This window comes from Heloderma suspectum, chromosome 6 (assembly GCF_057233095.1).
Source record: "Heloderma suspectum isolate Gila_16-S chromosome 6, 16-S_ref, whole genome shotgun sequence".
NCBI classification, from domain to species: Eukaryota; Metazoa; Chordata; class Lepidosauria; order Squamata; family Helodermatidae; genus Heloderma; species Heloderma suspectum.
Genome location: NC_139463.1, coordinates 48,242,412 through 48,364,307, shown reverse-complemented (window position 1 = coordinate 48,364,307; position 121,896 = coordinate 48,242,412). Strand labels below are relative to the sequence as shown.

The 121,896-nt window shown below is 48.3% G+C and overlaps 3 protein-coding genes across 4 annotated transcripts in view; all 3 read left to right on the top strand.

The window, feature by feature from the left end:
- The first annotated feature begins 706 nt into the window (after window positions 1-706).
- Window positions 707-88,429, top strand: ADD2 (adducin 2). Its single transcript, XM_084807100.1, has 15 exons — window positions 707-897; window positions 55,519-55,730; window positions 59,110-59,245; window positions 61,524-61,675; window positions 62,715-62,795; window positions 63,905-64,054; window positions 65,260-65,403; window positions 65,652-65,750; window positions 70,324-70,500; window positions 71,063-71,320; window positions 77,215-77,334; window positions 78,726-78,815; window positions 79,104-79,260; window positions 80,738-80,866; window positions 86,251-88,429. The coding sequence occupies exons 2-15, from the start codon at window positions 55,548-55,550 to the stop codon at window positions 86,559-86,561; spliced, it is 2,187 nt and encodes a 728-aa protein (XP_084663226.1). The 5' UTR covers window positions 707-897; window positions 55,519-55,547; the 3' UTR covers window positions 86,562-88,429.
- A 13,542-nt stretch (window positions 88,430-101,971) lies between these two features.
- SNRNP27 (small nuclear ribonucleoprotein U4/U6.U5 subunit 27) lies at window positions 101,972-116,016 on the top strand. Its single transcript, XM_084804243.1, has 6 exons — window positions 101,972-102,039; window positions 104,074-104,188; window positions 105,458-105,570; window positions 111,861-111,940; window positions 114,435-114,499; window positions 115,678-116,016. Exons 1-6 carry the CDS (start codon window positions 102,003-102,005, stop codon window positions 115,730-115,732), a joined length of 465 nt encoding a protein of 154 aa, XP_084660369.1. The 5' UTR covers window positions 101,972-102,002; the 3' UTR covers window positions 115,733-116,016.
- A 2,526-nt stretch (window positions 116,017-118,542) lies between these two features.
- Window positions 118,543-121,896, top strand: part of MXD1 (MAX dimerization protein 1) — a 17,835-nt gene continuing 14,481 nt past the window's right edge. Inside the window, exon 1 of one of the 2 annotated variants that reach the window (XM_084804242.1) lies at window positions 118,543-118,630. Coding sequence is in view for 1 of the 2 variants with exons in the window: in XM_084804241.1 (XP_084660367.1) it covers window positions 120,754-120,832 (79 nt within the window). In the remaining variant the exon portion in view is untranslated. Of the gene's footprint in view, window positions 118,631-120,632; window positions 120,833-121,896 lie in introns of those variants that run through there. The other variant, XM_084804241.1, reaches the window with a different exon arrangement.

The window sequence follows — 121,896 nt, the reverse complement described above, 5'->3', positions numbered from 1 at the left end:
TGCCCCTCGCTTTGGCCCCCAGAGGCTCACAGCGAGGCCCGGCGCTCACAGTCCGGCGACTCGGCGCGAGAGGTAAAGGGGCTGGGCGGGAAGCCGCACGCGGGCACCGAGCCGGGCTCTCGCGGGGCTCTGGCCGGGAAGGGTGAGGCGGGCTCCGCGCAGCAGCGGCTCTGCCCCGGCCGATGCACGGGGCCGCGCGGGCCTCCCCTCGCCCTTCCCGGGGCCGAGGGCAGCCCCCAGCCGCCCCTGGCTCCCCTGCCGACGGGCGGGGGCGCGGGCGCGGCGCGCGCCTTCTGGCCGGGCGGCGGCTCCCTCGGGGCGTCCCCCGCAGCGCCCCGGCCGGGCTCTGGGCCGAGAGCCCGAGAGGAGGCCCGCGAGCCGCGCCGGGGAGGCGGGCCGGGCAGCGCGGGCCGCGGCGAGCGGGCCACTGCGTCATTCTCCCCACTGCGGCAGCCGGCGAGCGGCGCAGGGCGCGCGCGGGAAGCAGGGACGCCGCCGCCGCCGCGCCGCGCCGCCCCTCCCTTGCTGTTGGGCAGCCCGCCGGAGGGGGGCGCTCGGGGCGCGGAGGGAGGCGCCCTTTTGTCCCCGCCGGAACGGGCTCCGGGGCGGGCCGCCTCCCCCGCCCGCCGGGCCGGCCAGCCCCCTCGCGGCGCGGGCGCTCCCCGCCCGCGCGGCGCTCCCCGGGGCGGGCTCTTTCTCTGCGCGCAGAGCAGCCGAGGCGCCGGCGAGCGGCAGAGGCGCGGCGCGGGAGCCGCGGGAGCAGCCCGTCGCGAGCCGGGCAGCGCGGGATGCGGAGGACGGGCTGCTCCGGGCGGCGGCTGTGAGCGGCAGCGAGAACGAGCGGGCGGGCGGTCTTGCGGCAGGTGCAGGCGAGCCGCGCCTGGAAGATGCTCTAGGGTAAGAGGGACGTGGGAGCGACCGCCCCTCGAGCGCGGCGGGTCTCCGCCACATTCACGAGTCGCGGTCATTGCCTCCGCCATCATCGCCACCAGAATTCGGCCCGGGCTGCGGGTCGAACATTGGCGCCCATGAACGCGTAGGGGAGATGCGCCCCCCCAGCCGCCGCCACATTTTGCGGCAGAATGTATTCAAAACGGGCTGTAGCGTGTGTATTTAGCGGGGTTGCTGCTCTCTGCCTCATCAGGTAAGTGGATTTATAAGAGCACATAGGATGCATTGGCGGTGGGATTCTGTTGTTTTTCAAGTCTGGAAGAAGAATCTTTAATTTTGTACTCATATGCATAGTTTCCATCTGTGCAAATGAGTTTCCATCAAACCTGTGTTTTGCAACAGTTGAAGAACAACCTCTGCCAGCCAAAAAACCGGGTGCTGCAACATGGCAGAAAAATACGACAGAGTTAACTTTGGCCGCTCCTGAGATGTATACACATACGTGCGTACCTATGTATCCATCCATAAACAAAAGTATTCTGATCTGGTTTGGATGCTGTAGAAATTCTGTGGTGTTTGATCTCTGGGAATTCCTCTCGTTTCCTAGGCAGCAGTTCATGCAGAGATACTTGGCAACAGAGCGAGGTCTTTTCTGTGTGCTTTGAAGTGTAAGGTGTGTTCTGTGCCATCCAAAAGCCCTATAATCTCTTTGTGTCCGTTAACAGAGTTGGTGACCTCCTCTGTCTCCATCCTGTGTGCACGAGAAGGAGGACGAGGACGGGGTCTCTTGGCTGCTCCGGGGTCTCTTGGCTGCTCCGCTCCTGTCCTCTTAAGGGGGCCTGGCCTCATCTCTCCTGAATATGCCTCCCTTTCTTTTGTCTTCTTCCTCTCTAAGCAAGGCATCCTCTGTGACCAGAAGGACTGCATGCATTGGCTCACCCACTCATCCCTGCTTCTCCCCTCCTAGGAGGTGTTATGAGTCACAGCCCCTCCCCGCTAGTTAATCTGAAGGTGCTCAGTACATCGCACGGTCTTTCATCTCACTCCTGAGCTTCACTCTCAAAACAAGCCAGTTTTCCTTCCCTGGGGGAGTTGCACCTGACTCCACTACCATGGTTGTTGTTTTTATCGTCATAATCGTCATCGCTGCTCAAATTACAGGGGCCCCAAGCCCCAGACCTTCTGTGATGGCCCCCTTAGCTACTGCTTTCGGAATGTTCATGGGGGCATAGTGCCCCTCCACCTCTCTTCAGTGCCCCCTCCAGGGACCGCTCCAGTATCTCTCTCTCTGGCTGAGTGCCTGACTGAGCAGGACAGTCTGGTCCCCACCTCTGCATGGCTTTGTTTACTCTGGCTGTGAGATGCACTCATTCCACTGAGGGGGTCCCAAGGGTGGCCGGGGCGGGGGAGAAGGCAGCCTGGCTGGCCCCCTTAGCTACTGTTTTCAGAAGGCTATGAGAACAGCATGATTTGGCTAAAAATGGAAATGAATCCAGGGGCGGGGCTTGTTGATTTTAAATGAAGCTTTCCCCACCCAATAATTCAAGCACCAGTTCTCCTCCTCTGTATAGCACCATGGCACTTTCCAGAGTGACAGAGGCCGAAAAGGGGAGCCTGGCCCCAAGGGACTTAGAGTCAAAGGGCCAAACTAGAGAGGATGCCAAGTGCATCACTTCAGGTGGCATGTATGAATGGCTGTTGCAGGTGGCCCCCAATTTTCTTTGGATTATGGCACAGGCAGAGAGGATTTAACCCTTTCCTTCCCCACCATGGTCCTAATGGGGCCGCCACCACCACCACCACCACCAAGCTGCTTCATTGTGGGAGGGAAGGCTCAATTGGCACCAGTGGGAGCTTCTTTTTCCCCCCACCGCCCCCCCTCCCCAGACTAACAGCAGCTTCAGGAAGGCAATTTTCATTGGGACTGCTGCAGGAAGAAAGGGTTACTGCACTGCAGTCCCAGTTAAAATCAGAGGCCACCCACAGTAAAAAGAGAAACAGCACTTGAAGTGACACATTTTGCATCATGTCTAGTTTGGCCATGAAGGAGAGGGAGAGGCGAGGGTAGCACACGAGGGAATGTGAGCCAATGTGGTGACATGGACATTTGCTTTCTTTCAGTTGTGCATGAAAAACTAAGGGATTCATGAGAGTGGAGTAGGGCCTTTCTCTTGGGACTCTGACCTGGACCTGAAGTTCCAGGGTTCTAGCTTCCATCTTGGGGTCTAGGAATAGTGATTAAATGCCAGAGAAAGAAGCCAGAAGAAAGGACATCTTCTGACAATCAAACCAGTCCCTTCCTCCAAAATGTCCTTCTAGTTTTGTACAATTATTTCTCCTTCTGTGGAAGAGAGTGACTGAGAAGTCGCACAATACATACTATTATTTCATTATTTATTGTTTTAAATAATAAAAAAATAAATGTTTAAAATGCATGTGAAAGGGAGCAATAATACCACACGAGAAAACAGGTAGAAGGAGAGCATTTATATTTTGAAGACGATGATAAATGATATCACGGCGCACTGCCAGGTTGTGCTTCCCGGTGCTGCTCCTACACCCATCTGGTGAGCCTGTGGGGGCCTAGCAGCCCTAAGGAAGTGGGGTTTGAGGAGGAGAAACAGGGTGGGGAGAAGTGTTTTCAGAGGGAATTCTAGGCCCCAGGGGTGGGCAGACCAAAGGTCTGCCTAGCCAGTGGGGTCTGGTGGCTCTGATGTCAGTGGGGCTATGAATCCATTCCAGGTTTCAGTCAGGATCAGCCAGAACTCCAAAGGAGCTGTCCGAGGTACTGAACCTATTTTGGGGATATGGTTCAGCACCTTGGATGGCTCCTTTAGTGTTCTGGCTGGTCCTGACTGAAACCCGGAATGGATTCACAGCCCCACCGACATCGGGCCCACCAGCCTCCACTGCATCCTGTTCCCTCAGTGGCCAGCCAGGTGCCGCTGGGAAACCCACAGTTGGGGCAAGAAGGCAAAGCCCTCTCCTGCAGTTGCTCCACAGCAGCTGGCGCTCCGGCATTCACGGCCTCTGAATACGGGGGTCCATACTGGTTCTTGCAGAGGCCCATCCTGCCCCACGAGGAAGCTGCCCCTCCCTTTTGAAGCCACCAACCACATCATGTGCCAGCAGATTCCAGAAATGTAGTTATTTGTTGTGTGAAGAAATATTTTGTTTTGCCTGTCATGAATCTCCTGCCAACCAGCTTTGTTAGATGACCCCAAATTCTGCTACGATGAGAGATGTTTTTCTCCCTCTTTCTCCATCCACACAACCCATCATTGTTGAAACCTCTGTCGCAGGAGTTCTGAGACGTTCTACCCGCAGGGCCCCCTTGAGAGAGCGGAAGATGACTGCAGCCCACCAGGCCTCCCAAAATGGTAGCACAGGGGCAGAGCCTGTCACAAAATGGCCGCTGATGGAGGTGGAGTTTGCCATTGTCAGCTGCCACCTACTGGTACAATTTTCTCTCCTGGGAAATCGTGAAGTTCTTTGCCACAGTGATTTGTCTGGGGCAGGGTGTGCCACCATACAGCTTCCTTCAGCTTAAGTACAGGCGATAACCCCGGAGGTATCATGACTCAGCCTCTCCGTTTCAGGTCGTATTTGCTGATCCAGTGGCCCTAAGTTGAGGACATTTTATTGTACATTGTTTTCTTCCTCCCACTACATGTCTCTCAAAGAATTCTTATTCATCTCCTGTCATTTCTTCTCCCCTTCTCCTCTCATGCTGGTAACCTTTCCCCCCACACGCTGCCGGTTTCTTTCATCCCTCCCTCCTGATGGAGGTATCAGGTGGGCTGCAGCACTGAGGCCCACATGCAAGTGGTCCGAGACCTGCTGATGGTTTCCAGCCCACAGGTTGAGAAATGCTCCTCTATCGTGTTCCCCCATTCTTTACTTACCAGCCCAAGCGTAACTTTTCCTTACACTCATTATCCGCACCTTGTGCAGCTCAATATTGGTTTTGAGATGGGTCAACCAGAACTGTGCATGATATTCCAAATGTGGCCTAAACATAGATTTTGCAAGGGCATTGTGACACTGGCATTTTATTTTCAAGGACTTTCCTAATAGTCCCTAGCATGGATTTTGCCTTCTTCGTTGGGTTGAGCTATCCACAACCCACCACTGAATTCCCCACCACGACCACATCCATACCCCCAAGACCATCCTTCTTTTGGGTGGCCGAAGGTAACACATTTGAGGGAGCCATTGCTTTGCTTCCATTTTGTCTCCACACTCGGTGGCCACTGGATAGCGTTACTTCATGTGCAGTGGTTATTTCACATGATTAGCCAGGGCACCGCATTTGAAAATGGTTATGCCCATTCACCCAGTATGGGCATCATCTGTACTGACCTTTCAAACTGGCTGTCTGTGATGCTTAAAGCTACCACTGGATGTTCATAGGGTTGCCATCTTTCTTTCTTTCTTTCTTTCTTTCTTTCTTTCTTTCTTTCTTTCTAACTGACCCTGCTTCTGTGCCTTAAAAAAAAAAAAATTAACAGCCCAACACAGAGATTCAGTGGGTGATGCTTTTGCTGGCATGGATTTAAGTAAGGGGATGGGGGAGGTGGGAGAGATCTTTTCCCTTCAGGAATCTTTGCTTTTAAAGAAACATATTCTGTTAAAGGAACACAACACCTACTGGTGCAATTAGGTTTTAGACTCTAGACTTAATCTGATTTCAGAATGTAGTAAGCCAGCCCCACTGTGTGTTGGGGGCCCTCTTGGTCACTCTGCAGTGGGGCTCTGAGTGTCTGCCCTGACAACACTCCTTTTCCCCTCTCAATTGGAGAGCGTTTAGTGTGTTCCATGGTACAGTCTGACTTTTCTCCTTCATGCTTGTAGATCTCCTGCAAGAACTGCCTTGATAAGGTCAGGTCTTTGAGAAGCCAGGAATGGAGTGGATTGGATGTCTGCAGATGCACAGGACAGGATCATGCACTCCAGCTGTCCTTTTATTCTGCTACCTGTTGCTGGCCAAACACTGTCCCTCTTTGGCCTTTGGGGCAGAAGTGAACCCACCAGGGTCAGTGGGGCTTGCTCCATCGTGAATGTGTTGAAGAGCACAGGCATGATGACTTACCCATGACGGAAGAGAGGCAAGATGGCACCTTGTGCTTTTGTAAACGCTGCAGTCCATGCCGGCTCCAGGTTTTTGGGGGCCCTTGGGCAAAAATCATAGAATCATATAATAGTAGGGTTGGAAGGGGCCTACAAGGTCATCGAGTCCAACCCCCTGCTCAATGCAGGAATCCCAGTCAGAGCATCCCTGACAGATGGCCGTCCAGCCTCCTCTTGAATACCTCCAGTGTGGGAGAGCCCACCGCCTCCCTGGGTAATTGGTTCCATTGCCGTATTGCTCTAACAGTCAGGAAGTTTCTCCTGATGTTCAGCCGGAATCTGGCTTCCTGTCACTTGAGCCCATTATTCCATGTCCTGCACTCTGGGAAGATCGAGAAGTGATCCTGGCCTTCCTCTCTCTGACAACCTTGCAAGGAGTTGAAGAGCGCTATCCTATCTCCCCTCAGTCTTCTCTTCTCAAGGCTAAACATGCCCAGTTCTTTCAGTCTCTCTTCATACGGCTTTGTTTCCAGTACCCTGATCATCTTCGTTGCCCACCTCTGAACCTTCTCCAGCTTGTCTGCATCCTTCTTAAAGTGTGGTGCCCAGAACTAGACACAGTACTCCAGATGAGGCCTAACCCATGCTGAGTAGAGGGGGACCAGTACTTCCCAGGATTTGGAAGCTATGCTTCTATTAATGCAGCCCAAATTAGCATTTGCGTTTTTTGCAGCCACATCACATTGTTGGCTCATCTTCAGCTTGTGATCGACAACCATTCCAAGATCTTTCTCGCTTGTAGTGTTTCTGAGCCATGTATCCCCCATCTTGTAACTGTGCATCTGGTTTCTTTTTCCTAGGTGCAGAACTTGGCATTTATCCCTATTAAATGTCATTCTGTTGTTTTCTGCCCAGAGCTCCAGTTATCCAGATCACTTTGAATTTTGTTTCTGTCTTCCAAAGTATTAGCTATCCTGCCCAATTTTGTGTCATCTGCAAATTTGATCAGCATTCCCTGCACCTCCTCCTCCAAGTCCTTAATACAAATGTTGAAGAGCACTGGGCCCAGGACTGAGCCCTGCGGTACCCCACTCGTTACCTCTCCCCAGTTGGAGAAGGTCCCATTGATAAGCACTCTTTAAGTCCGATTCTGTAGCCAACTGTGGATCCACCAGATTGTTGTTTCATCTAGCCCACTTTGAGCTAGTTTGCTCATCAGGATATCATGGGGCACTTTGTTGAAAGCTTTGGTGAAGTCGAGGTATATGATGTCTACAGCATTCCCACAGTCCACAAGGGAGGTGACTTGATCAAAAAATGAGATCAGATTCATCTGGCAGGATTTGTTCTTGACAAATCCATGTTGGCTTCGAGTAATCACGGCATTGTTGTCAAGGTGCTTCCAGATGGATTGCTTTATCATTTGCTCCAGAATTTTCCCAGGGATTGATGTCAGACTGACTGCTCTGTAGTTCCCAGGTTCCTCCTTTTTACTGCTTTGAAGATAGGGACAACATTAGCCCTCCTCCAGTCATCTGGCACTTCACCCGTCCTCCATGATTTCTCAAAGAGAATAGACAGCGGTTCTGAGAGTTCTTCTGCCAGTTCCTAGGTTGCGGTTCATCTGGCCCTGGAGATTTGAACTCATTCAAAGTAATGAGGTGTTCCTTGACCATACGCCTGGCGATCTCAAGCTGCAATTCTGCCCCTTCAGCCTGTATTTCACCTTTGCCAGGGGGGTCATAGACCCTCTTTTGGGAGAAGACTGAGCCAAAGAAGGAATTGAGCACCTCTGCCTTTTCTTTGTCATCTGGTATCATTTTGCCATCCTTATTTAATAGCTGAACAACCATTTCTTTCCTCTGCCTTTTACTATGCACGTAGCTGAAGAAAGCCTTTTTGTTGTTTTTAGCATCCCTCGTTAACCTCAGCTCATTCTCAGCTTTAGCCTTCCTGACGCCATCCCTGCCATTCTGTGTTACCTGCCTGTACTCTTCCTTTGTTGCTTGGCCTTCCTTCCACTTCCTATATGTGTCCTTTTTTGTTTTCAGGTCATCTCTAAGCTTTTTGTGAAGCCACATTGGCTTCTTCTGTTGTTTTCCACCTTTTCATCTTGTTGGAATTCTTTGTAATTGTGCCTTGAGAATTTCCTTTTTGAAAAGCTCCCACCCATCTTGGACTCCTTTTCTCGTTAGTGTCGCTTGCCATGGGACCTTACTGATCATTGTTCTGAGTTTATTAAAATCAGCTTTCCTAAAATCCAGGGTACATGTTTGACTACACTCGGCTTTTGCTTCCCTTAGAACCAAGAACTCAAGTGCAACATGGTCGCTTTCCCCCAGATCTCCCGTAACTGCTACTTGATCCACTAAGTCATCTCTGTTGGTTAGGATCAAGTCAAGGATAGCCGATCCTCTAGTTCCTTCCTCTACTTTCAGTAGGTGGAAGTTATCCGCCACACAAGTCAGGAATTTCCTGTAGGGCCTTGTTTTGCAGAATTTGTCTGCAAATTCTGCAAAGACACCCTCAGTAGTGAGTGTGCCTCCTCACCACCACTGTCAGCTGCTGCTCTCGCTCCTTCTCTCTTTCTCCTCACGGCATCAGTGGCTCGCTTGACAGGTAGAGAGCCAGGGAGCAGGCAGGCAGGGCCCTCTGCTGCTGCTGCTCCTCCTCGCCGCCCCCGAGAACATGAGGCGGGTTACTGTGGTGAAGAGGAGGAGCAATTCCTGGGGGCTCTTGTCAGTGGGCCCCTGTTGGGGTTTGGGGCATCAGCAAGTGCCCGGCCATGTCATAACACCAACTGCACTCAGTCACTTTTGTATAAATGTGCATTGGATCAGGCTGTAAGCATTAATTCTATTCAATATCAGTTGTCTCCCACAACATATAATCAGTTTATTACCACCCTCTGCTTCAAAATCCAGTGTAGGACAGGATAAATAAATCCATCTTATAGCAGGTGAGAAGAACCTTCAGCAATGTGTAGTGGGCAGGGGTCACCCAGCCAGAACCATCATCCTTGATGAGAAAGGAGGGGTGGTGTTAGAAAGAGTGGCCCAATTTCCATCTGTGAAATGGTGGAAGGCATGCAGTGTTAGAATGACCATTCGGTCTTCAGCTTCTTGGAGTTGGCCATGGGATTGCACAGGGGAACAGGACTGGTGTTGTGTCGCAGCACCAACATCTGTATCCACCTAGACCTCTTCTAGCTGATTTAATTGCTCTCTCGAAATTGCCGAGAGCACCTTTCTAGCTTCCCTTACCTGGACAGGTCATTTCCATTTTACATCTTGTATGCATAGATGGCTGCTTAGACAGTTCCACCTTTTATCTTTACTTGTCACTTCTCTCTGAATAAATCATTTCTTTATCTCACGAAGCTCTTCGTAATTGCCAAACATCTCCTTGCTATTATAGGCTTTATGTTTCGATGCCCTACGTGGCTTAGAAAAGCTACATCTCTGTTTCCATGGTTATGTTCGGTTTTAAATTCTAGTTGATCCAAGAATGTAATAAACAAGTTTCCAGAATAGTCAGTCAGTCAGGTGTTTCTTCTTGCTGCTGCTTTAAGGTGTGGCTTCTTTATCATATGCAGTTCCATGATCTTTATTATCAAATAACAGATGAGAATAACAATTGAGATCAGTGAATCCTCTGAGACTCTCTTTGGGTTGGCGCAGAGAAAAGGAGAGAGAGTCCCAGGATGTTTAAAAACAAAACAAAAACATTTTATTCCTCCTTGGGTTGGCTCCAGACCTTTCCAGGTTTTCCAGAAAAAAAACTGGAAACCCAGAAAAATTTTCCAAGTCACTCTGAAGGGTGTGATAATGCCACAGTCTTCCCTTCCCCTGTTGCTGGTGGTGCAGGATCAGCAGTGATAGCTGTGAGTGTAGGCAAGGTGGAGGATTGATTGATCAGCTGACAAGCCAGTCTGGGTTTGGGAATCCAGCCTGTTCTGGGTGGGATTGCACTCCCTCTGAAGGACCAGATTTGCAGCTTAGGGGTGCCCTGGAACCCAGCATTGCTCCTAGAGGGCCAGGTCAGGTGGCTGTGGCTGTTGTGGCTAGGAGTGCCTTTGTTCAGCTTCAGCTGGTGGACCAGCTGCGCTTCTTCCTGGGGAAGGTCCTGCCACAGTGGTCCATTCCATGCCTTAATCACCTCTCGGTTAGACTACTGTAATGTACTTTATGTGGACTGCCCTGGAAAAGCGTTCAGAAACTACAACTAATGCAAAATGCAGCAACCAGACTGTACTCTGGTGTGTGCTTTAGAGACCATATATCACTGATCTTGAACCAACTGTACCAGTTTCCAGTTTGTTTCTGAGCCCAATTTAATGTGCTGCTATTGACCTATAAGGCCCTCAATGACTTGGGGCTAAGATATCAAAGAGATTGCTGTGTCTTCCCATACAAGCCTGCCCATAATATGTGATTTTCATCAGAGACCCTGTTGTATGTCCCACCACCAAAACAGGCTAGGTTGGTAGGCACATGAGACAGGGCCTTTTCTGTAGCAGCACCCTAATTCTGGAACTGTTTACTAAATTTTCGACAGCCAATAAAAACTGTACTGTTTTGTGGACATTTGATGGACTTTAATATTGTTCTGGTTTTAAGAGTGTTCTGGTTTGGCATTCTGTTGAGATTTTATTATATTGCTGTTTTAAATTGAACATCACTTTGAAGGTCCTGGTGGGCAGAAAACTGATTTATAGAACACTTTTAATAAATAACATCTGTTTCCATTCCAAGATCCATTTGATTTTTTTGTCTTGCTGCATTAAAAATCTAAAGCTGTAGAATAGTGCTTCTAAATTCCCCAGTGTGGGGAAAAAGTTGAACTTTGATTAAAACACATAAAGTGTAAAAAAGAAAAAGTGGGGACAGGGGCCTGGAAAGTGGATGGGAACAGACTGGTTTTCTATCAGAGGATTAATATGGCTCCTTACTCAACAATCCCACAAAAGCAGATACTGTGGATTTAGGCTGTAGTGCATCCATGCCCTAAGGCTAGGTCAAGAAAGCACCATTAATGGCAGGGTAAACACAAGGAGAATGTGTACTGCCATTGCTACACTGGGCAGGTATCCATCTTCATTTCAGTAAACCTAGTAGCTGTCATGGATGTCAAAACTCGATACAGGAATTTGCTCCAAGCCAAAGCCAATGCAGGAGGCATTTGAGTGCCTTTATCTCAGCTTCATCAGTTTGCTTCATTGCAGATGCACTCCTATCACCATTTCCCAGAATGCCTCCTTGCTCCTGGCAGAAGTGCCCATTATTCCTCCAGCCCTGGTTTCCGCTTCACAAAATCAGCAGCACAGTCTCAAGAGCTTCCACTCAGAGTGGTAAGATACGCACAGGTTGTTTGACCTGCTTTAATAAACATATTGGATCTGAACACTACCAGGCTATCACTACCCTGTTCAAGAACGGGTATCAAGGCTGTTAGGACCAGCTGCTCCATATGAAAACTGAAGTATCGTCAGGGCTGAAAACTGGGAGTGCAGGGGTGGGAGGAAGGTCTACGGGTCCCATTTCAGACTCATGATTTCACTTCTGCTTCTGTATTATACATGAACGTGTACATCAATGTGGAGTGGAAACCTAGGCTAAGGGAATAATTGACATTTCTGCTTGGAGCAAAAAAAAAAAAAAATGACATTATGCACTAGAGATCTTTTAGAACTGGATTCTTCTATGTTGTGTTTATGATGAAGTTATTCTTGTGCAGTTGAGATGCTACCAAACTGCCAGGGTGACAAAACTCCTCATTTGGGGTTGGGGGGGGGGCGTAACAGCCCTCTTTACATAGGGATTTGGAGAATCTGACTAAAGTCACTTTTAGGATATGCCAGAGGTAGTTTGCTGCCACCAGACCCCAGGAAAATTTTGCACCTCATAGAGCAGGCTGCAGGACCTTTCCAGGGGTGGGGCTTAGAGGCCAAGCCCCGCCCCCTAGAAGAGTCCTAGGAGGCCCCAAGGGCCGAATGCGGAAACTGGCCTTTGGTGGAGATTCCGCACCCTTGTGTTCTGTCCAGCCTTTGCGCTGGCAAGGGTAATGTTGTTGGGTGCTGGTGAGATCGGGGTTACAGGGTTCCACTATGGATCAGGGGTTGAGCCAGGTTTTTGGCAAGTCAGATTTCTCAGAGAGGCAGGGACAGGGCAGTGCTACCCGGGGCTGGAAGCCAGATAAGCTGCTCTGCCTGTTTTTCTCCATCAAGCAGCAGACCAAAAGACTGAGCTTAAGCAGAGACTTTGCTCCCTTTAGGCTGCTTGGCCCCACCTCCTCACTGAGCATGGCCTTTGCTCTTAAAGGGGCCTGGTCTGTTTTAGCAGCCTGAAGCAGCAAGGATCGATGGAGGGAGGCATGCGGGGGGGGGGGGGGCAGTGCTGTGGCATGCTAGTGCCTTCATAGCTGGAGTCCTTAGAGTCCAAGGGTGGTAAGGGACCCCCCCCTGGAGCAGGGGGCAGGTCCCTGGGATCTCCCTGAGGAACAAGTTCCTGGGGAGGAGGAAGCTTTGGGATGCCTTTCTGGGGCCCAGTCCTCTCCATGAACTCAAGTGCCACCACTCCCTTGGTGGGACTGCGAAGGAGGTCATTCTCTGGGTACAAGATCAATTAGTAACAGGGACAGCCACGGTCCACTGTGCTGGAATGGCTGGGACCCACTTCCATTTGTCTTCCCCTTTCCTGGAACCGATCTGATTAGCAGCCACTCCACCCGGAGAGAGGGGCAGCAGGGCCCTCCCCCTGCAGTGGCTGGGCGGGGAGACCAGCTGCTGTCTGGCTGCTCTCCTCTTGGACTGTCTCTGTTCTCGGTGGTCACTAGCAGAACAATGACATGACTTTAAGAATTCATCGCAGTTAATATGTTGTGAACTGCTTGGGCACAATCTTTTGGGAAAGCGGCATACAAATTAACAGATGATGGTGCTATCTGGGTTTGCTTGCTTTCCTCTTCTCTCCCTGTCCCTTTTTTCCTTTGGCGTCATGTTTATTAGGCTGTAAACTTGTGGGCTGGGGCTGTCTTGTTTTTTAATCTGTGTACAGTTCTTGGAAGAGTTTAGGCATTTTATAAATAATAATAGTAGCCCCACTTTCTATGTGTATCGACCTTCCAACTTCCCACTCATGACTTGAACACGTAAGCAGATGGGGTTATACGTGAGCTCATAGAATTACACCAGTCTAGAGCCTTTAACCCCTGCATGTGCAAAGTACTGTGTTGATAAAAACCACATAGGTGGGCGGGGGGGGTGTGTCACAGCAATTACAGGCACTCTGGGACATAAAACATAAATAGAATAGACTTCTAAGGCTCTGCTTCGATGGTGGTTTGCTGAGCTGACTCTAAAGACTTTAGACAGTTATCAGGCTAAGATCAGCACCCATGTACCTCAACTGGATCATACCATGGTGGCCAGCTTTCTAAGCTCTGCTGTCTCTCTATTTAAAAATGACCCATATAGATGGTTCCTTTGGGCTTCTTGGCCAGTCAGGTCAACTGATTTCTTATAGTGTAACTTGCAGATTGAGGACCAGCAAATGGAGAAGTGTGCTTTGAATCTGACCCAAATGGTGAGTTAATTGCTAAAGGAGGAACAGGAGGACAGGAAGAACTCTTGGTCCAAAAGACAAAAATGGTCCTGGCTATCACCACTATTAACTAGTGGACATATCTGATCACTCAGAATGTCACCTAAGTGATGTTAGATTTAAATGGGACAACGTGATATGGTTACTCCATATAAGATCCATGAGTGGACACTCCTCTAGGAACGCTAATTTAATCACTTGTGACCAAAACAGGCTCTACTTTATATGGATAAAAGCAAGGATCATGTGATTTAACAACAAGACAGGTGTATGCAAAATCATTCATACTATTAACATGATGACTAGTTTGACCCTTACGGGGGCATCTGTCGAGTGGGCAGGACAGATACTGTGTTTGAGAAGCAAATGGGCGTAAGACAGCCGCCCACCACCGCTACCAAGAGCACAATGGATGCCTGACTCATCGGCCCACTCCCGGGGCCAGTTCTAATTTATAGATAGCTGGGGTATCAATATGTATCCCAAGTGGGGTTTCTCCGTCAGAGCCACCTCTGCCATTCTTGAAATGTCACATCTGTCTTCACCCTATGTGGCAAATCCACTCCTGGGAAAGATGCATCTTTTCCTTTCTGGCAGGAAATGAATACTCTGCAGACATCACCCTCCATATTTCCCATTCATCTTTAGAAATGGGAGGTCCCGTTCTCCCCCGGCAAAGCAACATTAACAGCTAAGTGGATTACACCAGATCTTTTGACTGGTTTATGCAGCGTCAGGATCAGAAACAGTGATGGTGATGCTTTCTGGCCATGTGGAGGGACGTGAAAAATTAACAGCAATGATGTTCATGTGGCTGCTACACCCCTTCCATTTCCCTTTTGTCTCCACAACTGCCGTATTGATCTCCCTCTGCCCCATTGAACACAATCTCCCACTCCTGCTAATCTGTTTTTATTAGGTCACAATATGTGTATCGATTTTTCTTTCTCTCTTATGTAACTGACATTTCAAAGATGAATTGCGGCTTCACTAGGAAGCTGTTGCATCCAAGTGGGGAAAGAGACTGGATTCAAGGCAGGTCCAAGATGTCTGAGTGCCTGAAGTGGAAACTCCAGAAGCTGCCCTCCCATCAGCATGCAAAGTGCTCTTGCCCATCTCCCATTCACTTCAGTGGGGCTGGTGCAGAGCCTCCTGAGGGAAGGGCTGTAGCTCCATGGTAGAGGCAAGCCCCTGCTTGGCATGCAGAACGTCCCAGGTTCCATTCCCAACATTTCCAGACAAGGCTGGAAAAACTCCTGCCTGAAGCCCTGGAGAGCCATTGCTTCCAGTGTCGACCATAATGGGCTAGATGGACCAAAGGGCGGACCCAGTGGGCCAGCTCACACAATCGCAGCTGGGGAAGTAAGTCACAGTGGATTCTTCCCCCACCACGCATGCTAGTTGCATAATTAATGGGGGGATTAGCATCATTACCCTTGGCAGTACGGCTTGTTACATCATACAAACTTGGCCAGGGTGGCTTGTTGCTGTGGGTAACAAGCCACCCAGAATCCTGTAACAGCCCATGGTTTTTCAGTAGCTTGTTACCCACGGCAACAAGCCACCCTGGCTGGGTGTGCATGACATGACAAGCCACGCTGTTGAGGGTAATTGTGCTAATCCCCCCAGCACGCAATCACCACGCGCGGCAGGGGAAATAAGCCACCATGGCTTATTAGCTGCCCTGCCATTGTGCGAACCAGGTCAGTAGAAGGTGGCTTCCTACGTTCCCAATTGTTTTTGCCACACACCCAAGTCAAGTCTATCCAGTTCTGGTGCACAGCACCTGCAGCCTCAAGTGCTGGCCTCACCTGGCCTCATAGATGGGCGATCCATTCCAGGCTCCTGGGGCTGCCTACTGTGTGTCCCCCCCCCCCAACAGTGAGAGGGCTGGCCCAGAAGGAAGAGAGCCAGCGGCACTGATCGGGTGAGTGGGGGAGGTTGCAGTGCACCAGGCCCTGTCTCCCAGAGAATCGGGGTGGAGGGGGCGTGTTTACTGCCTTGAACTGCATCCAGAAAGTTTTCCTTGGGTCATATGGGGGCGCAGTGATATCGTTCGAAGGAAAAGTCAGCCCTGCTTGTGGCTTGGCTTTTCTCACAGCCTTTCTCCCCTCTGCTGATCATCAAAGTCGCTTCTTTCACATAAATGGAATAATTGATTGCATGCAATCCAGCTGGGCGTGCTTACGTTTGACAGAAATCTGCAAGATTTCCAGCCCCGTCCACTTGCTCAGAAATAAGTCTCCCCGAACTCAGTGGGATTTACTCCTTTGTAAATGCGATTAGGATTACAGCTGGGGTGGGGAGCCATTGACCCTCCAGATGTTGTTGGACTGCAACTCCCGTTAGCCCCGGCCAGCATGGCCAGTGTCAGGGATGATGGGAGTTGTCCTCCAACAACAACTGAAGGGCCGCATGTTACCCATCCCAGGATTGCAGCCTTGCAGCAGCTTGGTCCTAAGCAAGTTTTCTTAGAAGTAAACCTCACTGTGTATAGCAGGACTTACTGCCTAGTAAGAAAACACAGGATACGTCTTTAGGTGTTTAAATAGTGTACACGTTCCAGTGAGTTGAAAAGAACATAGGAGTGGCTACCCCCTTTTGGGAGGGGCAGTGGGCATTCTGGCCAGCTGCAGAGGGAGTACACAGGGCTCCTGTACCTTTCATAGCTGTGTAAAAGAGGGAGTTTCAGCTGGTCCAGCTTGTCATTCTGGGGTCAAAAGGCTGCTTCTCCCGATGCTCCCTGGACTCTCTCTGCTTTTGATGGGCTCCTTGAAACGGCTGCTGGAGGGGTTTTCTTTTGTTTGGATGTGCACACCGGTGGCCTAGTCCTGTGTCTCCAAGACCAGCCGGATGTTGCTGCCTCCAGATGTACTACTGGCTGAAGGATTATTATAACACATCTGGAGGGGGCGAGGTTGAGGAAGGCTGTACAAGAGCGGGGGGGGGGCAATCCTTGCTGTAAGAGACTTCAAAGTAGAGTCTTGTGGCGCCTAAAAGACTAACATATTAGAAGCCGCTCCTCTAGCTGTCAGTCTAACAGCAGTCTGAGCCACAGCAGTTAGCAGCTGATCAGGCTCAGCTCCAGGCCGTGGACCGCTCCCCCTGCTGATTTCATCCCATGCTGAAGCCCCTGCAAAGGGGCAGGCGGCCAGGCTGGGGACTTGGGGACGAGCTGGCAACCCTGCTCTACAGTCAATCCCAGGCCAGCCCACGAAGCGCTTGCAGAAACCCAGCTACCAGGGTGAAGCATAGCATCGGGGCCTGGAAGCCCCCAGTTCCAACATCTCCTTCTCACCCATCCACTCTCTGGGCGGCTTGGCTTTATGGAAGCTGCTGTCTCTCAGCTTCGAAGCCCCATCCGCCACATGGGAAAAATGAGGCTGATTGACCATACAGGAGTGTTGTAAGGATTGCTGAAAGAATGCACATGGAGTGATGCAAGTGCTCTAAATGCCAAGTGAGGTGTAGCGGTTATCCTGCTGGACCAGGACCGGGGGGTTCACATCTCCATTCTGCCATGAAGCTCACTGGGTCACCATGGGCCAGGCACATGCCCTTTGAGCTGACCCTCATAGGGTTGCTGAGAGAATAACACTGCGGGAGGGGCAGAATAGAGCCCCATCTGCCAGCCTGGGCACCTTTGAGGAAGGGGGGGAGATAAAGTGCTGTTGTGATGAAGCTGCAGCAGCGTGTTTCTTCCTCCGTGCCAGTCTGGCCTGGCAAAGTGGGGATAAAGCACGAGGCCGGCATGACTCAGCTAAGATGCCTTTGATGCAAATGCCACATTGGCAGAGAGGCAGCAGAGCCCCTGGTTTAACCTTCTCCCCAAATGTGTTTGTGCTTTTAAACAAAGCATTGGCATTTCAGTGCCTTGACATTTCCCAAAGGGGCTTGGCCAGTCCATCAGTCACAGCCAACAAGTTGTTACGCTTGGGACACAGACATTTCACCCAGGAGGAGCATTGCAAAACTCTCCTTTAAGCTGCCATAGGACTGGATCTAGATACGGTTACACTTCAAGTAGACCCACTGAAATCAATGGGGCAAGTTAGTCACAACTAACTTGACTCCCATTGATTTAAACCCAAACCACTGTAAATAACTCCATTCAAATAGCCATCCGTACATGTAAACCTGTCACAGGGCAGAGCTGGTGCCTGTGAAGAAGTTGTAGAAATGTTTTCCTACTTATATTAATGGTGGCTTTTCTCCCTGCAGAATTCTGTGCATCCGAAAGGAGCATCAGGATTGGACGTTTGCATGCCTGAGGAGACATCTGGTGGCTTGAAAGTCCCACCTGTGTTGGCTCATGATGCACTGACCAAATGCAACAGCAGATGGGACTCCTGGGCTTTGAGTAGCTGTGCAGAAGAGGAGGTTCCCCCTTTTCCCCACAACCATTAAAGATGAATGCAGGAGGCTTGTTCTCCTTTGCATCTGGCCTCTCTACTCAAGTGAGACGTCTCTTGGTCCTACGGAGTATGGCCATACGTGTGGGAAGCAGTCTTCAGGGGCTTTGGCACAGACCTTTGCAGAAACCCAGTGCTCTGCTGGCCATGTCTATGCTTAGGGTGTGGTCCTATCAGATCCGCCGTTGAGACTCCTATGCTGCTGAACTTGGAAGCTTGTGAGTATCCAGTGCAGAGAGGGAGGAACGGTGGAGGCGATCCTCGCCTCTACCATGCCTCTCACCTTGCAGTCTAGCGAGACAGGCCTTTTCGCCCATCTAGCTGAGGCATTGGCGAAGGGGAGGGAAGGCGGCTGGGGAAGCCTGGGGATGTGGCGTAAGCTGTCCCATCCCTCCCCACCCACCGGCATGCCCCCTTTGCCTTCCCTCCGAGGTCACCTTTGCAACAGCTGGTGCAGTTCTCCTAGGCTTGACCTTCTAGGTCCGAGATGGGAGCTCAAATCCAGGAATCCAGACAATCCTGTGGCCCTCCAGACTCTGTCTAGGGGGCCCAGGATTGCTCTCCCCATGAAGGTTCCAGCCTGAAGTTCCTCCTTTGCTTGTGTCTCAAGAGAGCATAGCCAGATCAGGCCCTTTCATTATTACAGGATGAAGTAGAATTGCTTTCCTGTAGCCACAGCTGAGATAAGTTCCTTGGAAAGCAAAGTTAATTGTGCTTTGTTAGAAATATTGATGCCGCTGTGTTTGCAATATGCTGTGCTGATAATGCTGGGTAAGAAGAGAAGATGGAAGCTCCCATGTGACCTTTAACCAGTTGAGAGATCACATGAATAAGATGTCACAAAATTCCTCCGCGTGGGGCATCTGTGATCAGGCAGCGTGTGCCTGAGGGCCTCCATGCTGTCTTGGGGTGGGGGTGGGGGGGTGGGGAGTGAAGTGATTTTGGCTCCTTCTGCTTTGACCAGTTCTGAACTCATTGGAAAGTGTGTGGCCTAGAGGATTATCCTGTACTTGTGCAGCTCCTCTTTGTTTCAGCGTGGCTTGTGCAGGAGACTTTCCCAGTGGATTGTGCAGAGCCCATGAGCCACACCTGCCTCCCTCACCTCTGCTGCCCATAATGGTGTTGTTCAAAATCTGCTGCCTGAGCCACCTCCATTTGCTTTCTGGTAGGACTGTCTCTGCCTGGGTAACAGCACTCAGACTGTGCAGTGCAGATCTTGGGCCAACCTGTCCAGGCAGGTGGCAGTGCAGGTGCTTTTCTTGAGCAATGGATCCATTCTCCCAATGCCACCCCCAGTCCCAATAATGTGGTGTCTTTGCCTGGGCTCTTTTGTACAGCTTGCACAAATGTGTAGGGCAGGAGAATCTAACCAAAATAATTAAGGGATGTGATGGGGCTGAAATGAAATCATCCGAGTCCCATCAGTGTGATAGGTCAGGTCCACATGCGCTTAGCTTCAGGAGTGCTACAGCATCAGGCCAGACCATTCGTCGGGAGCTCTGCCTGCTTCCTCTGCTGGTACACATGTGTTTTCCCCCTGCTGCTTCCATCTCGACAGAAAAGCTGTGCAAGGCCTTCTGAGTGATAGTGCTAGGAGCCCTGAGCTGATGATAGTGGGCCAGGTGAGGTTCCCCTGTCAGCAGCTAGAAAACCTTCCACTCCTAGGCTCCCTTCACTCCTAGGCTCGTGCTCTTCACCTTTCTTCCTGACCACTTCCTTCTTACCAGCAGGGGAACCTCTTCTTTCTCCCTCTGGCATGCTGTGCACGTCTGTTCCCATCCTACTTCTTCCTCTTCCCTTCTTCAACTCTCTCTCCACTATCCATGATGGCTTTCCAGGCTGTTTCCTGCTTTGTCCCATTCCTTCTCATCAGCCTGTCTTTTGGCCAGCCTTCCCCTCAAGCTCCTGGAAGTAGGAGTGAGCACTAAGGTGGCCAAGTTCGCCAATGGCACCAAATTATTTCGGGTGGTGAAAACAAAAAGAGATTGTGAGGAGCTCCAAAAGGATCTCGCCAAAATGGGAGAATGGGCACCCAAATGGCAAATGCAGTTCAGTGTTAGCAAGGGGAAAGTGATGCATGTTGGGGCAAAAAAAATCCCAACTTCACGTATAATCTGATGAGATCTGAGCTAGCGGTGACTGACCAAGAAAGAGATCTTGGGGTTGTGGTGGAAAGTTCGATGAAAATGTCAACTCATTGTGAAAATGTCAACCTGCTGTGAAAAAGGTAAATTCCATGTTGGTCACAGGAATGTTGGAAGGGAATTGAAAATAATACTGCCAAGATTATACTTCCCTTATACAAATCTATTGTGAAACCACACTTAGAATACCATGTACAGTTCTGGTGACTGCACCTAAATAAAGGATATTGTAAAGTTGGAAGAAGTTCAGAAAAGGACAACCAAAATGATCAAGGGGCTAGAGCATCTCTCCTATGAGGAAAGGTTACAATGTCTGGGACTGTTTGGCTTAGAGGAAAGGTGAGTGAGGAAAGACATGATAGAAGTGTATAAAATTATGCATGATGTGGAGAAAATGGATAGGGAGTGGACAGGGAGACATTTTTCTCCCTCTCTCATAATACTGGAACCCCAGGGTCATCCCACGAAGCTGATTGGCTGGAGATTCAGGACAAACAAGAGGAAGTACTTCTTCACACAGTACAGAGTTAAACTATGGACTTTGCTACAGCAAGATACGGTGATGGCCACTCACTTGGATGGCTTTAAAAGGGAATTGGACAAATTCATGGAGGATAAGGCTATCAATGGCTACTAGTCATGATGGCTGTATATTACCACTGGTATTGGCGGTGGTATGCCTATGTATATCAGTCTCTGAGGAACATGAGTGGGAGAGTGCTGTTGTGCTCATGTCCTACTGGTGGGCTTCCCATTGAGGCATCTGGTTGGCCACCGTGGGAACAGAATGCTGGACTAGATAAGCCTTCGATTTGATTCAACAATACTCTTAAGTTCTTAAGTTCATTCCCTACCAATCTTTCCTTCTGCTTATTTGCACACGGGCTCCCTGACCTTACCTTTCCAGGACCTCTTTCCTGGCGTCTGCCTGCCCTTGTATGAAGTTCGAATCCTGGCTAAACAGAATAACTCCCTTCCAGCACAGAAGCTGTTATGTTCCATGAGCAACCAAATGTTCTGCAGACCAATTCAGCCAAATAGTGAGACTTCTTCACCACAAGGGCAATGCAATACAGATTAGAGGACTTTTTTTCACTACTAAAACCTGAATCCCACAAACGTTTGTCTCAGCCATAGCTCTATAAAGTAGGGATGTCAGAGAATTTCTCCACGAATCTCGGGGAGGCCGAATGCCAGCGCATTCGGCCCCCCAAAATTGGTGGAGACATGGTCTGCCCCCCCCCCCAGGACAGGACTTACCTTGCTCGAATGTCCCTGGCGGTGGCGGCTCCGGCGGCGGGGGGGCGGCAGCGGGGCAGCGGCGGGGGTGGCCGGTCTTCTGACCAGCCGCCACCGCCGCCATTTCCAAGTAAAAAACAAACAAACAAACAGACGTGATAGGCTATGTAAAAATTTACATAGCCTATCACAGCTAGATTTTAAAAAAACACTGTGATAGGCTACGTAAATCTTTACGTAGCCTATCACGGCTGACTTTGAAAAAAATAAAAAGCGCGTATGCAAATGGCAGCGCCCATGGGCACCGCCATTTGCGTACGTGCTTTTTTTTTTTAAGTCAGCCGTGATAGGCTACGTAAAGATTTACGTAGCCTATCACGGCTGACTACAGGGACGCAAACGGCAGCGGCTATGGCCGCCGCCATTTGCGGCCCGGCAGGAGACGAGGTTCGCGGCCGGAGGGACGGGGCGCCTCCCCCCCGGCCAGAATTTCAGGGGGAGGGATGGAGCGCCTCCCCCCACCACGAAGCAAGCGTCGGGATCAGGTAAGGGACTTTCGTCCATCCCTACTTTAAAGTAGAGTTACTTACTGGCTCAAGTCAGCAAACTCAGCTATCCCATGGTTGACACACACACCATAAATTCATGTCAAGTGTTCATCAGATACTACTTCCCTTCACTTATCTCTCTTTCAGAAAGCTTTTAGCCTGCTGTGTGCTAAATTTTGCATAATGAGGCAAGAGATCCCTTTGGGGGCAGAACTGATGGGATTTGTGATAGCCCCCAGGATAAAAGGGGGAGATGTGATATGCTTGAATCTAGAGTGTCATGGAACAAGGATCTTCCGTAATCCAAGCGCTCAGTAGCGTATCCCCTAAAAGGGTGCTCTTTTTATTGAGTTACGCTCCCTGGAAGTCTGGGGTTGTATGTAATAATTCAGTTGCCCTGCACTTTGTGGTGCAATTGGATATGAGGGAAGACCCTACAGGGAGCGGCGTATAGCAGCGTGCTCTTATTCGGTCTGATTAAAATATGCCCCAACTGATGGTCTTGTTTCACTGGCATTGTGCCAGCGGGCTTCAGGGTCTCCTTATTTGCGTGAAATGGAGGAGAATTGCAGCTGCTATCTTAATCCCTGCACATATCTTGGCTCTCGTTTCCTCCTTTATTAAAGTACGTCTTGCACCACTAAAGATCTTGGTCAGCTGAAATCATCTTCAGAAAGGTCTTTCTTTTTCTAACGTTAAAAAAGCACAGACAAGAACAAGACAAAAAAAACCAAAGTCAGACAAGAATAAAACTGACAAGATATTGCAGCTGCCAAGTGATTCACTGTAGCATTTTACACATGTCATGTACACTCTCTTCATTTGCAGTTATAAAATTAATGCCTGAGAGGAAATAGATGAATAACAAGCAGGGCATCCAATTTGCACAACTGTTGTTGTGATGTATGTACCGGTAATGAGCATAGAGCTGCAGACCTTTGTAGAAAGAAATATATTGTAGTCTTGAAAAATCCCTCCACTACCAAGACCCTTGCCATCCCATAACAAGTAATGCTGTTTTGTTTCATACAAACAGAAGTGCTTCGTGTAGGTACACAGTGGCAATGCAGCACCACAAATCATGATTCCTGTGTGGACCAAGGCATTTCTCCCTCCCCTCAAGTGATTGTCCAGCATGATCCAACCACCACATCCTCTGAAACACTGCAAAATACCTTGGGCTGTCCCTCGCAGATTACACACTGCTTCTTCAGGGGTGTGTGAGATTCTTCTCAGTTCCTGCAAATTTGCACTTTATCAGTTTTCTTGCTTTAGAACCAGGTTTAACACTTTTGATACATTCTGAAAATGAAAGTATTTGGACACCATACTTGTGCAGCACAGTGAAAATTATATTTCTAGTATCTAAATCTAAAAATGTATTTCTTAGAAGGTGGTAGGTGTGGTTTATGGAACAGTTCTGTAAAATATTGCTGCTGTGTTTTAAGGGACCACTTTTTGGTTACATCTAGAATTGTGAGCTGTTTGTGCAGGTGGCTGAGCACCTTATGAAACAGACTGGATGGCCTGCTTCAGAATGATCGTGCAGGGCAGCTCCTATTTTCATAAGTGAATCTGTTTTCGTCAGACTGTTGGGGCATCAACAAAGAAACCAGACTTCCTCTTAATAGAAGTTATTTTCTTGTTCTGTAACACAGGTGTATATGAACTTGATGCAAAAGCTCATTAGATGGATTTAGTGGAATGGTTTTCTCTAGCCATTTTGGTCTACTCTGTATTTTAACTCTGTCTCTAATTAATAGATTGCCATGACAGGCAATCTCTGAAAATAGATGGAATAAATTAAAATTAAATGACTAATTACTCTCAATAAAGTGGTGTACTCTTCTGCTCTTGGGCAGCTCCAGTTAATTTCAGTGGATGGTGTGCGGGAGACATTGATTGTGTTGCAGGAGAACAGTGAATTGTGCCACAGGCCACAATTCATGTCGTCCCAGATCTACTACCTGAGGCAGCTGCCTCACCTCTTCTCTTCTCTCATGAGTAGAAGCAACATAGGATCTGGTTAGCAAGCAATGAGGGCGATTAAGTCACATTTATATGGGGAAGGATCGATGGGACATCTCCTTGTTGCTTCTCAGTTCTGGTATGGCATTCCCTGAACTGGGAAGTGGGTTGAACTAGGGTCTGGAGAAGATAGATTCATCTTTCTGAGGGGGGCTCTCCACAAGAAGCTCAAGACCTAGAAGTCTTCCAGTCAGTAGAGCAGGGTTGGTCCAGATGGGTCATTGGTCTGATCCAGAATGGTCATTCTTTGGTGGACTGTGATTTATTTGATAAAGCTTTATAGCAAAGCAAGAACGTATGAAGAGTCCTGCTGAATCAGACCGAAAATGCATCTAGCTGAGCATCCTGTGGCCCTCAGTGGACCAGCCACATGCTTCCAGGAATCCCACCAGCATGGCACAGGGCCACTGTAGCTTACCAGCATCTCGTATTCCATGGCATGTGATCTCTGAACTTGGAAGTTCCATATTATTTATTTATTTATTACATTTATATCCCGCCTTTTTTCCTCCTTAAGGAACCCAAGGTGGCTAGGTAGGGCCCCCCCCCCCCCCGCACCTCGAAAGGGTCTAATCCCCCTTTCAAGCCACATAGGTGAATGGCCATCCCTGCATCTTGTGGCTATGGATAATAATGTGTTCCATGAAAAAGGACTCGCTTTTGTCTGTCCTGAATATGTTGCCAATTAATGTCATTGAGTTCATTCTAGTCCTTAGTTGTGGTATTATGAGAGGGAGAATATCTTGTTTTTCTACACGGTGCATAATTTTATAAAATTTCAATCAAAGTTATGTAACAGCAGCAGTTTTCTTTGTGTTTAGTGTGTTTGTGTGCACCAATTGCACACGCACATGCACACACACTCAGTTTCAATGCATTTGCGACAGTTCTGTGGTCAAACATGTGGAACTGTCACTGTGATATCTGCTTTGTCCCCGAAATATACCCATAAAAATGTAAGCCACCATGTTGCATCCATCCATCATTCTGTGTCTTCTGAAGTAAGGAGGCCCTGTGCAGGATTGACTCCTCTTCCCCCTGGCCAGGCAACATATGGATAGTGATATATTCCAAAGTAGGTGTGTGTAAAGATGTACCAAGATTCCCTGATGCAGCCTGAACTATAGGCATCATGGGATACAAAAGCAGCAGCACCATTCCCATCCTTGAGCCAAGAGCAACAGGATAAATAAGAGGGTGGTACCCCGGGGCACTGGGGGCGGGGGAAGCAGGCAATATGAACTGGGTTATCTGGCAATGCAAGGGGAATGCTTGTGCATGTTCTGTTAACTGAAGCAGAAAATATGTATATCTCTTGTGTGCCTCAAGTATCAGAAGTTTGGGAAACATGAGTTTAGTCTATGGGTGTTGGTATTCCTTTGGGATGAGGGTTAATGTGTGTATGATTCTGGTACTGGGAAGCAAGTGTGCATTCTGAGTATAAACGAATAAAGGTTAAAAATCCCTTCCAGCCCCTATGGCTCTGTCATATCTCTGGAGATTGGCTCTTGTATCCACGGGCAGGCGGCCCTCTCTCTGCCTCTGTCAGCTGTCTCCCGCAGATCCAAGTGGTTCTTTCAAATGCCAGGATCAATGTGATGAAGAAAAGCCGTTCAAGTTCAAGGCGATGTATCAAAAGGTAATTGTGCCTCTGGAGGCGTGAAGCCCACAGACCTGGCTTTGTGCTTGAAGGCCTCCCGGCGCTGAGATGGCGTCTCTCCTGTTGAATTGTTCCTCCTACGTTCCTCTTTTGTTAAACATGTTGGCACAACAATGGTGTTGACTCCAGAAGATGAAGAGGCAAGGCTGTGGGGGCTGCTTTTTAAATAGATAGGTACATGTGTGTGTGTGTGTGTGTGTGTGTGTACACACACACACACACACACACAGAAGGGACTGCTCAGCTCAAGAGATTGCATCTGCATTCTTATAGAATGTTAGAACCAATGAACTTGCTTCCGCAAATTCTCCTCTGCAGATGTTGATATTGAATCTTCTTCAGATATTTTCTGAATGTTTGAAACTTCACTGAATATTCACTGAATATTCTTTATCTGTGTTTCGTATCTGCTGATATTTGGTGTCAGTATTAGACAGTACCAATCAAATCAAAAAGGATTTGAATTTTGAATTACAAATTTTAATTAAAAAATGTGAATTCTGTCAAATAGCACAAATATTTGCACATATTTGCTTCAGCTCTGAATAATAAAAAGTTGCATTGGACTCAAGGTATGTGTGTGTGTGTGTGTGTATGTGTGTGTGTGTGATGCCTGCAGCTTCCACAGCAGTATCAGGCCAAGGTGCAAGCTCCATGGTGCTTTCAGGAGCATCTGCCTATTGGGCAGGTAAGTCCCTGATACCAAACAGGCTTGGAAGGAGCCTTCAGCTTCAACCCAAAGGGGCCATTTTGGCAGATTCAGAGAACAAGAGGTTGCTAGGCAGCCATCAAAACTGAAGGGAAGTGAGCAAGCACCGGTTCCAACAGCCTAGACCCAGGAGGTGGGTCTCCTCACGGTGGCAAAGGAGAGTGTGTGGGAGCTGGCTGGCTGTGGCCGTGATGGGGAGTGAGGGAGGGCTGTGAATTTGAGCGGAGAGTTAGGAGCTGTCCAAAGTACCTCTCTAGCAGGGGCCACCCTGGACACTCCTATCACTTTCAAATGCATTTATCTTTTATTAGAAATGTACAAAAACACACACAAAAATACAACCCTACCCTTACACCAAGTATGTAAGCACAACGTAGGAAAACTGAGGCAGCCTTTCACATCCCTCCCCTCCTACTGCCCAAATACTGGAAGATTCAAAGAAAGAGGCATTGTTTCATACATGTCCACTTCGGGGTGGGGCCTTCACTGCTGTCTCTGGCCAGATCTGGTTTTGGAAGTACTAGAAAACCTGTTTGAGCAGAGGTGACAAGGTGAGAAAAGGGTGAGTGCAAGAAGGGAAATGACCCCTCTGTCATACCATCTTCAGCATAAAAGCAGTATTATCTATATTGAGCCCCAGCTTGAAAGCTCTCAAGAAGAGTTTAGCCCAAGGAATCAGTTTGCACCTCTTCTAAGCCAGCTCTGTCTCAGAGGTGCATATTTAGCTTCCAGTAGCTACATTACCTGTGCCAGAGACCAAAGGGTTTCCATGCAGATGCTGTACTTGGCTACTGGTTTAATCAACTGCAGGCTGGCACCAGTCCATAGCAAGTTTTAAATATAAGTTCCTGATTAACTGGAGTTCTGTTGATGGCTGATGGCATGAAGATTCACAAACACCACCATCACATGCACAGAAGAAAGGGACCATGTGCGTGAAAATGCTTTTGCTCCTTACTGTTTATGCTTCCTTCTCCTCTCTGTTTTGCACATGAAGGAAGAACAGATTGGTTGAGGCATCTTTCTGAATTTTTAATAACTGTCTGGCGAGCTACATGAGGAAAACACAGTTCCAGCCCTCCGCGTATAGTAGTCACTCATTATCAGTGGGAACCCATAAAATCAGATTGTTCTCTGCAATCCATCCGGGTGTTTATCAGTATGTGGGTGTCGTGGCCTGCCTCTTTTGGTGTCTGCTACCTGCCAGCATCCCCACTTCCTCCCCCCCCCCCCCCGCACACACTAAAAACTTGCAGCCTCTTGATGTTTAATTTTCATGCTTCCCATCTGTTGTTCCATGAACAGGACTGATCTGGTGCTGTTCCAGTAAAGCCCAGAGAAGCTGACAGAAATAGGTGCCTGTACGCAGCCACCATTTCCCTTATGGTTTCAGATGTGTTTGTTTACTTAAGACTGAAATGATCGCAGCTGATGAGGAGCCTGTGGTAGAACCAGGTGCTTCCAGATGAGGCTTTTGTCTCACAATCGCCCTGCCGCATTCACAGAATTCCACAGGGCTCCAGGCAAAGTCATATTCAACTTGTAACCCTCCTGTGTTTCCTCACCTTTTTTATTAGTCCTGTGTTTCCTTTTTTCTTTCCACAAAAGATCCATTCAGGAAGAAAAGATGGAATAGCTATACAATGTCTTTCACCTGGTAGCGCTCGGAGCCCTCCGTCTGGAAGCAGCCCCAGCGATGCTGCCCAAATTCCGTTGGCAGGCAGGGGTGATGGAGAAACCCCAGCAAGACAGAACTGGTGACAACAATGGAGAGTCCAGATGAATATAATAATGTGCAGATAGAAACTAGATGAGTGACACAGAGAAAGGGGATACAGGCCATGATCCCGAGGCAGAGGTTACCTTACCACACAGCAAGGCCAGGCATGTGGCAGATTGTGGCCCTCCTGAATGGCAGGGTGGCAGCCAAATCCACTTCTAGAGGGCTCAGTCAGGAAATATTTATTATGAACATTTGTACCCCATCTTCCCATCCAAAATGCTGATGGCAGCTAACATGTTAAAACAATAAAATACAAAGTAATAAGATAAGCAAACACAGATAAAAGATTTCAAAAACAAAAGTGCCAGGGAGGTAATGTAACAACTTGCCATGTCTACTGGAAGGGAAGTCTAGGCACAAAGCTAGAAGGGGGCAAGGTGGACCTCCTTGCCAAGTGCAATCCAGATGTTGGCAAGGTGCAAAGGAGAACCTCTCCAGAAGGACTTAATGCACAGGCAAGCTTATATGGGAAAGGGCTGTCCTTTAGCTATCCTGTGTCATGGCCTGGTTTGCTGATGCATCTGGCTGACCACAGTTTAGATACTACATCATCATCATCATCAGTAGTAGTAGTAGTAGTAGTAGTAGTAACATTTCTATACCACCCCATAGCTGAAGCTCTCTGGGCGGGAATTGATTGACCTTTGATTGATCTAGCAAGGTAGTTCTTATGTTCTCAAAAAGGAAGGCACATTTTTCCTCCTCCTGGTTTATTTGTACTATTAGTTGTCTGGAGCTAATCTTTTAATGTTCTCCAGTGTCATTTGTTTATATGATGGAGGGTTAGTCAAGTGTCAGGCTGAATGCAGTAAGTTATAAATGCGGTGAAGAGTCCCTGAGTAATGAGGGGCTCTTGAGTAGCCTGTTTCATCTGGGATGAACAACAGTGCAAACAGCAGCATGATTATTTCTGGTGTGCAGATGTTCTGAATATAATGTAAGCACATAATATTTGCTTCAGAGCTGAAATTCCAATTTAAGAGCCACTGAAACCATCCCAGGAATTCCTGATGAAAACATCAGAACAGCTCCACTGCAACCCAGTGCTCTGTGTAGCCCAGCATTCTTCTTCCAGAATAGAGCTTTCAAGCAGGGGGGGAGGTCAGCGGCCCTTGCCTCTTCTAGGTCCCTAGCAACTTCTGGCATTCAAGGGCTACTGCCTCTCTATGGGAAAGTTCCATTTAGCTATAAGGGCTCATATATGGCTGATTGTGTCCAGACTTTAGCATTGCAGCAATCGTACTTCATATGTTGAATGTTGCTGTCTGCATTTTACTCATTGGGAAACTGGGGTGCACAGAGATTCATCCTGAAAATGCAGAGCTGGGCAACAGATTTCCTACTGTTATCACAATGCCATGCCATGCCATGCCCTTCCCTTGACCAATGTGAAATGCCAGCTGCCTGTGAATCTGCCGGTTTGCCCTTGGGAAGCCATTGCTATAGGAATGGCAGGCAGAGGGGATGATAACAGAGATGGGCTTGACGGGATGTTTTGCTTGCATTTCTGATATTGTCTGCAAGACACAGTCTAAGGAAGTCATGTCATATATGAGAAAGCATCACTGTTGCTTGGTAGCTGACTGACCTATTGCCCATCTGTGCTGTTGATTTACCATCAGACAGATGGACAGTGCTGACCTCCCATATCACACAGCTTATCTGTCAGTAAGCTTATTTTCTTGTGTCATACCCTTTGCAAACAACAGTGCCTGTATTGTTCCGAATGTGTTGTAGCACATCTGGAGATTGTAGAGGCGTTTGGTACTCACAATATTGTAAACTGGCCATTTTATTCTGTTCCTGTTTGTTCCTGCGTTAGATTGGGGGGGGGGGTTCATAGGAGAAAGTCTTCATGATCCAACCAGATTAGACTGTGACTGTCACCGAGTTTTTTTTGCAGTATAAAATCTCTTCATTTTCTCTGCACTGATAGCTCGTGTCATGTGACCCACATAATGTCTTTGTTTTGCTCCTCTGAGGTGCCACTTGAGAAGTCTGAGATTATCCACTCCTAACAGAGCAGGGAGAAACAATGATGAGGCACTTCCTTCCTTCAAAAGGTTTTGAGCCAGAATTGAAATAATCCATATAGCCTTGAAAAAATGCTGCTTGTTCTCAGCAGTTGGATAATGTTGGATTTCAGGCTTAATGGTCTTATGAGCCTCCTCCCCCGACCCTTTAGGTGGTAACATGTATGACTTCACTTCAAAACGTGGTGAGCCCACCCTGCTGCATTTGGGGGCTCTCCTGCTCATGTGGGGCCCTGGACTTCTCCCCAAAAGTCCTGCCATGAAGGTACTACTGCCAAAGTCTCACAAACAGCAAAAGATCAAGGGCAGAAGCCAGCTGGTGAGGAACCATAGCTTAGAGTTGAGCAGGCTTTAGGCTCAGAACCAATTGATTTTTTTACTAGAACCCTGAGATCCACCAACCAGAGCCAGGGGCAAAATAGTGGCTCAGGAAGGTGAACATGTGCTAAGGACAGGGTGCCTCTGTGCACATGCTCAGCCCATGGGGATAAAAATCCACTCCCGGTTTCCCACCACACTTCCTTTGTTTCAGCAGCCTTATTGGGGGTGGGGGGTGGGGAGCTGTCTAGATGTTGCTTTTATTAGTCAGTTGAAAGCCAGAAAGCCTTTTGCCAATCTGCTGCAAATCTCCCCAAGATCTACCAGTACATCCCAAACTACCTTCTGCCAGCACCTGGGACCCATGCTTGGCATTCAGTCCCAGGTTCTCTCCTCAGTATCTCCAGTGACAAGGATTTTGGGTACCAGGTCTCAGAAAGACCTTGTAGACTGGCTACCTGACAAAGTACATAATGCTGGACGCATGGTCTGACTCCCAGTTACACTTTTTCATATATTCATATAATCGTTGACCGTTTGAGAGAGCCATTCCCTGTCTAGATTTCATTGCGGGATCAGAGGTATTGATAGAGCACCAGCTTAAAAAAATATTAGCCCTCTCCTGTGCCTTTAGCAGCATCCTGAAATTAAGTAAGCTGTCACTGGATGTCCTGACCAGGAATAGCTTCACCTGGTATATTTGTGCATAGAATCATAGAATAGTAGGGTTGGAAGGGGCCTACAAGGCCATCGAGTCCAACCCCCGCTCAATGCAGGAATCCAAGTCAGAGCATCCCTGACAGGTGGCTGTCCAGCCTCGTCTTGAACGCCTCCAGTGTGGGAGAGCCCCCCACCACCCTAGGGAATGGGTTTCATTGTCATCTTGCTCTAACAGTCAGGAAGTTTCTCCTGATGTGCAGCCGGAATCTGGCTTCCTGTCACTTGAGCCCATGATTCCGTGTCCTGCACTCTGGGATGATCGAGAAGAGATCCTGGCCTTCCTCTCTGTAACAACCTTTCAAGGACTTGAAGAGCGCTATCCTATCTCCCCTCAGTCTTCTCTTCTCAAGGCTAAACATGCCCAGTTCTTTCAGTCTCTCCTCATAGGGCTTTGTTTCCAGTCCCCTGATCATCTCTGTTGCCCTCCTCTGAACCCTCTCTAGTTTGTCTGCGTCCTTCGTAAAGTGTGGTGCCCAGAACTAGACACAGTACTCCAGATGAGGCCTAACTAGTGCTGAGTAGAGGGGAACTAGTACTTCCCGGGATTTGGAAAGCAGCTACTGTTAAAAGAAAAACAGCAGTGACAGGGCAAAGAAAAAGAAAGAAAAGGGGTGGCAACTAACTCAGTGTGACTACTTAAAAAGCAAATACATGTTGGTTATCAAGTGGTATCAGCAATTGTTAACCAAGGGCATGATCAAACCAAAGTTAGTTACTTCTAAGTTGCTTTGAAGTCTATAGGATGTAATATGCTTGATTTTGCAGGATCATGCCCTGTGAGAATGCCCTTTGAGAATACATTAACCTGAACTAGTCCAGAGTTCATAGCCCCTTCTCAATGAAGCAAACAACTTAGGTTATTGTCTTCCAGTTCGTGGAAGCTACTAACTCAGTGTTACCCTCACCATCACGGCAATCACTCGTGACCGAGTAAGATTGTCTTCCAGGGGTAGAGTGGGTCTGTAGGTGGCTGTGAAGGGCAATTCTGGATCCACGCGGCCTCCCACAGCGAGGACATAGGTTTCCAGGCAAAAGGCGAACACGATGAGGATTTGCTTGACGTGCCTTCCGCTGAGCTCGTTTCTCCCTTTCGCCCTGTCCTCGTGCTTCTTCAAAGTCCATAGCGCCTTTAATATAGGCTGACCTCCAGTTGGAACGCTAGCTTCCCAGTTCTCAATGCTTATGTTACATTTTTTTAGATTAGCTTTGAGAACATCTTTAAATCTCTTTTGCTGTCCACCAATATTCTGTTTTCCATTCATAAGTTGGGAATAAAGTAGCTGCTTTGGAAGATGACGATCAGGCATTCGAACAACATGGCCGGTTGATGTTGGAGAATCATTGTTTCAACACTGGTGGTCTTTGCTTCTTCCAATACGCTGACATTAGTCTGTCTGTCTTCCCAAGTAATTTGCAGAATTTTTCGGAGGCAGCGTTGATGAAATCTTTCAAGAAGTTGGAGGTGGCGTTTATAGGCGGTCCATGTTTTACAGGCGTACAGTAAGGTCGGTAGTACAATAGCTTTGTAAACAAGCATTTTTGTCTCCCTGCGAATGTCCTGATCCTCGAACACTCTACACTTCATTTGGGAGAATGCTACACTCGCAGAGCTCAGGCGATGCTGAATTTCAGCATCTATGTCGGCTTTTGTGGAGAGATGGCTGCCAAGATAAGAAAAGTAATCGACATTTTCCAACATCACACTATTAAGCTGGATTGATGGCGCTACAGAGGGGTTGGTTTGTGCTTGCTGGTAAAGCACTTTGGTTTTTTTATGTTAAGCAAGAGGCTTAACTCAGTGTTAGTTAGTGATTTAGCACTAAGGTTCCACTTAAGCCAGAACTTGGCCCCAGAATGTCTTTTGACTGCCAAGGGGTCAAATCTGGAAGAAACAGAAGTATGCCTTTGAGCACGTTCAAGAGCCGCTCCCTCTCACCATGGAGCAATCACAGTGCAGCCACCAAAGAGGCCAGGCTGGGAGTGGGGCTTCCATGTTAGAAGCTCCTCAAAAGAACAGGCAGATCAGAGTGGCAAGAAATACAAACATGTCTTAGTGTGTTCCCTCCACCCTCTTGATGTGTTAATAACCCAGATCTTTTCGGAGACCTTTTTTCAGTTCTGTCATCTGAAAAATAATCCCTCTCCATGTGGTTGCTGCTGCTCTTTGGGGACGCCTGACTTGATGCTGAGTCACTGGCAAAAGTCGGGCAACACCAGGTGCGAGATGGCGCATGCTGGGAGAAAAGAAGAGGACAGGAAAGGAAGGCTTGAAGACGTTCATCTTACAGGAATTCAGCTCTAGGCCTCTTTTGCCCAAGCAAAATCCATCCGTGCGTGCGTGGGGTGGGGGGGAGCTTTCAAGAAAAGTTTAGGCAGTCTTCTCTTGGGGATGCTTCTTAAGTGTAATGAACAGGGCAGGGCTGAGTGTATAAAGCAAGCAATTTGCTCCACTGACAGCTGAGCTTTATAGAATGGCAGAAGCAGCCCTATCGTGAAGCAAGGTGAGGCAGCAAGGGCTCCTTCACACGGAGCTTTTATCCTGCTATTGAGACTGCTCACTCGGGGAAGTTTGTGGGTCCTTTGCATGATGTCCTTTACCTCCAGGGCACATCCAGAGTTATTTCCTGGTTGTTTCATCTCAAAAAGATCTGGAGCTGATGAATTATTTAAGTCGGAATGTTATGCGATTAAAACAGCCACTAGAGGGCGCAGCTTCATTGAGTTCTGTGGAACCTTGAAATTAAAAGCTTCCCTTCTCAGCAGCCACTGGTTGCTGTCTGGGAGCCCCCGGTAAGTGCGGAAAGGCTCCAGAACAGGAGGACTGCGGGGGGTTTCTTTAGTGTAATGGCAGCCCAAGTCAGGAGATGGATGCCAGATGCCATTCAAGGGTGGAAGTGACAGATCCACTGGGAACTGAACTGTGAGCCCCTGCCTGTTTTCATCGGGGCCTGCACAGCAGAAATTCCCAGGGGATTCCTTCTGGCCAAACAAAAGCAGCAGTCCTGCAGGCTTAGGCTTGCACCTTGAGGTCATTACTTCAGCATATGTAGCAGTCAGGGTGGTGCATCCTTGCATTGCTTTGTTATTGCAGCAGTGTAGAATGAAACCATGTTCAGTGCCCTCCAGATGGTTTTGGCTGCAACTCCCATCAGCCCCAGCCAGAATGTCTAATAGTTGCAGTCTGAAACATCTGGAGGACATTGCTTGGGGGAAACTTAAGTCAGGGTAAAGGTGGGGAACATTTTCAGCTCACAGGCTCATTCTCTCACGGCTAACCTTTTGGGGGTGCGTAGGATCTATAAGAGGCACAGGATCAATAAAAACCATTATCAGCACATCACTATACTCCAGTTTTGTTTCATATCTACTGGACACCACAACATCTCTTTAATAAGGGTTTGTCTGATTCAGCTAATTGCTGGTGGTGCAATACAGCTAATGCGTCTTTTAGACATATGTTTTGGTAATGTCCAGTAGTTGCTTCTTTTTGGAAGGAGATTATTATATGGATAAATTTTGTACTGGAACACTCTTTAATATTCACTGGCATACATGCTCTTTTAAATTATCCATCTGCTTCATGGACATTAACAAATGGTCAGTATAAAAGGATTCGCTGCACCCCTTTGACAGCCAAAAGACTGATATCACAACATTAGAAGGATAAACACTCATCTCCTATAATTCAATAGATTCAGGACCTTACAACACTTTCAGTATCTGAATGGGTAGTATATAGATGCCACCTTCAAATGGCTACTTATTTGGATATCTGGTCTGCTTTTGTTGAAGCTTATATACAGGTGCTAGAAAGTTGTATTTTAATATATATGCATTTCATATGTATTTATTGCTATGGATATATATACTCTGGTTCCCTGACTGTGAACCCAGTCTCAGACCAGTTTAACTTCAGCCATACTTTCTAAAGGAGAAATGGGGAATGTGTGGCTGGCTCTCCAGGTGTTGCTGGACTGCAATTCCCATCATCCCTCACCATTGGCTGCATTGACTAGGGCTGATGGGAGTTGTGGTCTAAGAGCACCTGGAGGGCCACTCATAAATTGGATAATGTCACTACTTCTGTACATTTCTGCAGTGTCCTCTGAAGCAAATAGAAAAAAGACTACTGAGATTTCTGAAAATCAGCCTGCAAGTTTGCCAGGCATAAGGCTTCCACTGATCACAACATCCCCAAGTTTGACCATTGCAGCCTCCAGTGTCTCCTCCTCCTCCTCTGCTGTACATTTCTTTACGCTGTAGAGTTTACAGGTGCAGCTGCAAAGCGAAGATATGTAGGTACAGTTTGTTCCATGCACTTTTCTCTGAGCAACACAGGTTGTAGGCCTTAGTTAAGAGTAAGTTCCACTGAAATCAGTGGGGCTTATTTCTGAGTAAACATGGCCATGGATAGAATCAAGCAGCGCATCTCTGTGGTTTGTGGGTGGGGGAAGAAGTATGTCAGTTTTGTACTTTGGGGGGGCAAGGGTGGGAGGTTTCTGTCCTGCCAAATTTTCCTCCCTGGTCATCCACACAAGAACTGATTGGAGAGGCAGTAGTGGACATAAGATTTTGTAGCTTTTGTCTTTCAGAACAAATGAGCACACGAAAGCCATGCACTCTAGGTAGGGCCAGGCTCCAGCAGAGCACGTGACAGTGAACACATATGGAGAAAGACAATGATTGATGCTTCGTTTAATTGAATTTATTGGTTCCTTTCTCTTGTTTGGCAATTTAGTTAATCCACTTTGAGGCCTGGCTGAAGTGGTCACATCAACTTCAAAAAGCAACTGGTGTTTGATGCCAAGAGTCCAGTCCTACTGGAGAGGTCAAACAGCAGAAAGTGTAGGGACAGAGGACCAAAAGGAACTGCAGAATCAGCAAAGAAGATGAGTGGGCACACAGCCAGGCTGGGGTCTTCCCCCCGCCCCCAAATGGTGTTAAAAACAGGCCGGTGGGGGGAGCTTCATGACAACGAAATGAGAAGCGAGTTGGAGTATTATCCAGATTTTCATGGAATTGGCTTTGGTTCCTCAGGGACACACGAAGCAAGAAAAGCCGAGTGTACCGTACCTTAAAAATCCAACTTTCACGGGTCACACAACTCTTGAAAGGACCATACATCTGGGGTGGGTGTGGGGAGTAGAACTGAATGTTATCAGCTGGGCAGGGGCTGCTCAAGCGATATGAGAGGCTTGTTTCCCAGCCCATGTCCAGGCTCCCCCCTGCTACTTCATTATTATGAATGGAGAGTAACTAATTCACAATTCTGATAGGTAGAAACAACCCAGTTATCCAGTACAACTTCTGAAGGCTCCCTATGAGAGCATCTTACCGCCCCAATTTTGCCCCATTCCAGCAAACTGTTATGGAGTTATTGCTCCTACCCCATTTTTCTCAGTGTGCACACTTTTGCCTGCAGAAGCCAAAATCCCCGATTCTCAAATGCAGCATCTGAAGGCTCCCCATAAGAGCACCCCCCAATTTCGCCCCATTCCAGCAAGCTGTCACCAAGTTATCGCTCCCACCCCATTTTCCCAGTGTGCACACTTTTGTCTGAAGAAGCCCAAATCCCTGATTCTCCAGTGCAGCATCTGAAGGCTCCCCTTGAGAACATCTCACCCCATTGCCCCAGTTTTGCCCCATTCCAGCAAACTGTGGTAGAGATAGCTTCCACCCACCCCCCTCTCCTCTGGGCACTTTCTCCCTGCTCACAGTGAAAAGCTTTTTCATGATCTCGATACCTTGGCTGATCGCTACTGCGATAAAGCCCTAAGGTGCCTTTGTTTAATGTCAAAGGAAAGAGTGTAAGTTCACTGCTCCCTTACTTTTCCAAGAAGAAGCCAGAATTCCCAGTTCTCCAGTGCAGCATCTGAAGGCTCCCCCTGAGAGCACCCCACCCCAGTTTTGCCCCATTCCAGCAAACTGTCATAGGGTTGTAGCTTCCAAGCTGTTTTACTGCAAGCATCAGGGAAGCTGAGCAATGTAATGAGAAGCAGGGAAGGGAACCAACATGCAAGAATTAGACAAGCCCCAAAGTAAAGTAGACATCAAAGAAGCAATGTAACACAAACGTCAGAGAAGTTGCTAAGTAACGCAAGGATCAGACAAGCACCCAGAAAAGTGAAGTAACACAATGTCCGAGAGGTGAATTAACACAACATCAGAGAAGCCCATCAACCCAACATCAGGCAAAGAGCAGAGAAACCATTATTATTATTATTATTATTATTATTATTTACATTTCTATACCGCCCAATAGCCAGAGCTCTCTGGGCGGTTTACAAAGATTAAAAACATTAAAAATACAATATACAGAGATTAAAAACCATTTACATAAAAACACATGAACAGACAATATACACAAAAGAAGCATACAGTATATCTAAAACAACTTCAAACAACAATCTCAAAAACAAACAACCATAACCATAAGACATTCCAGGATTGATTAAACACTTATCATATACTGCTGAATGCCTGGGAGAAGAAAAAGGTCTTAACCTGGTGCCAAAAAGATAGCAATGTTGGCGCCAGGCAGGCCTCATCAGGGAGATCATTCCATAATTTGGGGGACACCACCGAAAAGTCCCTCTCCCGTGTCGCCATCTTCCAAGCTTCCCTTGGTGCAGGCTGCCGGAGGAGGGCCTTAAATGTTGAGCGTAGTATACGGGTAGGTTCGTGTCAGGAGAGGCACTCCATCACATATTGTGGTCCCAAGCCATGTAAGGCTTTATAGGTTAAAACCAGCAGCTTGAATCGGGCTCGGAAACATACAGGTAACCAGTGCAAGTGGGCCAGAGTCGGTCTTATATGTTCTGACCATCTGGTTCCCATTATCAATCTGGCCACCGTATTTTTCATGAGCTGCAGTTTCTGAACTGTCTTCAAAGGCAGCCCCACATAGAGCGCATTGCAGTAATCTAACTTGGAGATTACCAGACCATAGACAACTGAAGCCAGGTTATTCCTGTCCAGATAGGGGCATAGCTAGGCCACCAACCGAAGCTGGTAGAAGGCACTCCGTGCGACTGAGGACACTTGAGCCTCAATTGACAAAGATTGCTCAAGGAGGACCCACAAGCTATGAACCTGGTCCTTCAGGGGGAGTGCAACCCCATCCAGAACAGCTTGAGCACCCTCCATCCGGTCAGAAGAACCACCTTGTCCAGTCTTGTCTGGATTGAGTTTCAGTTTTTTAGCCCTCATCCAGTCCATTGTCGCAGCCAGGCACCTATTTAGCACATCCACAGCCTCACCTGAAGAAGATGAAAAGGAGAAATAGAGCTGCATGTCATCAACATACTGATGACAACATGCCCCCAAACTCTGGATGACCGCACTCAATGGTTTCATGTAAATGTTAAAAAGCATAGGGGATAGAACTGACCCCTGTGGCACTCCATAGTGGAGAATCCACAGGGCCAAGCAATATTCCCCAAGCACCATCTTCTGGAGACGACCATCCAAGTAGGAGCGAAACTGCTACAATGCAGTGCCTCCCACTCCCAGCTCAGACAATCATCCCAGAAGGATACCATGGTTGATGGTATCGAAAGCTGCTGAGAGATCAAGGAGGATCAACAAGGTCCCTGTCTCTCTCCCAACATAGATCATCATACAGGGAACCAGGCTGTTTCTGTGCCAATACCTGGCCTGAACCCCGACTGAAATGGATCTAGATAATTGGTCTCATCCAGGAGTGTCTAGAGCTGGTTGGCAACCACCTGCTAAGAACCGTGCCCAGGAAAGGAACCTTTGCCACTGGCCTAAAATTACTAAGATTTTCCAGGTCCAGGGAGGGTTTCTTTAGGAGTGGTCTCACTACTGCTTCTTTGAGGTGGCCCAGGACCACCCCCTCTCACAAAGAGGCATTAATCACCTCCCTGGCCCAGCCAGCTGTTCCTTCTCTGCCAGTTTTTATCAGCCAGGAGGGGCAAGGATCCAGTACGGAAGTGGTTGCATGAACCTGTCCAAATACCTTGTCAACATCCTTGAGCTGTACCAACTGAAACTCATCCAGGAGAACAGGACAAGGCTGTGCTCTGGATACCTCACCAGATTCACCTGCTATAACACTAGAGTCTAAGTCCCGGCGGATGTGAGTGATCTTATCCTGGAAGTGCCTAGCAAATGCATTACAGTGGGCCTCAGAGGGATCTACAGTGTCCTTAGGGACAGCACGTAATAGCCCCTGGATGACTCTGAAAAGCTCCGCTGGGCGGCAGACAGAAGATTCAATAGAGGCAGCAAGATGATGTTTTTTTGCCACCCTCACTGGCCCTGAATATACTTGTCAAGAGCTCCCTAGCTGCCTCTTACAGTCCCCTCCAATAGCCAACTCAGGACACAGACGACGAGGATTCTTTCCAAGGCTTTATTCCTTTACAACTTAATGACTCTTTCAGATGCTAATCACCAGCGACTAAGCAAGGAACTGCGCTGGGGTAGTTAGCAGAGTAGCCCAAGCTCCAGGTAAGGCAGTTGGTCCCCGTTTGAAGGAGGAGGGCGGGAAAACTCTGAACTTATGGGCTACGGAGAGGTCCTCCCTCTTTCCCGTGGGTCCTTGGGACGCGACCGTTGTTTTAGCACCAAGCGAGCGGAGCGCCTCCTCTCGGCACCCTCCATCTGTCACCACTCCCTGCGTCTGCGCCGAGCATCCAGCAAGCCCCCCTCCAGCGCTCTCTCACTGCCAGGGTCACCATCTCTCTCAGGAATGCTGGCAGGAGGAATCTCTGCCAGCTGCTGTGCTTGTGAGAGATGAGCGAGCTCCTCCCCCATGGATTGCTGTTCCTCCTCAGAATCAGAACTGCTCTGGGGCTCTATGGGCTCAGTTTCCACCCTGACAATACTTTACTATAGGCACATACCAGCATTCGATTGCATCCACGAGGAGTTCTTCTCCATCTGTACTCAAGCCATCTCCTATTTTGTTTCATCTCCTATTTTGCTCTCAGCTCTGGGGTATACCAGGGAGCAGTTTGAGCTCGACTCAGGAGAGGGTGCTCGGGAGCAATCATGTCAACCACCCTGGTCATTTCTGCATTCCACAGATCCACCAACAGCCAGAAACCACCTCAGAGTTCTCTGGAAACCATCCAGATCTATTAGCCTCCGGGGGTGGCCCATCTTAATAGGTTCCCCCCCCCCCTTGCGGAGGGGAAAAGCTGCTGTAAGTCTAAATCTCAGCAGGTATTGATCTGGCCATGACAAGGGGACTGATGCAAAGTCCTCCACCTTCAGACCACCCTCTCCATGTCCAGTTGCAAAAACCAAATCTAGAGTATGCTCCGCTACATGTGTTGGGCCAGTTACATGTTGGGATAGTCCCATGGTCGCCATGGAGGCCATGAGATCCTGAACTGCCCCAGACAAGGTGCCCTCAGTACAAATGTTGACATCCCCCAGAACCAACAGCCTGGGGGATCACAACAACGCACCAGAGATGACCTCTGTCAGCTCAGATAGGGAGTCTGTTGAGTAGCAGGGTGGGCGGTACACCAACAGAGTCCCCAATCTGTCCCTACACAAGGTGCAAACACTCCAGACCAGTAGTCACATGGACAGGGAGCCTGCAGAGGGAGATGGGATACCTATAGACCACAGCTACCCCCCCCCGGCCCTCTCGTCTCCCCTGATGCTGGACCAAGTACCCCAGTGGGCAGAGCTGGGAGAGACTAACTCCTCCCTGCTCACCCACCCAGGTCTCGGTTATACATGCCAGATCGGCTGCCTCATCCACTATTAAGTCATGGATGAGGGAAGTCTTACTTTGAACCGATCTGGCATTTAAAAGCAGCATCCGAAGACCTGAGGGCAAGCCAATAGGGGTTGGGGGGTGGGCCGGAACACAGCACAGCTGTCAACTGTCTGGGCCGTGTTCCGCTAACCTGGGTAGCCCTCCCCCCAACGCCGTATCTCCCTTGACCTGTAACCAGACTAATTGGGGCCCCCTCAAGTGCCCTGACTTAGCCATATATCCTCTCACCCAGGTACATAACAGGATCCTAAGCAAAACAGACACAAAACAACAACAACAACAACCAACACCCACACAAAGAAGCCACAAGAACCAGTCAACCCAGTGTTAGGGGAGGTGTGCCTTGCCCTTGCGTCTCCCCCAAAGGGGTGACCCCACCTTCAGTGTTGCTGCCACCGGGGCGTTGCTGCCCCACGTCAGAGCTGGGCAGATAAGCATCTTCCCAGGGAGCTCAGGCCCAGCCAGCTCGAATCAGCCCGGGGGAGTTTTGTCTTTCCCTCTTCAGCTCCAGCCAGGGTGGTGACTTCTCACTGGCAGCTACACAGTCCCAGGCAGGGCCAAGAAGGTGGTAAGTTGGCCCACTTGCCTCTGTTGGATGTCCCAGCTGCCATCCCCTGCCTGGTCCAGCCTTCGAATGTTGGGAAAAGGGAGGCTAGTTACTCCCGCTCGTGAAAAGGAGGTACAGCATGATTCTGAAGGCTCAAAAGAGCGCTCTAGCACTTCGATGAGTCAGAAAGGCAGGCTAGTGCTGTCGTTACTCTACTCTCCCTGGGGACAGTAGTGCCAATGAGGAAAATGAGTAAATGGGTGGGGTGGAACGGGCGGCCCCACTCCTTGACCATGTCACTGCCAAGTCACAGCGGGTCACAAAGGCACGCCCAGGAGTTAATACGGAGGAACGCGGCACACTGCAGTTGAACCATGTGAGAGCCACTTTAACTGAATAAAAATGGAGTAAAGGGACTCTCAGATAATGTGGCTTTTCAAGACAGAAGTTGCTGGTTGGCAATGCACTGGCGATGACGTCATGTGCCATGAACAACCTCAAAACACTCCCAATCCCCAGGAAATCCCCTGTGAAGACAGCCCCAAGTCAGGAATCCAAGTCGGTGCATCCCTGACAGGTGGCTGTCCAGCTTCATCTTGAATGCCTCCAGTGTGGGAGAGCCCACCACCTCCCTAGTGAATTGGTTCCATTGTCATACTGCTCTAACAGTCAGGAAGCTTTTCCTGATGTTCAGCTGGAATCTGGCTTCCTGTAACTTGAGCCCATTATTCCGTGTTCTGCACTCTGGCATGATTGAGAAGAGATCCTGGCCTTCCTCTCTGTGACAACCTTGCAAGGAGTTGAAGAGCGCTATCCTATCTCCCCTCAGTCTTCTCTTCTCATGGCTAAACATGACCAGTTCTTTCAGTCTCTCCTCATAGGGCTTTGTTTCCAGTCCCCTGATCATCTCTGTTGCCCTCCTCTGAACCCTCCCCAGTTTGTCTGCATCCTTCTTAAATGTGGCACCCAGAACTAGACACAGTACTCCAGATGAGTAGCTGAGTAGAGGGAAACTAGTACTTCCCAGGATTTGGAAGCTATGCTTCTATGAAATCAGCCCAAAATAGCATTTGCCCTTTTTGCAGCCACATCACATTGTTGGCTCATATTCAGCTTGTGATCTACAACATTCCCAAGATCCTTCTTGCTTGTAGTGTTGTTGAGCCAGGTATCACCCATCTCATAACTGTGCATCTGGTTTCTTTTTCCTAGATGCAGAACTTGGCATTTATCCCTATTAAATGTCATTCTGTTGTTTTCTGCCAAGCGCTCCAGCCTATCGAGATCACTTTGAATTCTTTTTCTGTCTTCCAAAGTGTTAGCTATCCCGCCCAATTTTGTGTCATCTGCAAATTTGATCAGCATTCCCTGCACCTCCTCCTCCAAGTCATTAATACAAATGTTGAAGAGCGCTGGGCCCAGGACTGAGCCCTGCGGTACCCCACTCGTTACCTCTCCCCAGTTTGAGAAGATCCCATTGATAAGCACCCTTTGACTCCGATTCTGTAGCCAACTGCGGATCCACCTGATAGCTGTTTCATCTAGCCCACTTTGAGCTAGTTTGCTCATCAAGATATCATGGGGCACTTTGTTGAAAGCTTTGCTGAAGTCGAGGTATATGATGTCCACAGCATTCCCACAGTCCACAAGGGAGGTGATCTGATCCAAAAATGAGATGAAATTCGTCTGGCAGGATTTGTTCTTGACAAATCCATGTTGGCTTCGAGTAATCACTGCATTGCTTTCAAGGTGCTTACAGATGGCTTGCTTTATAATCTGCTCCAGAGTTTTCCCAGGGATTGATGTCAGACTGACTGGTCTGTAGTTTGTAGTCCTTTGTATTTGTAGTCCTTTTTTCTGTCTAAACATGCATAGGGTTGCGCCCTTAAACTAAAATATGCTGCTGTTTCCAGCATTTGGGCCCCATCCCTTTTGCCTTTGGCCCTGCCCACCACTGCAATGGAGCCGTCGAGAGCTTCTCCCAAATGGAATCCTGCCCTAGGTGTGAGCGAGGTTCAGCACCCCTGCTTTATACGCAGCACCCTATCCAGGGTGTCGCCACCAAGTGCAGACAAGGCTAAGGCTTGCCCGGGTCCTAGATTCCACGCACCTACAGTAGGCTTGGATCAGGCCCACAGAAGAGACAAAGGCATTGCTAGAGGGATACTAAATCTCACACGCCTGAGCTACTAAGGGGAAACGGCCTCTTCAGCAGCGCAGGTATAGGTGTGCCGGCCCTGAGAATAGCAGGTTCCTAGTGGAGGAGCATTTATTTTATTTTTTACAGGGGGGGATGACTTCATAGAATCATAGAATAGTAGGGTTGGAAGGGGCCTACAAGGCCATCGACTTGCCCCTTCCCTTTCTATTACTCTTGTAGTCATTCTCTTGCCCCATAGAAATAACCAGTAAGGAGCAGGTTTACTTTATAGCATAGATCTTGTTGCTTTATTTACATATATTAAACAGATAAGATGTACGGCTGTATCCAGCAATGTCTGGAATACCAAAAGAACAAACTATAGAAATTGGAAGGCCAATTAGATCACGGTAGGACGCGACATTAGGTGAAGGACACCTGGCACTGCTCAGACTCCACCCAGGGAACATCCACCTTTCCCACTGTTGTGTTGTACCGTGATAACAAGGTTGGACTCTTTTTGCTTAATCTCTCGCAGGACCCAACCCCATCCAGCACACATAACTACGCATCAGTATGAGGTGAATGTTTCAAAGGAGCATTAACTGATGCTACTGAAATTAGGTTGAAGACACACATCCCTATCTTGAACAGTGCCATCCTGACACACATGCCCTCAGTGTTCCTGTTGCTGCTGACATCCATGCACCTGTATTGTTTTCCAATCACTCCATGTATCCTTTGGACTCTGGCCACTTGCGCTTGTCTCTGAGGTGCAGTACAATGGTCTGCGATAATGCTCTGCCTGTGGGAATTACCAAGTACACTGTTTCTGTGTTTCCAGGAGCTCCGGTTATAGAAATGTACTGACCTTATTGTTCTGGGGAGGAGAGAAGTTGAATTTACCATTTTCTATCATCAGTCTGCCAAATGTTTCTCTTCCAGTGTTGCAGCTTCCAAAACCAACTTCTGCATTTTAAAGGGAATATATCCACTCTGATTATAGGATGCTTCCAAATAAAGGGCTTGTAGTGCTGCTAATTAGAAGGCATTGTGCAGCAATTCCATCTCTTTTTCCTTCATGGGTTTTCTGCAGTGAGAAAAAACGGAAGTGTTGTGAGTGGAAGATGATGTCATCTGGACCTATCGTAAAATTCCATGAAGGAGGCAGGGTGATGGTGCAATAAAAGCTTTGTCTGGAAGCACCCATAGTCTGTTATTGTTTTCATCAAATCCTGAATATGGGAGCAAGCCAATGTCCACAATGCATTTACCTGTAGTTGCTCCAAAGTGGATTCCAGACTTAATACATAATTTCCTCCCACTTTTTCCTATTGTATTAAAATGTCAGCAGTGATTTTCTGTCCAGCTTCTGATTTTATCAGGGATGAAGATATTGGTGCTGTCTGTCTGTCTGTAGGTCTGACGGCAGAGATGGATATTGGTTGCAGGCTTCCTATTACCCCCAGTTTGAGAGGGCCAACATATACTAGGATTCTCCCCTGGACCTGCAGGAGTCAGCAAACCGTGGAAGTTTATGCCTCATTTTTCCAGCCATCTGCAGGCTACACTGTGCAGTTAATACTCCCTGAAACATCTGTCTTGAGAGCGAGCTTAGAGAGCCAGGTTTGGCCACAATGGGGAAAGCGTGATGCATGGTTGAAACCTTTGCGTGACGCAGAGCTGGAACAGATTCTCTGGAGCTAATCTACCTAGGTTTGCTTCCTCACCTGGCCCAAGAGCTTGGGAATGTTTATAATAAATCCATCTCTCTTATTCTAATTTTTTTTCTTTTACATTTTGACTTTAAAATGTCAATTTTAAAGCCAGAAAAGTAATTATTTGCAAAGTGTCTATATAGGGACTAGGGCTAAGGAAAGGACTTCTTTACAGAAGGCACAATAAACCTGTGGTATTTGCTGCTTCAGGTTATGGTGATGGCCAGGAGCTTGCGTGGCGTAAAAAAGAGATTAGCCAAATTTACAGATGAATCAGTGATCCACAGAAATTGGCCATGACAGCTAAGTAGAACACCCATCCAGCTTCAGGCAAGACCAAAGTGGTATCAGTTCCAAGCGCCGGTTTACAAGGCAGTCTGTCCAAGGTCCAGGCCAGCTGGGTGCAGGCAAAGAGCAAGAAGGCAATCCCCAAGCAGGGTCACAAGGCAGCCCAAGCCAGCAGGGTTCAATCAGAGAACTAATATCCAGGCAAGGGCAAGTTTGGACACAGCCCCAAGACAGCCCAGTCTCCAACACAAGGGAGCATCAAGGGTTAAGCAGGGAGCAGGCAAACAACGTTCAGAGCTGGTAGACAGACATTGTTCCGGCAACTCTCCCTGCCTAAGACACAGGCGTACTAGCCTGCGTTCCCAGGATCCCACCCAAGGCTCAGTTGCAGGTCATTGTAGGCCTTCTGGCAGAACCCTTACTCTTGAGGAGGGCCTTGCTCATGAGGAGGCTTTTACACCTAAGAAGGCTTCCTGTACAAGCGGGCACTTTTTCATCTGGCTACTATCTCAGCCTGTGCCTTTAAGTGCGGACAGTCTCAGGGGCTTGGTGGTGGCTCAGCAGCTGATCCCCCCACCTCTTGAGGTGGCAGATCTGATGCCACCTCCCCTGAGGACCAATGACCGTCTTGGGCATCCTCAGGGTCCTCTGAAACCACCTGTTCCCTTCCCCAATCTCAGCCTTCCCCAATCTGGTGCCCTCCAGATGTGTTGGCCTTATGGCAGTTCCAGTCCAATGACTATGGAGGGCACAAAGTTGGGGAAGCTGCTCCAGCTCTTACTCTACTGAGGAATCCCCATGGCGAGTCAGGCCAACGTCCCTATTCAGGTGGCAGCAATATAACTCTGAACACCAGATACTGAAGACAGACCCTAGAGAGACCTGTTGCCTTCACACCCTGCTTGGGGTTAGTCATTGCTGGAAGAAGAATACTGGATGAGAAGGACCTTTTCTAGCAGACTGTGAAGGTTTGAAGCCTACAGAGGCAATGGGGAAAAGGGTCAGGCTTAGAGGCCTGGAGTTTTCTGTTTGGGGGAATAATCTTGAGAGGACTAATTTCATTTCTCTGGTTAAGTGTCAGTTTCATTTCTCCACTTAAGTTTCATTTCTTCAGGTTTGAAACAGTACTTTTAGGTTTGAGGGAGGAGGGTGGGTATGTATGTATGTATAGGGGGAGAGAGAGAGAGACAGAGAGACAGCAGAGACAGCCAGAGCCTGAAGTGAGAGCAGAGTCTGAAGAGTGAGCAGGAAGAAGCAGCCTAGAAAAGTCTAAGGACAGCTAGGGTGAAGGAACTTGCATTTTGCAACTTTTATTTTAATGCCTTTTGTATCACTCAGCTCTATCATGTAAATACCTTCAAATGTAATTTGCTAGCATTAAATTTACCAGTAAACTGTTGTGGTTATACCCTGTGTCTAGAGTGGCAATCATGCCATGTCTACAGCCTAAACCCCATGTTACTGGGAAAGGGAAGTTTAAAAGAAGGAAGGTGGGACTCTTAAGGAGGCAAGAGATCCTTAAGGGGTTGCTTAGGGGGTCCAGGTCATAAGGGGAACCTTGACACAGGCCTATTCCTATGCCAGCCAACCAAAGGATTTTGGTCAATCAATGAATCTATTAAATTTTAAATTAATGTGCCTATTACGAACACCACAGTATAGGTGCCTGTTAGCAGGTCTTGAGGAAGGGGAATACTGAAAATGCCTTGATCCATTGTTTCCATCAGAGTTGCCACAGTCAATCAGTATTTTAAGGTAGATGTTATTGAGGAGACTGTCCTAGTTACATTCATTGGCAGTCCATTTAAACTATAGCACAAAAGGGATTAGCTTTCCATTAACCATAACAGAGCAGTCTCTGAAGTTCAAGGAATGGATCTTCTCCTCCCAGGAAAGAAGTCTATCCATGGAGCAGTATCTGAAGGAGGGACCTGCACTAGGCCTAGCACCACCCCCTTCTCAGACATTTCCCCTGGTTGCTTTTCTTCCAACACGTAATTCTACCCAACCCTCCACCTTCTCCAGTCACCATTAAGTTGAGTTACCAGGTTTCCCAGTCAGTCCTGCCAAGTTAGGGTTAATGACAGGAGGTCATTAAGGCTTCTCTTTCCCCCAGACAAACAGGGTCTTCAGACAGTCTCTTCCAAAATGGACTGTGAATTAACTCTTAACCCCACTCAGGTGCTGCATTTGTCTCCCAGCCCCAGACACCATTCCTCGGGCTGGTATCTTGGTGCCTGGCTGTTTTCAGGAATGTACATCTCCTGACCAAGGCCTTGATCATGACCTCCAGCCTTCTGGTTCTGCTGCCACATAGGGCTCCATTAATTGAATTAATTGAATAGCCTCTTCTAGCATCTCTGGTTTTTGACATCTAACCTGATTTTTTGGCTGGAGCTGGCATTATGCTCACAAAAGGCACTAATATGACAACCTCAGCTGTTCGCTCTGAGATTTGGGCAGCAGCCTTCAGCCACCTCAAGCCATTGGCCTGTATTTGGGGGGCAACTACCAATGGATGGGGACCAGGGCCAAATGTAACCCCTCTCATCCTTCTCCAGTATGTTTCTTCAGCACATTTAAAATCCCTAAGATGGCGGCTTTTACCTTGAGATATTATCCTTCTTCAGCAGAAGTTAGCATATCTACAGCCTCTTGGGCAAGCCCCACCAGGCATGGGGTTAATATCAGGGCCCAATGACCCTCAGGCCAACCTGCTGCCAGGGCTACTCTTTCAAAAGTGTTCAGATTATCTTCTGGAAATATTTCTGATATGTGTATAGGTGCTATGCCTCTGTCTCTCACCTCTGTGGCCTTACTGGCTTTGGTCTCAGCATGGGGCGGCTGTAGTACTCCCAGCATTTGTTGTAGTAAGGTATTCTGGTTCTCTAGCTGCGCTCTGAATAGCGGGTCCATAAGTCCTGTCGGTTAGCAAGCTGTTAAAGTAGTTGCTGCTGTTCTTGCATCTGTCACCTTTGTTAACTGGCAAACCATGTCATCCATGACTTGGGATGGGCAGGGGCTGGGACAGATGACCTCTCCCTCTGTGCCATACCTGCATCCTCCACCAGTGTAAGTGGGTCTTGAAGGATGGGAAAACTGAAAGGTTGTCTTTTTCATGTTCAATGACAGTCATCCACTGCTATCAAAATAGCTTCAGCATCCGAAGATGCCAAGTAATCCCAAGATACATCTCTCAGATTGCACATCACAGCCATGTTTGGCCCTGGAACTGCATCAGCCAACCCAGAGGGTTCCCCCTCCTGACCTGTTTCTTAGATGCCCGTGCTGTGCTCTGATGCACAGAGAGAATATCTGGCTCTCACCCGAGGAAAGGATGGAGAGCAGGGAGGCTTCCCACTTCTCATTGCTTCATCACTGTCTGCCTTCCAGCCCCAAAGGACCCTTCTCCTACAAGAACTTGAGTTTTTCTGCCAATGGGCAACTCTGACGATGCCGATTCCTTCCACCTGGCATGATTAGATTTTCAAAAGCACCATATTCCAGAGCCAGTTCATTCGCAAATGTATCCTGCAACCCCAGTCTGCTTCAAACTTGCACTTCCTGAATGCACTGCCATCGCAAACACAGGTGTTGTGGTGAGCGATTTCATTATCTCCCTGATTGTCTTCCAGGCACAGCTCCCATCTGCATATTCCTTTTGGTTTTTAAGCATTGCACAGAAGCCTATTGATGTAGGATCCTTGACAATGGACCCTTTGTGGATGGTGCAGCAGTAAGAGTGGAGGTACATGGCTGCCATCATCAAGACCAGGCAGGCTGACAATATTCAAGCAGGCTGGGGCGATATTTAAAAGCTGGTGTGAGCAGAAGTCTGGATAGTAATTAATTGCTTCTTCCCAGCTGGAGCCCTCAGGGGACTGCAGTGGGAAAATGAAGAGGTGCCAGGCCAAAGTGATGATGACTCAGGGCTGGGCCAGGGCTGGCTGTGCTTGAATCCAGGCCTGGAAGGCGTCTTCCCAGAGGTCAATTACAGATGCCAGAGTACAGAAGCTATCGCTGTGGTGACCAGGAAAAGCAGGAAGCCAGGTGCTTAGGAGTTATAACAGCCCCAGCCAGTCCAGATGCTTCATACCTCCTGCCAGTCATCAGGGCTGATGCTGCTCACCCCTTTTCCCTTGTATGTCTGAATTAGGCTCTGAGGCCTGAGCAACCACAGTCCCAGAATCACTAGACTCACGAAAGGCAGCACTGGCCAGGCCTGCATGTCCATCCTCTGAACATGGCCATCTGCAGAACCTGGCTGGGCACAGTTTAGTCTAGCCCTGCAAGTCATTTCCTGGACACTGGAAATCTAATTCAGTCCCTGCTGCCCCCACCTCGACACTTCTCCAGGAATTGCCCACACTCTTGATAGCCCTAGAGGCTACTAGCCAGCTCATGGTTTAAGAGAAGCAGGCTAGCCATAACCTTGCCGCAATCTGCAGGCCTTCCTGATTATTATATACTGTTGGTCCTCCAGGGCTGAAAGAGCCAGAGGAGTCAGGGCAATAGAAGCCAGAGAGAGAGAGAGAGAGTGAGAGAGAGAGCCAGAGGGCGAGCAAGAGAGCGAGAGCCAGAGAGAGAGTGAGGGAGCCAGAGAGAGAGAGACAGAGAGACAGAGAGAGACGGAGACAGAGAGAGACAGAGAGAGAGAGAGAGCCAGAGAGAGAGAGCCAGAGAGAGAGAGAGAGAGAGCCAGAGAGAGAGAGAGAGCCAGAGAGCGCCAGAGAGCGCCAGAGAGAGAAAGCCAGAGGGGGGGGGGGGCTCTGCTAGCTCAAATGGGGTTGGGGGGGATTTTTATTTTTTTTTCCTTTGGCCAGCCTACAGTAACCTTGGCTGAGAGTTACATGACTGCTAAACCGTGTGAGTAGGCCTGGCCCATCCTTCCTCCAGGGGAATTTTTATCCCATCCTTCCTCCAGAGCAGCTTACATAGCTCCTCACCCCTTCCATTTTATCCTCCATTTTACCACCTTTTGAGATAGGTTAGGCTGAGAGACAGTGTCTAGTCCAAGGTCAACCAGTCAGCTTCGTTGCCAAAGTGGGGGATTTAAACCTGGGTCTCCCTGGTCTGAGTCTGGCACTCTAACCACTACACCACACTGGTTCTTCGGGGGCCATTTACAGAGGGGCCATATAGTCACTACAAGGAGTATTTGACAGAGGCACGTCTGACCAAGAATGGGACACTGTGGTCTCTGTCCCGTAAGCATACTCGGTTATTCAGCCCAGTCTTGTGAAGCTTCTCCTTGCCCTACAGAAGCCAAGGGTATTGATCTCTCATTGATCTCTCATTCTGTGGTGGCCCCCACTCTGTGGAACTCCCTCCCTAGGGAACTCCGTCATGCCCCCTCTTTAATGAGCTTCCGTCGTGCATTAAAAACGTTCAGGCAGGCATTTGGGGTGGGTTAGGGTATTTTAGAAAATGTTTTTATTGTAGAATTTTATTGTTTTAAACTGTTTTTATTGTATGTTGTACATCGCCCAGAGTGGCTGGGTGACCAGCCAGATGGGCGATTAATAAATTTAATAATAAATAAATAAATAAATTGCCCCTTTTCATCCCACCTGTGCATGCACTGCCCTGGGATCCATGTCTGGATGAAGGCGCGATTTAGACATTTTAAAAATACATGAATAATAAACCAATCATGTAACCAGCGGCTAAAAGGCAGAAGGCTTTTCTAGCATCCAGCCTACTTTAATCCTACTCAGATCTTTATTTTTAGGTGGATGGTACGTCTAGGTAACTAGGCAACTGGAATGATGCCACTATTTTTTTAGAGTGGGAAGCAAACAGAAGCGATTCTGTTCTGCAGAAGTTGAGAGAACTCTCAATCCAAAGGCCACGAGCCTTTGGAGACTTTGGAGATTCATGGGAGAAGGAGGTCTTGGATCATACTGTCTAACTTCAGGATCCCCAAAGTTGGGCACCTGAGGCTCCTGCGGTCCCCAATCCCCCTAATGCCGTAGAGAGTGACACGAGGACCCAGGATGGAGCATGCAAGGGGGGAGGAATAAGCTGGAGGTCAAGGCAGCATCCCGGCCTTCTTTGGTGCGTGCAACTTCCTCTTAAGTTCTGCATCGTCCCTTCCACTCGTGCTTTTCAGATCTAGCCATTTGACTACTCACAAATGCATGACGCTTCCCAATGCTGTGTTGGGTTTTTGATCCAGTCATAAGGGATGTCTTTTCCCATAAACACCTGCCCCCACCAAACGAAATGAGGTGGCTGGTTACTAAGGAGAGAGCCTTTCAGTTCTGGAATGCCTTCCCCAGAGAGGCTCACCTGGCACCAGGTTTTGGGCTTTTCAGCACCAAGTGAAGACCTTTTTATTCTCCCAGGCATTTTAAGTTCTTCTGTTTTTGTTGTTTTAAATCAATTACTATATTTTTAGATCTTTACACTGCTGCTGGTTTTTACCCTGATTTTATAGTGCAGTTTTAAACTTTTAAAGGTTTTATATTATGTTTTCTCACATTCGGGGGTGTTGCTAGGTCTGGGCCCAGGGGGCCCCAACCCCAAATCTATTTCCCAGGGTCCCAGATCTATTCCCCAAAACCCCGAGGGTCCATCGGTACCAACAGAAGGGGTTTTTCTGAGCTTAATTGCCACACAAGGGACAATTTTCAAGGGGGTGGCAGCTGGGGAGGGAAGTTAACTCTCTCTTTTCCATGTGCTGCAACAGCCCCTCTCCCCATCTTCCTCAGCATGACAATTAAGCTGGGGGGGGGGAGTTTTCATTGAAACTCTTTAACTGAAGAATTTATTTTATTGGAGATGATCTGGATGGGATATTAATTGGCTGCCTTTGGCACCTGTGAAATTTAAATAAATCCTATCAATTAGCATATGTGGATTTCATGCAGCTATATGACCTACAGGCCTGGGCCCCAAATCTTTTAAGGGCCTAGCAACACCCCTGGTCATGTTGCTGTATTGTATGGCCTTAAGTTGTGAGTGGCCAGGGAGCTTCAGCTGTTGGGAGGTATAGAAATGTAATAAATAAATCATGCTAACAGCACATATACAGACATTTCTCTGAAACCGAGAGTGAGAAACTTGCCTCAAATGCGCGCCCGCACACACACACCCTCAAGGACTGAAGTTCTGCTGGGCAGACCAGTCTTACAGGGTAAGCCTTGCCTGTGCGCAGGCCTCCTTGTCAAAGGTGACATGAGATTAAGTGAAGCAACCACCTCAGGGAGCACTTTATGGCTGCCATTACAGGTGGCAGAGAAGAGGAAAAACCTGACCCATTGGTCCCAATCCGCCAGAGCATTCTCCTATTCGTTCCACTGAAATGGACAGGAGATGTGCGAGATGGGCGATACGTGGCTCAACAACACTACAAGCGAGAAAGATCTTGGAATTGTTGTCGATCACAAGCTGAAGATGAGCCAACAATGTGGCTGCAAAAAAGGCCAATGCTCTTTTGGGCTGCATTCATAGAAGCATAGCTTCCAAATCCCGGGAAGTACTAGTTCCCCTCTACTCAGCACTGGTTAGGCCTCATCTGGAGTGCTGTGTCCAGTTCTGGGCACCATACTTTAAGAAGGATGCAGACAAACTGGAGAGGGTTCAGAGGAGGGCAACAAAGATGATCAGGGGACTGGAAACAAAGCCCTATGAGGAGAGACGGAAAGAACTGGGCATGTTTAGCCTTGAGAAGAGAAGACTGAGGGGAGATAGGATAGCGCTCTTCAAGTCCTTGCAAGGTTGTCACAGAGAGGAAGGCAGGATCTCTTCTCGATCATCCCAGAATGCAGGACACGAATCATGGGCTCAAGTTACAGGAAGCCAGATTCCGGCTGAACATCAGGAAAAACTGCCTGACTGTTAGAGCAATACGACAATGGAACCAATGACCTAGGGAGGCAGTGGGCTCTCCCACACTGGAGGTGTTCAAGACGAGGCAGGACAGCCACCTGTCAAGGATGCTCTGACTTGGATTCCTGCATTGAGCAGGGGGTTGGACTCGATGGCCTTGTAGGCCCCTTCCAACCCTACTCTTCTATGAGAGCACGAGTGTCACGAATGCGCTTCCCAGCAGATTGGCCCCTGTGTTCGTTAGGGGGATGGGCGGTCCCATGCGGGTTTTCCACCACATGAAATCGTAGGCCGGTCCGGCTGCTTGCAAGCTATGCTAGAGGAGCATTGCACCCATGCAAGTAAATTCACATCAAAGCCAACAAAAAGTGTGCTTCCTTGCCAGCCCACACATATGTAAAGTACTTAAGCAAACTGCGGCCCAATTATTCTTTGAATGACCACCTTCTGCTAAACTTGGTCTCCTGGAGAAGGCTCTTCCTTACCACAGGCAACCAGAAGAGTAACAGCCTGGAGTCCTGCGTGGGGCCCTTGCTCGCTCGCTTTTCTGCTGAACGGCACCCTGGCTCCCCTGGCGGGAGGTGAGAGAGCCACATGCCACCCCCGCCGTAGAGCAAGCATGGGGAACGCCAGCCTGTGGGATGGATACAGCCAGCGAGCGCTTGCCCTCGGGCCCACCAGCTTCTTTCCCAGGCTGCCACCCGCTCTGTCCAGGCAGAAGTTCCCATGTCCGATGAGCAGCGCATCAGAGAGAAGTCCTGTCCTCCGCTCAGTGCTGAGAAAGGGAGACCCTGTCCGCATCGGGCAGGGAAGACGCACCCCTGCCTCCCAGCTGTTCTTCACGGGTCGGCTGAGGAGGGGGTCTGGGAAGAGAGTGTGTCAGACAGACAGACAGAGAATGTGGGGGTGGGGCGTATGCCAGCACTGGCCCCGCCCACTGTTGGCATGCAGCTCCTGACATCCTGGCCCTTGGGCCAAAAATGATTCCCCACCCTTGCCTTAAAGTGACATTGGCATCCTGGTTGTAATTACACATTTCTAGCACTAAGGAACAGGAAGAACTGAGAATATTTGCTGCAATGTGTAATTTACGCTGGGGCTGTCAGCCTGATGGCCTTACAAAACTGCAATTGCTCATGACTCAGACTCCACCTCACTCCCCTTTCTCTGATCCTGGATGTGTGTGAAATCCCCCAAGTGCTGCAGAGAGGCATCGTCTGACATTAATTGCCACATTCCTGGGAGGACGGGGAGAGTTTGGATAATTTGCCATATTGTTTGAAAATGATGTCTAATGGAAGCACAAGCACGTAAAGCACAAAGGAAAATACATTACGACTGATGAGAATTTAATTTCTGACTTCTGACCCTCTGGTGCAGCATTTGGGATAATCTGGTGTGTGTGTGTGTGTGTGTGTGTGTGAAGCGTGCTTACCTTCTGCATGAGAGGCTTCATGAGGGTTTAAGAGTGTACCCCTGCAGTGGTCCCTGCAGGTTACAGGACTTCCCCCTATGCCCACCACACCACAGACCACCCATCATAACAGGTATTTTTCTAGGAATATTATGCAATTAGCTAGATGGCCAGGGGGTTATCCCTGCAGGATAGCCCAAAGGAGGGCACTCCTGAGGTGTTGTGCATCTTGGTGTGTTTTGCATGCAGGTCCACACTGAGCTTGACGGGGGGTTGAGTTGTTCATTGTCAGGAGTTGTTGTTGTTGTTGTTCAGTCGTTCAGTCGTGTCCGACTCTTCGTGACCCCATGGACCATAGCACGCCAGGCCTTCCTGTCCTGCGCCCTCGCTATGTTACCCCACACAATGTTGCACTTTCCCCTATAGGAATAAATGGCAGCCATAAACTCACTCACTTTACTGGTGCTGTTGGTGCTCGAAAGGTGGCTAATGAATTATACTAACAAAGGACAATCAATTCATATTGTATGGCCAGAAGTTGAGGGTTTTGAGCTTCACATCTAATCCCCTCCTCCAAGACTGCTTCCATCCCATTGCCATGTTATTATACCCTTTGGGTACTAGGGAGATGTACTGAATTTTGCCTTCCCACTTCCTTGCAGGTCCCCCAAAGTAGGCTATCAGTTCAAAAATGAGCAGTGAAACCATCCCCGAGGAAGTCTCCTCCCTGCCTACGCAGAGTCAGCATTACTTTGACCGGTTCTCAGAAGATGACCCCGAGTACCTGCGCATCAGGAACATGGCCGCTGATCTGCGCCAGGACTTCAACCTCATGGAGCAGAAGAAAAGGGTCACCATGATTCTGCAAAGCCCGGTGAGCCTGTCCCACCTCTGCGGTGGCTGACCAGCAACAAGCTAGCAGGGAGGGGGCAGGATCAGACCCGACTACAGGGTGGTGATGTGGGGGGCAGCAAGGCAGCAGCACTTTATTGCAAGAACGGGAGAGTTCAGTCGCGGGGAAGGGTCGTGGCTCTGTGGCAGAGCTCCTGTGTGGCATGCAGAAAGTCCCAGGTTGAATCTTCAGCATCTCCAGGTAGGGCTGGGAAAGAGCCCTGCCTGAAATCCCCGGAGAGCTGCTTCCAGTCAGTATCAACAATACTGGGCTAGATGGACCAGCGTTCTGACTCAGCGGAAGGCAGCTTCCTATGTTCCTAATGAGCGCCTGGGCCAGTCAGCACACCTGACCAGGCTGCGTTGCCAGTTTGGCTGACCTCCATGCAGCTCCCTCCTTCAGGGCAGAGTTAGTGATGGTGCACAGGGACCCAGGCTCCCTCAGGTCCCGGTGGCTTCAGGTTCCGACAAGGGGTGGGCATGACAGGGGTGCGCAGCCCCACTGCATTATCTTCTGAGACAGGGCACTTGGGCACACTGGGATGGTGCTTCTGCAGGTGGCTGGGTTACCATGACAACACTGAACCAGACGCACCCAGAAGGGATCTTTTGAGCTGCTCCAGAACACTGCTGCTGGCCTCCTGGGCTGCATGGCCGGGCTGATCCCTGCCTTCCCTCCCTCTGTGGTGATGAGTGTACGGCACTGACATAAGTGGCTGTTGCAGTATTTGGAAGGGCACCCAACAGAAAAGGAGAAAGGTGGAAGACTCCTGCTCTCGCCCTTCCTTGTCTTCTCTTTGACAGCAGTGGCTCTCTTGGGCTCTTCCTGCAGGGAAGCCTTTCTCTCCTGTTGTGAGGCTCAGGGGAAGCCCACTGCATCTGAAGCACTTACTGGCTGGCCTGGCTCACATCGCACGAAGCAGAGATCTGCCAGGCGGGCCCTTGGACAGCACCCCGCAAGAGGAGGTGGCGGCTGGCATGCTCTCCTGCAAAGAGAGCTGTTGTCTCAGCAGAGGACTGCAGTCAAGGGGGGCTGCCAGAGCCTGGCCTTCCAGTGGCTCCACTGCTCCACCCCTGCTGGATGCTGACTGCCATTCGTAAAGGGCCAGCGTCTGCTTCTGCAGACTCCTGCTCCTGTGTGGCTGAGGGATAGGAGAAGCTGCAGGAGAGTCATGCTCAGTGTCAGGGGTGGGTTGGAGGACTTATGTCCTCGGGCCAGAAAGGAACAGAAGGGGCTCCCGAGGGCTCCCCCTGAAGTGGGGCGACCTTTGGCCCATCTGAATCTGACTCCTCAGGGTAATGCGAGGCCTTGGGAGCAGGGGACATGACACTTTCCACATGTCTTTGGTTCCCACTTGTCTGCCTCAGAAACCCTGCGCACTGTGGAGGACTGTGGGGAGCATTATGCTGTGTGCGCACAGTTCCAGTAGGATGTCAGGCAGCCTTATGAGGCCTCATCGTTTGCCCAAGTGGACTGGAAGTGCGCCCTCGAACAGGGGCAGGCAGAAGACAGATTGAGATCTACTGATAGATCTCCAAATGATTTGGAATAGACCAGCAAGAGCTTTTGACTCCCAGTTGTTTAAAATACCAGCAACAAAAGGCTTTCCCCCACATCCTAAATTGGGCTGCTGAAGCCAGTGAAGTTTTGGGGAAAGCCAGAAATGCTAGAATCCCTGATCTATAGTAACTCAGATATAGATTTGTATGTGTAGAAGCAAGTTATTCCAGTGTATGGCTCATAAAAACAAGGAAGGGTATTATGACCAACAGATGTCCTAGCATTGGTATTATGACCACCCCCTTCAAGACCAACAAATATCCTAGCATTGCTAAATTAAATAACATCTATAGAAGGATAGCCATAACCACAATTCAGCCTAGAGGTGATGGGTTTGACCTTCTTGATAAGTTGCAATTCAGTGATTTCATGCTGGAGTCTCCCTTTGTAGTTCTTTTGTTCAGGAGTGGCCACTTTCAGGTCTACAACAAAGAGCATTTCTACACAGTATCAGCCCGTGTAAGGAGCCGGGGGTTGGACTCGATGGTCTTGTAGGCCCTTTCCAACCCTACTACTATTCTAGGAGCCGACCTTAATCCCATAAAGCAGGGGTCCCCAACCCCCGGTCCGCGGACGGGTCCCAGCCCGTGGCCTGTTAGGAACTGGGCTGCGTAGGGGTGTGCAAAACCCCCTTACCTTGGGTCTGTGGGGGTCCGGGGGGGGGGGGAGGCGATCTGTCCCTCCCCCCCAGAATTCTCTCCAGCCCCGTCTGGCTCCGCTCCGTGGCGAGTCCGCAAAGTTGCCAGCCGGCTCTGGCTGCTGGCAGACTTCCAGCCACTGGGACACAAATGGCATCCGCATAGCGGATGCCATTTGCGTCCCTGTTCTTCAAGTAATAGCCTACATAAATCCTTACATAGCCTATTACTGCAAAGAAAAGGGACGCAAATGGCGTCCGCTACATGGACGCCATTTGTGCCCCAGCAGTTGGAAGTCCACGCACAACCCCCCCCCCCCCCCAGTCTGTGGAAAAATTGTCTTCCACGAGACTGGTCCCTGGTGCAAAAAAGGTTGGGGACCGCTGCCGTAAAGCATCCAGAAGCTGAAGCTCTGGTAAGTTGCAGTATAAAAAGATTGGTGTGGAGAAGCTCAGAGTGTCCTGGGAGGTTGAAATGTTCTTCCACTGCTTTCTGAAAATTAAAATGAATATATTGGCCATTCTTGAACAAAGGAACTTACAAATTTGTTAGTCCTTAAGGGACCACAAGACCCTTTTTGGGTTTTGCTGCAACAGGCCAACATAGCTACCCCTCTGGAAAAGGGGTGCAGTAGCTAATTTCTCTGCCCCCCAATTACTATTTTGCACATGGCTCCAGCTCATGATCCTCAGATTTCTGGTAAAAAAACAAAATCAAAGTAGATCTTGAAAGCTTGAATCCTATCCACTCTTGATCTAGTATACACCTGCCACCTTCATGTGGCTCCACTTTGCTAGGAAGATAAGTAATGGCACACCAGTGGTCTTTCAGAGAAGCTGGTCCACCATGAGTGATCTCACATCCCTTACCTACCTACCTACCTACCTACAGGCACGCACATGCACACACACATTTGGAAACCACTGATTTATAGTGCTGGATTTCCCACCTGCCTTTTCCCTCCTCCTGCTCTCAAGCAGCTGAAGCCCCATGCACTGGTTCCGCCCACAGTAGAGCCAGCACTAAATCTGTTTTGTGAGAAGCGCTCCGAGTTCTCAGCAGGAGGGTGACTGTGACGATGGCCAGAAGAGAGGAGGCCCACCTGAGCGGAGGAGCTCAGCCGCAGGAGCCTGGATTATTCATGTTTTCTGTGGTGTTTTTAGTCTTTCAGAGAGGAGCTGGAGAGCCTCATCCAAGAGCAAATGAAGAAAGGAAACAACTCCAACATCTGGGCGCTTCGCCAGATTGCAGACTTCATGGCCAGCACCCCTCCCTCCGTCTTCCCCACATCGCCCTTGAGTACGTTGGCACCCAGTGCAAGATCTGTATACTGAAATATGCTGAAATGTCAGGGCTTTGAAGCATGTTCTTTTTCTCCTCTTCCTTCGTTCCACTTTCTCCCTCTCTCCTCTCACCTACAAATCTGTGCGGGTCTCATGGAAACATCAACCTTCTGCCCACCACACAGTGACCACCCCCAGCCCTGCCTGGCCCCACTCCACCTTTCCTTCCGCCTAGCCTCCCCACCCCAACTTCCTTGTGGGGTGGGGCTCCCTTTTAAACACTGTCTTGACTTCTGTGGATGCATGCATTGCTCTTCGTAAAGTTTACTATGACTGCCTGGGTTTTATGGTGTGACCCCTGTCACGAGCCTCCAGACCCAAAGGGACCCCACTCTGGGCCCCTGGCTGTTCACCCCATGATTCTGGGCTAGCTGCTTCGGCCTCCTTTGATGTGTTTGGGGGCGATGGAGGGAGGATCTCCCTCTTGCCGACGGCTTTTGCAACAAGCCATACCCAAGTTGTTGTTATTACAGTTATTTCCATCCCGCCTTTCAGGATACAAATCCTTCCAAGTTGGCTTCCTGATACACCAATAAAATCACAGTAAGCAATGTTGGAATATCACCATTCTTAAGGATCCTTTCCACAGGGCTGTTGAAAGCAGAAGGCCCTGTGGGGGGTGTGGGGGGAGAGTCCAGCTGGAGCAGGCCCTGGTGCCTTCTTCGCCTGCTGCTGCCTCTCTCTGTCTCCTGGAATCCTTCCCACAGATGGCCCAGGGTGGAGCGGGGAAAGGCCGGCTGGAGCGGGCAAGGTGAGAGGCCGTGATGGCCGCTGTGAGTGATGTGCATGCTGAGGCTAGTCAAGCCAGGCCTTTGGGTTGGGCCTTCCTATTTCAGGCAAGACATCTCACCCAGGTTACGTGGCACCATGATGCTCTGGGGCAGCATGGGTGGGCCACAGCCAAGTCCGCCATGGCAGGGCCTTGGCTAAACACGCTCTTCCCGTCCTCCTCCACAGGGAGCACAAACGCAGGTCACCGTATTCCCTTGTGAGTGCTAATTTGGTCACAAGGAGGAAGGATGGATGTGGAGCGGTACGTGACGCATTCTCTTCCCAGCTCCGTGACTGCCTGAGTCTGATACGGCTGTGCAACACTGGGCAGAAGACTCATCTTCCTGGATCAGGCCGAGGAAGAGCCCAGGACTGTCATAAGAACCAGGGGCCTTTGAGTTTCCCAGTGTAGCCCATGCCCCCCTGCCATGTCTCACGCAAATGGCTGAACCATCATCAAGCCTAGGGAGCAGACGCCCGTTGTGGGCTGATCCTGGCTGCCTCGGCGCTGGCCTCTCTCGCCATTCCCTTTACATTGGCAGGAGCATGGACAGCAGTGGAGTGTGGGAGCAGAGCATGGAGCTTGCCGTTGACTCACCTGTGCAGCCACTGGTTGGGGGGGGACTGGTGATGGGGGCTGTGAAAGGGGAGGGGGGCCCTGGGTGTCATGAAAGTGTAGGTCATGCCACTGCTGCCTGCCAGGGCGGTGACCCTTGCAGTCTGCTGGAGGGTCTCGGGCCCAGTTCAGGCAAGCTCAGCAGCGTGTGCTCAGCTGCCACCAGGCAGATGAGGTGGTGACCATGAAGACATCACGCAAGAAGAAAATGCCATTTTGGAGGCCAAACTAGGAAAGTGACACAGCTGAGTGTGTCTCAACACTTAAAAAAAAAAAAAATCCAAAGCAGCCTTTGTGAGCTGTGAGTTTAAATGGAAGAAGTGTGTGTGTGTGTGTGTGTGTGTGTGTGTGTGTAAATATATAGGTACCCATATCTTTTCCTTGGCAGCTGATAAAGCAGCTGGGGCCGGCGATTTTGAGTAGAAAAACAGCCAGAAGAGAAAGCATTAAGCAGCCCCTTTTTCTCCCGTCACCATTCTTCCACTTAAACTTGCAGCCTCCAGAAGTTGCTTTGCTGTTTCTAAAAACAGCAAAACACTGGGGGAAAGAAATCACAAACTGCATGTCTCCTCTAGTTCAGGCCTGACAGTACCTTAACTACGCTGAGCAAGAGCCCTGTATTCACCTGACGTCCTCCTCAAGCTCCCAGAGTTTTGCAACAGAGTGCAGCAGTTAAAGCTGTGGATTTGCACCCTACTGCAGGCCTGGAGCAGGGAATGGAGAAAGTCAGGAGACAATGTGCTCTTCTAGAGCAATGGCAGAAGGAGCAAATGAGCCGCCTGGCCCAGCTCCAAGGCAGCCTTGCCTTTCTGTTTGGTTTGGTTCCTTGTTGAACTCTCTCTTGCAGACCTCTCCACGGTGATGCCCATCAACGACCTCCATGCTACCGACTCTGCGTCCCTGGCCAAAGGGGAGAGGCTCATGCGGTGCAAGATCGGCAGTGTCTACCGGCTGCTGGAGCTTTATGGCTGGGCGCAGCTTAGCAGCACCTACGTCACAGTGAGGGACGCCTTCCCTACCGCCCCTGCCCTGCTCAGTGCTAGCTTAGTGCCAGTCAGAGTAACACCAGATGCCTTTAACTTGGCCTGTTTGTTTGTTTCTTTGAAACACCTATTCTATCCCATTTGGCTCCAGGCAGGCAACTGTCATTTGAACAGGGCAAATCTGGCGGTGTCTGAAAATGAAGACAAGGACTCAGTGGTAAACCACTGAAAAAATGGAAGTGTTAGGGCCTCTGCAGGTGACGACTGGGCATACAGTAGTCATGGGGAAAGCAGGTGGATGTCCTGGGTGGGCCGCAGGCCAGCCCATGGCTGTACCGTTGTGGGCATCTTGTTAGTGATTCTTGGAAGGTGACATGACAGCCGTCGGCACTTGAGGCCACCAGGAGAGCCCCGCTGGATCTGACCAAAGGCCCATCACTCCAGCGCTTTCTTTCTGATGGAGCAGCCAGATGCCTTTGGCTTTGAGAAACCCGCCAGCATGAAGAGAGTAGCCTGCACCCAGCCTTGCTCCCAGGGCATCACCTGTTTCATGGCCCCTCTAAACAAAAACACAGCAGAGATTATGGGCTGGACCCACTGAAATGAATGGGGCTTAAATTAGTCATGGCTAACTTATCCCATTGATTTCAGTGGGTCTGCTCCAAGCTTGAGTAAGTCTGGCTCCAACCCTCAGTGCACTGCACTGCACCGATGGAGGTGAGGGGTGAGTGCCCCAGGGTGGGAGAGGGCGGGGGGGCCGGGCTCCTTCCTCAGGCAGCATCAAGAAGGGCTGCCTCTGGCAGGGTCTTCCATGCTGAAAAGGGTTGTGTCGGGCAAGCAGCCTGAGGCACCTTTTAGGACCCCCTCTTCTCTCTGTGGCATTCTTCTCTCCTCGGTTTTGGTAGCATCCAAATATCTCCCATCATGCCTAGTTCTGGCCTTAATGCCCTGAGGGAAGACAGTGGCCCCAGCAGCACAAGGAACTGAAGACATGACATCAATCTTTCTTTCTTTCTTTCTTTCTTTCTTTCTTTCTTTCTTTCTTTCTTTCTCAGCTGAGAGTCAGCAAAGAACAGGATCACTTCCTGGTTTGCCCTTTGGGCCTTTCCTGCCATGAAGTTACAGCTTCTAGTTTAGTGAGTATACAAGACTCTTCCATCCATCTTCTGATGATTTCCTGTCTCTCCATTTCCACAGTTTCAAACTTGAGGCTTTGGAATCTATGGTGTTTTACATGTCAGGTGATGATGAGGTTTCCACTTTGGGGAAGGAAACTGCACCTCACAAGGAACTTGTGCCATGTCCTCCCACCTCTTCCCTTCAGTAACATGTAGGACAATGACTTTGTCTTGATAGAATTGCACAGAACATTCTCATGTTCCCACTCCACATAACTGGCTGCCACGGGTAGACAAATGTTCAGTGCGCTAACATCCTAATGCACGGTAATTTGTTCCTCCGATTATGTAGTGGGGATGGGGTGCGTGGGACACCTGTGTTGGTGGCAGTCTCATGTTTCTTATAACGTGGAGTTCTGTCCTGAGCAAATCTCACTGTGTTTCCCTTAGTCTCAGATGGTTTGTGCCGCAAAGAAAAGGCATTTGTACTGCGAAAGCATCCTGCCCAGTGTAGGTTTTGTATTTGTGTTACAAATGCTATTGAAGCCTTTTAAGCCTTGAGTGTGGGAAATGCCCACTGTGACCAAGCGAGCGGAGCCCCTCACTTAACAAGCCTTGTCCCAGTTTAGGAGGCACACCCAGATCAGTGACTCACACAGAGATGCAACGAGCAGTGCATCTGAGGGCAGGTTTTGCTGCTGCATGTCTGTACCTGAGTGGAAGCAGGCAAGCCCAGAGGAGTGACTCATACAAGATGCAAGAGGCAGCCTCCACTGGGGACAGGTAACTCTTCTGTGTCTCTCTACTGGATCTGAGTAGGACATTCAATCACAGCAGAGACGATTGGAAGCAAGCACGCCTAGAGCAGTGACTCATACAGAGAAGCAGGAGGCAAACTCCTCTGTGGGCAGGACTTCTAGGAGCCTTTAATAATGTCATGAATGTACTTCTAGCAGCATGTGGATGGATGGCCTGCTCCTCAGTTTGGGAATCACTGCCTCGCAGTGAAGGAAGCTGCCCACAAGCACCCCCTTTGCTGTGCGACTCTGCCTCTGTCGTCCAAGGGGGAGAAGCCCACTACTCGTCCATCTGTACTTCCGCATTGCCTGTTTTCTTTTGCACTGCAGATCAAAGTGAATGTCCTGGGGGAAGTGGTGGAGCAAGGCAGCACCAGCTTTCCGGTGGATACTCGAGGATTCAGCCTGCACTCCGCCATCTATGCGGCTAGACCTGACGTGAGATGCATCATCCATCTGCACACACCAGCCACAGCCGCAGTAAGCAATGCCATCCATCTTGCTGACAGAGCAATGAGAAACAGCAGACAGAGCCTCCCTCCCAGACAGCTGGATCGGCCCTGAGGCAGATTTAGAGCAGAGCCTCCAGCTCAGGGGAGGCCAGCTGGCCTCTCATTCCTTGGCAGTCCCTGCAGAGGCCCTGAAAGGCTTGGAGTGCACCGGCCAAGGGAGAGGCGTGTGGGGTGGCCAGGGGGACCCCTTGTTCACAGCATGCAGGGTGCTCAACGCTGAACTTCACAGGGCGCCCTCCGGAAGGCCCCTCAGACACGTTCAAGCAGAGGTGCCGTGGGAGGTGATCCCGATGCCCCCGGCTCTGCGTTCTAGGGGGGCTCCATGGCAATGGGACACCAAGGAGGCAATGAGGAGCAGGAGCCGCAGGAGCAGCAGAACAGCGGTTTTAAGCCCAAACCACAGAGCAGTGAATGAGGGGGGAAAGAGGAGCAGAAATCCGGGGGAGGGGGTGTCAGGTGCAAGGGGTGGGCAGGAGTGATGGGGAGGAGCAGTGGGTGGCTAAGCTCAGGCCCATGGATGATGCCACCCTGAAGAAGGCTCCCTGATGCTTGTTGATAGGCCACGCAAGGTTAGGCCATTAGGCCTCAGTTAGGCCATTAGGCCTCAGAGGCAGCCCATTTCGTTTCACAAGCCCATAATGTGTTTTTCTCTCATCTTGTACTCATGGAAGGTGGATTCAGTCAGCCCCTAATAGTCCATTTCTGCATTAATAATCTTTTCATGTGGGGGATTTCTTCCCTGTGGCTTCTGCTTCCCATACAGGATTAAAACACCATCTTGCGGCAAGTTCCCACCTGCTGAAACCTTCCAAAAGACCAGGTTATCTTGAGATAAATGTAGTAAAATGAATCCATTCTGAGAGCGGGGCTAAAATATGTAGTCACTCACACATAGCCCACTCAGAAGAACTAATCCTGTTGTTGATGTTGGTGTACCCCCAAATCACTCCAAATATACATTGGCCCAACCTGATAACTTTAGAATCTTGTCCATTTGTAGGATGAAGAGTTCTGTGTAGCTTGAAAGAATGGATGCTCTTACGGCTCCATTCTCAGCAGTTTGACACACAGGCCTCCTTTGGGGTGAATCCTCTCACTTGGCATCAAAGGCACAATAGACGGATCACGATGCTGACCTTTGCTTCTCCATCTTCTCTCTCTCTCTCTTACCAGGTGTCTGCAATGAAACATGGCCTTTTGCCAATTTCCCATGATGCACTGCTGGCAGGGGACATGGTGTACTTTGATTTCAATGGTGAGATGGAGGAAGAAGCAGACAGAATTGAGTTGCAGAAGTGCCTAGGACCCACCTGCAAGGTTAGGCTTGAAAGATGCTATTCAAGCTGTGATGGCATCTTGGACTGCACTCTGTAGCCCTTTGGGCAACAAAGTATCTGAGGCTGACATTGGGATTTAGACCTCTGAAATGGGGCAAAGTTTTGGAAATCCTTAGACTAGATGCAGCATGAGAGTGATCCAGAATTGAGAAGCATTTTAGTACACTGCTGTTTGATAAGTGTTTGGCCGTTTTTATTGCCTCATCTCCTTGCTGCTCCTCTTGGCAGATTCTAGTGCTGCGGAATCATGGCCTGGTGGCTCTTGGGGACACAGTGGAAGAAGCATTCTATAAGATCTTCCATTTGCAAGCTGCCTGTGAAGTACAGGTGAGCAACAGAACAAAAAAACACACTGACCTTCAGCCTTACTTTTCATCACAATGCACGATGTCATTAGACACAATCGTACGTAATAAAATGTCCCTACATGTGGGAAGGCACGTTACCATTGACATGGGGATGCCATTAAAAATTGTCCTCTCCTACCACCCCCACCCCCAGTAACATGTAGGAATATTTACTCATGTTGTGACGTTGTGGGTGTGCAACTCCCCACATCATCTCCACATCACTTGGGTGGGTGGGTGTGCAAAATGTGATAGCATCACAATCCATGTTTTCCTCTACATTATGGGAAGTGAGGGGGAGTCCTTGACCAGGAATACTTTTTTTGGCAGCATCCCCATGTGGATTGCAACGCACAGCTTCATCCAAAGACAGGCCAAAGACTGGTCTTTATCTGAATGCCTTCTTGAGTTCAGCATGACTAGGTCATTTCAATTACTTTTCTTTAACCAAGTGACATTAATAAGCAGTGCTTTGAAAAGGCAGTGGTAAAGCATGTCACTCCAATGTCTTAAATAAGAAATATCTATCGTGTCAGCTACAGTGTGGTTTAATTAACAATAGCTTCTTGGTAGCTTCAGCTATAATTATTATCAGGCATACGGAAAGGATGTTTTTATTCTTCAGAATGTGAGGTGTGGGGCATCATGTATCTAAGGTGTTGCAAAAGAAGAGCTGCCCTTGTGTACTTGCAAAAAGTGCGAGTTCTGGAGTCCCCCTTTAAAATCGCACTGTTGCTCTGAACTGTCAGATTTGTAATATGGGGATAATACCAGCTTTTGAATACACAAAAAGTGCTATTTTAGCATCGCTCTCTAGTGTTAAGAGTTTGTAACTCACAGAGTTTTCAGAAGCATCTTGCCAAATATTTTGGTATTTCTTACTTGAAGTTGGCTGTAAAGCAGGAGCATCTTGTTTTGATTATTGGAAACATTCCCCTGGAAACAGACTGTGGAGCGCAGGCAGGCTGTGTGAAGGGTGAGATGACAGGTGCAGGGATGGGCAAACAAGCAATCCTTGTGATCGCCGAGCGCCTCCGAACTCCATCTTGGAGCTCAGATCACTTTGCTTCCCGTGCTCGATTGGGCTCTGTTTTCATTTTGTTTGAATGGGGAAAACTGTGCATTTCAAATGGGGAAAATGGACATTTTAAAAAAGTGGACACCCAAATGTGCACTCATCCGCCCACCCACCCCCCATAGACTAAGACGTGAAAATGTGTGTTTTTTTAATGCACATTTTTAAAAGTGTGTATTTTTCGAATGCGTGTTTGGGAAACTGCAAGCTTTTCCCAAAAAAAGCGCTCGCATTCATGTTCACATTCAGAGGTACAAACAAGGCAAATTCGAGTCCAAACAAAACCAGAGTGAAATTGTCATGCATTCCTAGACTGGTGCTGAATGTGGGCTCCACTGTGCCCTCTGCTGGGGCCACATTGGTCATCCCCCACACTCTGTTGATGAAGCTTGGACACACATGTCACAAGAGAAAGCCAGCTGTTGTGTTCTCTGATAGCCTTTTCTTCGCCTATAAAGTCTGTTTACTGTCATGTTTCTTTACATTAACCGGTAATCTTCAGGGTTCCAAAGAACTGAACGTGATTACTAGCGCATACTTGGCAATGCAACTTAGAATCCCTGCTCCACAGAAACACATGTAGTAGCTGAACATGGGGCAAAACAGCAGTTTACCGTTCCTCAGCCATAGTGATTGTAAGCCCCACCACTGGAGTGATCAGTCTGCATCACAGGGTGACCTTGAACTTCACTAGGGCTGGCACCTTGATGTACCCTGCTCAGGAATTGTATAGACCAAACTCGCATTGCTAAGATCACAGCTGCACCCTGTGGTAGGGCAGGCAGCACAGGGCACATTTTGTGGTCTCTCCTGGTTCTGGAGAAATCCCTTTTTGGGACAAAGGGGTTAAGCCCCAAGAGCAGCCGCTGGCAGCTTAAACATTGAGTCTGGCACCTGGGCTTCTGGGAGGGCTGTGCACCATTGTGGCCCGAATCCAGAAGCGGATCAGGGTGATTTGGGACAAAGCAGTCTGGTTCCTAAGTGGGTTGAGAGTGGCCCTAAGCGGGTTGGATCACTCCAAAGTGCTTTGCCCCCAGCTCCTCCCTACCTGGACCCGTGGGGAGCACCCACAGCCCTTGCTGTCTTGGAGGGAGTACGTTACACCTGTAATGTTGCATGGATGGCTCCTTTACGGCCACAATGTACACACCCTTTTCTTACCGGAAGAGGAAGAGATGCCCAAATGGCGACTTCTTCCAAGATGGGAAGGGGCTTCGGCTGTCCAGATCTCGCCTCAGATCCAGAAGCCAAAGTGGCTGACCCAGGTCCCAGTCAGCCTGGGGTGGGCTGGGGCCAATTCGGAAGCTCTGAATCTGCCTCTGGAGCAGGTTGTGGGTCTCTGCACAGCCCTAGTTGCTGGAGAGGGCAGGAGGCAGGGAGGGATCAGAATGGAGGCTCAGAGCGATGCAGAGGCCTTTTCCCGCACTGCAGCGTAGGGGCAACCCCCACGGGTGAGAGCAGGCACTCGGTCCGGTCCGGTCCGGTCCGGGCTGCGGCTTCCAGGCAGCACTGCACTTGGGTGCTTCTCAGCGGGAGCGGCCAGTGAGAGCCAGCTCCCTCATCTCGCTGGGGCACTTCGGTCCCTTGGAAGCATGTCTTGTTTTCAGGTTAATTAAGTATGGACAAGATTGTATTTGTTCTTTTAAAAAATGGAACCTTTTTTAGAAGAACAGAACAATAGAAACAAAGCAAAACAAAACAAGAAGCAGCACAACTTGGGATCATAGAAAGTAGATCCAGCTTCTAACTTCAGCTTAAAAATGTTTCACCTGTTTTTGAAGCTAAACCTGAGAAAAGCCCCATCCGTCCTCAGTTATTGTCTCATGTGGAGCTTAGGAAAAATGCCCCCCACCAACCCCAGCAGGATTTCCCTCCATCCCTCCCTCTCCCTCTCTCTAGTTCTGCCCACGCTTGGCAATAACCAATAAGCTCTGTGGGGCGTTGGGAGGTCTGGTTGCCCAGGTTCTGCAGAGGGGCCACGGTGGTCGGCCGTCTGATCCCCAGGGCTACTCAGCCCACTTCTTCAGCTGGAAAAAACTAGGCCAGCCAGGGGCCGAGGCCCAGCATGGGAGCCACTTGCATGCGGGGGGGGGGGGCAACGCAGGGCGTGCGGGAGCGCCTCGCTGCCTCAGCGATGGTCCACGGATGTAGCTGTCTGGGCAGTCTCTTGCAGGAGCTGAACCAGTGGGCTCCCAACCCGTTTCCTCAGCCTTCTCCCCCTGCAAATTTTGATGCTGAATCATTCTCCAGATAGTCTCTCAGTGCTCGGATATTTGCTCGGATATTCATCAAATCTTATTCATATCTGACTTCCTATATTTTATTTCAATATTTGATATTGGACAGATATCAGTATTTGATAAGTGATATGTAACAGCATTTCCTATTAGACAGTTTGGCAGCTGTAGAGCAATAGTATTTGATGTTGGACATCCAATGGAGTTAGTATCTAACAGGATTTGATGGATGCCATGCAATGGCATTAGTATTTGACCGCTGACAGCTTATGAGATGTTATGGTTGATGCCTGCCAAAGCACTCAAGAAATGCCAAGTCTAAAGGACTCCAGTTTCAAAAGCTGAGATAAATGTATACATTTACAAAGCAAATTATAAGTGTGAATTTGAACATTTGAGCAGTGAAATCAGCAATTTTGCGGTCTAGTTGTTGCTTTCTCTGTTCCTCTGGCTCTTCCCTCCAACTCTCCATTGCAATAGCTGCTGCGATTTGGTGGATTCTGTCTGGCCTTGGATCCCATTTGTCATATTTTATGCCTCTGACAAGCCTGGGGACTGACACTCGTGCTTACTTAGGTGCCAGTATTTAGGCTGGAGCCGCCCCTCTGCTGCTCCAAGAGAATCTGGAATCCTCCACAAAGAATTTGATTTCTTGTGCTGATCCTTGATTAAACTGGATCAGTTTAATCATGATTAAACTGATCCAGTTTAATCATGCAAATCCATAACATTAAATAAGTCTGAATATTTTGCTGAAACGTGTTCAATTTACATGAATATGCTACTATATATAGTGGAAAAATCTGCTTTTTCCTGTACTCTGAGATGGAAATGCCATTAAAAAGGACTTAGCTGAAGTGGGTGGGGAACACTTCTTTTCAGAACAAATATTATTTTAGAAAAATGGCCAGCCGGAGCCAGAATCTGCTATAAGAGCAGTGACACCAAGACTGGAACAGCCAAGCGTTTTTAAGAGAGCAGTGCAAATATATCTGCTCATCTCTTTTGTCCAGCTATCATCCCTGATCCAACAGGATTTGCAGGTGGGTTTAGACACTACAAAAAGCAGCAAAACATATGAACAGAGGTGATAGGGGGAGCAATTATTAATGCAGGCAATCCCTGTGCTTTCAACATGCTGGCCTCCAACCTCCCAAGGAAGGCAGAGAGGAGGCAGCCTAGAATGCTGTCTGTTTTCCCGCCTGCTTCTCAAGACCTCTCTTGTAACCTGCACCCTCTAGATCTCAGCCTTGTCTAGCGCCGGCGGAGCAGAGAACCTCATCGTGCTGGAGCGAGAGAAGCACCGGCCCCACGATGTCGGTTCAGTGCGATGGGCTGGCAGCACCTTTGGACCCATGCAGAAGAGCCGCCTGGGAGAGCATGAGTTTGAGGCTCTGATGAGGATGCTGGACAACCTGGTACGTGCACAAGAAGCCACCATTGCTGGTTTCCTGGACATGTGTGTTTGTGTTCTTTTCACATGGATCGTTCTGCATCTCCAGCGCCTTTTGGGGGATGTTTAAATTTGAACAGGTTAGTTCCTGGATAATTTCTGCCAGAGTTTAACCATGGATAGTTACAATGTGATCTCTCCCATTAAAAAGAAAGAGTTGGGCATTTCCAAGCTGCTGAATCTCTGACACCAGCACGATCCATTGAGAGATCACATTAATCAGTATTGAATGCATAAACCAGATCTGTTAACAGTACACTCTCAGCAGATCTTAGGGATAGGGTATGGGATGTTTTCTTGAGATGGGTACAGTACAAATATATATTTTAAATGTACTTCAACAGACATGAGGACTAGAAGCTTGAGAAGGGGTTAATGAAAGGTAGGATTTTCAGGACTTAAAATCCTAGTCCAGATCATGGATTTTGCATAGGAAAGCTCCTGTGCAGAACTGTAGAAACCAAGCGGACATAGAGTTTGTTGAAGCTGTGCCTGTGCATTCAAGGAGAACTCTTTGTCCTTAACAGGGCTACCGGACTGGCTATGCATACCGTTACCCATTTGTCCAGGAGAAAACCAAGCATAAGAGCGAAGTGGAGATCCCTGCCACTGTCACGGCCTTTGTCTTCGAAGAGGACGTGGCCCCCATCTCAGCACTCCGGCAACATGCCCAGAAACAACAGAAAGAAAAGACCCGTTGGCTAAACACACCAAACACCTACCTACGTGTGAATGTTGCTGAGGAAAGCCAAGGCAGCACAGGCAGCCAGAGAACCAAAACCACAGTAGGTGGAGTGCCAGCCACTGCCTAGCATGTGTACATCCTTGTAAAATGCTTGGGACAGACAGCCAGTATTTTCCATGGCAAGAGGAGCAGTGCCTGGGAAGTAGTTGCAAGAACCCTTTTTGTAACTAGCCCCCGCTCCAATTGGCTATTACGTACATCTGGGGGAGCTAGCCAGGGCTATAAATTTAGGGCTAGCTTGTGAGGGAACGTAGCTCTACAAGCACAAAGAGAAGCCCCAGCTGGCCAAGTATCAAGGAAATCAGGAAGGAGCCAGGTGAGTGAGGCACCCATGCAAGTTTAGCAACAGGGCAAAGAAACGAGGGCATAAACTCCCCTTCTCTCCCCCAAAACACAGCCTTCCTTTTTTTCCAATATATTTTTATTTATTTTATCTTTATATATGAAATAATCAATACCAAAAATACCAACAACCTGATCAGTACTACAGTTTCCCAGCAATACAATATTCTGATGAGGACACCACAATAACAAAAAGAAAAGGAAAAAGGAAAAGGAAAAGAGGGGAGGAAAGAAAGTAAAGAAAGTAAAGAGTGCATAAACTCCCCTTCAGTCCCCCTCTTCCTCCCCTTTAAAGAATTAAGTTTAAACTCTAATACCCCCCGGCCTCCGATGCCATTCTATTTTAAAAACTATATCTATAACCTTAACAATCTTACAGTTTAATAAACAACCTTACATTTCAATATCATATCATCAATCTTATATCAAAGAAACAGGTCTACAATTCATTCCCAGTAGCCTATATTATTATTGTTATTATTTTTAATAATAATAATTATAAAGAAATATACTGTTATATAATAATAAAACTTAAAATAAACCTTCAACAATCAGTAATATATTTTATACTAGATATATAAATGCATGTGCACAATATACCCTCAAACAATAAATTTAAATACAGCATACCATATCTATTTTGAAATAAACATTATAAGGAAAAGCAAGAAAAAAAGAAAGGTGAAAGAGAATAAACGAATATATGTATAATCATTTATCTTCTGACCTAGCCCGGATCATGTAGACTAAACACAAACAGTTAACAAAGCTTGTTTATCAAGATTCCAGTTCATGGGGTTGTAACAGAAATCTCACGCATTTTTACGTTCAGCCATGCCTCCGCCATTTCATGATTTAGAAACTTCTTCATCTGACCTTCAGACACAATACAAAGTGTAGCAGGATATTTTAAGTAATATTGTAAGTTCATTTGTTTTGCTATATTTTTCGCTTTGATAAATTGCCTTCTTTTATTTGCCACCTCTTTGATATAATCTGGAAATAATATAACTTTATCTTGTTTCCAGGAAAGGCTTCCACCCTCTCTTGCCAAATGCAGGATATAATTCTTTGTGGAGACTTTTGCAAATTGGACTATGATTGTATAGTCAGTCCCTTTAGCATTTGGCACACGAAATGCCTGCTCAATATCAAATAAATAATCAGATGGCATAGGCAGTATCTCATGCAAAAGTTTATCCACAAAAATAGGCAATTTTACATCATTAGACAGATTTTTAATCCAAATAATATGTACATTGGATCTTCGCGTGAAGGCCTCCAGTTGAGAAATTCTGTCATAGACATTTTTAAAACAAACTTGTGCCATAGTTTCATTTCCTGCCACTTGGTCTTCTAGCTCATTAATTTTCATCTACACTTTTTGCCATGACGCATTAATTAAATCCACAGCTCCTTGCAAGGCGGTGATGGAATTTTGGATTAAATCCAACCTTTTGGCTTGCTAAAGTCTTTATCAGAGTAAATAATTCCCCTATATCTTCTGTTTTCGAAACTTTTGACACAGGAGGTACGGGGGGAGTTGGCGATGATGTCAGCCCCTTTCTTCTCGGTGTAGTCATGTTTCTCTCAAACAGATCTTGCAGGTCCTCAGATGTTCTCAAATATTGTTAATATTTCTTAAATCATCCCTCAGGAGTTGTTGATATTTCTGAAAGCATATATTATTATGGAACACATCAGCCCTGTTTTCTCCTATGAAATAGGAGTTTCAGAACAGCTTTTTGCGTTGGTAAAGTTCTGGGGAGATAATCCTGGAATCCAGCCCCCCACTATCTCATGGGGGGTACTTTTCTCCAAGATGTTGTCCAGATGCTGCCTTGCCCCCCCCTAATTCCAGGGGGGAATGAAAAGGTTTTTCAACCTTTTAAAAAGCTGTTTGAGAAAGCTCCCATGGAGAGCTCGTGGGATGCTGCCAGAGTGACATTGGTTCCAACCCAAAACACAGCCTTCCAAATACACAGTAATGAAGGTCGAACTCCAGCAGAGGTGTGAAAGCTGTGTAGTGTTTGCACACAGGTACTGCTATCTCCATGTGGGGCAGAAGTTGTGGACGTTTGTTCAGTGCAATGGAATCCCGGCAATTAGGGAACAGGTATGTTCCCTTGAGGCCAGGCTCGTGGACCTGGAAGCCAAGAGCGGTAAGTGGGAGCTCCTGGGATGTGACAGAAATCTTCCATTCCCTGGCCAACAGCTCCTCTGTTGTCATTGAGAATGGTGGCCCGAGAATGGAGGGTGTCATTCGGAGGAGGAGAGGAACCATCTTTTAGAGGGATCCATGGCTTGGTTGATGGACTGACCCCCTCTTGTGCCGAGGCCTTTGGGGCCACGGGTTCTGTGGCTTTCAGAGGCTGGGAGCTCCTGGAGTATGAGCCTCTCAACGGCCACTAGTCGTGGTGCTGCTCTGTTACCGCCAGTGTGCCTTTTGCACCAGGCTCTGGTTGCTGGATTCCAGCAGAGCAGGCCCTGCAAGCCTGAGACATGGCCAGACTGGCGGAGGAGCTGTCCACCAGAACCCAGAGCTGCCACATGGCGCTGTGCCATCAGGGTGAGGCTTTGGCATGGATGCTTCATTACATTGGCTCCTGCAGTCCTTGGGGTGGGGGATGGCAGAAGGACCAGAGCAGGGGTGGGGGCCCCAACGTCACTGCCTCTGGGGCAGGGTGTCATCTGGGGTGGCAGCCTCAGGCTGTCCATCAAGGGTGTTAATTCCCCCATGGTCCCAGTCTGAGCCAGGCCCCACAGTCAGCTCCTCCTCCTCTTCAGAGGAGATCTTGTCAGGTTTGGGCTCCAGTCACAGGTGGCTCCTGACAAGGGGTTCTGTGGCTGATATACAGGAGTGCCTTGGCAGTCAACAGAAGAGTTCCCTGAAGGCAAATGTTTGAAAAGCTGTTTTAATCCAATGAAGCCAATTGACTTGTCCCAAGTTCTGGACTATTCAGAAATGCAGAGAACACATGATTCTGTTTGAGTGACAATCATCAAGAAATAGGTGATAGGCTTATTACCTCCCTGTGGGTTTCCTATGATGTTAAATTATACAAGTTGACAATCCATGGTAACTAATCCCATGACTAGTGAGGACCACACATTGAGAGGTCATGTGAGTAACCATTTTCATGACTACATCTGAAAAGCTGTTGTTGCTGATTGTGAAGGAACGAAACCGGCCATGTTGTGCTTTGCTCTTGGTTATAAAACGGTTGCTTCCTGGTCGCTTTTGTTCTTAGTTGTAAAATGGTTGCTTTCGTACCGGAAGGTTCAATGTGTCAGCCCAGGAAACTGAAACTTAGGGAGTGGGGAGGAACCTAGTTATTATGGTGGGAATTCGAAACTTAGCAAAAAAATCTACTGCCCTTCTTATGGATTAGGAAGTTGGGAGAGTTAGAATAATGCAGGAGTAATAGGGCTGTTGGAGAGTTCAGAAGAGAAAAGCGTTAGAAATTGGAAGAAGCCTGGATGGAGAGGGCTGCAGGTGACTCAGACTCCAGGATCAAAAGAAACTAGCTGAAAGCAAGAAGGGTGGAAGCTGTACTGCCAATGGACTAGGATGAGGCTGAGCTGAGAGAAATTTCATGGATAAGGCTATCAATGGCAACTAGTCATTATGGCTTTATATTACCTCCAGTATGTATCAGAGGCAGTATGCATATGTATACCAGTTGCTGGGAAACAAGACTTGGCGGGTGCTACTGCACTCATGTCCTGCTTGTGGGTTTTCCATTGGGGCATCTGGTTGGCCACTTGCTGAACAAGATAAGCCTTGGTCCCATCCTGCATGGCTGGATCCTGCATGGTTCTTCTTATGTTCTTAAATTGCTTTATTGCGAGGTCTTGGCCAAAGCAGTCTCCAGACTGGTTTAGATGGATGCATTTTTCCACACTGTGTTCATATACTAATTGCTCATATGCCAAAACTGTTTAAAAATCTAATTTTCCCCTAGAAATATTATCATAATCACTGTTTCATTGCTGCTTTTAAAAACCTTTAACATATCTACATTTGTTGTTGGTTTGACCCTGGTCTGATTCCTTGATCTTTACTCACGCCTAATTGCCTTACCACACTGTCAGTAAATAAGATACAGAGGGTAAAAGGCTGTTCTAGTGTAGGCAGCCAGGAAATTTAAAGCTTTCACTTGTGGGGGGGATCTTTACAACAATGTAATGAGAAGTGCGTTGGAGTATTACCTGGATTTTCATGGAATCAGTTTTGGTCCCTCAGGAACACACGAAGGAAGATAAGCCGAGTGTACCCTACCTTTAAAATCTGGTGTTCAGCACTTGAAAGGAACATATATCCGGGTGGGGTGGGGTGGGGGGACTAGAACTGAACGCCATCACACTGGCAGGGGCTGCTCAACCCATGAGAGGGGCTTGTTTCCTGCCCCTGTCCAGGCTCCCCGCTGCTACTACATTATGAATGGAGAGCAACTCATTTCCCCCCTGTGTGCAGATTTCCCCAAAGAAGCCAAAATCCCCAGTTCTCCAGTGCAGCCTCTGAAGGCTCCTGAGATCTCCCACCCCACCCCACCCCAATTTCGCCACATCCCAGCAATCTGCTGCGGAGTTATTGCTCCCACCCCATTTCCCCCATGTGGACACTTTGCCTATTGCTTCCAACACCCCCCCTTCCAACACCCCCTTTCTCCCTTTCTCCTTCTCCCTGCTTGCAATGACAAGCTCTGATAAAGAAGGGACTTTACATAACAACAGAGAAACTTTACATCAGAGAAACTAATGAACATCAGGAGAAGTGAAAGAATGTTTTAGGGGAGTTGCTAAAGTTAGCCTTTAACCCTTTCGCTGCAGGGGACGGAGATTTATGTCTTACTTCTGCGTAAACGTGCACAGAAGGGGGGATATGTGAAAGATGAAAAGCAGGCTAGCGAAGGTGAAGGAATGACCCCGCTACTGCGATAATGTGAGGGGTCGCTGCTGCTGCTGCGCTCCTGGGGAATTTCTCAATGGGAAAACTGCTTCCCTTGGGGAAACAAGAGGGAATGGGTGTCCCACCGCTTGACCACGTCACAGCCAGGTCCCAGAGGCATGCCCAGGATTTAATGCGCGGGGGGGGGGGGGCATGGCACACTGTGGTAAAACCGCCACGGAGCCGCTTTCAGTAAAAAAAATGTCGGAGTAAAAGGAGTTTCAGAAAATGTGGCTTTTCAAGAGCAAAGTGGCTGGTTGGCAGCAGATGGGTGACGCCGCCATCTGTGGCGAAGGAACTCTGTCTGCTCGAACTTCGCACGAAATCGCTCATGAAGACAGCCCCTTGGTGGCAGCAGTGAGGGCCACAGAAGGGCTCAAATGAGCTGGTTTGCTTGCCTCCGCTTCTCCATGTGGTGCAGGCCACACTGGGAACTGAGCTGAACTGGCAAGCTTTGTTTGGTCTTTTGTGTATGGACTCTTCCTCAGGGCTTATGCAAATGCCAACTCAACAGCTTTGAATTTAGAAGCCCCAAACCCCTCTCAGCTTTATAGCTGGTCCGCATATCCTTCTGCTCACTCTTAAGGGAAGCCCCTTTGCCCTTTTTATAATTTCCTCTGTTTTGCCTTCATGCTGCCCAGTGGATGAAAGCTGATGAGGTGGAGAAATCCAGTAGTGGAATGCCAATCCGAATTGAAAACCCAAACCAATTTGTGCCTCTCTATACGGACCCACAAGAAGTTCTGGAAATGAGGAACAAGGTACAGCCCCATCTCTTCCCCCCGTCGGCTCTCTCGGTTGCTCTTTGGATCCTTCCCATCTCGATGGCTGTGCTGGACCTTGAAGCTTATATTGGTTCTACACCAGCTCAGCTGCCATGGTGATCCTGGGAGCTGTGGCTTTGTGAAAGGGTGCTGACTCTCCCCTCACAGGACTGCAATCTGGAGAGCCGGTGTGGCGTGGTGTGGTGACGCAGGGAGACCCATGTTCAGACCCCACTCAGCCATGAAACTCACTGCATTAGTTGAGCCAGTCATCTCTCTCAGCCTGTCCTACCTCGCAGGAGTGTTGCATGCTGCCTTGAGCTCCTTGGAGGAAAGGTGGGATAGAAATGTAACTAATAACGATACATACAGCCAATTCCCTGGAGAGAGGGAGTCTTTATTAAGCCAGTTTTAAGTCCATAGGGTAGATGAGTGGCTTTCAGTTCTCCCACTCTCTGCAGAGCACTTTGCCACCCAAGCAACCCTGTGGGTGCCCCAAGAGTCGCGCTCTGCAAGAGGACACACCTCTCAGGGTAGACATGCCTGCCTCATCACGACGCCTGCCAGTATTGCACCTCACGCGATGGCATGGGCTGCTCACGCAGTCAGGTTGGCCCTTGCTCCCCATCTAATGATGGGGTACTTCAGCCATGGTTGGACCACTTGCCGTGCCACTGAAGAAAGAAAGAGCAAATGCACTCAGTTTCTTGCTTTCTATTTGCTTTTCTCTCTCCCCGCCCTGCCCTCCTCTTGTTCTCCGAGTGAATTATGTGTAGGTGGAGAAATGCCCAGTTCCCTCTGCCTCACAGTTTGCAGGCTATGGGCAAGAAGAGCTCGACAAATGTTGCTTGCAACTTTTTAAATGTGTCTCTATCCTGATGTTTGGGGGGCTGCATTTTTCACACACTGTTTTTTGTCCAGCTGCATCAGTTTCTGCCAGATGCTTGGGCATCTTGGAGGCAGGCAGGCGGGCAGATGTCAAGCTGCGGGCAGACAGTCCCAGCTGAAGGCCAAAGTCTGGTGTGCAGATGGAAGCCTGGGCATCCTCCCCTGATAACAAGATGCCCAGAGGGAGGAAGTCAGCAGGTGTGAGAGCCTTTCTACTTGCACCAGATTGGCCCTCATGAACCACCTGACTTTCCAGGCTAGGAGAAGTTTGGGCCATTGTGTTACGTGAACCTTCCTGTGGAAATTGCCTACAGCTCCGGCCAGGTAGCACAGTGGCACAGAGCCTGATCCTCAGGGCTCCCAGCCGAAGCCCCCCAAGCCCCACAGCACCTGATAGTTCCCCCAGATGGTGCCACGAAGTCTTGAATAAGGCTCGCTCTCCTCCAAAGGAGCTGCCCCTCCCCACAGACACGTCTCCCTTCTTTTTTCCCTGTTTGCAGATTCGAGAGCAAAACCGCCAGGATGTAAAATCAGCAGGACCCCAATCCCAGCTGCTTGCCAGCGTGATAGCGGAGAAAAGCAGAAGCCCGGTACGTTTCATTGCAGGACTCGCCAGCTGTAGGCTGGGGGAGGCCTGGGTCCAAAGCCATGGAACTCCCTGGGCGGCCTTGAGTCGTGCGCCATGTCCCAGCTTAATCTGCGTCATGGGGCTCTTGGGAGGATGGAAACAGGGATAGCTCATGTCTACTGAACAGAGGAAGACTGGGACACAAATGTGGTGGATAAATGGGCCCAAAGCCCCTTCTTGCTCCTGAGATGCCTTGGCCCTGCCTGACATGTTCTTACCATGACTACGCTGTGCCCATCTACTACTGCAGTCCACTGAGAGCCGCTTGGCAGACGGAGAGGTACAAGATGAATCCTGCATGGCGGTTCCCCCTGAGCCGGAGACACCCAACCCCTTCAGCCAGCTCACAGACCAGGAACTGGAGGAGTATAAGAAAGAAGTGGAGAGAAAGAAGTTGGACTTTGACAGTAAGTATCCTGGGACGGGCATGCGGCTTGATGGCTGCTGAGGCCAGGAAACCTGCGAAACCTGAAGCACTGCAGCAAATTTCAGAATTAACAACTAACATCACTCCATAAAGCGGGGATCACCAAACCCCTGTTGGTAAACCCACCTTGACTCATCAGCTGATAGAGACAAGAAAGTGGCATTGGTCATGGAACGTGGGCTGGGGCCGGGGGGAGTAGATTTTTTTTAATGTTGAAGATGGCACGACAGAGCCAACTTTGCCAGCCATGCACATGCCTGTTTTCATCTACTGCTCTCGTTCAACGAGTCCTGCCCATTTCTGGGCCACATGAAAATGTGCAAGACCTGTTTAGCTAGAGGCAAGGGTGGGGCAAGAAAAAAAAGAGCCTAAACACTGCTGGCCACAATCTTTCCACCATAGACTGGCAGGATGCAAGCCCACAGCAAATCTTGGACCAGCAAACTAAGGGACTCAGGTAGGGTGTTGGTCTCTGCATCACCACTCAGCTCTGGCCCAGGTAGATCAGCCACGGAGGCCTCTTCTGCAGGGGCCCCCAGTTCTGTTTGCCATGGTGAGTGTTCCAGCGCCTTCTGGTGAGCATGACCAGAGGAGACCCAGCCTCACTCTCCAGCTTGGAGCAGGACAGCTCCTGCAGCTGTACCAAGTCCCAGGCTAGAGAAGAAGATTGGCCATTCTGGCCTGGAGCTGCTGGGTGCTCAGAGTGCCTCAGCAGCCCAGCCCTGCGTCCCTCCCCAACTTCCCAGGCTGATCCCCTCCCTTCTTCCCAACCCCTTTGTGCAGCATGAGCCTTACGTTTTGGCTTGGCTACCAAGGCTAGCCCAAAATGGTGCACCCTGGCTTTTACAGTGATAGGCCAGAGCAAGTCAGGTGATCCTCCCTGACCCCCAACTGCTTCTGGCTCAGGATTGCTCCCTGGTCTGAGATCCTGAAGACCTGCTCCTGCCTGCAGAGGAGCTGGGCCATCCAGAATGATCTTCATCCCGGAGGGAAAGTTATCTGCCTCTGCCCTTGTATCCCTTTCATAGCAATAGCAGCTGGATATGCAGGGGATTATTTGTCTCATCCTGGTAAGAAGGAACCATTACCAGCATTTAGGGGTGCTTCCTGACAAGGCTTTGACAGTGCAATTGCCCTGCCTTATTCATAGAAATTTAGGGGGTGGAGACATCGCCACCTTCCATTTGTAATCCTCCTGTGTTTTCCCATTGCTACTTCCACCATTTTTCTTACCAGACAAAATCTGTTAAGGAGGGAAAGATGGAATAGCTGCACAAGGCCCTTTCGTTGGTAGCGCCAGGAGTTCTTTGTCCGGAAGCACCCCTGGTGTGAGGTTCGGTAAGCATGCGAGTTCGAAGAGCCAGAGTGTGCCCTGCTTGCACATTTATCCCAGGCTATTTTGTTTCTGTTTTGTTTTTTAATCTTAGTGTCACAGTCTTCCTTTCATTTTCTCCCAGGTGAGAAGGATACTGGCCTGGAGGAAGAAGTGACTTCCCCTGTTGAATCTACTGTCACCCCCACAGAGCAGAGTCCCACAAAGCCTGTGTTAAAAAGCCCGCCCATGTCACCCTCCAAGTCTTCAGAAGGTAAGGCAAGCATTTGTAGGACTCCCAAGAATCTAGGTGGTCGGCGCATCTTCCTCTCGACACAATGCCTAGTTAATTTCTGGAACTGATTGCCACAAGAGGAGCAGCTGGCTGTGGGCTTAGATGGATTGTAATAGGATGAGAAAGATTCGTGGAGGAGGAGGAGGGTCTCCCCACAGATGCTAGCCAGGACAGTTCAGTGTAACCTCTGTGCTCAGAGAGAATCAGAGACTCTGAGGACCAGACGCGGGTGTCAGGAGCGCCCTAGTGGCCTCTTTCAGTACACTCCAATAGCCAACTCAAGACACAGACGAAAGGATTCTTTTCAAGGCTTTAATCCTTTTACAACTTAATGACTCTTTCAGTTGCTAATCACCAGCGACTATGCAATGAACAGCAGAATAGCCTATGCCCCGAGTAGGCAGTTGGTCCCCATTTGAAGGAGAATCACTTGAAGACCCTGAACTTATGGGCTAGGGAGAGCTCCTCCCTCTTGCCCTTGGGTCCATGGGATGCGGCCGTTGCTTGCGCGCCAAACAGGCGCTACGCCTCCTTTCCGTGCCCTCCATCGCTCGTCGCTCCCTGCGTCTGCGTTGAGCATCTAGCAAGCCCCCCTCCCACACTTTCTCACTGCCAGGGTCACTATCTATCTCAGGAATGCCGTCTGGAGGAATCTCTGCCAGCTGCTGTGCCTGAGAGGGATGAGCTGGCTCCTCTCCCACGGATTGCTGATCCTCCTCAGAATCAGAACTGCTCTGGGGTTCTATCAGTTTCCACCCTGACAGCAGGTGACAAACCACAGGGAATAGCTAGCTTTCCCTATCATGGCCTGCTTGTGGGCTTTCCACTGGGACATCTGCCTGGCTACTGCTGGAAAGTCTGATCCAGCAGCCAAGCTTTTCTTACGATTGCCACCTGGAAAGCATCCAGTAGCAGAGATCCATCAGCCAGTGTCATCGCTTCATATAGAAATGTGTTTGATAGAACATTTGGACAGATATTAGACTGGTGGTGGGCAACTGCAGAGGTCTGGATCACCCAGAACCTTCTGGGGGCTGCAACCCTCTGTTAGGGTTTTACTTTGTTTGAGCTATCTGAATATACTTCAGTACTTTGGGAGACTTTATCTGCCTGTTTACTCCCTCTAGCAGACAAAAACACTTTTACACTTTTAACAAAGTGTACACCTAAGATTGCCAGGTGGTTTGCAATCCAGGTTTAATACTAACAGTAATTATAGTACAGGAATCTTTGAACCCATTTCTTTTATTGATACAAATATAAATTCTCAGTTAAAATAAAAGTAGTAAACTATTTAAAGGCAATTAAAGTTATATTTCCTAAGCATTTCTTGCTGTTACAAAAGAGAGCATTGCTGAGTCCATTTTGCTTACCAAGCCTTCTCTGTAGAGTTGTATGGCACTATCACAGACAAGGAGCTTTGATATCAAATAAGCTCTCTGACCCCCAAATCAGACTATATTTATACAGTTTCTAAAATATTACTTCACTGCCAAAATGTCAATACTAGTTGCTGTTTCATAAATCTAAGTTCACGATCTTGACTTCTAAAAGAATCTTTCATGATCGAAACACACATACAAAAACTTAAACATACACTTTTTAAAATAGATACAATTAATTTTGATAGATGTCTTTGACAAAGCAATTTCTTACTCAACGTTTGCTAATTAAACCTAAGTACATAATTTTTTCTAGACATCTCTATATATAATTTAATGTTTATACCTTAGAAAATATTTTTTGCTCATTAACTGATAAGAAAAAACTTTAAGTTCACTCTGACCCTGAATAATATAGTGTGATGTGTCTCCATTTTTCACATAATCCTTTTCATCTCTGGTAATGAGTTATAATTCCGCATTCTCTCTTTGGATATTGTCCAGACTGCTTTGCCAATTACATTTTGATAATGATTTCCTAAAGTTCATTGTGAACCCACTTCCTATCTTCCCTGTTGGTACCAGTTGCCTTATTATTCCTAATTACCTTCTGTGCAACATGCTTAATTGCCCGAGGCTTGCAGCTCCAAGACAAGACAGGTTTTGCTTTTCAGGATGGGGAGGGGAATAGTCAGTTTCTTCTGTAACCATCGTGAGCGCATGGAGAACTGGGCCACCAGCCTTTGGGGGCGGATCCATGGCATCTCTCCATTAGACCCATTAGCATTGGCACTGCTGCCCTTTCCCCAGCGTCAGTCGCCTCCTCTCGAGGGTGTTGGGCTAATGCTACACAAGAGTACACAGGAAGGTATAGTTTGCCACTAGAAAACACCCTAATCCATGAGACTGATGTGGCCTCTTGTGGCTGGGGGGTGTTGTTGTGGTGTCTGTGTGTGTTTTCCATTGTCTCATTGTGCCTCATTGTGTTTGGCATGTTTGTCTCCACAATGTCTCCCTTTCTCTTTCCATGTGTTGCTTTCATCAAAGGAGTTACCTCTGATTCTGAATACTTGTCACTTTAGTAAGTATAGACAGGCGGTTTTCTGCATTTTCAGCTCCCCTCATGGGCTCGGGGGTGGGATACTTTAATCCAGCTTCATTTCAGGACTGAGTGAGTCTTTCTGACGACCTCCCTTTAGTGTTGGAGCTGTCAACTGTATGTGCAAGATGAACTCAAGTCATGCAACACCAAAAGGGCACATTGCTTAGTGGCAGAGAACTGGCTTTGCATGCAGGAAGTTCCCAGATCTCCAGTTAAAAAGGGTCTTGGGTAGCAGGTCTGGGATTGATCTCAGCCAGGGAATTCTGGAGAGGGGCTGCTAGATAGACAGTGACCGGGTTTGGATATCAGTGGGGGAAACAATGCAGCAGTGGTTGTTTCCCCCCACCTCCGAGCATGCCAGTCACATGACTGGGATTACCCTAATTACCTGCGCTGCATTGCAGTTTGCTGTGTCATCTGAACCCAGCGTGCTGCCCTGGTGACTTTTCACCCACCCTGTAACCCATGGCTTGCAGTAGGGGTTGTAGGGTGGGTGAAAAGTCACCATGGCCATGCGGCATGCTGGTTCGGACAACATGGCAATCCATGATGCTGTGCAGGTAATTAGGGTAATGTCAGGGATGAGTCCAAGCCCCTTGAGATGTCTGACAGTTCCAGTTCTAAATCAGAGTTGGAACAGCTAGATCAGAGCCTGAGGGAGGGACCTTCCCTAGAGCCCAAGATGCTGGGAGAGATTCCTCCAAAGGCCTTGGCAAACAGACAGCCCAGGCTGAGTCACTGTCTCATCCCTCTACTGTGAGAACTCACATTTCTGAGGAGGAGGAGGAGCGATGTGACTTGAGAGATGCTAGGGTGCGTCACAAAGCAAAACGAGAAAAGTTAGGGACAGGGCCACTATAGCCACTCTTAGAAGCCAATGTAGGAGGGAGCCACCATAAGGGAGGGGCATCCCTACCAAACAAGTTTGACTGTGAAGTTCATGGGCAAATTGTTGGGAATTTCACTACCCTCCCATTTGTCTTCCCTGATTAGAGATCACAGATTAGTTGTTCAGGGCCTGAGGCAGTCAGAGAGCTTCCTTGAATCTGCATTTGTAGAAAGGCTGGTCTTTAGCAAATAAAGTCATAATAGCCTGAAGCTTTGACTCTCTGTGGTGTTGATTGTGAAGGGAGAGGTCGATCTATTCCTGACAGGTAATTTTGATTGTGGGACTGGCACGTGGGCGGGGATGGACAACCAACACTGCGTTGTTTTCCCCGCTGATCCTCTGAACACACCCAGTGGCTCAATGGCTGAATGGTCTGGCTCAGATTGCTTCCACTTCAGAGCCCTTTTAGTGCTGCTAAAGCATTGATGTCCACACCTAGCTGGAAGCAGAATTAAATGGAGGTTCTGCACAAGCATTTAATATAGTGCCATATGACCCAACAATGCCCTCTTCCAAGGCTGGGGCTGCCCTATTAGGCTTATTCACTTTAACATTATTTTAAAATTTCCTCCAAGTAGGTTCTGCTGCTTTGCTGCTTCCTGCAGCGCACGAGTGGGAGATTAGTGATGAACAGACTATGAATTGCCCCTTGAACAGCCTCTCTTAATTGCCCCAGGGTCACTTTCTGCTTCCACTGGGTTGGTGGGGAGGCTTTAATTACTGGGGTCACTTCACTGGTGTTTGTCTTTTCACCTTTTCACCACGCTAGTTTGCTACAAAAAATGAAAAGAAAGCCACTGCAGGGGCTGCTTATCACAAGCACGTGTGCAGGACTGCAGCTTCATTCTGTACTGAACTGTACCAAAGATTGGCGTCTGTTGTGGCTCTGCTCCTTATTAAGACTGTTCGAAATGGATCAGTGGAGCAGCCCACTGTGGAGCAGTGTAGAATTCTTTGTGTAACGGTGGAGCTTCCCTGCATCATTTGAAGTGTGCTTACTAGCACAGTTTTCTTTGCCATATATTGCAAAATATTTTTGTGATATACTGTAAATATTAAATACAGCATGTTCTATATCATAAATGCATGAGCTGGTTTAATATTGTGGCAAAGAGACCAAATTTTAAGTCAGGGAGTCTGTGCTTCAGTCTTGCATCTGCTGGGTGGCTTTAGGTCAGGAGTGCAGAACCTCTTTCAGCCTGAGAGACAAATTCCGTTCTGGAGAAGCTTTGTGGGGGGGCACATTCCAGGGATGGGCAGGGCAAAATCCCCAAAATACCAACATAATGGAGCTTAAAGCTCCTCCTGCCAGTCACAGAGTCTCAGATGAGGTGCTTCAGCCTTTTGGGGGGGAAATGCACAGAAGCTGGATCAGTGGTTGGGGGAAAGGGGGTGGGGCCAGGAGAACAGGATGGGGCCATCTGGAGAGCCCCAGAAGGCTGGATTGTGACCCAGGGAGCCTGGATTTGGCCCCTGAGCCTGAGGTTCTGCACCCCTGCTTTAGGCAAACCACCCGTCTTCGCCTCAGCCCTGCCCCATCTGCAACATAATACTAACCCTACCTTACAGGGTTGTTGTAAGCAGTTTGCACCTTTAGAGCTCTGTTTCAATGGTAAGTGCTGCTATTTACTGGTGTTCATTTTGTTGAATGCATCTTAGTTATCCACCCCCCAGATTATATGCTTTTGTGAACCACATGTTCTAGCCTGTTCTATATTATATTTTCATCCCATCATGCCCCCAAGGAGTTTGGGGAGACATACAGGATTCTTTCCCCTCCTCGTTCCCCTCACAAAAACCCTGTGAGGTAGATTAGGCTGAAAAACAGAACCCAAGGTCACCCAGTAAGCTGCCTGTCTGAATAGGAACTTGATCCCAGGTCTCCTCCATGTATATTCAGTAGTTGAGTTGCTGTCCCACATTACTCTCAGTGAAATCCAAGACTCTGCATCAGCAAATGTTCACAACGCATGTCTTTTTCTTTGGAAAGGTGAGACAAAGACAGAGAGCAGCCACACACCCGCCGGTCCTGCTGCAGCTGATGAGAAGACGGAGCCCGAGGTGCCGGTGGTGAATGGAAAAGACGATGATCAGAACATCGATGAACTCCTCAGCAAAGGAATCAGCCAGATGACCACCAGTGCAGACCCTGATCCCACTAAGGACAAAACTGAGTCAGTCACCAGTGGACCGGTGTCTCCGGAAGGCTCACCATCCAAGTCTCCTTCCAAGAAGAAAAAGAAATTCCGGGCCCCCTCCTTCCTGAAAAAGAGCAAAAAGAAAGAGAAGGCCGAGTCCTGAAACACCCCCTCAGCCTCTTCTCCCCACTCCTCTTCCTCCACCTCCTTCTCCTCCTCTGCTTGCCTTCTGTTGCTTCCTCCACTCTTGCCTCAAAGTCACAGGAGCAACAGGGGGAAACTTCTCCTTGTGATGGCATCTCTTTGGACAGGATCAAAAAAGAGGGGTTGAGGGCCCTGGAATGGCTTTTCTCCAAGAATGCACTTGTTTGGTGGTTTGGGAAGATGATTAGGAGAGTTTTCTAGGAATTTGTAAAACCCTCCTCTCCCACGAATTCCACTAGTCCAAGGATACCACCAAGTTGAAGAATGATATTCCGGCGTTTTCTTGTGCCGTTTGGGGTGGAGAGGGTGCTTGTCACTTCACGTCAATCACTTCTAATGAGTCTCACTGCACGATTGCTCCAAGCCATTTCAGTCCCATGGCTGAAAGTTTCCTATGGGCTCCTTGATGGTACACAGGTGGTCACTGTTAGAAATAATTTTGTATGCTGGGATGAGTCCTGATGCCCTGCTGGAGTCGGAGGCCCATAGAAGGAGATCCTGGACTGTTTTTTTGGTTCAAACTGCCACTATCCATCACTGAGGGAAATCGCGCTGAACTTCAAAAGCATTTCGCCGCTTTTGCTGTTGGAGAAGCCTGTGAAGTTTCTTAGTCAAGAATCTGACCCAGGGACCAGTCAGGCACCCTGATGCTCCTTTCTGTACAAAAGGGTAACGCCAAATGTCTTTGGGGAATTGGGTGTTGTGCTGTAAAGCAGCACATGACTGGCACCTCCTGCATCAGTGAGTCTCAATACAGGTGGCTCTAACATGGACAGAGATGTGGCAGATTATGGGTGCAATTAAAGATGGCACAAGGGAAGAGAACAGCTCTCACCCATGGAGTGCAATCCTCTGGAGAGTTCTCCTTAGCAGTCCCCATCGAAATGAATGTGAGATGTACAAGAGCATGGTAATGCACTTGTGTTTCTCCCATTCTTTTCAATGGGGCTTGCACAAGAGGACTTCCTGAAGGATTGTACCACATATTAATTAGCACTGCAGATATCGCTTGGATTTTCTGCTTCAAGCACCAAAATGTTTTGGGCCAGTCCAGGTTTGCAGTCCTGTTCATGGTTCAGACCAAGAAACAAAATTATTTCCCTTGGTTTGAGAACCATCTGTTGATTCTGAAATAAAACCGTTAGATTTTTATTGTACACTCCCCCCCCCACTTCCCCCCGCCACATCCCTCCTCAGTGGTATTGCCCATGCTTTGCATTCAGATGGCTCCAGGTTCAGTCCCTGGCATCTCCGTGGGTAAGAGGTCCTCGGGTCACAGGGCTGAGAAAGGCCTCTTCCAGAAGCCTTGGACAGCCACTCTGTCGGAGTAGCCGCTTTGGGGATAGATGGATCAATGGCCTGGCCCAGTATAAGATGGCGTCGTATGTTTGTATGTTCACCATTCGGCAGCCCGGCAGCCCATCTGCAGGTCTCCTGCCACCCACCACCCTTTGAACTTGAAATGCCTCTTTAGTCCGCTGCTGTGAAACTGCATGAATCCCTTCTATGCTGCCATCAAAAGGGAAATGCATGCCCCCACACACACCAAAAACAGGTGTCAGAGTGGGAAAGAAATAAGATTCTCTAAAGTTCCACCTGCATTGCATTGAAAATATAACTCCACTTCAGTCACATAAGTGCTATTTCGTTATCTGGAATATTAAAAACCCACACACTGCCAATAATATAACTTGTGTAATAGTAATGAATAATACTTATAATATGATGGAAAGCTTACAGAAATAATTTTTCACTTACTGCACTATTAAGGAATATTGTCACACTTCAGGTGTTTTCACAAGTGATTATAACATTTGCTGCAACTGTATATTGCTTGGAAGCTATTTTGATTGGAATGCATATTCCATATAGAAATGTCCCTCCTCTGCTTTCTCTATTGCACTAACATTGAGAAGTGATGCGATAAAGACTAGAAGTGATTTGATATAATAGATGCTTGGCTGGGGCACAGATACAGGTTTTCAGCTGATATTAGACCTGCTGGTGCTTTCCTTTGACTGTCTGACTGTTTGGCTCCAGGGGAGAGAGGCTGGCAGGGGACCCACTGAGGTCATCTGTGGAAGTGACACCACACCTCCAGACAAAGGTATTGTCTGGGTTCGCACAACACGCTAACCCTCACTCAGTGGTTAAGTGTGGGTTGTTGAACTGTGCGTTAGCATGTTGTCTGAACCCAGGGCATTTTCCACAGGGTGGCTTTTTATCCATGCAGTGTGGCTTGTTAACCACCCTGAACAACCCAACGACACATCATGGGTTCTCAAGGTGGCTCGTTAGAGAAAAATAAGCCATACTGCATAGTTAACAAGCCACCCTGCGGAAAATGCCCTGGATATGGACAATATGCTAACCTACAGTTCAACAAATGACTCACATTTCAACGATAACCCACATTCAACCACTGAGTGAGGGTTAGCATATTGTGTGAACCCAGCCAGTGTGGGTTAGTGTGTTGTGTGAATAGCCTCATTGTGTGGTCTTTATTTACCTTAGACAATCTAGATCAACCTTCCCCAGCCTAGCACCCTCCAGATGGGTTGGACTACATATGGCTGGCTGGGGGATGCAGGGAGTTGTAGTCCAATCCATCTGGAGGTTGCCAGGTTGGGGAAGGCCAGTCTAGACTTTACACACGCCTGCATGCAGCATCACCCTGAAGGAAACTGAAAAAGCTACTTCTGGAGGGGTGATCAGAACTGAGGAAATGGTGGTAGGGAAGGAGGAGGGGGGCTTCACATTTTCCCCATCAGCCAGTTTCCTGCATCAGAGCTGCACACACACACACACACACACACACACACACACATACATGCTCCAGGAGTTCCAAATGAATCATAGACTCATAGAATAGTAGGGTTGGAAGGGGCCTGTAAGACCCTTGAGTCCAACCCTCTGCTCATTGAAAGGAATCTAAGTCAGAGCAGCCCTGACAGATGGCTGTCCAGCCTCATCTTGAATGCCTCCAGTGTGGGAGAGTGTACAGGAACTCCCTGTACCTGGAACTCTGCTGGAGGAAAGTGACAGGGGGTGGGGATGGTTTGAAGCTGTCGGATGAGGGGAAGAGAGAAGACATCTCCCACTCCTTTTCTGGGTCTGATCACATCTGTGGGTAATATTTAGCTTGGTGCTTAACTAGCACTATGGCCAGACTAGATGACACCATTCATGCAATGGTTTTTCTTTTGAGTAAATAGCAGAAGTGGGGGGTCCAATCCAGAAAAGAACCGGGGGGGGGGACTTTAACCTCCCCACTGTGGTCCCAGTCAAGTACCTGCTATTTGCATCCATAGAAAAGCATCCTTTGGTACTTTCACTGGCATGGAGAGTACTTTTATTACACTACCAAGAGTTAAAAGTTTTTCAAAAACATGACACGTAGTGTGACTTGAGCTGCAATCCTATACCCACTTACCTGGGAGTAAGTCCCACTGAATGCAGTGGTACTTACTCCTGAGTAGACATGTATGGGATTGCACTGTTACTTGGACAAATTACCTGGCAGAGGGCCTGTGGGTCTGCTCTCCATTTCTCTGCTTTGCCACCTCTGTCTTTTACCATTTAAGGAGGCCTACGTATGGCCTTTTACTCTCTTGACCCCCCCACAAATCCCAAAGTCAACCCTGTTTTATTGAGATGCCCTTTAGCCATTCCATGTGTTGTAGCTCAGAGGTTATGCTGAGTTGTATGCAAAGCTGCCTTCCTCTCTCAAATCCTTGCCTTACTGCAGAGTGCTAATGAAACACAACTGTTCATTGCCACTAATTTTGAATTAGGAAGTGACATGACCCACAAAGCAAAGGAATTCTTATTTGTTTTGACAATTCATGCCACACATTAAAGCAAGGGTCGGCAACATGATGTCTGTGGGCACCAATGTACCCCCATATACTTCCCTTGGTTCCTGCAAAGACATTCTACTCCTCCCAATCTTTATTTAATATATTTTCTTACTGGCAGGGGGGATTATTTCAAAGGGAAGTGGAAGCCTCTAGCCGCTGTCATCTGAATTTCCCATGAATGCCTCTGGGCAGATGACTTTCCTTTGTGACTAGCTATGCCCACCCATGGCAGCCATTTTATGGTTGTGCCGAGGGCAGTTTCTCAAATTTCCAAATGTGCCCAAAAGCTTGCCTGCCCCTGCTTTAAATAAGAAGCTTGAACAGTCTCCCAACAAAGGCTCATATTTCTCCAAAGTGTGCTGAAGATGTACAGGTGTGCTCCTGTACATGTTTACTAGAAGCAAGTCTCACAGAGAGGACTTTTTAGGCCTAGAAATTAGTGTCATCCAATGAAGTTGATGGCTGGAGGTTCAGCTCTGGCAAAAGGAAGTCCTTTTTCACACAGTAGATAATTGGCTTACCTTACACAAAATGTGGTGATGGCTTTTGCTTTAGATGGCCTTTTCCAAGGACTGGTAGATAAAGGGAACCTCCCTGTTCACAGATTTCTCTGAGTGCCACACACTGAGGGCGACAGCAGACAACTAGCGAAGGCCACAACCCTCATGTCCTGCTTGTGAACCTCCCACGATGCATACCTCTAAAACACCCCCAAAAGGAAACATCTGAGCCAGAAAAGAGGGCTTCTTTTCCTCCATCCACGTGTCTGTGCGCATGTAGGCAGGCAGGCAGGTAGGCATGGGGTCCATCAGTAAGAACTGGTGGAAAAAGAACCAAGCCCATTCTTCTTTAAGTCACTGTAGGAGTGGTTTCATGAACCTGAGCACACTCCAGGAGAGAGCGGAGGACAGGGGGGCCTGGCGTGCCATGGTCCATGGGGTCACGAAGAGTCGGACACGACTGAACGACTGAACAGCAACAATAACAACGAGTGGTTTCATTCTCCTTGTACCTCACAAATGATATTGGTGCTTTGCACTGAGAGACTCATTTCTCTTGTAACGAGGACCAAATTCCTTCTTTTTTCTCAGTGGGAGATAGATGAGGACAGGGAGTCAATATTTTAGAACACGCAAACAGCAATTTTTATAAAGATTAAGTGACAGAAGATGCCAGCATCTCTGTTTTTTGGTGCTTCCACAGACCAGCTAATTGTGTTAAACAATGTTTATTATATACATGTGGTTTACCCCACATGCAGGAGATCCATATAGGGAGAGTTGGGGGGGACACTTTGCATCACTCACTTCTGTACACACCTCATGTTTCAGATGACGTTCCTCAGGAGCACTTACATTTCTGGCCATCTCACTGGTTCTACATGCTGAGTGACATATTTGATCAATGAAATGGGCCTCGGCACCAGCTCTGCATGTCAAGGACCCCAAATCCCTTGCTTCATAAAAAGGGGGCAGGAGAGTGTGCCTGCCTGACCAGAGCTGACAAGCTTGCTATAGCTATTACTAGGTATTTTTAAATGCCACAAAAATGCTCTTAAACGCTTGTTCTTTCTTTTCTGCAATGTAACCTTGAATGTGCCCAGGAACAGACCTTTAACCTTCACTAAGGATCTCCACTTCTATTGAAATGGGCTCTCCAAAGGAGAGACCACCAGTGGATATTAAGATCTTGCCCATGGGATGCCATCCAGTGGGATGTTCTGAGCATGCCATAGCTCAGTGACAGAGCATCTGCTTTGCATGCAAAAGGCCCCAGTTTCGATCCCCAGCATGGTCTGGGAAAAACCCTGTCTAAAACCTTGGAGAACCTTTGATGCCTGTGAATGTAGATAATACAAAGCTAGATGGACCAAGAGTCTGAGTCAGTCTAAGGCTGCATCCTGCATTGCTGTAGAATTCATGAGAGCTCTGGTGTATCTCTTGTTCCTTTCATGGGGGCTTAAGCAAGTGAACCTTCCACTGGATTTTATCCCTGTCAATTAGTGGGATTAGGAATGTCCTTTGGATTCTCTGCCTCTGGCTCCAAAATGTCTTGGGCCAGCCCTGCATGCAGCTTAAATGGTTCCATACTGATTGGAAGCCAGTGCCCTTTTCATGCTGCTAAGGACCTTACCAGCCATGAACACACCCACTCTTTTCTTTACCATCATTGTTAAATGAAGTTAACGTGAATGCGGATAAGAGGCCGTGGAAGTGGGGTCTCTCTCCCACAGTGTTTGAGGCGGTGTACCTTTATAGGAAGTCTCAATCCCCTCTCTGGAAGCGCTGGCTGCAACCGATGTTCCAGCAACTGCTCTGGCAGTGTTGTAGCTGGCTGTGGGTTTGGCAGAAGCAGAGGCACCACCAGAAGCTGGAGGCCAGCTGAGTCTGAGACCAAGGGATGTGGCCAAAGGTTCAAACGCTGTCCAGGAAGGGCAGTCACTGCAGGGGTGAAGTTGAGGAGGACCAGTCAGGTCCAGACCAGCAGCAATGGAAGGACCACCATAAGCTCTACATTTCAAAAGTTTCAAGACTTTATTTATCTGAAGTCTTTTTATGCTGCTTTTCAGCCAAAAAGGCTCCCAGAGTGGCTTACATATAATCATTTAAACAAGACAGCTGCTGCCCACAGGCTTCCAATCTAAAATGTATGAAGTGCTCAGACTAGGTGTATAGACATGGGTGGAGGAAAGAAAAACAAAGTGTACAAAGTGTACAGGAACAGACTGCAGTTGCTAAGTGGTGAAGCAATGGCACTCCGTGCATGTTCAGGTATACTTTACTGTCCTGTATTACTTCCTATCTGGCTCTTTCAAGAAGGGACATGGCCCAAGATAGGAAAGGGTGGTGCTAAATGGGTGTAGCTAAAGGGGAAGGGTGGAACTAGCACCTACAAGGGATTTTTTTCAACGTATGCCAGGTGGTAGCAGGCTTGTGAAGCATGGGGAAAGCACAGCACAGAAAGTCTACAAGACCAAAGTTGGTAGGGAAGGCTAAAGTCCAGCAGAGGGTACAGCATGAGACCAGGAAAGGAGATAATGCAGAACGTTATGTAGGCCATGAAAGCCAATCACATCATAGCTCATTCACAGCCAACTGGATGCTGTTGTATCTGTGAAAAATCAGAAGGGGAGCTTAAAGCTCCCTGCCCCCTTCCCCCATTGTTTCTACCACTCTATATAGTGCAATTTCAGTAGATAATCCCCAAGGCAGAGAATCCGGCTAGAAAGCACAACGTGAAAGATCACTTGCCTACAAGAGCCATAAATGTGAGAATCCCAGCCATGGGCATGACCCACAATTGTGGAGCATTGTCTTCATTTTGATGGGAGTTTGCCCTGGATCCCTTCCAGATGGGCTGTGCCCCAGTTATTTGGGACAATCAAGCTCTCAGTAATCAAAGAGCCTCTGAGTCTCTCTCTCTCTCTCTCTCTTTATATGTTTGGAAGAGAATCGCTTAAGTTAGTGGGGAACAAAGACCCCCAACCTCACTCTGTAATTACACAATATTAACTTAGTAATTATTCATTTATAAGTGTGCATCTGTTCACAGAAGCACTTATTCCATGTAAGCAGCAAGGCATAAGCAAGTGTGTAATTATTTTGAAATAACCCTCTAATTATTGCCATACTTATGCAGCTGATCAATGGGCATTCATTCCCTCAGGCGCAACAGTGACTTTCCTAGGGTGAAAAGTGATGGAGCTGACCTTTTCCTAAGGGCTGAGAGTGGTGGATTTGGGGGACAGGGTATTTCATAATAAGGGCATAACCAGGCAGTCCAACACTGGAGGCCAGGCCCGGTCACTTTGGAAAGAGAGGCATTTTGGCCCTGGCCTCCCCACTGAAGCTAGAAGCAGGAATGCCCATCAACGATTTGCCTTTTTGCAGCCCATGAAGGGGACAGCCAGTAGCCTGCAGGGCAAATCCCGCTCCCAGAGAGATGCTTCCTTGCCTAGTTGCTAATGCTAACTAAGGCTGGGTCAGGGGGCTGGAGCAACTCCCTTATGAGGAAAGGTTACAACTACTGGGGGCTAGCTTAGATATGATAGAGTTGTATAAAATTATGCATGGTGTAGAGAATGTGGATAAGGAGAAGTTTTCTCTCTCTCTCTTTCATAATATTAGAATTCAATGGGTTCATCCCATGGAACTGAATGGTGGGAGATTCAGGACAGATAAAAAGGAATTCTTCACAAAATGCATAACTAAACTGTGTAATTCACTACCGCAAGATGTAGTGATGGCCACCAACATGGACAGCTTTAAGAGCATGTTAGACATTTTTTTACATTGCATTTATATCCCGCCTTTTTTCCTCTTACAAGGAACCCACAGTGGCTGACATTATCCTCCTCCTCTCCATTTTATCCTCACAACCACCCTGTGAGGTAGGTTGGGCTGAGAGTCTGTGACTGATCCAAAGTCACCCAGTGAGCTTCCATGGCCAAGCGGGGGCTAGAGCCTGGGTGTCCCAAGTCCCAGTCCAGCACTCTCACTGCTATACCACTAGCCATGGTGACTAAATAGCGTCCCCAGCATCAGAGGCAGAATGCCTTTGACTATCAATTGCTGGGGAACATGGGCACGAGGGTGCTGCTGCACTCGTGTCCTGCAGCAGGCTTCCCCTGGGCATCTGGTTGGCCACTGTACAAACAGAACACTGGACTAGAAGGGCCTTTGGCCTGATCCAGCAAGGCATGTCTTAAGTTCTTCAGCACCTCCCTGGCCCTCACTGCCTTCCATATTTCAACCAGCCACCAACAATACCTATGTAAATGCTCTTGCTGTCTGAACTCAGTGCAGAGGTGGTATAGTAAAAAAGGTCTTGATTGTTGATCTGAGCAACTGCAAGGGAACAAGTGCTGGAAGGAGGCAGTCTTTGAAATAACCAGGGCACAAGCCACAATTAGATCAGAAAACCAGCACTTTGTCCAGCAAGGAGCCAGTGCAGGTGGTTAGGAGTGGCATGCCATGCTCTCAGCAGCCCAGTAGGGTTTCCAGGCTGCTGCATGTCTGCGTCCAGTGCCACATTTCACATTCGCAAAGAGCAATTGCAGAATACACACAGCCTCAGATAAAGCCAACATCTCAACAGTTACATGCAGAGAGACTGAAACTGTGGATATACTGCCAGGTTAGAGATGTGAAGGCACAGAAAAAAATCGGGAAAATCTGGGGAGGAAACTGTTTTTTATTTTTTCCAAAGACCATTTTTTGTTATTTTCCAAATACTTGGAAAAATTGAACAGCTTTGGATTATGAAATATTTGCTTTTAGCATTTAAGACAAGATGCTTATATATTGTTACCCATCCTTTACTCCCCCCCGCCCTCATTTCTAAAAACCATGTAATAAGACTTTTATAGAAAGACTAGACATGTGAAATGTCTGGGAATAATGAACCGTGGGGGGAAATTTTTTTTTAAATCTTTGTAAGATGCCCAGCAGAGTTGTTTCTTTCATTGCTTATTGAAATTATTGCTATAATGTATCTTTTACTGATAGACATTTAGGGATGCTCCAAGTCATGCTGAGTTTCCCAACATGTGATTAGAGCCACCATATCATAATATGGAACAAAATATGCATTCTTGACAGTTTGGGTTTTGTTCTACAGAGTCCTGTGTTTCTGGGCTTTTTCTGGTTAGATGCTGTAGCAGTCAATTAATGTAGTTCTAATTTAAAACCCACATGTGAAAAAAACACAAGGTTATTCCTCCACTGTCACCACATGCGACGGAACACAGGTGGGTTATCCCACCTGTTTCTTTTTTTTAAGTTAACTCTGGGTCTATGGAAAGTTCTCATAGACCTCACCACTAGGAAATGCTGCCTCAGCTATAACACCTTTAAACTGCTGCCACTAGAACAAACCCTCTCTACCTTAAAGGAACTCAGTAGCCTGGTTCCTATGGCATAGGCATGGAATTGAAACCACTACTAGACACAACCTTTCAAAATGAGTTAAAAAAAAGATGTTCATTAATATAAATTGTTTACAAAAGTGAATAAAATGTCACTCCTCAAATAATTGGTTGAGATTGCTTAAAGGTTTATTCAGGCAATAATTACTAACTAACTAACTAACTAACTAAATAAATAAATAAAGGTTTTAAATATGATGACAATTTTATGAGCAAATCAAGTTATACATAATATAACTTTAGGGACATAAAGGCTGTTTTATGTTCCTAAAGCAGCCTTCCCCAGCCTAGTGCCCATCTGCAACAGACTACATTGTAGGAGTACTACTATGTACTTTTAGACTACAATGCCCAGCTTTCCTGACCATTGGTGATGTTGCCTGAGGCTGATGGGAGTTGAAGTCCAAAATATCTGGAGGACACCAGTTTGGGAAAGGCTGTCCTAAAGCAACAAAGTGACTTTAGATCTGTAAAGAGTAATTTAAAAAATTGCTTATTTTTCCATTTTTCCCAACATCTTTTTTTCCAGGGGGAAAACCCCCCAGAAAAAAACCCGTTTTTTCCCCATGGGTTCAAAATTGCTAGAAATTTTACATAACTATGCCAGGTTCCTGGAACAGTAAGGCAAAAGAGCAAACGCAGCCATGAATTTGCTAAAATTATGGGAGATGGCCAATAGAGAAAAACATAAAGGCTGGAAATTCCAAATGACACAGACCTCTCTTTGATTGGTAAAGCTGCATCACACCTTGACACAGACAGTTCTCCACAGTTCAATTCCCTGGGACTTTACCTAGCATGTCTCATCAAGTCACAGTATACTGACATAGGGAGGAGCCCAGATCATGGCTGATACCGTCCTTAGCAAGGTTGCCCTGGGGCCCACACCTGTGCGAAGGACCCACCAAGCCAAGCTCCAGGTCTCTCAGCAGCAGCAAGAGTGGAATTGAGGGTTGCAGGTTAGTGAGCAGCACACTCCAGCCCAGAGAAGAGGTAAAAACACACTGCAGGCCTCTTACTTGTCCAAATCAGCCAGAAACAAATGTAACAATAATAAAAATGCTGTGTGTGTCAGTCGGGCTGCTGAAACTTAAATGTTTTGTGTCTGACAATCGTTGCTTCAAAGTGCTATTTAATGTTGTCCCCTGTAAATAAAGCTCCTGTGTTGGCCTTTGACTGATATTGTGAAGTCTACCTTTGAGGTTCTGATGAAAATAATCACTCTCTTGCAATGTAAGACTCCTCTCTCTTTGCATTACTACACAAAAGCCTTTATTTCAGTATGTTGCCATTTTTTCAATGATTGAGCAAATTAGACTGGCAATTTGTTTGTTGATGGTTTGTTTTCCTTTGCAATTTTATATCTTCCTTTTTGTATTGTACTTTGGGTTTTAAATCTTTGAATACTTGCTGTCTTCAAAAGAATTTGATGAGTCAGCAGCTGAGCCCTTCCAAACGGAGCTGTTTTTGCCATTGTGCAAATGCTGCATGTCCCTACCTACAGACAACTGTATGCGCTCTTCTTCTTGACCTAATGGACCTGATGGTGCTCAGCTGGGTTGTAAAGGTCTAGGTCAAGCAAGATACTACTAAATGTGCAGATTCAAAACTCCTTAAAAAGCTTTTGTCTCCTTTGATTGCTATAAAAACAAAAACAAAAAAGCAGATAAAAATAAACTTTTCAGCAAACACTGAAACCGTTTTGGAAATCTGTTTTAAAAATGAGCCAGCCCAAGGAATCTATTAAGCTCAAAAATTAGGGCCAAAAAAGCCTGACTGCATTGAAGCTGTTACAAGGGGTGGCTCCATGCCCCTGACATTGTTTATTCTTATGTTATCAGGGATGGAATTCAGGGCAGGCCTGGTCTACTCTGTACACCACCACATTGAAGTTGAAAGGAAACACACCCAGATGGGAGCAAAGTCAGGACTTTCAGCGGTAATTCAAGGGGTGCGACAAAAGTGGGGCACTAACCATTCAGGAAGTACAGCCAGTGGCATGCACACGCCGCCATCGTTGGTGGCTCATAAGTAATGGAACAAACCAACATCATTTCAAACTTAAGGATCGCCTTTAATACCTGGATGAAAATCCTTTGCAGTCAATGACTGCCTGAAGTCTGGAACCCATGGACATGACCAAATGCTGAGTTTCCTCCCTCAGGATGCTTTGCCAGTCCTTTACTGCAGCTGCCTTCAGCTGCTGCTTGTTTGTGGGTCTTTCTGCCTTCAGTCTTGTCTTCAGTAAGTGAAAAGCATGCTGTATTGGGTGGAGACCAGGTGACTGACTTGGCCATTGAAGAACATCCCACTTCTTTGCCTTCAGAAACTCTTGGGTAGCTTTTGCTGTATGTTCTGGGTCATTATCCATCTGCAATATGAAGCGGTGTCCTATCAGTTTGGCAGCATTCGGCTGAATCTGAGCAGAAAGCATAGCCCTATACACTTCAGAATTCATCCTGCTGCTTTTATCAGCAGTCAGGTCCATAACACTGCCTCCACCATATTTGACAGATGATGTGATCTGCTTTGGGTCATGAGCTGTTCCTTTGCTTCTCCATACTTTTCTCTTCCCATCATTCTGGTACAAGTTAATCTTGGTTTCATCAGTCCAAAGAATCTTATTCCAGAACTGGGCAGGCTTTTTTAGGCGTTTGCTGGCAAAGGCTAATAATCTGGCCTGTCTGTTCTTGAGCGTTACCAGTAGTTTGCACCTTGTTGTGAAGCCTCTGTATTTACATTCATAAAGCCGTCTCTTGACTGTAGATGTTGACAATGACATGCCTATCTCCCCAAGAGTGTTCTTGACCTGGCTAGATGTTGTGAAAGGGTTCCTCTTCACCCTGAGCAGCATTCTGCAGCCATCCACTTTAGTTGTCTTCCGTGGTCTGCCAGGCCTTTTGCTGTTGCTGAGCTTGCCAGTTAATTCCTTCTTTTTCAGGATGTTCCAGACTGTTGTGTTGGCCACTCCCATTGTTTTTGCTATCTCTCTGATGGGTTTATTTTGTTTCCTCAGCCTAATAATGGCCTCCTTCACTCGCATGGACACCTCTTTGGGCCTCATGTTGGGAGTTCCAGTGAACAGCTACCAAATGCAAATGTAACACTCAGAACCACCTCCAGGCCTTTTATCCGCTTGAGTGGTCATGGGGTGCCCAGGAAACAGGCCACACCTGGCCATGCAGCCTCTTGTCAGCCATTCGTTCCATTACTTATGAGCCACCAACGATGGGTGTGTGTGTATGCCACAGGCTGTCCTTCCTGAATGTTTAATGCCCCACTTTTGTCAAACCCCTTGAATTACAGCTGAAAGTCCTGACTTCACTTCCATCTGGGTGTGTTTCCTTTCAACTTCAATGTGGTGGTGTACAGAGGCCAACTGCCAAAACAGTTATCCTTGTTCTGATATTTCTGGCCCTGACTGTATAGCCATCATGACTCAATAACTGGCACTGAGGGGCATACTGGCTCTGATACTGGAAGTAATACATAGCTCTTATCCTCCATGAATTTGTCTAATCCCCTTTTACTTTTATTCAAGTTGGTGGCCATCATCACATCTTGTGGTAGTGAATTTCATAGTTTAATTATGTGCTGTATGAGGAAGTACTTCCTTTTATCTGACCTAAATCTCCTGTCATTCAGTTTTGTGGGATGACCCCACTGAGTTCTAGTATTATGCAAAATGAAGACCTCTTGCTATCCACATTCTCCACACCATGCATCATCGTATACATCTCTATCATGTACCCCTCTTACAAGTCCGACCCTGCTGACTCCCCTGCCCCACTTCATCGGGGAGTTGCTCCAGCCCCTTGATTATTTTGGTTGCCCTTTTCTGCACCTTTTCCAGCTCTACAATATCCTCTTTGTGTTGTCCAGAATTCTACGCATTATTCCAAGGGTGGTTTCACCATAGATTTGTATAAAGGCATTATGGTACTGGCAGTTTTTTCAATTCCTTTCCTAAAGATCCCCCACATAGAAATTGCCTTTTTCACAGCATTCCCACACTAGGCCAGCGTTTTTATTAAGATATCCACCATGACCCCAATATCATTTTCTCAGTTCAGGCTCCATCAGTGTATTGTAAAATTACCACTTTTTGTCCAGATGTGTATAACTTTACTCTTGCTTACATGAAACCATTTTCCATTTTGATGCCCATTCTCTCCATTTGGAGAGATCCTTTTGGAGCTGTTCATAATCCTTTTTTGTTTTAACCTCCCTAAACAATTTGGTTCATTGGCAAACTTGGCCACCTCACTGCTTCCTAACCCCAGATCATTTATGAACAAGTTAAAAAGCATTGGTCCCAATACAGACCCTTGTGGAACCTGTTTTCATCCTTCCATTACAAGAATTGACCATTTATTCCTACCCTGTGCTTTGTTCTTTAACCAATTACCGCTCCATAAGAGAACCTCTCCTCTTATCTCACGACTGCTATGTTTGCTCAGGAGTCTTTGGTAAGGGGCTCTTGTCAAAGCATTTTGAAAGTCCAAATAAACGTCTGCCAGACCACATACTCGTTGACAGGACTTACCTTTGTCAAAGAGATGTTGATTCTTCTTCAGTAAGACTTGTTCCTCCATAATATAAAGTCTATGTGCTTGATGAGTTTATCTTTAATAACACTTTCCACCAATTTACCTGGAGCAGATGTTAAGCTAACCAGGGAGTAATTTCATGAATCCTCCCAGTTATATTTTGCGACTTACTTTATTTAATTTCTATACCGGCCAACAGCCGAAGCTCTCTGGGCGGTTTACAAAAATTGATGTCTCGTAGTCTGCAGATGAGACCATGTGCTTCTGTCATTGGCTTGGCACAGATTTCGAGTTCTTTTGTGCTTGTGGCACATTGTAGTAATCTGGATTCTGGAAGACTGACAGCCAAGGCCTCATACCGTCTCAGCTGGCCTGCCTTCTTGAGGGGGAACCCCAACCCCCGGTTGCTACAGATGTTGTCTGTGGAGCACGACAGCTGCATGCAACCCACCGCTCCACCCATTGACATCTGGCTGTTGTGCCCAGTGAATGAACCCGAGCCGCTGTGGGCCTGAACAGAACCCTGGGGCAGAGACCCCCTGGGGGCAGAGCCCATACGCAAGCAGGATATCATCACAATAATTTAAAAGCTTTTCTTTAAGCTGCAATCGAAACTGAAGCCCCGCCGATCGACCCCCGCCCGGGAGGGCGCCGCACCGAACACACGGGCGCTCCCTTTTGCGCGGGCACGCGTCCGGCCCCCCCAGACACGCTCCCGTCGGCGGGGGTCCGCGGGCCCCCGTCTGAGGGAAGCGCCCGGGCTTGCGCTGCCCCGCGGTCGCCGGCCCCCGACCCACGGCGGCTGCGCCCTGTGCCCGCGTCTCCGCGGCGGCCCCTGCGGCCCACGAGTCCGTGCGGGGCGCCGCCGGCGGGGGGCGGGCCGGGTCGTGCCCCGCGCCGCCCCGCGCCGCCCCGCGCCGCCCCGCGATTGGTCAGCCGCAGGCCCTTGGGAGCCAGGGCGGCCCACGCCCAGGCGGCGTGTTCCCAGCCGGAGCACAAGAGGGAACGGACCAGCTCGCCGGAAGTCCCGGGCAGCCGCAGGAAGTGCTGCGGGAGGAGGCGGGATGGGCCGCAGCCGCTCCAGGTCCCCGCCCCGAAGGGGTGAGTGTCCCGGGGACCCCCTGCGGGGAGGCGGCCTTGGCGCGCTCCGCCCCGCCCCGCCCGGCATAGGCCTGCCTCTGGAGCCGCTCGGCCGGCGATGGGCCGGGGCTCGGACCCCTCCCTGCCTCCCCCCGCCCGCGGGCGCCGAGGGGCCGCCCTCCTCCGGGCCTGCGGCTTCGCCCCTGAGCCTCCTCCGCTCCGGCGCAGCCAAGCTGGAGCCCGCGCGGCCGCCGGCGCCGGCTCGCTCGGGCGCGGGACGGGCAGCCTTCTGCAGCCGGCGCCCTCCAGCTCGGCGGCTCCCGTCAGTAGCGCCGGCGCCGGGACGGAGGCGTGAGCCGCTCTGCGTGGCGCGGAGGACGCGGGCGGAGAGGCCCTCCAGCGGGGCCGGGGCCGGGGCCGCGGCCGCCTGTTGCCGCGAAGAGCCGCAAGGCGTCTGGCGGCACCTTCAAGGCGCCCCCCCCCCCCCCGGTCGTTCTGGCGGAAGCTCCCGTGGACCGCGGGTGACTGACACGCATCGCAGGGTGCACCTACCGAAGCGGCTTCTACTCCATGGGAGCTGATACCAGAAAAACGGCGTTCGCCTTCCGCAAGACTCGTCGTCGTTTCTCCTCCTCTTCTCAAGCTTGGGGCCATCCATGCAGCGAAGCTGACTGGCTGAAAATCCAGGACAGATAAAGGGAAGGGGGTCTTTGGGCAGCACCCATTTGACTTGTGGAACTCCCTTGGGGCGCAATCCTGCGCCTGATTAGACGGAAAAAGGTCCCACAACTCCCAGCATGCCCCAGCCAGCCATTGTAGGACTTCTTTCTGTCTAAACAGGCATAGGATGGCACCCTGAGATCGCTTTAAAAGGAATTGAACAGATTCATGGCAGAAAAGAGGCTACTAATCGTAGTGGCTAGATGAATCCACCAGGTTCAGAGGCAGTTTCCCTAAATAGCACTTGTTGCAGCAGAGCAATGGCAGAAGAGGACTATTGCTGCCTTGTCATGCTTATGGGGAACAGGATTCTGGATTAGATGAGCCTTTGGTCTGATCCAGCAGGGCTCTTATGTGCTCCCTTTGCTGGCTTCCCCCACAACTGATTTGAGATTGCAAGTCCTTTGAATGCAGGGACCTACCTAGCACTTCATTAATGGCATTTTCTAGAGCACCACATAGACCAATGTCAGTCTTTAAATAGTCTTATTACCAAAGGTGACCTTTCTCTTCCCACTGGGCTAAAAGCTAACCACTGTTCATCATAACCACTGTCATGATGAACAGTAGTTGAATTATGGGAGGTGCAGAGGGGACCCATTCCCCATTAGCTACTGTGCTTAGAAGGTTATGAGAGGGCTGCAAGTATGATTTGGCTCAAATTGTTCTGGGGTGGTCTTATGAATTTCACTAAGGGTTCCTCTGCCATTCTTCCCATAATTTGAGCACTGGTTGCAAGGACAGAATGAGGCCAGCTCCAGTGTTTGTTGCCCTGAGTTGTTTTTTTTAGAGGAAGAGAGTTGCAGGATATAGAATGCAATAAATAACACACTTCCAAAGAAGGAAAAACAGCCTCCCTGCTCTTCCTTTGCATGTGCATTGCTTAACTTCATAGCTAAAACCCAATCTGGAACCAACTCTGTATGCCATCCTAAGCTTCATGGAAGAAGGATAGGATAAAAACATAGAATCAAAATTGTAGCAAATGGAGGTAAAACACTATTTTACCTTTTAGCATCCTGTGAAGGCTTAAATATGTTAACACAAGGGCTCCAGTTGGTTTCTAAATATTGTAGTTATTGGTAGCTAGATACATTGTATTATTATTATTATTAACTAGAGTTTTATGCTTTAATTAGTAATCAAATGAAAGTTTATGAGGGCAAACTGTACTCTGTGGGGCTGAGACGGGAAGGCATACTGGTTTGTTTTTGAACCCACCTTGACTATGGTGTGTTACTGCAGGAGGAATATCCATACTCACAGAAATGCAAGAGGGTTATTAAATCCGTAACTAAGGTTGGTTGCTCTGTTTTAATTTTTTTTTTCTTCAAGAACGTCGGCGTTCCAGATCCACCTCACGGGAGAGGAGGCGGCGGGAGCGGTCGAGGTCTCGGGAGAGAGACAGGAGAAGAAGTCGTTCCCGTTCCCCACATAGGCGACGCTCCAGGTGAGGAGGTGGCATCAGATAGTAGCACTAGGTTTCTTGTTAACCTGTTCTGTAGGTACCATTCTTGTTGTGGGCAGTATATATGAGGATCAAGCAGGCCTATAGCTCTTGCCATTAGCAGGGGCTATTATGGTTATGTAGTTTATCCATAATATCCCCCCCCCCCGCCCCAATCTACAAGAATTCACAAGCGAGTGGACTACTTTACCTAAAGAAATGATCAGTGTTGTATGAAGGCTCTCCCGTGGCTCCCCAGCAGCTGTTTACTTTTGAAAGAAGAGATGGAGGAAAGGTCATTTGCCTCTCCCAGCTATGATTGCCTATGGGATGGGACAGTAAAATCTAGTGTTGGCAGTTAAACTGTTTCTGTCCCTTTCTTCTTATGGCAGTTTTAAGCCTCTTGACTGCTTTCTCTCCCACTTCCTCCAATAGCTTTGTTGTGGTGTTTGACAGTTAAACTAGATACATGTTCAGGACTAGTGATGAATGGTTTCTAGGCAGTTATAAAATCCTAGGTGAGTAAGCAGGGGAAAGCCATGTCCCTGGATGTGAGTTGTAGCCTTTGTAGAGTTTTTCTGTGTATAAAATAAGCTGAGGGGCTTGCATCGGCCATAGGAACACACCCATCTTCCTTGTAACTTCCCTTCACTATCCCTGGACAATGTTTCATAGCTCTCTGCCCCTGTGATCTGCCCCTCTTGTATTAAACCCTATTTGTGTACTAGATAGTAATCCATCTGAGCAGCAGCTGTGTAGTATCTTTGCTACTGAGCTAGTGTACTGTTGGTTAATAAATGCTAAATGGCTGTGTAGTGGGTAGAATGTTCAACTCACATGAGCAAGACCTGGGTTCAAATCCCTGCTCTGCTATGGTGGTCATTGGGATGACTTTGGGCCAATTTCTTATCATTCCATCAGACCTACTTCTCAGGGCTATTGTAAGAATAAAATTGGATAGTTCAGTATATGCAGCCCCAGGCTCCCTGCATAAAGGTTCATGTGATGGCTGTAGTATCTACCCCTCCCTTTCCTGTCACATCCCTACATAAGAGGAAGAAGAACTAGATAGTTGTGATTCTCAATGAGGATAAATTGATCTATACCCCTAATGTGTAATTATTGCCAGTTTTACATCTCGTTTTAATCCCAGCCCCCATTACCCAACAAATATGCAGGTGCTTCTTGTTTTGTGTGTCTCATAAGCTGACACGTGCACCTCCTAATGTCCGTCACCATAAAAGTGAAACTTGCACTGGTTTGACATTCTAGATCTCCACGGCGACATAGATCCAGTTCCTCTTCCCCTTCCCGACAGAAAGAAAGGCGAGATGATGAAAAGAAAGAGAACAAAGATGCCAAAGGCAAAGAGCGTCAGATTACAGGTAATAAAAAGTGTTGTAGTGTTGCAGCCCAAGGTGGAAAAAACCTTGCTATGATGCATGTTATTAACTTCAGCTCTGGAGTCAGGATTATGTGGATTTACTTAGGGAGAGGGTATCATTGTGAGAAGGATCTTGCCTTTGGGCAAGGATATTTGACTTGACAATTTTCTGGTTTTATAGGTAGAGCATATCTACCTCTTTTATTGAGAGCCAATAGATAATGTCAAAATCCATATTAGTGTAATACCTTTACTTGGCCAACCAAAAGTTCACAAAAATGTGTAAGCTTTTACGATCTCCAGAACTCTACATCAGACAAGATGTAACGGGGGGGACGGGATGACAAAAACCCTGATTTGATGGTGAAGTCACATAAGATAATGGGCAGAATCCAATGAGGCACTTAAGGCCCTGCCAATTCTCTTGTGCATACCCCTCTTGAGCAATGTTGATTCAGCACTTCCGAGGCAACCCCAAACGAGCAGAAACGCTCATTTCTGGAAGGAGGCAGATTGGCAGAGCTCACATGATGGAGCTCAGCTGACCTGCCTCCTTCCAGAAACAAGTGTTTCCGCTCGTTTCAGGGCTTCCTCGAGGAAGCACTAAAGTTCCCTTGCCTAACTGATCGCCCCCCTTGCCGCAACCAAATTGGCTGGACCCACCGCTTGCACAAAAGAATCAGTGGGGCGGAGAGGATTGGCAGGGGGCATAAGCGCCTCATTGGATTCTGCCCCATGTGTTGACCTGAGTCTAAGGAGCTTTCCACATCTTTTGTCATGCACAATAAAGGTGTACTTGTGTAAAAAATATATATCTGCCCCCATCCCACTCCAGTGCTGTTGTTACTGGGATGTTGCATTTTCCAAGCACTTGTCCAACAACATTTTGTACAGAATTATGTTGGATCCTTGAGGTGTCACTTTTATTGGGAAGTCCTTTTATATAATAAGGATTGATCTTGGTTTCGGGTTATTGATTTGTTTTAACTTCTCTATAAACATAAAACAATAAAAATACAAAATAATAAAATCCAAAGCAGAAGATAAAAGCAGCACAAAATAAAACAGTTGTTTAAAGAGTTCTTTGGTGCCATAAAGTCAGTGTAAGCGCTACATAAGCAGAGAGCATTCCATCAGCAAAAGGGATCTTTGCCCCTGCCCCTTAACCAAAGCTTTCAAGAGGAATTGTTTTCTTAGCAGTTTCTGTGTCAGTCATGAAAAGCACAAAATAAGGTGCTGTCTTTCTAGATTAGCCACAGTTGGAGCTGGATTACACTTCCTAAGGCAGAATGGAAAAGTAGCTCCTTTTCAGTTCTTCAGGGATAAAATAGGATTAGGTACAAGTGATAATGGATTAGTTTGCTTTACAAAACCTTTTGCATCTAGAAGGAAAATACACTAATGGTAAAAGATTGTAATAGTCCAGGAATTGAGTACCTCTATTGGACCCAATGTTTGTACCTTGTATGCTTGTATGAATTTAACTTTTTAACACATTTTAAAAGCTTTCCATTTGAGATGTCTCTGAAAACTGAACATCTTCTGATTTATAGGCCTGGTTTGCATGAAATGACAACCCAGAGTCTTTGAATCATGGGGTGTTGAATTGTGGGTTGTCGTTATGTGCGAACCCCTCACTGTGGTTTAACTATGCATTATTAACCATGAACAATCCGGGAAAAGAACCCATGGTTTGTTGTTAAGTTGTGAACTCTGGGTTGTTCATGGTTAACAATCCATTGTTGTTCAGTTGTGTCCGACTCCTTGTGACCCCATGGACCATAGCACGCCAGGCCTTCCTGTCCTCCGCTCTCTCCCGGAGTGTGCTCAAGTTCATATTCATTGCATCGGTGATGCTATCTAGCCATCCCATCCTCTGCCGTCCCCTTCTCCTTTTGCCTTCCATCTTTCCCAGCATCAGGGTCTTTTCCAGTGAGTTTTGTCTTCGCGTTTGGCCAAAATATTTGAGCTTCAGCTTCAGTATCTGACCTTCCAATGAGCAGTCAGGGTTGATTTCCTTTAGGATGGACTGATTTGACCTCCTTGCAGTCCAGGGGACTCGTAAGAGTCTTCTCCAGCACCACAGTTCGAAAGCATCGATTCTTCGGCGCTCAGCCTTCCTTATAGTCCAGCTCTCACAGCCATACGTTGCTACTGGGAAAACCATAGCTTTGATTATACGAACCTTTGGCGGCAAGGTGATGTCTCTGCTTCTTACTATGCTGTCTAGATGTGCCATAGCTTTCCTCCCAAGGAGCAAGCGTCTTTTAATTTCATGGCTACAGTCACTGTCTGCGGTGGTCTTGGAGCCCAAGAAAGTAAAATCTGTCACTGCTTCCATTTCTTCCCGTTCTTTATGCCAGGAAGTGATAGGGCCAGATGCCATGATCTTCGTTTTTTTAATGTTGAGTTTCAAACCAGCTTTTGCACTGTCCACTTTCACCCTCAACAAGAGGCTCTTTAGATTCTCTTCACTTTCTGCCATAAGGGTGGTATCGTCTGCGTATCTGAGGTTGTTGATAATTCTCCCGGCAATCTTAATTCCGAGCTGTGATTGATCCAACCCGGCTTTTCTCATGATGTACTCTGCATAAAAATTCAATAAGCAGGTCGACAATATACAGCCTTGTCGTACTCCTTTCCCAATTTTGAACCAATCGGTTGTTCCATGTCCGGTTCTTACTGTTGCATCTTGGCCCTCATACAGGTTTCTCAGGAGACAGGTAAGGTGGTCTGGTACTCCCATCTCTTTTTTTTTTTTGCCAGAGTTTGCCCGAGTTTGTTGTGATCCACACAATCAAAGGCTTTAGCATAGTTAATGAAGCAGAAATAGACGTTTTTCTGGAATTCACTTGCTTTCTCCATGATGTGGCTGCAAAAAAGGCAAATGCTATTTTGGGCTGCATTAATAGAAGCATAGCTTCCAAATCCCGGGAAGTACTAGTTCCCCTCTACTCAGCACTGGTTAGGCCTCATCTGGAGTACCGTGTCCAGTTCTGGGCACCACACTTTAAGAAGGATGCAGACAAGCTAGAGAGGGTTCAGAGGAGGGCAACAAAGATGATCAGGAGACTGGAAACAAAGCCCTATGAGGAGAGACTGAAAGAACTGGGCATGTTTAGCCCCGAGAAGAGAAGACTGAGGGGAGATATGATAGTGCTCTTCAAGTCCTAAACAGGTTGTCACAGAGAAGAAGGCCAGCATCTCTTCTCGATCATGCCAGAGTGTAGGACATGGAAGGATGGGCTCAAGTGACAGGAAGCCAGATTCCAGCTGAACATCAGGAAAAACATCCTGGCTGTTAGAGCAATACGACAATGGAACCAATTCCCTAAGGGAGGTAGTGGGCTCTCCCACCCTGGAGGCATTCAAGATGAGGCTGGACAGCCACCTGTCAGGGATGCTCTGACTTGGATTCCTGCATTGAGTGGGGAGTTGGACTCAATGGCCTTGTAGGCCCCTTCCAACCCTACTATTCTATGATCCACCGAATGTTGGCGATTTGATCTCTAGTTCCTCTGCCTCTTCGAAACCCAGCTTGTACTTCCGGTAGTTCTCAGTTCACATGCTGCTGAAGCCTAGCTTGTAGGATTTTGAGCATAACCTTGCTGGCATGTGAAATGAGCGCAATTGTGCGGTAGTTTGAACACTCTTTGGCGTTGCCCTTCTTTGGAACTGGAATGTAAACTGACCTTTTCCAGTCTTGTGGCCACTGTTGAGTGTTCCAGATTTGTTGGCATATTGAGTGCAGCACTTTAACAGTATCATCTTTTAGGATCTTAAATAGCTCAGCTGGAATACTGTCATCTCCGCTAGCTTTGTTGTTACTAATGCTTCCTAAGGCCCACTTGACTTCACTCTGTAGGTTGTCCGGCTCAAGTTCAGTGACCTCACTCTCATGGCTATCAGGGACATTCAGATCTTTCCTGTATAGTTCTTCTGTGTATTCTTTCCACCTCTTCTTAATCTCATCTGCTTCTGTGAGGTCCCTGCCTTCTTTGTCCTTTATCATGCCCATCTTTGCACAAAACATTCCCTTGAGATCTCCAATTTTCTTGAAAAGATCTCTAGTCTTTCCCATTCTATTGTTTTCCTCGATTTCTTTGCATTGTTCATTTAAGAAGGCCTTCTTGTCTCTCCTTGCTCTTCTCTGGAACTCTGCATTCAGTTGGATATATCTTCCCCTTTCTCCCTTGCTTTTCACTTCCCTTCTTTCCTCAGCTACTTGTAAAGCCGCATCAGACAGCCACTTTGCTTTCTTGCATTTCTTTGTCTTTGGGATGGATTTCGTTGCTGCCTCCTGAACCATGTTACGGACCTCCATCCATAGTTCCTCAGGCACTCTGTCAGGTCTAATCCCTTAAATCTATTCCTCACCTGCACTGTATATTCATAAGGGCTATGATTTAGTTCATACCTGAATGGTTTAGTGGTTTTCCCTATGTTCTTCAATTTAAGCCGAAATTTTGCAACAAGCAGCTCATGATCTGAGCCACAGTCAGCTCCAGGTCTTTGTTTTGACTGACTGTATAGAGCTTCTCCATCTTTGGCTGCGAAGTACATAATCAATCTGGTTTCGATATTGACCATCTGGTGATGTCCATGTGTAGAGTCGCCTCTTGTGCTGTTGGAAAAGAGTGTTTGCTATGATCAGCGTGTTCTCTTGGCAAAACTCTATTAGCCTTTGTCCTGCTTCATTTTGTACACCAAGGCCATGCTTGCCTGTTATCCCGGTGATTTCTTGACTTCCTACTTTGGCATTCAATTCTCCTCTGATGAAGAGGACATCTTTTTTGGGTGTTAGTTCTAGAAGGTGTTGTCGGTCTTCATGGAACCGATCAACCTCAGCTTCTTCGGCCTCAGTGGTTGGGGCATAGACTTGAAGTACTGTGATGTTGAATGGTTTGCCTTGGATTTGTACTGAGATCATTCTGTCATTTTTGAGATTGTACCCCAGTACTGCTTTTCCCACCCTTTTGTTGACTATGAGCACTACTCCATTTCTTCTAAGGGATTCTTGCCCACAGTTGTAGATATAATGGTCGCCTGAATTAAATTCACCCATGCCTGTCCATTTTAGTTTGCTGAATTCCCAAGATGTCCATGTTCAGTCTTGCCATCTCACGTTTGACCACCTCCAGCTTACCTTGATTCATTGATCTGACATTCCAGGTTCCGAAACAATATTGTTCTTTACAGCATCGGACTTTCTTTTCACCACCAGACACATCCACAGCTGAGTGTCCTTTCGGCTTTGGCCCAGCTGCTTCACTCTTTCTGGCGCTACTTGGAAATTCCCTCTGCTCTTCCCCAGTAGTATACTGGGCACCTTCCAACCTGAGAGGCTCATCTTCTGGTGTCATATCTTTCAGCCTTGTGATACGTTCCATGGGGTTTTCTTGGCAAGAATCCTGAAGTGGGTTGCCATTTCCTTCTCCAGTAGACCACATTTTGTCAGAACTCTCCACCATGACCTGTCCGTCTTGGGTGGCCCTGCATGGCATAGCTTATGGCTTCACTGCGTTACGCAAGCCCCTTCGCCATAACAAGGCAGTGATCCATGAAGGGGTAACAATCCATAGTTAAAGCATAATGCAGGGTTTGCACATAACAGCCACCCATGATTCAACAACAACCCATGATTCAATGACAATCCATCCTCATAAGAACATAAGAAGAGTAAGGTCCATCTAGACCACCATTCTGTTCACACAGTGGCCAACCAGCTGCCCATAGGAAAGGCACAAGCAGAATTTGAGTGCAACAGCACCCTCCCGCCCATGTTCCCTGCTAACTGGTGTACATAGGCATACTTCCTCTGATACTGGAGGTGGCAGATAGCCATCAGGACTAGTAGCCTTGATACCCTTCTCCTCCAGGAACTTGTCTAACTCCCTTTTAAAGCCATCTGAATAGGTGGCCGTCACTATGTCTTTTGGTAGCAAATTCCATAGTTTGACTATGTGCTGTGTGAAGAAGTCCTTCCTTTTATCTGTCTTGAATCTCCCACCAATCAATATCATGGGATGACCCCTGGTTCTAGTATTATGAGAGAGGGAGGAAAATGTCTCCCTATCCACTTCCTCCACACCAGCTCAACCCGTACTTTGGCTTGTTATGTGTAAACCAGGTCAATGGCTGTTCTTGGAAAGTGAAAAGGAAATGCTGCCTTATAACAGTTCTGTGTGATTCTTGATTCCAGTTCCCTCTCCACTGGCAAGTGTAGTAAGATTCTTTTAGCTGCTTCCTTGTCGCCTTCTCTCCCAGTTGTGTCTTGGTTTCTTTTTGCAGAAGAAGATTTGGAGGGCAAGACAGAAGAAGAAATTGAAATGATGAAAATGATGGGATTCGCATCATTTGACACAACAAAGGTAAGTGGCTTCTTTTGTAGTCCTTAATCCAGGGGTGCAGAACCTCAGCCCAGGGGCCAAATCTGGCCCTTGAGGGTTCCCGTCCAGCTTTCTGGGGTTCCCCTGAAGGCCATGCCCCCTTCTTCTGGCCCCACCCCTTTCCCCCAACCACCACTAGTTTGGTGACTTCCTGGCTTTTGTGCAGTTTTCCTCCCGTTGTAAAATGTTGAGATGCTTCTCCTGAGGCTGAGTTGCTGGCAGTAATATCTTTAAGCTACAATATGCTAGTATTTTGGCCCCACCCCCTTTGCTCCCACCCACCACTGGCATGCAGCCCCTGAAAGCTTCTCCAGAATGGAATTCGGCCCTTGAGCTGAAAGAGGTCCCCCCACCCTACCCCTGCCTTAAATCAAGGGCAGCATGTGGTTAAGCTGCATCTGCTGTTGAGCCAGCAACTTAAAAGCAGGGTGGTATGCGTGCACCACAGTTCTCTAGATGAACAGCAGACCTGTGCAATGTGGTAGTGGGGGCAGAATTCCGTTTTTGAGGATCTGCTTTTTTACTAAAAGAACACATTTCTCGCCATTGCTGTTGCAGAAAGATGCCTGAATGTGTTTGAGCCATGCCTGCTGAGAAGTTAGAAAGGGGCTGAATTAAGATTTCACGTAGCTGGGGGCAGTGGGGCTCCCCTGCTCTGTGCAGCTCCATGAGTAGCAAAACCAAAATAAATTACTGAACTCTGGAAAAAAAGGCGGGGGCTGGGGGAGAGTGAATTGTGCAGACTAAGACGTTAAGTAGTTTCCGTTCGATATGCGCAACTTCTTACAGGGAGCAAAACTTAGATTGCCTTGGCACAGATCTTTTTTTAGTGTAGAGTACACACAGTGCAGCACACATTTCAGTTGCCTATCTGGGAACCATAGATGAACTGAGGTTTTTACTGTTTGTAACTACGGGCTGTTTGCGTGATACTGGGGCTGTTTAAGCCACAAGGAGCTACAGTGCCCACAGGTGCCATCCTGCTTATTCAACCCCCAACTGTGGGTTGTCATGTCATGCAAACCCAGCTGGTGGGGGTTAGGTGAGTGTTAAAAAGCCCTCACATAACCCTAGAACAGGGCATGGGTTCTTTGGGGTTGAATATGGGGTCCTCGGGGGGCTAACCTTCACATAACCCCTGCCGGCCAGGTTCACATGACATGACAACGCACAGTCTGTGGTTGAATATTCAGGATGGCACTTGTGAGTGCCACAGCTCAGCCGTGTGGCGTGTGCACCCAGTCACTGTCTAGCTGCCTCTGTCTGTGCAACTGAGCACGTGCATGCAAATAAGTGGGTGGCAGCAGAATAGACTTTCCCACTTAGTTAACCCGGTCTCCTTTTGGGGAGGCTGATGGTTAATTTTTGGAATCTACCATGTCTTCATCTGCCTGAAGCTGCAAAAAAGGGGGGGAGCATCTGATGGTAAGTAGAGATACACTCCCCTGAGATGAGTATCCATTTAGGTATAATGGCCAATAGCTGTTAAACTTCACCTCAATTATTTTCTCTAATTTTTAAAAGCAGCCTAAGCTAGTAGTTGTTACTGCACCTTGAATTCCACAAGTTCACTTATGCCTGTATATAATACCAGCCCCAGCTCAGGCAAAAGACACAAACCACACTGCAGGTTCAAGTCAGAGAGAAGGAAGTTTCTGGCATGATTAATAAATCGTTCCAGGACATGGTCCTGATATTGGCTTGTACACTAGCCAACTAGATTCGTGACTCTCAAACTCTGTCCTTGGATTTCCTCAGTGAGAAGACCTTAAATGGCAGACAGCATCCCAGGCGTTCTCTCTCCCCCAGCTTTCTTCATTTCAGCAGGGTGGTGGGTTGGGGATGTGGGAGAGTCATTCTGTTGCTGCTGTTAAACAATTGGAAGACAAATCCTTGCCAGTCCCCCAGAGACCTACCAGTAGATCCTGATCTATATACTGCTTGCTTCTGCTAGAATCTTCTACAATGCAAAGGGGTTCCAGATTTGACACAGGGATTGTTTGGCAGTACATTGTTGTGGGGCAAGTTCCCGGAAGGTAGGTAGCTTGGAAACTGTTGATCTAGCTTCTCGTGTTGAAATCTCTGCATAGGCAGATTTCCCAAAAGCGAAAGTGTAAAATTCAAAGAAGAAAGATACTGCAACAAACAAAAAGCAAAATGTGACTGGCTTTCTTGAGGATGCCCAACTTAAATTACACTCATATCCTGCCTGTTCTCCAAGGCTCACTGGCTTCTATCCTCACATTCCTTCTGTGAATGACCTTTCCCACCTTCTGCTTCTTCTGCAGCCCCCTGTACACCCTTGAAATCTACTTCCAGGGGCTGCAGATGGAGGAGAAAATTGGTGGAAATTTCCCCCTCCCTTACACAAATAGAGGAGTAACTTAGGATCCAAGCCATTGTCTTTCTCTTCCCCTAGGCCAGGTGTCACTGTATCTCTTGTCTGAAGATGACTGGGTTTCTCTTTGTCTTGCAGGGCAAGAAAGTGGATGGCTCTGTAAATGCCTATGCTATAAATGTATCGCAGAAGAGGAAATACAGGTTGGCCTTACTTCCCCTTGGACAGATTGGCTCTGAGAATGGGAGCTCTGTGATCCCCTCTATGTCAAAGAGAGCACTTAATTGATTCACAGGAATACTTGCAAAAGAAAGCTGTGTTCCTTCATACTCCCCCCCTTTTTATTTTTGAAACAAGAGAACAGATTCCCTTTTGTGGAGTGATTCACCCTAAATGCGTTAATTTGCTTCAGAAAATCCGTGTATGCCAGGGATTCTCAAACTTTATGGTGAGCTGCCTTGAGGGGGAGTGGAGTTCCCCAAATGCCAATAAAACAACCAAGATTTAATATTGTGGGAGAGCAGAAAGTTACCAAGGTCGGCCTCCTGTGGTTCCCACCGTTTCAGGATTAATTTGCATAATGTAAATTAATCTGCCACAGTCTGAGTTTCTGTTAGTTGGGATGTTAGATTTGTATGTTGCTGTTCTTACAAGTGTGACATGCAACCAAAATGTTGCAGCATGGAGTGCTCCTGTTCAGGGTTCCAGCCAGGCCCCTTTATAGGATATTCCACTCCCTCTCCCACAGTCTTGTATTCTTCCCCCGCCCCCACTAGTGAAGACAGCATTCCATGGCCACTGGGCACCCTCAATCCTCATTGGGCTGCTTTGAGGGGGTTTTTGTTACCTCCTTTGAGTTTTTCTTTTTTTTTTTAAAAAAAAAGGTACCTTCTGCAAGTCTTGAGGTTTCCTCAACCCTGCTGATTCCTCCCTCATGTGTGAATAGTGCCATAAGGACCAACACAGGGAGAATGAGTTTGCTCTTGATATTTAGGATTCTGCTGCAGCTAAGTTAGAAACTAAATCAATTGGCCATGCTGGCTGAGGAATGATGGGAGTTGTAGTCCAACACATTTGGGGGGCACCAGGTTGAAGAAGGCTGAACTAAATACTAATAAATATACTTTAAAGTCTGGTAGGTGTAGGGGGGTGTATGTGTGTGAGATATCATCACAAGCACAGAATTCCGTTTTGAGATACAGAAACTGGCATCCTGAAAACATTGGCTTTAACCGTTCTAAAATAAAAGCAGTTTTCTAACTCTCATGACTACAAAGATGAGCAATGCCTGGAGAAATTTCAGAAAGACTGGGTGGGTATTGAGATTGTCTAGGGGGCTTCAGTATAGTTTATTGGTAATGTTTGCTTTCTGTTGTTGCAGGCAATACATGAACAGGAAAGGTGGATTCAATAGACCTCTGGATTTCATTGCCTGATATGTGCACTTGTAACACCTGAAAGATGACTTCACTCTAGTTGCTTAATTGGCTTAGCCACAGCTGTTGCTGTGAAGAGGATCCCAACTTCTTCCCACACAAAACAGGGATCTTTTTTGTGGAGAATCCATGAAAGTGACATTATCTCATAGGGTGAGATGGTAGTATGTTTTTCCTCAAATGTGTTTTTTTACACAAAATTATTCCCTTTTGTCTTTCTGTATTTCACTTTTGTGGGTTTCTGCTTTTAAATATTGTCAGTTAAATTAAAATAGAAAAACCTATATTGTCTCCTTGAACACACTTAAAATAGAACAGTTGACTAAAAATTAGGATGCAAAATTATTTGATTTGTGTTGCTGAGGTTCCTGAAGTACGGATAAAGCAGTTAAGTACTTAACTTAAGTTTAAGTACTTAACTTAGTTAAGTTAAGCAGTTAAGTACTCCCCAACATTGTTGGGGAGTGTTTCTGAGCACTACTTGGAAGAAAATTGTTTCTCAGGACAGCAGTGTTTAACCCATACATCTTTTGTAGTCCAATATCCCACTATGAAGTTTTTAGGCAGGGGGGTCTGCATTGTTTTGCTTCTATCCAGCAGAGGTCCCCCAAACCAGTTTGTGAACATGTTAATGCAGCTTTGAATGGCCTTCAGCTGACAGTTTGCATGGTTTTCTCGTAGCAGTCTGGGTTAATTTTTTCCAGTGGTTCTCTGAGAAAAATTAACACTTGTGTTTTGTGCACTTAATGTGCATAATTTTGCATACTGATCTGTTTCTTTTTAGTATAGAATTTTGGGGTATGGTTTTTTTCCAGGTTTGAAGTACAGACAACCTTAATCATAACTTGGCCTGAGACATAGCAGTCAGGCAAGTGTCGACCTCTTTCAGCCCAAGGACTGAATACAATTTTGAAGACATTTTCGTGGTGGGGAGCCACATTTGGCCCATGGGCCTGAGTTCAGCATCCCTGCAGTAAGGTGATGGTGATTGGAGGCCCTAGTCATGAATATAAATGTATAAAAGTTGCTCTACCGGGTCCAACCAAAGATCTGTCTAGTCCAACATCCTGGGTTCATCTGTGGCCAACCAGATGCCTCTTGGAAGGCCACAAGCAGGGTGAGATTGCTATAGCCACCCCTTGTTCAGAGCATCTGGTAACGAAAGGTCTGTTATCCCCCAGCATAATTATGGTAACTAATAACATCTGTGGTGGCTTAATCCTTGCTAGTCATGTTGAATGTTACCACTGGAGATGAGGGAATTTGAGCACACTTCAGATGGAGAACACTTGTCCTGTTGTTGTACCTGCTTTTTCTGTCTTGTGGATATCACCAGCAGGGAGTCATAGTTGCAGTTGTCAGTCATTAGAAATGGCACCTTCACAACAACAAAGATAAATTTATGAGGCTTAAGATGGAGCAAGGCCAGCAAAATGACTGACAGAGGTCTCTGACACAACCACGCAGACACAAATCATGCACAAAGTAAATGGGAACGGCACAGTAGGACTTCCCAGTGGATTATGCAACACATAGTGCCATCTTGAGGGGATATTTTATCTTGGGCTAGTCTTGACATAGGTCTTAACACCAGGATATTGGATTATTTTCTTTCAAAGTGAGAGCTAAACTTTACCCTTGAAGGCTGCAATCTTATGCATATGTAATTGGGAGTAAGCCCCATTGAATGTAATTCTGAGTAAGGATTGGGCTGCATCAGCTGTTATGAGATGTTTAGCAGCAGCACTGCCACTGCATTTTCCTTCCACAACTAATTTGACAGAGGTACAATCCAAATTAAAATCACATGCTCAGCTTCCTTTGACCTAGAATGGCAATGGGATTTATTTCTCCTACACAGAAATACATGTACAGGCCTAAGATAACAGGAAATTGCTAGCACTCCTGTAGGCAAACCTGAAGCCAAGCCTGTGGAACGATCAAATATGTGGATTCTTGGCATGCACAGGCCTATATATGGAGGTCAGTTTTGGGCGGCTGGTGGGTCACGATTAAGCTAATCTAAAAATGGGGAATTGTTAAATACCTTTGACAGCTATTTTGTATAGCTGTTTCTACAGTTAAAACATCTCAAATCTTTCCCCACTTTTGTTTTAGTGGTTCATATACATTTTCTTGCATTATTCTGAAAGAATTAGAAGCAGTCTTACAATGAGAATCAAATTTTGACATAGGATGAACAGGATTAATTTGTATGACAACTACTTGGAAGCTTTTAAGGCTGCAATCTGATGCTCGCATTTGAGAAAGCCCAGTTGAACAAGTGGGACTTAAGGACCCATAGGACTATGCTGTGATTGATACAAGGGTATATTCTGTTTCCTGGTTTTACATGCTGAGAGAGTTCTCCCTTATCAGATGGTAAACAAAGCAAGGGGAGAGAGGAGAGCTTGCTGATGTTGAAGCCATGGCCGACACTGCTACCTTTTGCTTTTTGTGTGACTTGGTGAATATTGCATTTAGTCGTTCAACAACAGGATCCTACACTGGAGGTAGTGGATTTTATACCACCGAAAGATGGGACTTTTGTCTCTGAGAGTACATCCCTCCAGCGACTAGTAAAGCTGCTTAATTTGGCTTCTGTTGACTTTTTTTGACTGAGTACCTATCCTGAAATTATCTCCAGCATTGTTAGTATAAGCTTTAGTTTTCTTTGCCTTCGATTTCCTGTGAACCAAAGAGCCTCTCATCTCATCCATCAGCCAGAGAGCCAAGGGCTACTTCCCAGTGCACCTCCTGGGAAGGACATCACCGCAAGGGGATACCAGCCTGGTCCTATGCCTCAGCCAGAGCAGGAGGAGCTGTAGGGAGCTCGCTTGACCCCTCCCTGCTGGAAAGATCACTGGCTTTTGGTCTACCCCGAAAGACATAACTTGGGTGAGCCACTCAGGGGAGCCACAAGGGAGCAGAGGGCCTGGGTTGTAGTTTTTAAAAATTGGTGGGTGGTGGGCTTTGAGGTTGTGTTTGTGATTTTAAGGGTGGGGTGCCCACCTGATAGGCGGAAATGAGGGAGGCATGTGTCCACCTGGTGGAGGCAGTGTGGGGAGTTCTGGGGGCCAGAACATACAGAGGCTGGGCAGCAGAAGCTGGTGGAGCGCTAGGGGCAGGCCATGCCAGGTAAGAGGAACAGGGGAGAGATGTGTAATATCTGTCCCCTGTTCTGGGCCTGTCCAGAGCTGAAGGATGGCTGGGGGATGTGTGACTCCATCCTTTGGCCTTCATCTGCTGCTGTGTAATGGCAGGTCCATTGCCCGTAAAACATCTCATCCAGGGAGGGTGTTCAACTGCTCAACAAGATTGACCTCGCTAGGCCTTCTGTCAGTCCTATCAGCCAGTACAGCTAGGCTGCTGAGGACTAGGGAGAGGGCCTCTTCTGTGGTGGCCCCCACTCTGTGGAATTCCCTCCCTAGGGACCTCCGCCATGCCCCCCCTTTGATGAGCCTCCACCAGGCTTTAAAAATCTGGTTGTTCAGGCAGGCATTTGGGGTGGGTGAGTTTTTTAGAGCAGTGTTTTGTTATTTTTTTTGGTTCACTTGATTGTGTAAGTTTGTTATTAGGGTTGTACACTGCCTAGAGTGGCTGGGTAGCCAGCCAGATGGGTGGCTAATAAATAAATAACCTGTGTTTAATGTAAGGCTGGGGAGATGGATCCAGGCAACAGTTGGATGTTATATTTTTAAAAAATGGGTCAGAGCGGCCCGTTTGTGCATGCAGCGCACCCAGGGGTTTCGACATGAAATCTGCACAGAGCCTAGTTCGAACGTCTGCTACCGCCGCCTCCATGTCATCTTAAAACCGTGCCTGACCGCGGACTCGCCCCCAGCGCTACTCCCCCGCTGTGCGTGCCGTCGGGCCGGTGACGGAGTCCAGAGGCCTCGGCAGCGCGCGCCCCCCGAGGCTGGCCCAGCAACGGTCTCGCCCCAGCGCGGGTCTGGAAGGCGCGCCTTCGTGTGTGTGCGTGCGTGGGGGGCGCTTAAGCTGAGGCCGGCCGCGCTGTAAGGCGTGGCCGGAGCAACAACTCCGGCGCGCCAGGAGGCTGCTCCGGCCCCGCCGCCCGCCTGAGGAGCAGGAGCAGCGCGGCTGAAGGTGGCGCGGGGCTCTTTCTCCGGGCCCCCGTCCGGGAGCCGGAACCGCGCAGCTCCGCGGCCGACGCGCGCGGCGCCGCCCCGCAGCCACGCTCCAGCGGCGGGCCGGCGCTCGCAGGCCGGGCCCGTCCTGCTTGCGCGGGCCCTTGCTCCGGCCTGCCGGGGCGCGCGGCCTGCTCTCGCCGGGGGGCGCCGGCCCCTGCGCTCCGCCCAACCGAGGCGCGACCCCCCTGCCCATCCCGCCGCCAGGCCTGCGCCGCTGCCCAGCAGAAGCGCGTGGACAGCGGGCGGGGCGAAACACTGGAAGCAACACAAAGAGAACTAGGCGGGCCAGGGACGCGCTGGCCAACCGGACGAGGCTAAAAGTACGGATTGCCCCAATCGGAACCCTCTCGGGGCGTTCCTTTGAAAACCCTGGCCAATGGGGCGCTCGCGTAGGCGAAAGGGGCGGTATTGCGGAACTGACACGGGGACGTGCTTCGAAGGCTTGCCCAATAAGAACTGAGATAGGTTGGGGCGGGGTTTTAGGACAGCTCAGCCAACCGACAGCATAACACCTCGGGAGAGACTTAGGGCGGGCTGATGAACAAAGAAGACCAATGACGAGGCAGACCCGCGGGTGGGGCGCGGCTTGCTGTTTTTCTGCCTCTCGGACGGCCAATCAGACCACACCGCGGGCGGAGACGGGTCGCCGCTGCCCAATCCGCGCCGCGCTCGAGGCAGCGGGTTGGGCTGCGGTTGAAGCGGGGGAGGGTTTGGTTGCGTCGAGTCTGTCAGGCTGAGGTGGGGTAAACACACTCGAGCGGCGGCCGCTGCAGAAGGAGCAGGCGGGAGAGGCGCCCCGGCGTTGCTGCTGTGGCGGCCGCGAAAGCGAGCGGCTCCGGCGCAGGGACGACGCAAGCGGGAGGGGGCAAGATGGCGACTGCCGCCCAGGTGTGCGAGAACATCCAGATGCTGCTGGAGGCGGCCGAATTCCTGGAGCGGAGAGAGCGAGGTAGGCCGGCCGGCCGGCCCGGAGCGACCTCCCCGCCCGGGCCGCGCTCCGTCTCGCGCCGCGGCCTCCCAAGCCCCGCGGGCGCCCCGCGCCCCGGGGCCTCGCTCTCCCGCCTGCGGCCCGCCCCTCTGCCCGCCCGCCGGAGCGACTGCGCGGTTGCGCTGCCCTTCCTCGGCGTCGCCGCTCGGTCTCGACCCTGCCGCGCACGCACAGCTGGCGGCCCCGGCTCGGCCTGCGGGAGCCGGTCTCGGGAGAGCTTCGGGGCGGCCGGCGAGGACGCGCGCCGTCCTTCCCGCTGTTGTTTTTGAGCCTCCTCCGCCTCCCTTTCCTTTTCCCTTTCTCTTCTCCAGCCCCGACTCCCCCCCCCCTCCCCGGCGGCTGGCGGCGCTCGCATATTAAACCGAAACAATGCGCTGCCGGAGCGAAGCGGGGGGACCGCAGCCGGGCCCTGCGCGAGAGGTTGCGAATAAGCCCCCCACAGCGGCGGGCAGGGGCGCGCGACGCTTCCTCCTCCTCTGCAGAGTTCCTCTCTTCGGAGCCTGACCGAGAGGACGGCGGCGGCGGCCCAGATGCTCCCTTCGGCGCCTTGTTCCTCTGTCCTGGCCCCGTTGGCATCGGCCTGGTCAGGGAGCGAGGCGGGGACAGGATGGGTGTCTTCTCGCTCCTCCTCCCCCCACCTCCGTAGGCTCCAAATCTTGGCACAATGCCGCACGGATCCCCGTTGCTGTGTGAAAAACAAATTTTCTCTGCTTGTTCCTTGGGGCGCCCAGAGAGACGTACCCTGCTTTTGTTCTCCCCTACACCTCCACTTTTATTTTTAATAGTGTCCCTGGGCGGTGAAGGATCAGAGTTCCCGTGGTTATAATGTTGTAGGTCAAACGCCCTGAAGGCTCTTTAAAGACATATAAATGAAAAACGATGTTACCCCTTTTCTCACTGCTGTAGCAGCCTGATACTGAAGGAATTCCCTGGTTAGGGTTGTAACCTGAAGTCCAAATAAGCCTTATATCTCCTGCATCTCCTCCAACCGATGGCTGGGCTGGGCTGGTGTGTGTGTGTGTCTA

Excerpts from the sequence above, each read along its gene's own strand:
- SNRNP27 (XM_084804243.1), top strand. The coding sequence starts at position 102,003 with ATGGGCCGCAGCCGCTCCAGGTCCCCGCCCCGAAGGG. Across the intron at positions 111,941-114,434 it reads CATCATTTGACACAACAAAG|GGCAAGAAAGTGGATGGCTC; the intron begins GTAAGTGGCTTC and ends TTTGTCTTGCAG. Across the intron at positions 114,500-115,677 it reads TCGCAGAAGAGGAAATACAG|GCAATACATGAACAGGAAAG; the intron begins GTTGGCCTTACT and ends CTGTTGTTGCAG.
- ADD2 (XM_084807100.1), top strand. The coding sequence starts at position 55,548 with ATGAGCAGTGAAACCATCCCCGAGGAAGTCTCCTCCCTGCCTACGCAG. Across the intron at positions 55,731-59,109 it reads CCATGATTCTGCAAAGCCCG|TCTTTCAGAGAGGAGCTGGA; the intron begins GTGAGCCTGTCC and ends TGGTGTTTTTAG. Across the intron at positions 65,404-65,651 it reads GCCTAGGACCCACCTGCAAG|ATTCTAGTGCTGCGGAATCA; the intron begins GTTAGGCTTGAA and ends TCCTCTTGGCAG.